The sequence below is a fragment of the Emydura macquarii genome, unplaced genomic scaffold (assembly GCF_026122565.2).
Source record: "Emydura macquarii macquarii isolate MOO-44397 ecotype Brisbane River unplaced genomic scaffold, CSIRO-AGI_Emac_v2 contig_462, whole genome shotgun sequence".
NCBI lineage: Eukaryota > Metazoa > Chordata > Testudines > Chelidae > Emydura > Emydura macquarii.
Genome location: NW_027130599.1, coordinates 3,916 through 145,780, shown reverse-complemented (window position 1 = coordinate 145,780; position 141,865 = coordinate 3,916). Strand labels below are relative to the sequence as shown.

General features: G+C 52.0%; 3 protein-coding genes across 3 annotated transcripts; 2 read left to right on the top strand and 1 right to left on the bottom strand.

Moving 5' to 3' along the window:
• Window positions 1-1,878: 1,878 nt before the first annotated feature.
• On the bottom strand, window positions 1,879-19,865 carry LOC137146687 (butyrophilin subfamily 1 member A1-like). Its single transcript, XM_067538177.1, has 8 exons — window positions 19,718-19,865; window positions 17,294-17,641; window positions 14,143-14,424; window positions 11,843-11,959; window positions 8,174-8,194; window positions 5,450-5,470; window positions 5,321-5,347; window positions 1,879-2,544 (listed from the first exon to the last, which is right to left on the bottom strand). The coding sequence occupies exons 1-8, from the start codon at window positions 19,821-19,823 to the stop codon at window positions 1,985-1,987; spliced, it is 1,482 nt and encodes a 493-aa protein (XP_067394278.1). The 5' UTR covers window positions 19,824-19,865; the 3' UTR covers window positions 1,879-1,984.
• Window positions 19,866-41,987: 22,122 nt separating this feature from the next.
• Window positions 41,988-111,902, top strand: LOC137146688 (butyrophilin subfamily 1 member A1-like). Its single transcript, XM_067538178.1, has 9 exons — window positions 41,988-42,101; window positions 44,485-44,832; window positions 46,519-46,800; window positions 48,721-48,837; window positions 50,541-50,579; window positions 52,772-52,792; window positions 55,517-55,537; window positions 55,639-55,665; window positions 111,343-111,902. The coding sequence occupies exons 1-9, from the start codon at window positions 41,996-41,998 to the stop codon at window positions 111,900-111,902; spliced, it is 1,521 nt and encodes a 506-aa protein (XP_067394279.1). The 5' UTR covers window positions 41,988-41,995.
• Window positions 111,903-125,661: 13,759 nt separating this feature from the next.
• LOC137146689 (E3 ubiquitin-protein ligase TRIM39-like) lies at window positions 125,662-138,860 on the top strand. Its single transcript, XM_067538179.1, is given in 7 exon segments — window positions 125,662-125,976; window positions 125,978-126,259; window positions 129,011-129,106; window positions 132,070-132,300; window positions 132,843-132,865; window positions 132,965-133,068; window positions 138,197-138,860. Coding segments are annotated over 7 exon segments (1,440 nt in total). The 5' UTR covers window positions 125,662-125,832; the 3' UTR covers window positions 138,757-138,860.
• Window positions 138,861-141,865: the final 3,005 nt, after the last annotated feature.

The window sequence follows — 141,865 nt, the reverse complement described above, 5'->3', positions numbered from 1 at the left end:
CCCTTTTCATGACACAGCCCTGCCATGATCTGTGCTGCCCACTGCCAGGAGCCATCTCTGAAATCCTTCTCCAGCCACTTCCCTCAGTGGCAACTGCAGTTTACTGTCTGGCTACTTCCCCAGTGGCAAGGGGCAGAAGGAGACCCAGGCCCACCTGCTCCCAGCCTAGGGACCCTATAGAAGGAAACTACTTGCTGCATCCCCTTCAACTTCTCAGCTCATTACCCTGGGATACTTCCCCACAGCCTCCTGCCCCCTTTGCACTATTCTTTCAGGGCCTCAGCCTGCAAATCCACACAGCCAGCCAGGAGTTGTCCTTTGCTGCTCCCCCTGCCTGCAGCACTGCTCTAGCCAAACCACTCACTAACTTCGCCCTGCAAGACAACTAGTTCTCCCACCTCAAGCTCCAGGGACAGACTAACCCTACTCTGTCCTGCAGCTCTTCTTATATGTGCCTGCTGGGCCCCGATTGGCTGCTCCTTTCAGCCCATCTCTAATTGGCTGCCTCCTGCACAGCCTTTCTACAGCTCTGTTAACCCCTTAGTGGCTAGTCTGGGGCAGATGCCCCATCACAGTAGGTAGAAGGATAAAAATGACATGAAATACTTCTAACAGCAGTTCAAGGAATAGTATTTTATAATCTTGTCTGAGTTCATTGAAATAATATTTTGCACACTTAGTTCTCTGCCATCATTTTTTCACCTTACTACTTTTCAATGGTGCAGTGTGAGTCCTGCCAGAAGGCAGGTATATGTGTCATGCCTTCCAGCAAGAACCAGTCAAGACAATAAGCAGAGAGAGAGAGAGAGCAGCTGCACAACACATACTTTTGTGATGTTTATAACACATGGTCATTATGATACACGTAGAACTGAACAACCCAGTCTGACAGTTCTATCATTGTTTTATTAGGAGAAATATTTTGCATTTCTTGAAATGACACCATTGAAATACCAATGTTGCTGTTTAGAGAAGTTAAATGTCAATGTACATGTGAGTGAAGACAAAATATAAATGTTAATTCCATTTCTATAAATCTGTTTAGAGGCATGTTGTTGAAATGTAAATTAACACATTGACACCTTGTTACAGGAAAGACACTTTCTACATTAGAACAATCTCTCTTTATTCCTCTCTGGATTTTACATTGAGATTTCACAGGGGTAGAAATTCGGACAGGAGTGACTGATCCCCGTCCGTCACCACCTGCTACCCCTGGGACACGGGACCAGAAAAGGGACGGGGCACAATGTGTGAAGGGGCGGCAGAAGACAGGAGCTGTCTGTCCGTATTTCCTACCAGTGTCACCCTGTGCCGGGAGCCGTTTATCGCACTGCAGCGGGGTGCTGCAAACACATGGGGAGGGGGAAAAGCTGCCTGGGCTTCTTCCCGTGAGCGGGTCCCATTCACCCATCCTGGCCCCTCGCTCACACATCTCTGGGGCTGGGCTCTCAACCCCCTTCCCCAGCCCAGCTACCGAATCCCCGCCCCCAGCTCTCCCCGCCCTCTCCCGCATGGCACTGGGACCAGCTCCCCTCACAGGCTGAGGCTGCAGCACAGAGCGGTCCGTACAGCAGGGCCCCAGTGCTCTCACCCCTGCCCCCAGGGCAGGAAATGCCGGGACCTTCCCCTCCATTCACTGGCCCTGTCACACTCAGGGGGCTCCCCCCCACCCCTCTCCCCCGCCATTTCTGCCAGGGGCTCTTCCTCCTCCCCCCTTGTTACATTACCCAGAGCTCTTCCCTTCCTGCTGCTGCAGTCCCCTCCCCTCCCCCTCAGCATCACCCCACCCAACGCACCCAGCAACTGGCTCCTCCTAACCCCCTTCTCTGCCCCTCTCCCCTCCCCCATCTGACAGGCCTGGTGCTGGGAACTGAGGGGCGGGTGGGGGGGGGCGGCTGATGCCCTTTAGCCCCTCCCCTGGGCACAGGCCTGGGGGCTGCTCAGTGCTGGGAGGGGACAGTCTCTGCCGCGGGTGTCGCTGTCAGGGACAGAGATTCCCTCCGGCCTGGGCTGGGACCGTGCAGATGATCAGGGGAGCCGCGTTTTTACCCCCAGCATTGACACCAGGACAGAAATAAGGGCGAAGCGTCCCGGAGAAGGTGTCAGTGAAAGTGAAGAGCTGGGACCTGTCAGTGACATTGTAAAATGAGACCTCGCCCGCCTCATAGTCCAGGAAAATCCCCACCCGGCTGGGCCTGATGCTCACGGGGAGGATGGTCGAGCAGGAGGTGAGGGCCTCATATTTCCCATCCCTCAGCCACACGGCCCAGTATCCATTCCCAGGTGAGTATGTGACCTTCCCCTTCCTGCTCACAGATTCCCTACAAACCCCCAGAGCCCAGCTAGTCTTCTCTCCCACCTCCACCTCCCAGTAACGCCTCCCACCCGGGAACCCCTCAGTGCCCAGCACACAGACACAACGATCAAATCTCTCAGGATTGTCGGGCAGATCCTGGCGTGTGTCTCCGAGTCTCACACGTTTCCGATCCTCAGACAGGACGAGGTAGGGATGAGCCGTGTCTGGATCCAGAGTCACGTCCACTGGGGAGAGAGTCACAGAGTCAGGGCCGGGCAGGGGCTGGTCACAGGGATCAAAGGGAAATTAACCTGCGTCCCCATTAATCGCTGGGGGGGGGGGGGTTGTTGCCTGTTAAGGGGAGTCAGGGCCCATCTGCCCCTGGGAGCGAACTTGAGGGGAAGCAGAGCAGGAGCGGGGGAGGGGAGGGGTGGGAAGGTGTCAGCGGGGGCAGGGCAGGGGAGGGCAGCCCAGGGATGGGGGAGGGGACAGGCTAATGCTGGGAGAGGCAGAGGAGGGGTAGAGGGGAGGGGTAGGCACAAGGGCGGGGGTGGGGAAGGGAAGGAGCAGACACCAGGAGGACAGAGGGGGTTGGAGGGAGGGGCAGGTCCCAGGGGCACAGGGAAGCAAGGGTAGGGGGGGCACCAGGGGGCACAGGGGTGAGGCAATGGGGAGGCTCCAAGGGGCAGAGGAATGAGTAGAGGGGGTCTCTAGGGAGCAGAGGGGAGTGAAGAGGGGCAGGTGCCAGGGGTGGGGGGAGGAGTGGGGCAGGTGCCAGGAGTTGGGGGGAGGAGTGGGGTAGGCACCAGGGGCACAGAGTGAGGCAGGAGCCAGGGGCAGTTGGGGTGTCTAGGGCAGGGGTGATCACCAGAGGGCAGAGCAAGGGCTGGGGCAGGTGCCAGGGGGCAGAGTGGGGTGATCGGAGGGGCAGGTGTCGGGGGGCTAAGGCAGAAGAGGAGCCCCAGGGAGGCAGAGGGGGAGTGAAAGGAGGGGCTGGCCCCAGAGGACTAGAGGGAGCGGTAGAAGGGGCAGACACAAGAGGCAGAAGGGGAGGGTGGTGGGCACCAGGGGGCAGAGAGTTGTGAGGGAATAGGGGGATCCAAGGGGCGCGTGAAGGAGGAGAGGGGTGGGCTCCAGAGGGCAGAGGGGCAGTAAAAGGTGGGGCTGGTTCCAGGACACTACAGGGGGTGAGGGAAGGGGCAGGCAGGTGGGGCAGAGGGATCTCAATGGGAACAGTGCACACCAGGTGGGCCAAGGATGGGGCAGGGGAATGCACAGGTGACAAGGTGACAAGGGGGGTGAGGTGAGGGGCAGGCACAAGGGGGCCAGAGGGGAGAGAGGGGAAAGGCAGACCCCAGGGGCACCACGGGAGCAAGTAAAGGGGAAGTCGTTAATGGGGAGAAAGTGAGGAGAGTAGGGGTGGGTGTCAAGGGTACAGGGGTGGGGCGAGTGGAGGGGCTGGCACCAGGAGGGCTGAGGGGGGTGAATGGTGGGGTGGCTGCAAGGAGGGCAGAGGGGGAGGGTCAGGTACTGGGGGTAGAATGGGGGGGATGATGGACAAGGGAGTACAAGGGGGCAGAGAGAGGGGGTGTGGCAAAGGGCAGCCTTATGGAGGCAGAGGGTAATGAGGGGGGGGCACCAGGGAGGAAGAGGGTGGATGAGGGGAGGGGTGGGACCCAGAGGGTAAAGGGGGTGAGGGGAGGCACGGACACCAGGGGGCCCAATGTGAGGCAAGAGAAGGGGCGTGCACCAGGGGGCAGATGGGGTGAGGGAAGAGAGGGGCCCCAGGGGCTCAGAGGAGTGAAGGGAGGGGCTGGCACCAGGGGACGGGTGGTGGGGAATGAAGGGTCAGGGGCTGGTGGGGTATGTGGAAGGTGGCGGGGGAGGGGTGCAAGGGAAGGGGCAGGCACCAGGGGGCGAGGGGAGGGTCTTGTGCCATTGGGTGATCGAGGGCTGTGGGACGTGGGAGCTGCGGGGTGGTGGTGCCGGCGCAGAGGGAGCCTGGGAGTGAGATGGGGAGCTCCGGGCTAGCAGGGCCCATTCACCACCGTGCAGGCACTGGCTGTGGGGGTCACTGCCGTAGGGGGGAGGGTAGATCTGGCGCCGTGTCCTGCTTGGCATGGTTGGTACCTGGGACAGGCCCAAGGCAGGAGCCTGTGGGGGCTGGGCGCTCTCCTGGGGTCGGCTGGGCAGACAGTGCCAGGGTGAGGGGTATGTGGAGCAGGCAGATGTCCTGGTTTTTTGGACCTCAGAGGTGGCGACCCTAACGGGCCCCCAGTGGTGTTTGTGTGACTCTCCTGCCCTCCCTCCCCCCAGCTCTGTGCGGTAAGATACCCCGGAGTGCAGGGAGCCCTGGGCCAGTGGTGCTGCAATGTGTGTGTATGGCCCCTGGGCTCTCTGACTCCTGCTGGAGCTGCCCCAGACTCTCCCAGCATGCACCAGTGCACACACAGCCAGGCAGCATGCTGGGAGCAAACACACACAGCTCAGCCACAGCTGTGAGGCAGAAAAGGTGCCGTGTGGGCACAATTTGCTGTAACTGGGTCTGGGGAGTGTCACTAGCTGGTTATAAAAACTCATCTGCTCTTGCAATGGGGACAGGGCCTTCATTGCCCCAAACCCATGAAGACACAGGACAGCTCCTGTCTGGGCATGTTATGATAGCAGCAAATTACTAAAGCCTGGTCTGAGCGTGCAAATCCTGGGAAGAGAGAGCTGGGCAGTTCAGTGCCAGTTACGGCCAGGTGAGAATGTCCGTCCTGCAGAACCCAGCCACCGCCCTGGACAGCTGACAGCAGGGTCAGGATTTCCTCACCAATCAGCCCTTTCCCACAGGGGGCGTGTCCCTGCCCTGCAATAAACCCGGGTGTCGTCTGCCCCTTTCCATCTGCCCCAGTGACATTGCTGCTTCTAGCCCATTGAATGTCATAGGAAAATGCTTTGTGCAGGGATGGGAGCAGAGAGCCCCCAGGGGGAGGAGGGGTCTTACCCTGGATAAAATATCAGCGGGATGTACAGTACCTGCATAGGGCGGGGTCATTCTCCACCCTGCAACCAAGCACAGACAGAGGGGTGAGAACGCCCTGAACACAGACAGGCTGAGCAGGAGACAATGTCAGACAAGGTGATACTGGGGGGAATGGAACTTACTGAGCTCAGCCTGGAGTTTCTCTAAAAAGAAAACAAAGAGAAACACGTCAATATCACATGATCTCACCAGGGGAAGCGAGTCAAAAAGGCCTTAAAGCAGGGAAGTTAAAATCCTTAGACTCAGACTGGAGGCTACGTTAGCAACCAGGGCCTGGCACCCCCTGGGCAACAAAGGCATCAAAAAGGGGAGAAATACAGTAACCCCATCCGGCCACCTGGCCAGGTGCAAGAGAGTGTTAGAGCCAAACAGGGATCCCTCAGCACATGGCAAATATTAACCCTGTGAGCCAGGAGAAAGGAGTGAACAGTGCAGCAGGTGACGTGTGTGATGGGAATTAGGAGGCTAGAATGGAATTAGCAGAGTGAACAGCCTGAGATATAATACAAATACCAGGGAATCATTTCAGTCCACCAGAACCAGGACCCCTGTGAGAGAATCGATGGGTGCCTGGATCAGCTGGGGATAAAGGGAGCAATTGGGGAGGATAAGGACAATGCTGAGAGATTGATTTCTTTGCATCAGTTTTTACCACAGAGGGTGCAGGGGAGAGACCTGCCCTCGAGTGGCTCTTTTCAGGAAATAAAGATCAGGGATTGAGATGTGACGAGGAGATATTGGAACAAACTGGTCAATGAAAGAGCCAGCAGCCACCAAGAGCAGAGGGGAACCCTGCCAGATTGCAAAGCCCAGGAGCTCTCAAATGACATCAGATCGATATGACTGAAGTGCCAACAATAATGTGCATCTCTCATTAAAATCAGCTGCTATTCTGGAGACTCGGAGGTTTGGGAATGTTGTAGCCAGCTTTAAAATTTGGTAGGAGTGATCCTGAGAATTACAGCCCAGTGAGCCTTACGTCAGTACGTGCTGAACTGGCTGAAACAACAACTACAATAGAAATCTAAAACAGCTCTATGACAATGACAGGATAAGGTCTGAGTAGCGGAGCTGGAAAGGAAACCTGTGCCCCCTAATTTATTAAATTGCTTTGAGTAGGTCAGTAAATAATGCACAAAGGAGAACCCAATGGCATAATTTACATGGACTTTCAAAAAGCCTTTAACAAAGTTTTTCACAAAAGGTTATTAAGGAAACTAAGTCATCATGGGGTGTAACTACTCAGGAAAAAGACCTCAGGGTTAGGATTAGGGTTGAGGATGAGGATCAGGGGTCCCTCATCCCACTCCAGCCATCCCCCAGGCAGGTTTCTCATCCCCAGTCCAGCCAGACCCCTCCCTCCCTGACCCCAGCCCCACTCAGAACCCGACTGATTTAGGTGAAAATCAGAAAATGGAAAAGCCGATTTTACTGGAAATAGATTTTCCAATTTTCACCCAAGTCGATATGGATCTGCCGAGAGTAGGGGTTGGGGTGGGGGTGGGACCTGGCCACAGGGGGGCTGAGGGCTTGTTCTGGGGGTGCAGCTCTGCCTACATGAGTAACAAAGTGGGTGCCCCTCCCTGTATTACAGCTGTGCCTAGAGGCCAGGCCAGGTCAGTGCTGGGCTCTGCACAGACGTGGGGCAGTCACCAGTCCCTGCCCCGAAGAGCTGCCAGTCTAACCAGACATGACAGGCCCAGGGCGGGGGAAAGGGCAGAACACACAAGCAGAGTGAACAGAGCAATGGTGCAAATGGCACGTCCCTGCCACCCTTTAACAATCACCCTGTGCTGGGCAGGGGGAGGGGACGAGCTACACAGAAAGGGAGGGGGAGGGGAGCAGGACAGGTGTGGGTGAGGTTGGGGTGACAGGATTGGGTTTGAGGGGGTCGGAGCCGGCAGCCAATCAGCACAGAGAGAAGATGGGCGAGTGACACTGTGACAAGCAGCGTGATGACATCATCAGCCACCACGTCCCTGCCACCTTCTGCCTGCCAGGGGCACCCCGGGGGTGTGAAGTGCTGCAGCAGCTCCCAGCATGGGCACGTCGCTGGGACACAGTCGCAGAGTGACCCCAAACCTGCTCCTTCCCCTGCTGTGTGGGAACAATAAATCCCCTGGGTTCAGTGCGTGGGGCTGGGCAGACCCGGCCATGGCGGGGGGCAAAGGGGCAATTGCCCAGGGGCCGGCAATTTAAAGGGCCGAGGCAGAGGGATCGATACCATGGGCGATGGGTGAAGCTTCCCCTTGGGGAGGCTAGCTCCCAGATCCGCCTCTTCTTCCCTGGGACCTGCCCCCAATTCCACCCCCCCCCCCAGCCCCAGCCCCCCTTGCCCCCCCTTGGCCTGCTCACACACATCCCTCCCTCCCCCCTCACCCACTCAGGGTGAGTCTCTACCCTGCTCACCATGTCCCTCCTCCCGCCCCCTCCCTCTCCTCCTTCTTCCACAGCCCCCCTTCCCCACTCAGCCTCCCCCTCGCCGGAAGGTCGGTCGCCTCGGAAGGTTAGGAGGGGATGTGCAAAAGGGGGAAGGAGGGATGTAGTGAGCATTGAGCAGTGGGGCTGAGCGGGAGGGGGGTGAGGGACATGGCGGTGAGCGGGCCAGCAGCTGTTCTGCCCTGTGGCCCAGAATTGCTGTTGTCCGGCCTGGGTTGGGTTTCTGTTCATTACGTCCCTAAGTGTGCGGGACAAGGGCAGAGCTTCCCCGCGCACAGCACAAACCAGACTGACTCTCAGTTTATTCATGAGAGCTCCCAATACCTGCCCGGGGTCTGTGCAACTTGTTGTATAGTTTGAGATTCCCCCTCCCCACCCATCCCACTGAACCAAGGGACCAACCGTACCTTTCTCTGCCAGATGCGCCGCTGCAAGTCAATGACAGGAGAGGGGTGTTACAAGGGAGAAGATTTAACTTCAATTAGTGCAAACTCACAGGAGTCATTTTTCTGCTGGTAGAAGCTAGAACACACACAGGGCTCTGCCCAGCTATTCCCGCTGCCAGCGTTATACTGGGGACACAGCGCCTAGTGCAGTTAAAACGCTGAGTAAATGGCCGTCTCCTGTCCCTATCGGCTGAGTGAAGGAAGGCCCCACACTGAACTTGATGGCGTTTCTGTCTGTCTGGAATGGGCATGTTCTAGGCATCAATAGGCAGAACCCTGGTGATTTTGGTGAAAACTGGAGAACTGTAAAAGCCTGATTGCCACTAAAATCATTGTTTGATCCCTCAGGATACAGGGGTGAGTCTGTGACCTCTGGGTTAAGGTTAGTGTTTAAGTTGAAGGTGACGTTACAGGCCCCTCTCCCCACTCCACTCAGCCCCCCAGCTGGATTTCTTGCCTCCTCTTCAGCCAGCCCCTGCCCGCTGGGCTCCTCACCCCCATATTCCAGCCAGGCCCCTCGCCGCCCCACTCTGGTCAGAGCCCCATTGATTTGGGTGAAAATCAGAAAAGCCTGATTTTAGAGGAAATGAGTTTTTTCCAGTTTTCTGCTCTTCACAAAAATCAGTAGGGTCATGACCAGAGTGTGTGTGGGGGCAGGGGCCCATTTGAAGGTGGGGGGAGGATTTGAGAAGCCCATGTGGATGTACCACTGGGCCTATGTAAGCAATGAAGTGAGCGACCCTCTAGTTAAAGAATTGCCACGTAATTGTGCTCTGGGATGTAGACTCTCAGGCTGAGATTCTGTGCTGGGAACACTCAGCCCAGGGGCACGTGAGGGCGAAGGCGACTTTAACCCACCTCCCCCTCCATCCTCCTGATCCTGGGTGCTCCAGGTGCGAAAGCAGCCCCCACTGTAACCCAGGACTTGTCTGCAGGGGAAGGTTACACCAGTGTAAGATAAGGTTGGAATTTAAACCGCTGGTCACACCGGTATAATGCCCCACGTCAGCGCTCGTATTCCCTAATAGGAGTGAGGTTTTCTGCCTTAGCTTCTGCCTTTAGTTACAGCATCTTTGGGTGCCTGTGGGCAGCAGCACGGCCCAGGATCTCGGCAGCTCTGTGCACTGTGGCTCCATCCCAACACATCCTTCTTGTTCCCAGTCCCATCTCCACACACCCCACAACAGGGCTTGTGAGTGGGTCCTCAGAGGCACCTGAAGCTGTTCTCTGCACTGCCTGCATTGGAGGAATCCTCGCCCTGCTGGATCCAAGCCCTTTGAAGCCCTTTTCGCTGCTCTGGTTCTTTTAACGAACACAGTGGGGGTGGGGTTGGGGAGAAAATCCCACCCTCCATTTATTAAAATGTGCCCAGCCCTTATGGGTGTGAAGGTGGCACTGAGCAAGTGACCTGGGTGTAACCAGTGCACCAGCCGCGTGAGATCTGCCTGAGTCTGCAGACAGCGCTGTTTGCTGCTCACAGACATCACAGTGGGGCTGGGATGCTGGCACTAAAGGCTGATCGATGGCAATTTAATTGTCACCATTTGCAATTATCTCACTGCTGAGCATTTTAGCGGAAACACCCAGCTCATGCGCTTCTCCTTCCCTGCTGGATGCAAGGGCAGGTACTGGGGAGAGGGCAGTGGAGCAATGGCAGACATTGGGCAGTGGGGCAACTACCTGTTTTCTAAAGTTGCTGGGGTGAGGAACAGTGAATTCAAGTCCCTCCCAGTCCGACCTTGATCCAAATATAGAGTAATCTCCGCTCATACTAAAACAGGGAAGGGAGAGAGGAGACACATTCCCCCTCCCCTCCCCTCTCCTCTCCCCAGTATCTAATGCCTGCTGGGTTCCAGAACAAATGCACCCGCACACATACAGCACATGGTCACTGAGGGGGAAATCCTGCCCCTTCTCTCTTTACATGGCCGTGGTAAGGCCAGGACACCAGGGGATCCCCTGTGAGGGATCCCAAAACTGGACAAGTCCCCAGAAATGACCCTGTCCCAGCTGGGCTAGGGTGACTCAGAGCCTGGGCTCAGGGTGCTGTTTCTGTAATCTCCATGAGGTTTCTTAGGACAATTGCGCGCCTCCCCTTCAGAGCCCGTCTGAGCCAGCGTGAGCAGCCCTGAGCTCACTGCTTGGGCTCTGGTGCGGATACGGAGACATTCCCCATCATCACCCATTCAAACACCAGCACGTTATTCTCAATTGTTCCAGCCCACGTGTGTTTTACACTTTCTCCAGCACACACATGTAGCCCCCTCCTGCTCCAGCAAAATCGTCTCTGTCCTAGCCAGACCGCACAGCCATGCAAACCCGGAGAGTGTGTGTTTTGTTACAGCACTCCTAGCCAGACTGCACAGCCGTGCAAATCCTGAGTGTGTGTGTTTTGTTACAGCACTCCTAGCCAGACCACACAGCCATGCAAATCCTCAGTATGTGTGTTTTGTTACAGCACTCCTAGCCAGACCGTACAGCCATGCAGCTGGGGCAGAGAATTCTCTACAAGGCCCGTGAAACAAGACAGTGACAGTTAATTGGTCTGATTTGTTAGTGTTTGAAAATGAGCCCAACATAGCTCTCTCTGGGCACATAAACAAAGTTTACATACAAGTCGAAATGAGATAATCCCTGTCACCTAAACATGGGCTCAATGCACATCCTGTATCCATTCAAACCACAAATTAACCAGTTCAAACCTATGTGGAGGTGATAGTTCTAAACATAAAAAATCCACTTCCAACTTTCACAAGTAAAAAGCACGGCTCCTTTCTGCTTCTTTGAATTACCTGCTTCCGTCCTGACTGGAAAATCATTCAACAGACATTTCCCCTTCCTACACTTGCAAATTTCTACCGAAAGTTCACAGCATTTCAGATGAGAAAACCCTCTGGGTGGGACTTGCAAAGGTGCCTTAAGGGTTTACACACTTGTTCTCATTAATTTAAACAAAACCTGAGTATTCAGACCCCTTAGGCAGCTTTGAAAACCCCAGCTCCCTATAAACACAGAGATCACTGAAAGCCAGTTTCTGCCCTTTTTGACAGGAGAAAAAACTCCAGCTGAGCACTTACACTGCAGTAGAGAGTTCATTGCCCTGTTCCTGTAGCAGGATCTCAAGCTGGGCAAATCATAGTGTAGATAAGGTAACTGTTGACCTTTCCATTTGCACAATTACTGCTTTGCCCATCCACAGCTCCTGCTTACCTAGATGGGGAAAAGAGGGGATCCATGCACAGACTGGGGGGCAGAACTGGGCCTTAAGAAGCCCCTTCTCTCCTCCTACTTTGTTTTCTTGTTTTCCTGCAAGCGGCCAAGTTACACGTGTTGTGTTTCAGCTGGAGCAGGGCTGACCCCACGGAATAGCTCAGAGTCACATTCCAGCGGGTGCCTTGGTGACAGCTGAAGGGGTGAAACCACTTGACGCTTCTCGGTTCAAATGTGAAGTCATAATTTATTCAGCTTCCCCTTTACCCTCAGCCCAGCTCCCACTGCCTGAAACTCCTCTGGACATTAAAAAAAAAAGCCCCTTAAGCTCTGTCTCTCTGCTTTTGGTTTTGTTTTTAAATCTCTGTCTGTCTGTCTGTCTCTCCCTCTCATCAAGTCCCCGTCCCCTGGTTACTTTACCTTTCGCTCTGTGTTGCCTCCAGATGTAGTAACTGGCCAGGGCAATGAGAACAGCCAGGAGAGCCAGGATCACCCCCAGAGCCACCATCCCGGGATTGACCCTCGGGAAAAACAGCTCTGCAAGAGAAAGTGTCATTGACTAGTTGGAAGCAAACACATGCAGAATGAAGGTAGGACAATCGACAATGGTGACCAGGACAGTTACAAGAATCTCACAGGGAAATACACAGTGAGATGTGGCTCCTTTGTGCTTTATTATTGAGCCAATGAAAGTCCAAGCTTTAGTCTTCTTACTGACTATGGTTAATTCATGGGAGGAAGCGTGATGGTGACAGGGAGGGGGCAGGGAGGAGCTCTGCTATGCTGCATCCATCTTCATCCTCCCCTGGCCTACATCCAAGCGAGCCGATGTTTCCTCACTTCCCTAGGCTGCTCTGACTGATCCCAAGGCTGCAGCCAGTGCAGACTGGCCCTCAGGATCAGAGCTGTGACCCACTTCCTGACACCCCGACTCCCTGAGCTCAGAGAGGCCCAGCTACATGAGAGAGTCTGACCCCAAATATGTGAATGAAGGATTTTAATAAAAACAAAACTTGAGCCTTGAAATTCAGAGTAAAAATTTCTCCAGATTCCTTTTCCCTTGGCCCTGAGCAATGGCTGACTAGAGATTTGATCAGTGTGGTGTATTGAAACTCTGTAAAAGTTACAAGCTGTCACTTTAAATCCTGAGGGGATTCCTGGTCCTGCTTGCAGGCTAAGGGGCTCTGTAGGGAGAGTGCTGCTGGGTCCTCTGCAGTCAGTCTGCAAAGAGCCAGCCTAGAGCAAGTTATGCTGAGTTCTGCTCCTCTGCCTTTGGGAGCAGCCTGCTTTGTCTCTCTCTGTACTTGGCTGTGGTGTGGTAGAGTTCTGGATTCTTAGAAGTAAAGCAGTGTTACATTGCAGCCTGCCAGGAAGAGTATTTATGTTTTGTTTTACACTCTCTGTGTGTATGCTGTGAACATAACAACCAAGCAATCCTGGGTATATCATAGACTAAACAGCAGTGCAGCACTTTGAAACCTCAGATGAATAGTGCTTATCAACTGCCACATTTTTATTATTATAGAGATGAAATATTCTGTGTTAACCAAGTTGTTTGGTAGATAATAATACCTAAAATCAAGACATTTCCCCCCTCCCTAAAAATGAAGATGCTTTTAGGTAAGATTCTATTTCTGCATATTTTGGGCCTGAACTTTTATTGCTGGTATTTTCAGCTGTAATCTAAGTAGCAGTGCTCAGATCATTTCCAGGGCTCTCTTCCGCTGTTTGGGAAAAATGACTTTTTTAGCCAGATTTTCATAAATACTCAGCACCCAGCAACTCTCACCAAGAACCAAGGAGAATTCCCTCCTTCACAGCACACACAGAGAAGTCAGACACAACCATAAATACTCTTGCTGGGAGGTGGCAGCACAAAACCGCTTGATTTCTTAGAATTCAGACCCTTTGCACACAAGAACCCCACAGCAGAGGGGAGGGCTGCTCCCTGAGGCAGCGGGCACAGCTCATCCCACCTTGCTTTACGCTGGCTCGTCTGGGCTGTAAATCTACCTTGCACTAGGCTGCTGCGCACTCATTGGCTGTGTGGACCCAGCTGCTGGGCACTGAAAGTTCCCTGGTGCACTTTGATCTGTTCCCCTTTCAAAGCTGAGTAGAGCAAAGCGCACCATGGAATTGTTAGTGCAGGTAGCCGGGTCCACACAGACAGATGGTGCCTGGCAGGCTAGTGCGAGGTAGATTTACACCCAGATGAGCCAACGTAAAGCAAGGTGGGGTGAGCTGTGCAGGCACAGCTGAGCTGAGGCAGATTTACCCCCAGCTTGCCGTGAACTAACTGTTCCTGTAGACAAACCCTGACTCTGCTCACACACTGCACAGCCCAGCTCTAGCCTGTGAACTGGACCTAGAAAACCCCAATCCCAACCCCCATTCCTAAACTGACAGTTTGCAAATCCAGCATAGTCCTCACTGCACTGCAGGGACAAAGGAGAATTCCCTCCCCCTCCCCCACAGAGAAGAGATGATCACTGGATACGGAGCTGCTCTGAGAATCTGGCCAATGGCAGCCCAGCCTGCAAAGTCCTAAACACCCTCAGCTCCTGCTGGAGTCACAGAGCATTGAGGCTGCTCAGGATTTACAAGAAGCGCTCGGCACCTTGAAGGTTCAGGCCAATAATGAGAAGATACAATTTTAAATACCCTCCACCAATGTCTGCACCATCTCGGTCTAGCCACGTGCGGCTTGGCCGGACACTGACCTGCTATGGAAATCTCTGACTGCCTCTCCTGGTTGAGTCGGGGGTTCCTGACACAGCAGGACACTTTCTGGTTGGACCCCTCTGTTAGAACAATGGCAGCCTCTGCTTGAAACAGGCCATTGGCCTCTTGGGATATGTTTTCAGAGGCTGATGGTAAGAGCTGCCCCTGGAGATCTCTCCACAGCACCTCGGGCTCTGGGAACCATCCAGATGATCGACACACAATCCGGATCCCTCCGTCCTGATGTCCCTCCACAGAGATGGCAGGAGCAGAGCCCAAACCTACAGAAGAAATGAATGAACTGTGGTCAGAGGGAACTTGATAATGGCATAGTGGTCAAGCTTGTTCCTCCGAGGAGCACTCTTCCTGGGTTATTTGGGCTGTCTCCATAATCATAAAGTTTTGGGCCTCCTGAAGGTGGGAGATGTCCTGATTTTTTTCTTCTTGTGACTGTGGACTCCTTTCAAGACTGCCTTTTTAGCCTTCAGAGCCTTGGATTTTGCCTCAGTCTTAGAAGGGACAGCCTTTCTTTGCTTTTGGCACCATTTTGGGGAGATAGATCGAAGGGAGGTATGTAAGCCTCAGAATGCTCAGGGCTCTGTTCCCTGCAGATCAGTTGAGAGTCGTTAGGGGGCAATTAGGAGCAGCTGAGGCCAATTAAGGACCAGCCAGGTGCTTCATAAAAACCCTCTGCCCCAAACAGACCAGGTGGGAGCTGTGAGCTGGGAGGAGTAGGAGTGGAGTATGCTGTGTTGTGTGGAGTATAGGAGTGTGTGTAAGAGTGCGCTGTGTTGTGTGGAGGAGCGACTGGAGTGCAGAGTTCTGTGGAGGAGCAAACAGGAGGAAGGTACCAGGCTCAAGAAGACAGAAGGACAGAAGGAGGGGGAAAATTAGCCCAGGGAAAGAGCTTGCAGTTGGGAACACGGTGCCAGCATGGTGCTTCCCATAGGGCCCCCGGGGCTGGGACCCAGAGGAGAGGGTGGGCCAGGGTCCCTACCCCCTCCTCAGGGAAGATGGGGTGACTGGAGACGCCCTGGCCCACTACGAGCAGCAAGAGTGTGAGACCCACTAGGGAGGAGCCGGTCATTTGCCACACCTTCCAGAGCGCAGAAGTTGGCAACAGAAAATTGGACTCCTCTGAGAGCCAGGAAACACACCCACCAAATGCAGACATTCGATGAGAAGGAAATGCAGGGTTAAGGTACGCCTCCCGCACCAGACCATGCTGTGCAGAGAAGGACTTTAGCTGTTTGGAAATTTCACACAGATGTTCCTCCACGGAGCGGTAGAGAAGGGACACGTGTCTGGAGCCTTCCCCGCTCAGGATTCTTTTTTTAAACTTTATTTGTACTGTTTTTATGTAAACACATAATGAACAAAACCTAGAGGTATAAATAATGCAAAAACATGCACTAGATGGAAGTAGCAGATAAATACAAAAACACAATATTCATTATTTGCAAAACCTGGTTCAATGCAGTCTGACCCAACTTCCACACACACACACACACACACACACACACAGCCTCATGTGAGCTGGGTTTGGGGGCAGGGGACTTGTCCCTCAGGATCTGAGCCCTTCTTCTTGCCCCCATGTGTGCCAGGATGTGGAGAAGCCCTGCCCTCTGCACATGCATCTGTACAATGGGGATAATGATGTAAAGTTGTCTGAGATCTACTGAAGGAAAAGCACTGTACAAAAGTTGGGTCTTTTGATTATTACCTAAGCACAGTCATGTAGCAATGGCAAACCAAGGTGAGAACTACAACTGCCTAAATGGCCACTAACTCCTACAACAAATGGTTCCCTTGCTGTTTTGAAAATTCACTGACAAAACCTTGGTTAGCGCAGAGTTCAGGCTGCCTAGTGATATTATCTCCTGCCCTTCCAGAGCGCTGAGATCAGCAAAACTCAGACCTCTGAAAATCAGGAAATCCATAGTGAAGGTAAACACCTCAACAACCTTAACTCTGCCCCCTAGGAGCTGGCAATAACCACTGGGAATTGGCTGCATGCACTAAAGCTGCATTCACGGGATTCAGTGTAGCTGTAATAACCAGTGGAGGGATTATTCAGAGCACACTGGCAGAGCTGTCCCTGTGACATGCGGAGACGTGCAGGTGTACTGGGAGGGATCAATCATGCCTCATTTCAGCGCTGAGTTGTGCAGGTTGTGTCAGTAGCAGGGCACAGACTTCTTGCCATGGGGATTGTCAGCAGCCTGGTGTCAGATATGGTTGGTGAGGGGCCAGTGAAAGCAACATCCCAGAAGGAATCCTCAGGGCGATGGGGTGGGAACATTTTACAAGCTGGGGGTGGTTTGGGTGGAGCAGGCTCAGTGTTTGAGTGTAGAGCAAGTGTTCACTGCACCTGCCCTGAACCTCATGGCACGGCTGGTTACAGAACTAGCTGCACCTCTGCCCCCTTTCTGCTCTCTCTGGCAGCACCTTCAGGGGTCAGGCCTCCTGCCTCTCCCCGTCCTGGGGATGGGGAATTCCTCAGTTTTCCCACACTTAGTCCAGGCTCTGGGCCACAGCACCTTGCACATCAACCACTGTTACCCTGTGGATGCCAGACAGGAGCCGAGATTAATCCCAGCTGGTGACATCAGTGTGGGGGGATCAGCCATTGTTCTGCCCCAGGTGTGCACAAAAACAGTTGTGATAAGCACATGTTAATGTCACCTGACTATTTAGGTTAAAAGTTTAGGTTAAAAGTTTAGTCACCCAGAAACACAGCACAAGTTGAAATACAGATACATCAAACATATCCATAACTTTCAATACAAATTTCAGGTTGTTAAACAGTAAACTAGAATCATGACACACACACATAAACAATATCATCATCTTAGCAAACTATAGCCTTTCTTATGGAACCTGACATGGCCTATCTCATGAATTATTGTAATGTTGAAATATTGCTGTTAAATAATATCATAAATTGTCCCCCTAGTTCAGTCAACGTCACAGCCTGGATTTCAGAGATCTTAGAAAACCTGGCTTTTAAACAGTGAACTAGAATCAACCGTACGCAGAGCAGAGCTAGTGTCCCACCATAATGAGAAAAATTGTGCATCTCGCCATGAACCCTCTGACTCCACTTATTACCCTGTTTAACACATTAAAACATCAGCAGAAGTTACTGACCTGCCACCTCCAGTTCCAATAAAGCTTTTTCATAAGAGACACTGGACTGAAAATAACACGTGTACTGCCCAGCGTCTGAGGGCCGGATATCGCGTATTCTCAGGGAAACACTCCCATTGGTGATGTCATCTTTCAAGAGCTCAGTTCTTCCTTGATATTCCGGCATCTGCTCTCCATACTGATCCTGCCCATCACGGTACAGGTGCACGACTGCAGAGAACTGGGATCGGAACCATCTCAGCTCCATGCTCTCAGCGCTCATCCTGGGGGAGAGGTGGCAGGGCAGGACGGCCTCCCCACCGACATAGGCGGTGATTGGATGGTCAGGTCCTGTCACTGTGAACTGTGCTGTGAAATGTGCAATGACAAATGGAAATTAAATCAGGCGAGGGGCTGGGGGTGGCATGAATTCAGCAGCAAGACTCACAGTAAGAGAGCGCCCTGCGTTAGAAGTGAGCACCACGTACCCATGCAGTGCCCCAGACATGTCTGTGAGTGCAGAGAGTCACAGGCTTGGGGTAACTGCACCTCTGAACCCTCCATGGTCTGCTCAAGGATTGTCCCCTCAGGCCTCCAGCCATCACCTCTCTCTGGGCAGGAACCCATATAGTCCTTCTCCCGCCACACTGGTTTAGGATTGCAGCCCCTGGAATGCATTCACTGTGGCTTTTCCCAGCAGGCCTGACCAAAGTCCAGCACCTGCGCTTTGCTTTCTCTCCCAGGGCTATGAACCAGTGTACCCTGCCAGCAGCTACCAGTAACCAAACGGCTCTTCCACAGCAGAGAACATTTAAGGACAAAAGCCTGACAGAGGAGACGTACCATAAACCAATCAAAGGGCTGAACGCATGTTACGTTTATACCAAAGGATTCTCATCAGGCCCATGGGACTCTCTGATACGTTCCAAAGTCTTTCAAACCTTTCTCTAAGGCAGTGGGCCACAAACGTTTGGGGTTGCACCCCCTCCCGCCCAGAACAGCTGCAAATGGGAGCCGGGGCTGGGAGTGGGGCCAAAGCCATGGACGAGGGCTGGGAACTGGGGCTGGGGTGGAGGCTGGAGGTGCAGCCACAGGCCCTGGGGCCAGAAATGAGGCTGCAGGGCCCAGGGCTATGACAAAGCCCAGGGACAGTAATGGGGCTGGGAGCTGGGGCTGGCCAGGAGAAGGGCCTTAGCGTGGCACATGGCCAAGACCAGGCACGTGGCGGCTCAGGTTGGGGCATGCAGCTGGGAGCTGAGGCTGAGGCCACAGCTTGGGCGGGGCTGGAGCACAAAGAGGAACAGAGCGGGGATGGGTGGCGCTTCCTCGCCACCCATGGGGGCTGGTCCATGACCTGCTACGCCTCCTCCCCTGAAGACTCCTCCATGCCTGCTTAGCGGGGCGCACCCCACAGTTTGGGGACCTCTGCTCCAAGGGTTTGTCCTCTTGGTTACCAGCTCATGTCACTTTGTAGCCCAAGATCTCAGGCCTCTGGTCAGTTCAAATCCAGCTTTTATACCAAAAATCTTTGTTCTCTTGTGATTCTGGGACTTGGTCAAACCCAGCTGATGCAATTCTCCCCAGGAGTGGCACTTCTCTGGAGCTGTTACCTGTCCCAGAAGTAATTCCACCCCATGGTTTGTAAATCCTGAAGGAGATTGGGTAACCCTCCCCCATGGCATCGATTACAATCCCAAACCCACAGAGCTACATATCACATGTACAGATACACTGAGAAAAGGGGACAAAAAATAAACAGAACATGCATGAAGTGAATTCGATAGTCTGCAAAATACCCCATGTGGCTGCAGAATCTGTCACCCAGAGCTCACAGGTGAATGTCAGACACTGTCCCTGTTATCTCTGAATAGGGCTTGAAACGTCTCACGGGCACCCTGGGGATAATGATACTGGGGGCCTGGTTCTCTGATACCCCAAGGCCTTTTTGTGCTGCTCCAGCACAGGGGCCTCCTCACCCCAGCAGGGATGGGGTAAAGATTTGCAAGGGGTAATGATATGAAAACAGATCATCATCATCACTGGGATTCAGGACTCGTTCGTGGCTGCAGAGTCTGATTTGGGACGTGCTGGTCTGGCAGTGCGGTGTGTGGGGAAATTGGGAAATGTCCTTTTAAATAGTTTGTGAGCCCTGCCGTGGCGCTCGCTGGGTTCTGTGTTTTAGAAGCTGCCAGGACCCAGCCAGAGCCGTAGGATGGTGTCGTGTCCAGGCCTGACAACGTTGTGTGTAGCTAGTAACCATGGTTCCTGGGGACCCAGCTGTGCCCTGTGGTGTCTCCATGTGGCCGGTTGCTGTGTAAAGAGCAAAGCCACAGCAGGCGGGTGGAGCAGAGGCGGGTTATCAGACCAGGCCGTGACGCGAGAGGGGACGGTGATGACCAGCAATAGCAACGGGCAGCAAACCCAGCGAGGGGCCGGAGCTCCTACCTGACGCCAGCCTGTGAGCCTGCAGAGCGAGGCAGAGAGCGAGGTAGCCGGGCAGAGCGGAGCTCACTGTGCAGCCGGGGGAGAACGAGGGAACCTTCCCCCTCATCGCAGCTTGGCCTGGGGAAGAGGAGAAATAACAAACCAGACGGCGAGTGAGTGTGACGCAGGGACAGGGACACGGGCAGTGGGGAGGAGGGAACAAGCCTCACTGCTGCCGAACACACACCGGCAGGGAAGGGATTTCCCCCATCGGCCTCGTCTGCCCTGGCTCGGAGCTGGTTCGATGTCGCTGTGGCTAAAACCCCAGAGCTGCCGGCAGCCGTTCCACACCACGCGCACACCACGGCTGGCACCTGTGGGGCTGTCAGCTCTGTTAGACTGTGATAATCTCTCCAGGGCAGGGATGGTCTCCCACTATTGGGGTATCCAGTGCCCAGCATGATGGAGCCCCCATCCATGTAGGCGCTACCGTAACACAAATGAATAAATAAATGAGAAAGGAATGTATTAAGGAAAACAAGCCCACGCAGGCAAGGCCCTTGAGTGTGGTAGGAATGGCCACTGATTGCTGTGGGGAAAGCAGCTCCATCTCCCAGCCACTCCTGTCCCAGGTGAGGGCTCTCTGGGGATCTCGCTATGAGCGGATCAGTCCCTGCCCCTGTGAGGTTGTATGATCGAACTACAACGATGTATAACATTGTTGCTACCACTGTTATACAATTAGAACAAAACATATACAAAGTATGTCATATAAGGTATCAATGGAAAAATGACAATCTATCCAATAGAATTATCCTGTTTGTATGCATGTGTCATGTTTGTATCTAAAGTTATGAATATTAACTGTAAACCTGTATTTCAAATGTGTTTGCTCCTGGGTAACACCCACAAGCTAGTTTGCATACAGTCCAACTAGCCCATTGGGAATGGACTATGCAAGTAATGGCCCATTAAAGGACATTAAATAGACCATAGAAGAAGCCTGTCCCCACCCAATGGGCCTTCCTGTGAGGTGTTATCCAGAATATGGACAATGGCTGCTCCCATGACTTAACAAGGCATGCAAGGTCATGTGACTTGCTCATGTGACCCTGGACTCCATCTTGTCTATAAAATTCCACAAGCTAAGGCTAAAAGCACCCACTCACATAGGAGAAGGTGTATACGGCAGCTTTACCATCTGCATTTGGTCTTCATTTCCTGCTTCATTTCTCTGGACCGGATTTTTAACAAAGAATCTCTGAACAAGGACTGGTGATGCCCAAACTGTTTGGGTAATTTCCGGAGACTTTGTAAATTAGCAGTTTATTCCTCCATTGCTACAAACGTGATCCATGAACTTGGCAATGATTGTATGTGATTCTTTGACCATTTTAACTCTCTTCTTTCTTTAGCCTATGACATACCTTTAGATATTGGCAGCAGTGTGATTATTGGGTAAGAGCTGAGTTATATCTGGGCCTGGCTGTGTGGCTGATCTCTTGGGATTGAAAGAACTCTTTGTTTGATGAAATTGGTTCTAAATAACCACTCATCATAAAGTCAAGGGCTGGGATATTAAGGAGACTGCTTTTCTGACTTCTTGTTAACCAGGGTAATCAGGCAGAGTTTATTTACTTTTATTGCTGTCTTAGTGTATTTTATGGAAGAATAACCCCCAGTCTGGGGAGAGGGGGCTGCCCCATTTCTCAGCAGTTTTCCCTGAATCTGGTATCCTCAGCTGTGACCCACTGAGGCACGGTGACAGACCCCAGATATTTTACATGTGACTGAGTGATCCTCCCTCATTGCCCCCAGCAGCGGTGCAGTGTTAGGGATGATTCTGATCAGAGTCACCACGTCTCTGTGCCCCCTGGGATCTGCAACATTTAAACCACTCTCAGAGACAAAGAACTTTAGACCTTATCTACATGGGCCGTTCATGCCACTAGGAACTGTGGTGCCCTTCCAGACAGTCCAGCAGCTCCTCTGGGAGGACCATTCTAGTGAATAACCTCACAGCTTAGCGTGCTGGGCTGCCCTTCGCCTTTCTGAACAAGCCCCTTCTCTGCTTCCAGGTCACATGCATCAACATAACAACATCAAAGTAAGGGCTACTTAACGAGGTGCAGATGTAATTACTGACCTGCCCCTGCAAAATCCCCTCCCCCCAGCCCTCACCCACACATCCCACTGCCCAAACTCCTGCCCACCAACTGCTCAGTGGAGACCAATGCAGCATGTAAAGCAAGAGCCCCACTGCCAGACCCTGCTGCCCACATCATCATGACAGCCACTCACTGCTCAGAGCACCCTAGGAATCAAACAGGGAACTTTGCAACAGGTTTCATAGGCACAGGGGAAGTAAGATGGAAAATGACCTACTATTGCTACGCGCTCCCAAGGTTCAGAAGGAACCCAGAGGATGACTTTTCAAAACAGTGGGGGAAGTATTTGGTCACTGCTGCCATGGAGACTAATTAAGACCAGCAACTACTTGTTAGTTTCCTCAGCTCCCCAGTTCCTGCATCTGAAGTGTGACAACCCTCAAGGATGGGCCCATGATGAGCTTCTTAATGCCTGGCTAATCTGAGAGGGCAGAACTGCAGGAGAAAGGAGGAAATGTTTGGAGACCCCTGACAGCCTCTCGGAAGAGATCCAAGACCAGAGAGGACTGGAAGGGTGCCCTGCTTGTGGAGAAAGAGACAGACAGACAGACAGACAGACAGCTGACCAGAGCCTGGCCATGATCCAGGAGAGCATTGCCCTGACTCATGACATGGCTGAAAAGAACAAGGACATGCAGAAGCAGCTCCTGCAGGCGCTGCACAGACAGAACGGTTCCCTGGAGAGGATGCTGCCGCAGTGTCCCAAACAGCACAGCAGCCTCCAGCAGTACCACATCCCAGTCACGTACTGCAGCCCCGGAGAACACTGCTTACCGGGACCAGACTCCTAACCAGCTTCCACCACACGCTGCTCTTCAGTTCCTTCCTGAATCTCATTGATGTTCATTTTACTAACGAGTCGTGTACATTTCTGATTGGTTGTCTGAGTCTCATAGCCCCGGTCTATGGTCAGTTATGTTGACATTAGCACCCTGCCCAATGTGCACAGACTAAGGTCAGAGGGGACCATTAGATCATCTAGTCTGATCTCTGACACAGGCCAAATACAGGCCATTTACCGCTGTGCTGAACCCAATCACTTGCGTTTGACTAAAGCATCTTCCAGAAAGTCTCCAAGTCTTTATCTGAAGACAGCAAGAGATGGACAATTCACCAGTGCCCTTGGTAGTTTGTTCCAGTCATTAATCGCCCTCCCCATTACAATTCTGTGCCTTATCTCTCACATGAATTTGTCCAGTTTTAACTTCCAGCCCTTGGTTCTTGTTATGCCTTTCTCTGCTCTATCAAAGAGACCGTTAGTACCGTGTATTTTCTCCATGAAGACATGACAAACGGGGAACTTTACTGAACTATTTTTATGAACTATCAGTAGGACTCTGTAACATTGCTACTGCTTTGGGGGAAAGAATTGCTCCTCTTGCTGGGCCGTGGCAGATCAGGCTGGGTGTCCGAGACGTAGAGCCACTAGGGCTCTCTGGGCTAGAATCAACACCTATCAGTGGGGGATCTTGAAAAGACAAGGGGAAGCCTCAATGACTGACCATCAACTCCTACAGCAATTTTCTTCCCCCTCCCCCCCTGCCCCCACACCCCCCGCTCTCTGCAGGGAAGAGGAGCAATAGCCTGGCACTAGAGAGCAAAGGGAGAAGGTGGCGGGTGTCTGTGTTAAAGAACTGGGCTCACAGGGACACGGGAACTCCCTTGGGACTGAGAGACAAAAAAGGGACACGGAGCGAGCGAGCCAAGCTGGACCCAGGTTCTGGCCAGGCTGAGCCCTCTCTTAACCTTTGCTTCTCTCTGCTGAGCTAAGGATTTTCAGATTCTCCAGGCCAGGTGACTAACACGTTGTTACTCTGTTTGGAAAAGGCTGCCTGGTGTCACTGCAGATACTCACTGAGAACACGGAGCCCTGAAGCGCTAGAACAAGTCTCCTGCAGGAGTCTGGCTTGGTTTCACTTGCTGCAGGGAGCCATGGAGGAAGACAAGGATCGCTGGTGCCCAGTTTCTGAGTCACTGAAGCCATGGACTTGCCTCTGTGGAATTGTGTGGGTCTCGGGGTCCAGCACAATAAACGGGTCACTCCCAAGGGACTGGCTGAAGGCCAGGGCACAGACCAGACCCATGTGAATCCATGGCAGAAAGTCACTTCTTGTTCTTCTTTTTGATAAACTGAACAGATTGATCTCCTTACGTCTCCTGCTGGAAGCCATTTGCTCCAGCCCTCAAATCATTTTTGTGACCCTTTTCTGCAGGGTCTGTGATAGTTTGGGTGCAATCCAGACCAGTAAGGGGCTGTGTCACTGCCTGCCCTGTAACCCTGGGTGCCTTTGTGCTGTGCAGCCCTGGTCCATAGCTCTGATCACAGCAGCCTGCCCCCAGCACCACAGCCTCATCTTGGCTTCCACCAGCCTTGGTTCTACCAGCAAAATGACCCCAACACTCGCCCAGTTCCAAGTTTTCCCCAGATCATCTACCTGATAGTGTGCAGCCCTCTGCTGGGACACTCAGAGGAGTTATTACATGTGCTGCTCCTTTAAAGAGACAGATGCCCAGCTTGTCACTGTAACTGACGTTAACAATCACTTCAGCTCAGTCCCAGCACTGGCCTGGTTTAGATTAAAAATAAAACAATGTAAGTAAAAAGAGAGAGGTTTTAAGTGACTTCAGGTACAAGGATGAAGGCAGAAAGGGTGGCAAACACAAGTAAAAATGTACTGTCAAGTGGCTAAGACTTAACAAAGTCTTGGTTCAAGGTAGTTTTCTTATTAATCTTCGTTCCAGCAATGGCTGACTAGTTCTTAGTCAGGACCCTTCTCAAAGTTCAAGGCACTTGGTTTTCCTTCTCTCCTCAGGTGAAGGATGCCAAAACCACTTTCTGTCTCTGCTGCTATCTCTCAAAGTTCATCGGCCCGGTTTCAAGAGGCAGGATGACCTCATGCTGTTCTTCCCTTCCTGTGGACGTCCCATCCCCTGCTGATTTGTATGTAAATGGGGTTCCATTGTTTTGACTCCACCATGCTTAATTTACATTGGAGACAGGTAGACAGCTGCCTTCCCTCCTGTCTGGGAGGGAACCTGTTTCTCTCCTTTTGTTTGGTCACAGACCTTAAAGCATTAATATTAGAGAGTATTCATAATTCAGCATACAGTGTTAATATCTACATTTCACAATGACATTAATCACCATTGTGTTACCAGTGTGCATATGAAATCTTACATGACGCATTTTAGATACAGATATGAAAACAGTGAGCTAAGTGAGCTGGCCAGGCCAGCTGAAATTCAGTGCTACTTACTTGGGTGCCTTCACGTTTGCATTGTCTCCTGGTTTTCATCATACTTGTTTAAATGTGGATGCCAGAACTGAACTCATTGAGTCCCTGGTAAAGATAAAAGGGGAAGAAAATAGGGGTGATGTTACCGTTGGGTCTACTAAAGACCACCAAATAAGGAAGAGGAGGTGGCTGAGGCAGTTCTAGAACAAATAACACAAACATCCAAAACACAAGTCCTGGTAAAAATGGAGGACTTTAACTACCCAGACATCTGTTGGCAAAGTTATATGGCAAAACACAAAATGTTCAATAAGTTCTTAGAACATATTGGGGACAAATTTTTGTTTCAGATAGTGGAGGAAGTAGCTGGGGAAACAGCCATTTTAGATGTGATTCTGACCAAGAGAGAGGAACTGATAATGAGTCTGAAAACTGAAGGTAATTTGGGTGAAAGTGATCATGACACAGTGAAATTAATAGGCAGTAAGAGGTTTAAAACAAACACAAGGAAGTATTTATTCACACAATGCACAGTCAACCAGTGGAACTCGTTGCCAGAGGATGTTGTGAAGACCAAAACTATAACAGGGTTCAAAAAAGAACTAGATAAGTTCATGGAGGATAGTTCCATCAATGTCTATTAGCCAGGATAGTCAGGGATGCAACCCCATGCTCCGGGTGTCCTTAACCTCTGCTTGCCAGAAGCTGGGAGTGGATGACAGGGGATGGATCACTTGATGATTGCCTGTTCTGTTCATTCCCTCTGAAGCACCTGGCATTGGTCACTGTCAGAAAACAGGATACTGGACTAGATGGACCATTGCTCTGACCCAGTATGGCCGTTCTTATGTTCTTATTTCACAATTCTAAGGAAAGGAAGGAATGAGAGGAGCAGAATAAAGACAATGGTTTTCAAAACCACAGACTTTTAACAAAATCAGAGAATGTGTCGGTAAGGTTCCGGAAGAAAATCTAATGAAGAGATTGCACAGTGACTTCAAGCGAAGAAATGAACAGGATGAGGTGAACAGTGGTGATGAGGGGGGAAGGATCCTGTTTACAGGTAAAGAACAAAGGACTGATCTAATATATCTGGGGGTGCAGAAAGATGCCCTGGTATCCTGCATCTGGAGGGACAAGCTGCCAGCAGGCGTGGTCTCAGGAAAGGAGGGGCTCAGCCATCCAGGTTGAAAAACACTGTGAGAAGGACTTTGGGGTGAGCAGCACCTTGTCAGACAAGAGGCCATCTCATTAGCTGGGGTTAGGCGCGATTATTTTATCTGTAACCATTTGGTTCCATTAACCCCACTTGCTTCTTCTTGAATCTCTGTTCTCTGTTAAATAAACATGTTCCTGTTTCCGTTACAAACACGGCTAAGTGCTGTGTGTTCACTGAGCTGTGCCCGAAGGGGAAAGTGGGAAGCCAGGGGCACTGTTCCTTTGGGAGCAGCGGATCTGTGAACGCTGCGAGTGTCCAGTGGAACAGGATGTTCACTCCCAGGGGACGCTCGGCAGAACTGGGGGTTGGCGCGTGCCCATCGCTAACCTGCAGGGGGTGGCGGAGCCTGTGTGGGTGGAGAGGAAAGTACGTGCGGTGCCTGTGGCTGGGGTTGTCAGGTATCGACGTGCCGCACAGCCCTGGGTACCCCCAGGAAGTGTCGCACTGGGGCATGGCCCTGACCCTGTGAATCCAGCCCAGCCAATGTGCTCCAGACACTGCAATAACCCGCGGAGCTGCAGCTCTGGCGGCTGCACTGGGGAACGTGAAGGGGGAAAGGCCAAGCTAGGCCAGGCCTCAGAGTGGGCTGGAAACGGCCCCTCCCCGTCCAGCCCTGTCACTAACAACTGCCAAGTGCTGGTGGGTCAGTGACCCATGGCCCAGCTGTGCTCATCCCAGGGGAGGGTTCTCCATGGCCTTCCCTCCACAACAGCTCAGCCCCAGCCTCTCCCCTGGACGCCCGTCCTGTGTCTGTGGCACCGGTGACCCCAGGTCCGTGCGCCGGCAGGGATGGATTCGGTCACAGGCGGCAATGGGTGAACGTCGCAGGCTCAGCACAGCAGCTCCCGCTGGACCAATGGAGACTCCTCCCCTGCCCTGCCCCCCACTGAGCCAACGGGAGCTGCTCCGAGCCCGGAAACCTGCCAAAACAGGTGCCGACGGGAGCAGTTCAGAGCTGAGCTCTTTGGGAAACGTGGCCCTCGGGCTCTGCGGCCGCTGGAGCCTGCAAGAGGCTGCGTTGCTGGGAAGGGCAGCGGGCTGCCGACAAGGGCTGACTTCACTCGGGTTCACACCACGTTACGCCGATGGAAATCTGGCTCGGTCCGGATTGTGACAGGGCAAAGTGTCTGTAACCTGCCTTAGGCCAGGACAGCTGCAGGGGCCGGCAGGGCCCAGAGAGCAGCCACACTGGGGAGGAAGAAGGTGAGAGCAGGGCGGGGGTGAGTCACTCCCTGAGCACCTGCATTCAGTGGCAGTCGCTGTTACAGTCCCAGTGAGAGGTAAAGCTGCCCCCTCCCTGCCAGAAACCCCCGAGGGCAGCACCAGCCTCCCCTGCCCTCTGTGGGGTGACCCCCCCTGGGATGCAAGGGGCCTCGTGGGCACCTGCAGGTGCAATTTACACTCAGAGGGGGAGATTTTCACAAACACATAAGGGAGTTAGGATCAATGCAGCTTGTGCTCCTAAATCCCTTAGGAGCTTTAGAAAATCTCCCCTCCCTGCATCAGTTACACCCAATCTGGCCCCAGGTGTTTCCCTTCGCATCTTTCACTCTGGAGCTTCACGATAGTGAGCTGATGATGAAAACACCCGCACACAATGGTGTACTGAGGAGAGGTGGGGGGGCCAGCATGGGGGAGGGGCACTAGCCGGGCCCTCGGAGGAGCAGCCAACCCCGTTGACATCCCCAGCGGCCGACCCAACCCCTCCGCCTCCCTCCATCACAGCCCCTCCGCCCCCGCGCTGGGTGCATGGAGGGAGCTGCAGGGATCCTGGATGCACAGGAGCCAGGCAGCCAAAGGCGGGGCTCCAGCGCAGAGCCCATCATGCTCCTCTCGCCGCCACAAGGCGGCTCCTTAATACCTACATTTATGCCTCTCCCCACCGGTTGGTGGCAGTGGCAGTGGTAGCAGCGCCCCGCGGGTGGGGAGGCCCATGGGCCCGTTTCCCGCTCTCCCCCACTCCTGCTCCCCGCCACACCTGCCACCCCCACAGCGGGAGGAGTGGGGGAAAGTGGGAAACAGGCCCACAGACACACACACACCCGCGGGGCGCTGCCGCTGCTGCCACCAATGCGGGAGGAGAGGGCTGCAAATGTAAGTATTGGCCCCCGGGCGCCGGAGCCCCACGGTGCGGCACTGCCCGCTCACAGCACAGGAACATGACAAATGGCGATCGGTGCCTGCGTCTGTCAGTGAATGAAGCAGGGCAGCAAACAAACGTGCCGCTGGCAGTGGAGAAGTGACGGGGCAGGTCTCTGAATCTGTGTGGGCATTTCTACCGCCACAGCTGAGTTCCCGTAGGAAAGTGACACTTTGTCCCCCAAGCCCCGGGCGTGAGGCCCGTAGATACCCGCAGCTCTTCTGACTAATCAGCGCCATAAGCCAGCAAATACCAAGGCAGCAAATCAGCTGGAGTTGCAGTGAGTGACCCCTACCTGCCGAACCCGGGGGAGTCGTTTCCGAGCAGCTCCGATCTCTCCAGGAGGCTCCCAGCTTCGCTAGCACCCGGAGCCATTGTCTCTAGGGAGAGCTCCTGCTCCCAGTGACGGCTTCCCTGTCCCAGGCGGTAACAGCCATTCTGCCGGTGGGGTCAGGTAGCCACAGGGTTTAACACCAGCCTGCTCCTAAGGTTTTCCTTCAGTTAATACATTTGATATGAAATGGCAGCGCCGGCCTCTCTCGGCACATCCCCCAGCTTCAAAAGTGAAAGAAGAACAGAACCTGGCAGGTTCCTGTAACTGGATCCTCCTCCCGGCGTGGTTACAGCACAAAGGTCAAATTCCTCTGCAAGAAACACACCTGGAGGGCTCGTGAGAGGGCAGCTTTGGTGCCAGCAGACTCAGTTCTCCAGTTCGCCTGGTGACAGCCAGTTCTGCAGGCTGCTTTTCCTGTGCTCCAGGAGTCACTGTAATTATCTCTGCCCTGTGCAAAGAATGGGACCAAATTCTGCTGCAGCAGCCCCAGACTCAGTGGCAATGTCAATTTATTCCACTTCCCTGATGTACAATGAAGCAGTGATTATCTGGTGAGAGGGTTTTTCACTATACTCTCCAAGTGCCCAGCTCCATTCCCTGGGCCTCCACTCCCGCAATGTTGTTCAGACAGTGGTTCAGAACCTCTCTCCTGGGCCCTACTGCTGTGCTGTTCTCCTGGCAGCAGGTCCCAGCGGGGCAGGGAGACAAAAAAAAACCAAGATGGTGCCTGGCTGCATGCAACAAACCTGCTGAATTCTCTGGGATCTTGGAGAAATGCAAAATCCCCTCAGCGTGGAACGTTGTGATACACCCGGGCTGCACAGTCACCCTAGTGCGAGCTCGGCTGGGAGAAGCGAGCAAACGTTAATAAAATATCACAATCACCGATAACAATAAACGGTGACAGGAAAAGCTGCAAACAGAGCCAGTGCGAGCCCACTGCATTATTTTCACAAATCGGGGCCCCCTGAACTGCTCAGGGCCGTAAGCAATTGCTTGATCTGCTTATGCGGAGCGCCGGCTCCGGTGGAAGACAGCCGGCCTGAATGAATCCAGACAAAAAGGCCTCCTGGACTCTGTTAAGATCATACCTGGTAAACATGAGAAGTGTGGGATGGGAAGTCAATGCACCATAGTAGGTGTGTCTGAAATTAGGCCTAGCTGGTGAAGTAAATAATGAAGGGACGAGCCATTCCACCCACCACTGCCTTTTGGGGTCCTCTAATTTTGGGGGGAAATTAGCAGACACTGGCTGAGTGGGAGACGGGTGGACCAGAAAGAGCAAACTTCTCCATCATGGCTGCCACCCCCAGAAAGCCTGGGGGGTGGATTGCCTTCCTGTGCAGCATGGGGCCTGGGTCACTTGTAGGTTTAAACTAGTGTAAATGGTGGCTTCTTTGTTACTGCATCTGAAGAAGAGAGCTAAGTCTCTCGAAAGCTTATGTCTTCAAATATTAAATTTGTTAGTCCTTAAAGTGCCACAGAACTCTCGTTGTCTTTGCTGTATACAGACTAACATGGCTACCCCTCTGGAACTGTTCTTTGTTACTGAAAGTCTTCAAAACATGACTTGAGGATTCAAGTAACTCACCCAGAGGTTTTGGGTCTATCACAGGAGTGGGAAGGTGAGGTTCTGTGGACTGCGATGTACAAGAGGTCAGACTAGATGATCACAGTGATCTCTTCTGGCCTCAAAATCGATGAGTCTATGAATTGGGTGCCCAATGCCCATTAATTTCACATGGGAACTGGGCATCTAAATCTTTTATATGGCATTGAAAATCCCACCTGTGATTTTTGAGGATGAAGATGGAGATTCTGGAGCACGGTTCTGCAGCAAGAGGTGAGTTCTGCAGCCTAAGAATTAAGGAATACAGGAGGCCTGACTATGAAAAGGGAAATAATGTTCATATAACACCCACCTGCCCGGGCTTCCCTCTGCATTAGAGAGAAACACCTCCAAGTTCTGGTTATAAGGAGGGTGATAAGGGCAGGCAGACAGCCAGGAGCTCAGCAGCAGCCCGAGATCTGCAGGGAAAACCCTGTCCACAGCGTCAGTTTCATTCATAGGTTTTCCGGCGCAAGCAAAATCAAACAAGGTAGCAGCTTCTGTGGCCATGTTCCCCACATGCAGCTATACAGGCTGAGACCCAGTGGGCAGGGCTCTGGCCCCCTCTAGGGATCTGAGTCAGTCACTCTGCATGTCCGGTGGATGTTTAACCCCTCTGCTGAGACTCCAAACAGCACCTGCGATGGTGCCGGTTGTGTGGGCGAATGAGGCGATGTGGGCTCCAGTTCCCTGTGAAATCAGCTAAGACCCAACAGCTAACGTCACACAGGTCACTACCATTGTCCATGTATCACTGGCACTGCGCTACGACTGACCGACTACCAGAGCCCTCGCGGTGACAGCCACGAACGTGTCAATGCCCAGCCACTTCTCTGTGAGAGAAACCTTCTGGAGCAGGATCACCGGATGCTGTTTGTCCTTCTAATAGTTTTGATTTCTGAGTCCGATACCTCGATATCTCTCTCCCCTGCATTTCCCTATAATCTTTTATATAAATTATTGCTGGGAACATTGGTCTTCTACTTTCCAGTCATGTTTGTTTGTTGTTCTTTAGTAAACTCCTCCAAAATTAATGAAAGAATAAATATATAAATAATAAGGGTCCAGAGACCTCGGTGATGGGTGCAGGGTAAGAGCCTGAATGGAGCACATGGGATCACCTCTGTTATACTAACACCGGCCAGAGAGGTTGTAGCTGGAGGAAGTCTCCAGGGGGATCCCCTAGGGGATCTCCCTTACATAGCTCTGTCAGTGGATGGGGGTTGTTCTCCCATAGACTGAGCTAGAGACTTGCCCCAAAACTGGCAGGTGACGGTGATCAGAGGAAGTCAGGACCATCTGTGTGGAGGCCCCAAGCCCTCGGCAGTCCCCATGGCCACTCCATGGAAACACAGCTCCAAGGGACCTGCACCTTCAGGGAGTCCCCTGTCATCACAGCTGCTCGGGGGAAGCCCCTGAAATGGGGGATCCCCACCATGAATGGGAGGGGGAGGAACATGGGAACTGGGAGACCCTGGTGCAGAGGTTTCCTGTGAGAGCAGATCTGGGAAGGGGGGACATGATTCACTCCCTCATTTGGTAACTTTTCTTCACACCAGTTTGTGCTGAAAGGATCCTTGTCGCTGAAGGCAGGAAGTGTTGTAACCTTCAGACTTTACAGCAATAAATTCTATGGGTAACACCATAAAACATTCCCTTATCAGGTCGATGGCTGCTTGATGGAAAGGGACACGTTAACTTTCTGGCTCTTGGGACGTTTTGTTCTTAACAAGAGAAGGAAGAAACGTTAGAAAACTTCATCTAAAACTGAACATCGTAATAAGAGTAAAGTCGCCTTCTTTGTTCTACTGCTTCTGTCTGGGGAATTCTCTGTCCACCTGCATTTCTGAAGGGCCTGTCACTGCGGGATCCAGCTACCGATGAAACCTGTCTCCTTAAAGGCCCTTCACATCGATCACTGAACATCAGCTTGCTCCTAAGCTGGCAGGAAGGAAACTCCCCCGAGCTGCGGCCTCGGCAACACCAGCAGATGCTGCTCAAATGCCCAGTGACACTTTGGGATGAGTGGCCGGATCCTGCACCCCTGAAATCGAAGGAAGCTTTGACTTTAACTCCAGTGGGTGCAGGACCTAGTCTTACTCCTGCAGACCTTGCACACTCAGAACATCCACCATGTTCTGTGGAAGTATAGACAGCACCAGGACTGCAGGATGGGACCCTTGAATACACTCAGCCTTTGATCCCAGAGCTTGTGTCCTCCCAGCCACCTTCATCCACCCCGGGGGGCCAGGCATCGCTCTGGTGTAACGTGAGAGTGGGTCTATCACTGCTCTCCCCAGTGCACACTGTGTGTTCAACACACTTCTCACTGGTGTAACAGGGCCATTGCACTGCACAGCTCTCCTCAGATTGCAGCCGCCCTGTCAATGCAGAGTTAATTCAGAACTCTCTTCGCACTGGGCTGCGTTGTTTGCAGGGCGCCATTTAGGCAGGGCAGGGTTTGGCATTTGCCCTATTTTGGTTTTGGTAACAACAGCTGGGAGCGACCCTGCTTGCTCGGCTCCTCTTCCCCCTCCCCTCACTGGCCTAGTCTGTGCTCAGCCAATAAGAACGCAGCACAGCGTGTGGCAGAGCCAATAGCAGGGCTGGGAGCCTCTGCAGCACTTTTCAAACTTGAACCAGGCTCAGCTGGGGAAGCTCTGGGCAGGTTCTGGGCTTAGTCTGAAGATGCTGCAGATTTCCCCAGGATCTGCCCCTCACCCTCACATGCCATTGCTGACCTGCTCAAAAGGCAGGAGCCAGCCCCTTGTGACACCAATAGACCCAGCGCTGCTCAGGCTGGGGAGGGGGCTGCTGCCCCAGGCACATTCAGGGGATCATTATCCGCACACACAGCCCCGCTGTGGAAGTTTCAGGCTGCAAGAGCAGCGCTGCAGAATGACCCCCTGGGATCTTTCCCTGCTGGGAAGAAATAAGCAAGTGCTGGCACAGCACAAATAGTGTTTAAATTACACTTGAAACTTTCCCCCAATGCTCTGTGTTTTTAGTGACTGGCAGTACCCCAGTGTGGCCATTATTCTGCCATCTAATCCCACTTGTGAGAATCTTTCCTTCCCCTACACTGGGCTCTGGCTGGGTCAGGTGACCAGGTAGGCCCACACAGGCTGTTACACACAAATGCTGTGAATGCCTCGATCTTACCAAACCTCCCCAGGGCTGCACTGTGCTAGGACCTTTTTCCCAGAAAACCTTCTGAGGAGTTGCTGGTCCTTTGTACCTGCAGATACAAGCAACTGCTGCCCTGAAGCAGCCATTTTGTACTGTGTGTCTGCTGTGCTGTCTGTCCTTCTCCTCCAACTGGTAAGTGATCTTAGCTCCTCTTGTACTTACCCTTTAATATTTCTGAGGGGGCCGAGTCTCATAAACTTGAGCACCTCAGTGAATTTCATTGTTGTTTGATGTTTACTCTCTCAAATCCTTACAGCTACAGACTAGAAACCTACACCAACTTAATCCTTTTTATTTATCGTAATTATTGAATAAAACCTTCAGTGCACATAAACCCAAACCAGTCTGAACAGTTTGCAAGATTTGGCTGCCAAAGTTTGTTCATTATAGATCCAGGCTGTTAACATCCATCATTTAATTATACACTAGACAGAGATTTTTTAAAGAGTTTTTTAAAAAGTTTTGTATCTCAGCTACTTTTGAGTCATCATTAATTTATTCTCCTCCGTCATTTGTTAATGCACATACTTTGTCTCTAAAGCTACTTTCTCCCTTGACAAACTTATAAATATGCATCTTAACCCTGTAGTTTAGCATCAGCTCATTTATGTTAGTGGTGAAAGATCAAATTACAACATGGGAAAAAGCTGTTGGGGTCAATAAAGCGGCGCCATTCAAGGCAACGTGGCCTAGTGGACAAGGTCAGCAAAGCGGCCCTCAAGCCGGGGAAGCGCAGCCTAGTGGCCCTTTGGGATAGTGGGGCATCGCCTAGTGGGTGCGGCACCCAGGGTTGCAGTAAGGGAACATTGCTAAGTCGACAGGCGATATGCAAGCTACACTACATAGGTTGTGTATCTCCCGTCGACGGCAGCCAGAAGTGTAGACCAGGCCTCAAGAAGCAGAAGTGGGACTGTTGTCAGAACACTCTCCCCTGCACAGAGCTGCAGTATGAAGACTGGGGTAACCCACACACCCTACACAGAGCTTATAATGATGAACAAGATGATGACGAGGATGCTGAAGAAAAATGTCACCAGCAGTATTACATTTTAGTGATACCTGTGCAAATTAATTACTAGATTTTGTTTCACCCTTTAGATTGTTGTTGTGGGGCTTTAAGATCACAAAAAATATCTAACTTTATGTCTTAAAACAGGGGTGGGGAACCTTTTTTCTGCCAAGGGCCTGCTGGTGGTACGCGGAAGACGGCTGAGTGTCCGCCGCCGAATTCCCCGCCACCGCCGTGAAACCGCGCCGCCGCCGAATTCCCCCCCACCGCCAAAAAGCGGCAAACGGCGGCAGGGTTTCGGCGGCGGGCACTGCCCCCCCCCACGGAACCCCGCCGCCGCCGTGAAACCGCGCCGCCACCGAATTCCCCTGCGCCGCCGAATTCCCGCTGAATTCCCCCCCGCCGCCAGGGCCAGACCAAATGATTTCGCGGGCCTTATACGGCCTGCAGGCCGGACGTTCCCCACCCCTGTCTTAAAAGAACACCAGGAGTCATTAAACTACCAAAAATAAACGCAAATATTTCCAAGTGGTCATTTTAACATATTGATGGTGTCGTTTCTATGGTAATGGCACTACTTGACAGCCCTGCATCATCACTCATCGGAATGTAGATGTACGTTTTCAAATGATGTATGACGTGTGTGTGTAGAGAGGGTACATTAACTCGGCCATGTCGGTCATGTCTGTCACTTGCCTGTATATTTCCAGTGAGGTTAATGGACTTTTTTGACTGCCTGGATCGCAGCATTAATGCCAGATTTAGAGATCAGAGCAGTGTGTGCTAGTGTTTTATAGATTATAATTCATGTTAATTTCTCTTTATTGCCAATTTAAACATAGGCTGTAATTAACACCTAGTGAACCTCAACATGAGCTCTGCCCTGCAGTAACATTCACGGTGCAGGGGGACAGGAGAAAAAATCTAACATGCCTTGAAAAGTCAGTTTAATGTACTTTAGGACCATCAACAGTAAAACACCGTAATCATAATCTGATGGTTATTACAGGTGTTACTAGAGGACTGAGCTAAGGTTGGTTAGTTGCCCTGACTGTACATTTCCATATCTGACCATCTTTGGATTTATTTTATGTGGAGCTTTAACTGTGCTGGTTGTGTGGTTAACTACTACAGTCCTGCAGTGCACTTTACCCAAAATTACTGATATGTCGTCTCACCTTTAACTCCACTTTAAGACAGTTTTTGTCAATAGGTAGATTAGATAATTTCCATGCTGCGAAGGGGGAGAGGAAAGAGCCATGCAGATGATTATTATTTGTACCTTCATTTCCTTCTTTTCTTAATAAAACTTCCCGAGAAAGAGAGAGTAAATGTAACCCTTGTGAACAAACAGCCTCTGAGCTGATAAGGGGAGTTTTCTTGTATTTTATTGCTGCCAAGTCTGAAGGTCAGAACAACTCCTGCTCCCAGAGACGGGAAGGACAAACACACCCAACATAAACCCTGGTTTTAGGGCTTGAAGAACAATAATTCACAGGGAATTTGAAGCTAACATTCATATTTAGGCACCTAAACAAGTGGTCTGGCTGTTGATGTTACTGTGCACTTACACCGAATATTTAAGTTCGCTGGATCAACAGTTGCTCAGTAGAACTCTGGAAATCAGAACATTTATTTGGGTAGCAATTCTCACATTTAGTCTAAAATATGCAACACCTGCCCTGCAGCCCTCAGGCTTGAAGCCTTGAAGAGGAGATTCTTTCAGGGAGCCTGGGTACAGACTGGGCTTTTTCCTGAACACAATCCAGGAGCTGGACAGGGAGCTCTGAAGATTTGGGCAGGCCATTACCGTCTCTGTGACTCAGTTTCCCCATATGAAATGTGGGGATTATAACGTTCATCCACCTGTGAAAGCACTGTAAGATTTGCAGCTGAGAAGCCTGTTTATAAGTGCAAGCTATTGCTATAGGCACAGCTGGTAGTGAAGCCTGCAGTTAAGGTTGCCTGGCAGATCCATTCTAAGACCCTGTTTTCAATTTCTGATAACTTTGAAAAACTTGCTGAAATTTTCCATGGCAGCTGCCTGCCTCTGGCTGAACATTGCTGAAAATTTTCAGAAAAATGGTTCAGCCATTTCTGAGAAGGAGAATAGAGAAAAATAATAAAAGATTTAGAAGACCTGACCTGTGAGAAAAGATTTAAAAAATTGACGTGTTTAGTCTTGAGAGAAGAAGACTGAGGTGGGACATAATAGTCTTCAAATTTGTTAAGGCTGATATAAAAAGGACTGTGCTTAATTGTTCTCTATGTGCACTCAAGGTAGGACATGAGATAATGGGCTTAATCTGCAGCAAAGGAGATTTAGGTTAGATATTAGGGGGAAAACTCTAACTCTTAAGGGTGTTAAACTCTGGAACTGGCTTCCAAGGGAAGTTGTGCAATCCCCATCATTGGAGGTTTTTAAGAAGAGGTTGGACAAACACCTGTCAGGGATGGTCTAGAGAGACAAGGTGGGTGAGGTAATATCTTCTACTGAACCAACTTCTTCCAGACTCTTACCCACCTTGTCTCTCTGATTATCCTGGGACCGACAGAGCTACAACCACACTGCATACAGGGACGGTCTAAGTTTACCTGGTCTTACCTCGGAGCAGAGGGCTGGACTGATGACTTCTTGAGGTCCCTTCCACCTCCACAATCTGTGATTCTGTGTCAACCTGCCCTTGTTTTTGTTTTTGTTTTTAAACCTCATGACTGTTTCTCTGAGAAGGTCTCCTGCCTCCATGCTTTGGAGCAGGGACTTAAAATTTGGCAGGGGCGTCCCCTTGGTGTCAGGGATGTGTCTTGTACCAGTCCAGTGAAAATCAGCCTGAATCTAGACAATTTATAAGCCTCTGAAAAATCATTGTTCATACATACAGCTACATTCTCTCTAGTGAACGTTCTCCAGCCTCTCAACGCCTACGTGTGACCGGACGGCAGGTGCACGTCCCACACAGAGCAACTGAGATGCTCCAGCCCAAGACTGAAGGTGCTGAGCAGGACGTGACCTAGCTGGATGTCACTTCCTGGCTGCCAGGGGCCCTGTGGTGCCAGGCACGTGACCTGAGAGAGGGAGACTCTCCATCCTGTGCTCTCAGTGCTCTGACTGCTGGTGCCATGATACAGTTTCGGTGGTGGGGGGGTGTCAGTTGATTGTTTTAAAAAACGTCGGCAATTGTATACAAAACAGCAATGTTAAAAGACTGTTCAGGTTGCAAAGTCAAGCACTCAGTCCTGTGCAACCTTCATTCAGCCCTCTTCTGCACATGTATCATGATACAGGCTTTAATGACCTGGCCACATGCTATTTTTACCACAGGGCCTAGGATTAAACCTCATTTGACCTGCTGTGACTCCAGCCTTCACTGAAGAGAGCTGTGGGACAGCTAAGCAGCCCCAGCTAACACAAAGCAGTCTTGAATACCTTGCTGGAGAGCTCCACAGGGTATTAGTGTCTTTGGGTGAGTGGGTGAGAGGAAAAGCAAGACTGACCGACAGACAGACAGACAGACACAGCCTGTCCAAGCAGCTGGCGGCAGCACCACCATGGAAAAAGCCTAGAGAGTTTTGGCTGCTGGCTGAAGAGTGGCTCAGATGCGATGAGGCAGGCTGCTGTCCCATAGTGTCGGTTCCTTCCACATTCAGGGAAACACAACTTTGTCCGTTCCTTGTAAATAAACAAGATGCACCAAAGCTCCCAGACTCCACCTTCAATTTCTCCTCCCAGCTGGAAAACCAACCCACAGGGCCCCACACTTTGAGCAGCTGTTTGGCCTACAAGGGATAACCCTGTTTTATTTTCCCTCAGGAGCAGAAAGCTGTGGCAGAAGGTGCCGTAGAAGCAGAACTGATGCTGTTACAGTGATCAGTGGAGGGCAGGAAAGGAGGTTTTAGAACTGACACACCCCAGGTTGGCACAAATGATCACTGAGACTGCTGGCACCAGACCTGCCATCCCGCTGCTCAATGCAGGTGCGTACCTGTTTCAGAGGACTTTGATCGCTGTGCCGCAATCAGCCTCTCCCAAGGAGTCTGTGGCTGTGACTCTCCAACCACTTTCTTACTTTCATTTTTACAGCAGGGGGAAGCAGCAGGAGGAAGGACTCTCAGTTCAACTAAAAATACATTAAATGGATCAATAAAGTATGAAGAGTCCAGTCTGCAGCCCCTGGGCTCCGGGACTCCCTGTACGGAATGGGGGAGACAACCTCAGCAAGGGAAACGGTCACTGACACAAACTGTCTCTGGAATGGCTGTGGACAGGAGTCCCCTGCAGAGACAGAAACAGCTGGGAAGCGTCTTTCCAAGGTTTAGCAGGTAGGGGAGTTCTGGGCTCTGATGGGTCGGTCTATTCCTTACTCACAGCACTTATCCTCTAGATCAGAGGCTCTCAACCTTTCCAGACGACTGTGCCCCTTTCAGGAGTCATTTGTCTTGCCTACCCCCAAGTTTCACCTCACTTAAAAACTACTTGCTTACAAAATCAGACACCATTACCGAAAAATTGCTTCCTTTCTCTTTTTTATCATATAATTATAAAATAAATCAATTGGAATATAAATACTGTACTTACATTTCCATGTATAGTCTATAGAGCAGTATAAACAAGTCATTGTCTGTATGAAATTATAGTGTGTACTGACTTCACTAGTGCTTCTTACGTAGCCTGTTGTAAAACTAGCAAATATCTCGTTGAGTTGCTGTACCCCCTGGAAGACCTCTGCATGCCCCTGGTTGAGAACCACGGCTCTAGATGAGCTGTTACTGCCAAAGGGCCTCATTCCTGGCGATCTCAGGAATAAACTGGCACCTCCTTCCCCTGAAATTACACATGGCTGTGGAAATGTCCATGCAAATTCAGAGATCTCTCTGCTCATTGGAACACAGACGGGGATGCCGACACAGGGCTTGTTCTCTCATCTGCTTTATTTAATAATATCAGATGTAATTGGCAAGCAATGTCCATTTGTAAATTTCCTTAGGTGATGTTATGCTGATGTGCCTTGTGCCTGCATGTGTGTTTCTTCCCCCCTCCCTTAGTGATAAAGGCCTGGCTGCACAAAAGGAGTTAAGTGCTTTAGCCTGGGGATTAATCACCTAAGTCCCAGTTTTAGGCTCCACTGAGATGCACAAAACTCCAGCTGAACCTGTAGGGGCCTGAACTCACTCAGCACCTAAGTTTTTGCAATAAAAGTTCCCTCAATGCCCATGTTTCTGCCTCTGGGAATGTGCACGGCTGCCTCCCTCTGAGCATCCACATGCCAGCCTATCTCCAACTGAGCCCAGAGCCTTCACAAACCAGGGGATGACAAAGACAGGCCTTCAGCCACCTGCTGGATTGGCACCTCAGAGAATTGTCCACAAAAAGCAGAGGCCTTTTCTCCTAACCTTTAGCCCAGTGGTTTGGGTCCTCACATGGCTAGTGGGAGAACCCCCTTCAAATTCCCCCTGTTCCTGAGGGGTAGAAGGGATTTGACCTGGGATCTAGCCCCTCTTAGGTAAGGCCCTTAACCACTGAGGTGTGGGATGTGCTGATGTGGGGCTTCCTCATTCTCTCCTGTTGCTCTGAGGATAAATAATTAGAGTTACTGGAGTCAGGGGAGTGGATCCTGGGTCTGTCACAGCCTGGGTAAGTGTGCAACGCGCCAGGCTATTGAGTTATTCTCGTGCGTGTGGGTGCTCGCTTTCTCTGGCCCAAATGAGAGAGAACACAAACTGGAGGATGATTGTGTGACCTAGTGGTCAAAGCCTCTCATCCAGGGTGGGGGAGACCCAGGATCCAGTCCCTGGCTCCAGGGATTCTCTCATTATTTATACACAGTGAAACGGCTTCAACAGGACAGACTGAGGGAGCCCTAAAGCAGATACCCCGTAGCCCAGTGGTTCAGGCACTCCAGTGCAAGATGGCAGATCCCTGTTCAGAGCCCTTCTCCCCCTTAGGCAGAGGGGGACTTGAACCAGGGGCCTGCCACACCGCAGGCGCGTGCGCTAACGACTGGGCCAAAAGGCTAGGAGGGAAGGGCACCTCCGCCTTTCCCCAGTGTCTTGCACACATGGTGTAAGTGCCCAGCTCCAAAGCCAGTTCCCAGCTGTGGGTCGCTACCAGAGCCGGGCACCTCCCTGCAGCCCAGACCGAGGTGCCTCTGTCTGAGAGAGGGGCGGGGCTTAGCACGCTCCCCTCTGGCTGGCACCTCCCCTGGGCCAGCTCAGGCACCAGCAGCTCCCCCCTTAGCCTGCTGGCTTTTGTGAATGGATGAATGGCAGCCTGAGGCACCTCCCCCGCCCTGTCCATTGTACAGGACCCTGGGCACCTACCTCAGGCTTTGTGACTCCCTGCGGTCTCTGAGGCACCTGGAAGTTGGCGCTGTGATGCTGGGCCCACAACGCTGAACCCGCGTCACTAAAGTGACGTTCCAGAGGGAGGGGGTGAAAAGTGAGAAGAGGAAAAACCTTGGTCCAGATTCAGTGAATCCCTCCCAGCCCCACCGGAGGCTGCAGGGCCATTGCCCGAGGGAGGGCAGGTGCCGTTACCACGGCCGCCCACCCTACGGGTTCTGCCAGGGCAGGAGGGGCTTTACCTCCCCCAGCTCCGTCAGTGGGAGTCACTTGGGAGAGGGGGGGGGGGAGTCTGTGCCCTGGAGCCCTGGTCAGGCTCCCTCTCTGGCCAATGCTGGCCACTCCAGGGCAACACTGGCCCTGGCTGCTGGCCCTGTCTAGGGGAAGTTACAGACTCAGTCTGGTTGTGGGAGGCTTTTACACCCCCACCCAGCCTGGCAGGGGTCGCACCCCTGGGTGCAGCGTGAGCCGAGTGACTCTGTCACTTTATCTGAAGCTCTGTGTCTGTCAGAGTGGTTTGGATGGTGCAGATCCCAGGAGTGCAGAATTCACCCCTGCCCTTGCACCAGTGCTGCAGACAATGAGGGTGAGTCATTGACCTGATCTGCTGGTAGGGAGATCCCCAGAGAGCCCTCACCTGGGACAGGTGTGAATGGCAAGTGGGGCCTCTTCACCCAAACAATACTTTTATATTTAATATTGAAAATGGCCCCTCCACTTCCAGCCCTGGCCCTGCACTCTCAGGCCTTGCTACACTGGCTTTGTCCCTTCCTGTGCCCGGCATTGCTGCCATTGATGCAAGGCCACAGATGGTCGCCATGGTGCAAGCACTTGTGTGGACAGGCTGCCACGGGCTGTGGCATTTTACCCACTGCACCATGGAACCCCAGCTCAGAGCTGGTGCAGACGAAGCCTGTTTGTCTGAATCTCCCCCCACAGCCTGTCCCACTCCCCACGCACAGCTTATCTCCTCCCCACTGCCCGTGTCCCTGTCCCTGCGTCACACTCACTCGCCGTCTGGTTTGTTATTTCTCCTCTTCCCCAGGCCAAGCTGCGATGAGGGGGAAGGTTCCCTCGTTCTCCCCCGGCTGCACAGTGAGCTCCGCTCTGCCCGGCTACCTCGCTCTCTGCCTCGCTCTGCAGGCTCACAGGCTGGCGTCAGGTAGGAGCTCCGGCCCTCGCTGGGTTTGCTGCCCGGTGCTATTGCTGGTCATCACCGTCCCCCTCGCGTCACGGCCTGGTCTGATAACCCGCCTCTGCTCCACCCGCCTGCTGTGGCTTTGCTCTTTACACAGCAACCGGCCACGTGGAGACACCACAGGGCACAGCTGGGTCCCCAGGAACCATGGTTACTAGCTACACACAACGTTGTCAGGTGTAGCTACACACACATGCCGCTGCTCTGAATGGTATGGCTTCTAAAACATGGAACATGGTGAGCACCACTACAGGGCTCACAAACCATTTAAAGGGCCACTATCCAATTCCTATACCCTGCACTGCTGGGCAGGCTAAGTCACAGATCAGACTCTTCAGCCACAAATAAGTCCTGAATCCCAGGCTCTGGTTATGAAGAACAACGCACCAGTCATTCACACTGCACTGGACACGTCTGAGTAGGGCTCAGAGCTAAACGTCATCTCACAATGAGGGTGTGAGGATATTTGCTGCTTCGTCATTCTGTGCCCTTGGTGAAGGCCTTAGAGTGACCCTCTCCACCCCCAGGGCTGACTTCACAGCTACTCTGGCTCTGTGATTCACTCCTTCTGTGGTTCCCATCCTGCCAATTTAACCAGCTCTCTCTGTGTCTCCTGGCTGAATCTCTGCCCTGTGATCAGAGTGCCACAATGGCCAGGCCCCCAGCCTATCATTATCCCCAGGGTGCCCGTGACGTTTCAAGCCCTATTCAGAGATAACAGGGACAGTGTCTGACATTCACCTGTGAGCTCTGGGTGACATGTCCTTAGTGTATCTGCAGCTTTCACCATGGGGCCCATGAGAAGTTTGCAGACAGATCTAGGACAGTGTGTAACATTCACATGAGCTCTGTGTTCTGTTATTTTGGGGACTACTGAATGAACGTTATCAGTGTGTCTTATAAATAGGATATGTGCTATGTGTGTCTTTGTGTGCTCAGGATTGTAATCGATGCCTCATGTCATGGGGTCTGATACCCAACCCCTTGTGGATTTACACAGCAACCATGGGGCAGATTTACAGCTGGGACAGGAACAGATTCCTAGACACACAGTTGTCAGGCCTGGGGAGAACCATCCTATCAGCTCTGGTTGGACCAGGTCCCAGAATCACAAGAGAACAAACTATTTTGGACATAAAACACACCGGATTTGAACTGACCAGAGCCTGAGAACTTGCAGCCACAAAATCTCTGAGTTACCAAGTGACAACCACAAGTCTGGCTAACCAAGAGAACTAACCCTCACGAGCAGAGGTGTGAAACATTTGGGGCTTCTTCATTCTGTGCCCTTGACTGAAGGCGTGGAGTGACCCTTCCACCCCCAGGCTGACTTCACAGCTACTCAGGCCTGGTCCCCCCTGCTGGGTTTCCAGCCTGCTAATTTAACCAGCTCTCTCTGTCTCTCTGAATGCTGTGTCTCTGCACCAAGACACGGTCCTGGCCCCATTACTGTCCCCAGGCTTTCTGTCACAGCCCTGGGCTCTCTCTCCATTATCTGACCTCTGATTTCCTATAAAGCCATCGCCCAGGGCTGATGATCTGCTGCACCTCCAGCCTCTAACACCATCCCTGCTGGGGTGAGTTGGGAGCCCCAAAAAGTTGGGGTATCCCAGGCCCCCATAACAGCAGAGGCTTTGTCCAGACAGTCACAACGGGGCATTATGGGATAGCCCCGGAGGCCATTCATGTTCCAGCTCTTGTGGAGGGACACAAATTCGACCCCAAATTCAATTACGCTCTACGACACTTGCGGAGGTGGTGGCCCACTGCCTTTAGAGAACTAACGGTTTGAAAGACTTTAGGAACGTATCAGAGAGTCCCATGTGCCAGATGAGAAATCCCTTTGGTATAAACGTAACATGCGTTCAGACCTTTGATTGGTTTATGGTACGTCTCCACTGTCAGGCTTTTGTCCTTAAATGTTCTCTGCTGTGGAAGAGCTGTTTGGTTACTGGTAACTGCTGGCACACAGTGTTCATAGCCCTGGGAGAGAATGCAAAGCGCAGGTGGTGGACTTTGGCTTGCTGGGAAAACCACAGTGAATTGCAGGGAGCTGCAATCCTAAACCCCTGTGTGGCGGAAGAAGGACGTGGGTCCCTGCCCAGAGACAGGTGATAACTAGAGGCCTGAGGGGACAATCCTTGAGCAGACCACAGAGGAGGTCAGAGGTGCAGTTACCCCAAGCCTGTGACTCTCTGCACTCACAGACATGTCTGGGGCACTGCATGGGTACGTGGTGCTCACTTCTAACGCAGGGCGCTCTCTTACTGTGAGTCTTGCTGCTGAATTCATGCCACCCCCAGCCCCTCGCCGATTTAATTTCCATTTATCACTGCACATTTCACAGCACAGTTCACAGTGACAGGACCTGACCATCCAATCACCGCCTCCCTAGGCGGGGAGGCCGTCCTGCCCTGCCACCTCTCCCCCAGGATGAGCGCTGAGAGCATGGAGCTGAGATGGTTCCGATCCCGGTTCTCTGCAGTCGTGCACCTGTACCGTGATGGGCAGGATCAGTATGGAGAGCAGATGCCGGAATATCGAGGAAGAACTGAGCTTTTGAAAGACGACATCACCAATGGGAGTGTTTCCTTGAGAATACACAATATCCGGCCCTCAGACGATGGGCAGTACAAGTGTTTTTTTCAGTCCAGTGTCTCTTATGAAGACACTTTATTGGAACTGCATGTTTCAGGTCAGTAACTTGTTCTGATGTTTTAATGTGTTACACAGGGTAATAAGTGCAGTCAGAGGGTTCATGGCGAGATACACAATTTTTTTTGTTATGATAGGTCGGTAACTCTACTCTGGATAAGGCTGATTCTAGTTTGTTGTTTAACAGTCAGTTTTTCTAAGGCTCTGAAATCCAGGCACATACTCCGATTGTCTTGAAAATTGCTGTGACCCATTGGAGTCTGGGGTAGGGTTAGTGGCCCAAATTTGAGGTGGTTAGAGCAAGGGGTTAATGAGATACACAAACACCCCTAGACAGTCCCGAGACATTAACATGTGCTTATCACAACAGTTTTTAAGCACACCTGGGGCAGAACAATGGCTGATCCCCCCACACTGATGTCACAGCTGGGATTGATCTCAGCTCAGGTCTGGCACCCACAGGGTAACAGTGGTTGATACACAAGGTGCTGTAGCCCAGAGCCTGGTCTCAGAGTGGGAAAACTGAGGAATTCCCCACCCCAGGGCAGGGAGAGGCAGGAGGCCTGACCCTGAAGGTGCTGCCAGAGAGAGCAGAAAGGGGGCAGAGGTGCAGCTAGTTCTGTAACCAGCTGTGCCATGAGGTTCAGGTCAGGTGCAGTGAACACTTGGACTACACTGAAACATTGAGCCTGCTCCACGCAAACCACCCCCAGCTTCTAAAATGTTCCCACCCCATCGCCCTTGCCCTGAGGATTCCTTCTGGGACGGTGCCTTCACTGACCCCTCACCAACCATCTCTGACACCAGGCTGCTGACAATCCCCATGGCAAGAAGTCTGTGCGCTGCTACTGACACAACCTGCACAACACAGAGCTGAAATGAGGCATGATTGATCCCTCCTGGTACACCTGCACATATCCGCATGTCACAGGGACAGCTCTGCCAGTGTGCTTCGAATAATCCCTCCACTGGCTATTACAGCTACACTGAATCCCATGAGAGTAGCCTTAGTGCATGCAGCCAATTCCCAGTGGTTACTGCCAGCTCCAAGGGGGCAGAGTTAAGGTTGTTGAGGTGTTTACCTTCACTATGGATTTCCTGCTTTTCAGGGGTCTGAGTTTTGCTGATCTCAGCACTCTGTAAGAGCAGGAGACAATATCACCTGGCAGCCTGAACTCTGTGTGAAATTTCCAAGCAGCTTCAGGTCTTCTCTGCACAGCAGCTGCAACCAAAATAACCGGATCAGTTTGAATTCACATCTTTGGTAAAGTGAAGCCTCTTCTTTCAGATTAAGATAATTTTATTTCAGTTTAGCTCATCAATAAAAGTGTGTTCTGGTGTGGGAGGCATTGCCTTCACCTTGCATTTCCTTCTTATCTAATGTCTGGATTTTATGGACATGGGGGTGTTTCCTGGCTCTCAGAGAAGTCAAATTTGCTGTTGCCAACTTCTGTGCTCTGGAAGGGAAGGAGGCACTGCCAAGGCAACCTGACCTCCCCAGTAACAAAGTGTTTTGCTAGTGAATTAATTTAAGGCTTGTCTACACACACACACACACTGGTTTAAATGAAGTAGTGCAAAGTATCAAATTGGAATCTGACCACAGCCAGGGGCTCACAGTCAGTTATTAGTTTAATAGGAAATGGCTTTTGATAATAGTGTAAAAACTTTTGTCTCATTACTGGGCACTGCAGGTTAATCACAAGTTCATTAATTTCTTTTGTAGGTTTGGGCTCTGCTCCTGCCATCTCTGTGGAGGGATATCAGGACGGAGGGATCTGGGTTGTGTGTCGATCGTCTGGATGGTTCCCAAAGCCCGAGGTGCTGTGGAGAGATCTCCAGGGGCAGCTCTTACCATCAGCCTCTGAAAACATATCCCAAGAGGCCAATGGCCTGTTTCAAACAGAGGCTACCATTGTTCTAACAGAGGAGCCCAACCAGAAAGTGTCCTGCTGTGTCAGAAATCCCCGACTCAACCAGGAGAGGCAGTCAGAGATTTCCATAGCAGGTCAGTGCCCGGCCAAGCCGCACGTGGCTAGACTGAGATGGTGCAGACAGTGGTGGAGGGTATTTAAAATTGTATCTTCTCATTATTGGCCTGAACCTTCAAGGTGCCGAGCGCTTCTTGTAAATCCTGAGCAGCCTCAATGCTCTGTGACTCCAGCAGGAGCTGAGGGTGTTTAGGACTTTGCAGGCTGGGACACCTTTGGCCAGATTCTCAGAGCAGCTCCGTATCCAGTGATCATCTCTTCTCTGGGGGGAGGGGGAGGGAATTCTCCTTTGTTCCTGCAGTGCAGTGAGGACTATGCTGGATTTGCAAGATGTCAGTTGAGGAATGGGGGTTGGGGTTGGGTTTTCTAGGTCCTGTTTGCAGGCTTGAGGAGGGCTCTGAACCGTGCCACAGAATGTTGCCAATATGGGGATTTTGTAGTTAGATCTGACTATTTTTTAAATGTACTAGCCACAAAATAACTGTCAAAGGGACCAGCGACAAATCTAGCTACTTTCAGAGCTGTTCACTCAGCCCACCTTGCTCTAGGCTGGCTCTTTGCAGACTGACTGCAGAGGACCCAGATACACGCTCCCTACAGAGCCCCTTCGCCTGCAAGCAAGAGCAGGAATCCCCGCTGGATTTGAGGTGTCAGCTTGTAATTTTTACACAGTTTCAATACACCACACTGATCACTTAACAAAGGACTCTCTAGTCAGCCATTGCTCTGGGACTCAAGAAACAAGAATCTGGAGGAATTTTTACTCTGAATTTCCAGGCCCAAGATTTTATTAAAATCCTTCATTCACATATTTGGGGACAGACTCTCTCATGTAGCTGAGCCTATCTGAGCTCAGGGGAGTCGGGGTGTCAGGAAGCTGGTCACAGCTCTGATCCTGAGGGCCAGTCTGCACCGGCTGCAGCCTTGGGGAAAGTCAGAGCAGTCTAGGGAAGTGAGGGAATGCTGGCTCGCTTGGACGTAGGCCGGGGCAGATGAAGAGAGATGCAGCATAGTTGAGCTCCACCCTCCCGCCTCACGCCCCCTCCCATGAATTAACCATAGTCAGTAAAAAGACTAAAGCTTGGACTTTCATTGGCTTAATATAATAAAGCACAAGGGAGTCACATCTCACTGTGTATTTCCCTATGAGATTCTTGTAACTGTCCTGGTCACCATTGTCGAGTGTCCTGCCTTTATCCTGCAAGTGTTTGCTTCCAACTAGTCAATGCGTTAACTCCCAGACTGGGATCTGCTATTCGTCTGCTCAGGAATTGACATGACTCTCGTTCGATAATGACAGAAAGGCTTTAATTCCTATACTTATAAACATATAAAATGAGCCCCCAAACCAACAGTCCAGGATATTTTAGCTGCAAAAGCCATTATCCTCACCAATGCAGGCAAGAGGCTGCGATGGTTTCTTAGCAGCTTCCCCCGAGAGCCTGGATCCGAGGTCTTGGAAGGCAGCTGGGCAAGATGGCAGGTCTTGTCAGTTTCTTGTCAAGAGTGATTCTTCTTCTGTCATGTAGCTGAGCTCAGGGAGTCGGGTTGTCAGGAAGCTGGTCACAGCTCTGATCCTGAGAGCCAGTCTGCACTGGCTGCAGCCTTGGGATCAGTCAGAGCAGCCTAGGGAAGTGAGGGAACACAGGCTCGCTTGGACATAGGCAGTTGGAGGATGAAGATGGATGCAGCATAGCAGAGCTCCACCCTGCCCCCTTCCTGTCCCCAACACACCTCCTCCCATGAGTTAACCATAGTCAGTAAGAAGACTAAAGCTTGGACTTTCATTGGCTTAATAATAAAACACAAAGGAGCCACATCTCACTGTGTATTTCCCTGTGAGATTCTTGTAACTGGCCGTGTCCCCATTGTCGAGTGTCCTGCCTTCATCCTGCACGTGTTTGCTTCCAACTAGTCAATGACACTTTCTCTTGCAGAGCTGTTTTTCCCGAGGGTCAGTCCCGGGATTGTGGCTCGGGGTGTGATCCTGGCTCTCCTGGCTGTTCCCATTGCCCTGGCCAGTTACTGCTTCTGGAGGCAACACAGAGCGAAAGGTAAAGTAACAAGGGAGAGGCTTGGTGAGAGAGAGACAGACAGACAGAGATTTAAAACCAAAACCAAAAGCAGAGAGATAGGGATTAAGGATTTTTTTTAATGTCCAGAGGAGTTTCAGGCAGTGGGAGCTGGGCTGAGGGTGAAGGGGGAGCTGAATAAATTATGACTTCACATTTGAACCGAGAAGCGTCAAGTGGTTTCACCCCTTCGGCTCTCACCAAGGCACCCGCTGGAATGTGACTCTGAGCTATTCCGTGGGGTCAGCCCTGCTCCAGCTGAAACACAAACGTGAGGCTCAGTGAGCTGGGCTTGGAGCTCCGACATGTGTAACTTGGCTGCTTGCAGGAAAACTAGAAAGCAAAGTAGGAGGAGAGAAGGGGCTTCTTAGGGCCCAGTTCTGCCCCCCAGTCTGTGCATGGATCCCCTCTTTTCCCCGTCTAAGTAAGTAAGAGCTGTGGGTGGGCAAAGTAGTGGCTCTGCAAACGGAAAGGTTAACAGTTACCTTATCTACACTAAGATTGGCTCAGCCTGAGATCCTGCTACAGGAACAGGGCTACTGCAGTGTAAGTGCTCAGCTGGAGTTTTTTCTCTGGTCTCAAAGGGCAGAAATTGGCCTTCAGTGATCTCTGTGTTTATAGGGAGCTGAATACTCATTTTTTGTTTAATGTAATCAGTACCAGCATGCAAACCCCCAAGTCACCTTTTAAAGTACTCCCCAGAGGACTTTTCTCCCTTGAAGTGCTGTGAACTTTATGTAGAAATTTGCAAGTATAGGAAGAAGTGGGAAGGGGAAATGTCTATTAAAATTATTTTTCAGTGAGGACGGAAGCAGGTAATTCAAAGAAGCAGAAAGGAGCCGTGCTTTTTACTTGTGAAAGTTGGAACTGGACGTTGTGTATTTAGAACTGTCACCTTCCCACACTGTCAGCACCAGGTTTGAACTGGTTAATTTGTGGTTTGAATAGATACAGGATGCGCATTGAGCCCATGTTTAGGTGACAGGGATTATCTCATTTCGAGCTGTATGTACAATGTGTCTATGTGACTACAGAAAGCTATGTTGGGCTCATTTCCAAACACTAACAAATCAGACCAATTAACTGTCACTGTCGTGTTTCACGGGCCTTGTAGGGAATTCTCTGCCCAGCTGCACGGCTGTGCGGTCTGGCTAGGAGTGCTGTAACAAAACACACACACTCAGGATTTGCACGGCTGCCCTGAGACGCTGCTCGCACTGGGGCACAGATGGTCTAGCTCAGGCTGTGCTCAGAAGTGACTGTCAGACATGACGCTACCTCCATTTCCTGCAGTGTTTGTATCCCAGGCTGACACACCCAGTGGACGAACTCCACGTGTGATGCCTTCAAGGTCCATCCACACCCCCCTCCCTGGCTGAGCACCCAGCTAAAGAAAGGCACCTCCACCATGTTCTTAGCTGGGCACCTCCTACTAACCTGGCCTTACAGGGATCTGTTCCCATGCCTCACTGGGACCAGGGGGTAGGTATCATCCCCATGATCAGGAGTTTGGCCTAGGATGGGAGTGCAGGGACCTTTGCAGGGACCCATCTGTGTCTCTCCATGTGTCCGTCTATTTGTTTCTCTATTTCATAACGACAGCCCAGCTGCACAAAACAATAATAGGAACTTCACCATAAACATGACAGAACGAAATCTCACCTCTCACCCTTTTCTCCCTCTAGAGACGCTGCGATCAGAACTGGCCAGTGAGAAAGTTCAGTGTCTGAGCTCCTTACATTAACTGACATTACAGTTATCCCCATAAATATGACAGGAGGGTATCTCACCTCTCACCCTTTTCTCCCTCTAGAGCCGTGGTTTTCAACCTGTGTGCCACAAATCCCTGGAGGGCCGCAGACTATGTCCACAAATGAAAAAAGGTTGAAAACCACTGCCCTAGAAACTGCAATCTGAACGGGAAGTGAAAAAAGTCAGTGTCTGAGCCACTGCTCCACTGCCCCTCTCCCCGGTAACTGCCCTTGCATCTAGCGGGGAAGGTGAAGCACACATGTGACCCATCCATGCCTATGGTAGCCACCTGAAAATGCCAAGGTCAGGGCAGGCTGCAAAAGGAGAGCAGATTCTCCCAGCACTGGTGGGTGACACTGAAGTCAGACTTTCCAACCAGCCACAAACAGTGCTTCTGATTCCCCACACTGGTTATCAAGAAGCTAAAACAAAATATACACACAGCCCCCTTCTGTGCATGTCAGTCTCTGGCTCCCAATCAGCCACGAGGTCCAGTAAAGAGACCAGTTATTTAAACTCTGTGCTCTTTACCAAAAAGGTTCTCCTGACCCCAAAGGGTCAGCCACATTACTAGATCAATATATGTTTGGCTCATACCCACAATACCACGCTGCCAGCCAATCCTTTAGTAACTAAAACTAAAGGTTTATTATAAAAGGAAAGAAACAAACTATAAGAGAAATGTTAAATGATTAAAGCAATCACATACATACAAATGATTGGAAAGTCCATTTATATAAGGTTTTCATTAGGATTGCGGAGTTTCCAGGCATGTAGAATCCCTCTGGTGTACGTCCAGTACCTGGATGGGCCTCAGTCCTTTGTTTCATAGCTTCAGTTAGATGAGTTGATCCAGAGGTATGTGAAGGCTGAAGACTAAAAGAGTGACTGAGAAGTGAAGACAAAATGAATGTGGTGCAGCTGCCTTCTGTGTCCCTTGGCCTTTCCCATGCTGCTTGTGGAAATTTACAGGAATAAGATGGAGTCCAGGGTCACATGAGTAACTCCTGGTGACTCATCAGGTGTATCCCTGGCTTCTCCCCTGGGCCCATTGTACCTGTGAGTTTTCTTAATGGGCCATTAAGCAGGCTAGTGCTGCAGCCATCCTATCTGGGGTGTCGCCCAGAAACACAGCACAAGTTGAAATACAGATATATCTTCCATATTCATAATTTTCAATACAAATATAACACATACACATAAACAATATCATCATACTTAGCAAACTATAACCTTTCTAACAGTACCTGACATGGCCTATTTCACATTAATTATTATAATTATGAAATATTGATGTTCAATAATATTATGTATGGTCCCCGTAATCCAAACAGCATCAAAACACCCTGAGAGTTTAGATCCAGAAGCACAGTTACGTGGCAATTCTGTAACTAGAGGGTCGCTCACTTCATTGCTTACATAGGCCCAGTGGTGCATCCACGTGGGCTCCTCAAACCCTCCCCCCACCTTCAAATGGGTCCCTCCCCCCCACACACACTGCAGCCATCACCCTACTGACTCTTGTGAAAAGCAGAAAACTGGAAAAAAACTAATTTCCACTAAAATCAGGCTTTTCTGGCTGGAATATGGGGGTGAGGAGCCCAGTTGACAGTAGCTGGCTGAAGAGGAGGTAAGAAATCCAGCGGGGGAGCTGATTGGAGTGGGGAAAAGGGCCTTCTGACACTAACTCTAACCTCACCCTCACCTTAAATACTAACCCTAACCTTGAGGTCACAGCCTCACCCCGTATCCTGAGAGATCAAACAATGATTTTAGTGGAAATCAGGGTTTTACAGTTCTCCAGTTTTCACCAAAATCAGGAGGGCTCTGCCCAGTGATGCCTAGAACATGCCCTGAAACACTGGAGTTGATGAGATGCAGTTTTCAGAAGTTATCCCATTCCAGACAGACAGACAGAAACACCATCGAGTTCAGTGTGGGGCCTCCCTTCACTCAGCCGATAGGGACAGGAGACGGCCATTTACTCAGCGTTTTAACTGCACTAGGCGCTGTGTCCCCAGGATAACGCTGGCAGCGGGAATAGCTGGGCAGAGCCCTGTGTGTGTTCTAGCCTCTACCAGGAGAAAAATGACTCTGTGAGTTTGCACTAATTGAAGTTAAATCTTCTCCCTTGTAACACCCCTCTCCTGTCATTGACTTGCAGCGGCGCATCTGGCAGAGAAAGGTACGGTCGGTCCCTTGGTTCACTGGGATGGGAGGGGAGGGGGAATCTCAAACTATACAACAAGTTGCATAGACCCCTGGGGCAGGTATTGGGAGCTCTCACAATAAACTGAGAGTCAGTTTGGTTTCTGCTCTGCACAGGGAAGCTCTGCCCCTTGTCCCGCACACTTAGGATGCGTAATGAACAGAACCTAACCCAGGCCAGAAAACATCAATTCTGGGCCCCAGGGCAGAAAAGCCACTGGCCCGCTCAGCACCACGTCCCTCCCCACTCCCGCTCAGCCACCGTCCTCTCTGTCACACCCCACTTTCCCCAAGGTGGCGAGTGATGGCTGGAGGGGCTGAGCGGGGAGGAGGGACGTGGCGGCAGGGAGGCCGAGTGGGAAAGGGGCGCTGGGGAAGCGAGGTGGGGGGCCAAGAGGGGAGGGGGTGGGAGGAGGGACGTGGCAAGAAGCTAGCGGCAGGGTGGAGGCTCGCTGAGTGGGTGTGGGGAGCAAGGGACGTGGGGGCGAGCAGGCCAAGGGGGTTGGGCCAAGAGAAGGGCCTGGAGCAAAGCAGGGGTGGAATTGGGGGCAGGGCCCAGGGCAGAAGATCTGGACCAGGGAACTAACCTCCCCAAAGGGAAACTTCACCATCGCCCATGGTATCGATCCCTCTGTCTCGGCCCTTTTAAATCGTCGGCCCCTGGGCAATTGTCCCTTTGCCCCCCGCCATGGCCGGGCCTGCCCAGCCCCATGCACTGAACCCAGGGGATTTATTGCTCCCACACAGCGGGGGAGGGAGCAGGTTTGGGGTCACTCTGTGACCGTGTCCCAGCGACGTGCCCATGCTGGGAGCTGCTGCAGCACTTCACACCCCGGGGTGCCCCTGGCAGGCAGAAGGTGGCAGGGACGCGGTGGCTGATGATGTCATCACGCTGCTTGTCACAGTGTCACTCGCCCATCTTCTCTCTGTGCTGATTGGCTGCCGGCTCCGACCCCCTCACACCCAGTCCTGTCACCCCAACCTCCCCCACCCCCGTCCTGCTCCCCTCCCCCTCCCTTTCCGTGTAGCTCGTCCCCTCCCCCTGCCCAGCGCAGTGTGATTGTTAAAGGGTGGCAGGGACGTGCCATTTGCACCATCGCTCTGCTCACTCTGCTTGTGTGTCCTGCCCCTTCCCCCGCCCTGGGCCTGTCGTGTCTGGTTAGACTGGCAGCTCTTCGGGGCAGGGACTGGCGACTGCTCCACGTCTGTGCAGAGCCCAGCACTGGCCTGGCCTGGCCTCTAGGCACAGCTGTAATGCAGGGCGGGGCACCCACTTTGTTACTCATGCAGGCAGAGCTGCACCCCCAGGACAAGCCCTCAGCCCCTCTGTGGCCAGGTCCCACCCCCACCCCACCCCCACTCTGGGCAGATCCATAGCGACTTGGGTGAAAATTGGAAAATCTATTTCCAGTAAAATCCGGCTTTTCCGTTTTCTGATTTTCACCTAAATCAGTCGGGTTCTGAGTGGGGCTGGGGTCAGGGAGGGGAGGGGTCTGGCTGGACTGGGGATGAGAAACCTGCCTGGGGGATGGCTGGAGTGGGATGAGGGACCCCTGGCCCCCATCCTCAACCCTAATCCTAACCCTGAGGTCTTTCCTGAGTAGTTACACCCCATGATGACTTAGTTTCCTTAATAACCTTTTGTGAAAAACTTTGTTAAAGGCTTTTTGAAAGTCCATGTAAATTATACCATTGGGTTCTCCTCTGTGCATTATTTACTGACCTACTCAGAGCAATTTAATAAATTAGGGGGACACAGGTTTCCTTTCCAGCTCGGCTACTCAGACCTTATCCTGTCATTGTCATAGAGCTGTTTTCGATTTCTATTTTAGTTATTGTTTCAGCCAGTTCAGCACGCACTGACATAAGGCTCACTGGGCTGTAATTCTCAGCATCACTTCTACCAAATTGTAAAGCTGGCTACAACATTCCCAAACCTCCAAGTCTCCAGAATAGCAGCTGATTTTAATGAGAGATGCACATTATTGTTGGCACTTCAGTCATGTCGATCTGACGTCATTTGAGAGCTCCTGGGCTTTGCAATCTGGCAGGGTTCCCCTCTTCTCTTGGTGGCTGCTGGCTCTTTCATTGACCAGTTTGTTCCAATATCTCCTCCTCACATCTCAACCCCTGATCTTTGTTTCCTGAAAAGAGCCACTCGAGGGCAGGTCTCTCCCCTGCACCCTCTGTGGTAAAAACTGATGCAAAGAAATCAGTTAATCTCTCAGCATTGTCCTTATCCTCCCCAATTGCTCCCTTTATCCCCTGCTGAACCAAGGACCCATCAATTCTCTCACAGGGGTCTTGGTTCTGGTGGACTGAAATGATTCCCTGGTATTTGGTTTATATCTCAGGCCGTTCACTCTGCTAATTCCATTCTACCTCCTAATTCCCATCACACACGTCACCTGCTGCACTGTATGTTCCTTTCTCCTGGCTCACAGGGTTAATATTTGCCATGTGCTGAGGGATCCCTGTTTGGCTCTAACACCCTCTTGCACCTGGCCAGGTGGCCGGACGGGGTTACTGTATTTCTCCCCTTTTTGGTGCCTTTGTTGCCCAGGGGGTGCCAGGCTCTGGTTGCTGATGTAGCCTCCAGGACAGTCTAAGGATTTTAACTTCCCTGCTTTAAGGTCTTTTTGACTCGCTTCCCCTGTGAGATCATGTGATATTGACGCGTTTCTCTTTGTTTTCTTTGTAGACAAACTCCAGGCTGAGATCAGTAAGTTCCATCCCCCCAGTATCACCTTGTCTGACATTGTCTCCTGCTCAGCCTGTCTGTGTTCAGGGCGTTCTCACCCCTCTGTCTGTGCTTGGTTGCAGGGTGGAGAATCGCCCAGCTCTACGCAGGTACTGTACATCCCGCTGATCTTTTATCCAGGGTGAGACCCCTCCTCCCCCTGGGGGCTCTCTGCTCCCATCCCTGCACAAAGCATTTTCCTATGACATTCAATGGGCTAGAAGCAGCAATGTCACTGGGGCAGATGGAAAGGGGCAGACGACACCCCGGGTTTATTGCAGGGCAGGGACACGCCCCCTTTGGGAAAGTGCTGATTGGTGAGGAAATCCTGACCCTGCTGTCAGCTGTCCAGGGCGGTAGCTGGGTCTGCAGGACGGACATTCTCACCTGTCCATAACTGGCACTGAACTGCCCAGCTCTCTCTTCCCAGGATTTGCACGCTCAGACTGGGCTTTAGTAATTCGTTGCTAACATAACATGCCCAGACAGGAGCTGTTCTGTGTCTTCATGGGTTTGGGGCAATGAAGGTCCTGTCCCCATTGCAAGAGCAGACGGGTTTTTATAACCAGCTTGTGACACTCCCCTGACCCAGTTACAGCAAATTGTGCCCACACAGCACCTTTTCTGCCTCACAGCTGTGGCTGAACTGTGTGTGTGTGTGTGTGTGTGTGTGTGTTTGCTCCCAGCATGCTGCCTGGCTGTGTGTGCACTGGTGCATGCTGGGAGAGTCTGGGGCAGCTCCAGGAGGAGTCAGAGAGCCCAGGGGCCATGCACACACATTGCAGCACCACTGGCCCAGGGCTCCCTGCACTCCGGGGTATCTTACCGCACAGAGCTGGGGGGAGGGAGGGCAGGAGAGTCACACAAACACCGCTGGGGGACCTGTTAAGGTCGCCACCTCTGAGGTCCAAAAAACCAGGACATCTGCCTGCTACACATACCCCGCCTTCCCCTCACCCCAGCACTGTCTGCCCAGCCCACCCCAGGGGAGCACCCAGCCCCCGCAGGCTCCTGCCCTGGGGCTGCCCCAGGTACCAAGCATGCCAAGCAGGACACGGCACCAGATCTACCCTCCCCGGCAGTGACCCCCACAGCCAGTGCCTGCACGGTGGTGAATGGGCCCTGCTAGCCCGGAGCTCCCCATCTCACTCCCAGGCTCCCTCTGCACCGGCACTGCCACCCCGCAGCTCCCATGTCCCACAGCCCTCGATCACCCAATGGCACTAGACCCTCCCCTCGCCCCCTGGTGCCTGCCCCTTCCCTGGCACCACCTCCCCCCCGCCACCTTCCACATCCCCCACCAGCCCCTGACCCTTCACTGCCCACCCCCCGTCCACTGCTGCCAGCCCCTCCCTTCACTCCTCTGAGCCCCTGGGGCCCCTCTCTTACCTCACCCCATCTGCCCCCTGGTGCCTGCCCCTTCTCTTGCTTCCCTGTGCCCCTTGGACCTGCCCCTCCCTCCACCCCCCTCTGTCCTCCTGGTGCCTGCTTCTTCCCTTCCCTCCCCCCGCCCTTGTGCCTGCCCTTCCCCTCTACCCCTCCTCTGCCTCTCCCAGCATCAGCCTGTCCCCTCCCCCATCCCTGGGATGCCCTCCCCTGCCCTGCCCCCGCTGACACCTTCCCACCCCTCCCCTCCCCCGCTCCTGCTCTCCTTCCCCTCAAGTTCGCTCCATGGGCAGAGGGGCCCTGACTCCCCTTAACGAGCAACAACCCCCCCCCCCAGCCATTAACGGGGATGCAGGTTAATTTTCCTTTGATCCCGTGACCAGCCCCTGCCCTGGCCCTGACTCTGTGACTCGGGTCTCCCCAGTGGACGTGACTCTGGATCCAGACACGGCAAATCCCTGGCTCGTCCTGTCTGAGGATTGGAAACGTGTGAGATGCGGAGACACACGCCAGGATCTGCCCGACAATCCTGAGAGATTTGATCGTTGTGTCTCTTTGCTGGGCGCTGAGGGGTTCCCGGGCGGGAGGAGTTACTGGGAGGTGGAGGTGGGAGACAAGACTGACTGGACTCTGGGGGTTTGTAGGGAATCTGTGAGCAGGAAGGGGACGGTCACACCCACACCTGGGAATGGATACTGGGCTGTGTGGCTGAGGGATGGGGAATACGAGGCCTGCACCTCCTCCCCAACCCCTCTCCCCGTGAGCGTCAGGCCCAGCCGGGTGGGGATTTTCCTGGACTATGAGGCAGGCGAGGTCTCATTTTACAATGTCACTGACAGGTCCCAGCTCTTCACTTTCACTGGCACCTTCTCCGGGACGCTTCGCCCTTATTTCAATCCTGGTCTCAATGAGGGGGTAAAAACGCAGCTCCCCTGATCATCTGCCCGGTCCCAGCCCAGGCCGGAGGGAATCTCTGTCCCTGACAGCGACACCCGCACAGAGACTGTCCCCTCCCAGCGCTGAGCAGCCCCCAGGCCTGTGCCCAGGGGAGGGGCTAAAGGCATCACCCGCCCCCCACCCGCCAACCGCCCCTCAGTTCGCAGCACCAGGTCTGTCAGATGGGGGAGGGGAGAGGGGCAGAGACGGGGGTTAGGAGGAGGCTGTTGTCGGGTGCGTTGGGTGGGGTGATGCTGAGGGGGAGGGGAGGGGACTGCAGCAGCAGGAAGGGAAGAGCTCTGGGTAATGTAACAAGTGGGGAAGAGGAAGAGCCCCTGGCAGAAATGGCGGCGGAGAGGGGTGGGTGGGGGAGCCCAGTGAGTGTGACAGGGCCAGTGAATGGAGGGGAAGGTCCTGGCATTTCCTGCCGTGGGGGCAGGGGTGGGAGCGCCAGGGCCCTGCGGTACGGGCCGCTCTGTGCTGCAGCCTCAGCCTGTGGGGGGAGCTGGTCCCAGTGCAATGGGGGGAGGGTGGGGAGTGGGGAGAGCTGGGGGAGTGGGGTGAGAGCCCAGCCCCAGAGATGTGTGAGCGAGGGGCCAGGCTGGGTGAATGGGAACCGCTCACGGGAAGAAGCCCAGGCAGCTTTTCCCCCTCCCCATGTGTTTGCAGCACCCCACTGCAGTGCGACAAACAGCTCCCAGCACAGGATGATACTGGTAGGAAATACGGACAGACAGTTCGTGTCTTCTGCCGCCCCTTCACACTTTGCTGCCCCGTCCGTTTTCTGGTCCCGTGTCCCAGGGGTAGCAGATGGTGACGGACGGGGATCAGTCACTCATGTCAGAATTTCTACCCCTGTGAAATCTCAATGTAAAATCCAGAGAGGAAAAAAGAGAGATTGTTCTAATGTAGAAAGTGTCTTTCCTGTAACAAGGTGTCAATATGTTAATTTACATTTCAACAACATGCTTCTAAACAGATTTGTAGAAATGGAATTAACATTTATTTTTTGTCTTCACTCACACGTACATTGACATTTAACTTCTCTAAACAGCGTCATTGGTATTTCAACAGTGTCATTTCAAGAAATGCAAAATATTTATCCTAAGCAAAAAAAAAAAAAAAATAGAGCTGTCAGACCAGGTTGTTCAATTTCACATGCATCATAATGACCACGTGTTATAAACACCCCGACTGGACGTGTTGTGCAGCTGCTCTCTCTCTCTCTGCTTATCGCCTTAACTGGTTCCCACAGGAAGACATGACACATACACCTGCCTTCTGCAGGACTCACACTGCACCACTGAAAAGTAATAAAGTGAAAAAATGATGGCAGAGAACTAACTGTGCAAAATATTATGTCAATGAACTCAGACAAGATTATAAAATACTGTTCCTTGAACTGCTGTTATAATTATTTCATGTCATTTTTATCCTTCTAGCTACTGTGATGGGGCATCTACCCCAGACTAGCCACTAAGGGGTTAACAGAGCTGTAGAAAGGCTGTGCAGGAGGCAGCCAATTAGAGATGGGCTGAAAGGAGCAGCCAATCGGGGCCCAGCAGGCACATATAAGAAGAGCTGCAGGGTAGAGTAGGGTTAGTCAGTCTATGGAGCTTGAGGTGGGAGAACTAGCTGTCTTGCAGGCTGAGGTTAGTGAGTGGTTTGGGCAGAGCAGTGCTGCAGGCAGGGGCTGGGGGAGCAGCTAAGGATAACTCCTGGCTGGCTGTGGGGATTTGCAAGCTGAGGCCCTGCAGGAATGGTTCAGAGGGGGAAGTGGCCCAGAGAAATGAGCTGAGAAGTTGAAGGGCATGCAGCAAGTAGCTGCCTTCTATAGGGTCCCTAGGCTGGGAGCTGGAGTAGTGGGTGGGCCTGGGTCTCCCCCTTTCCCACTTGGGAAGTAGCCAAACAGTAAACTGCACTTGCCACTGAGGGACGTAGCTGGAGAAGGATTTCAGAGATGTCTCCTGGCAGTGGGCAGCACAGATCACTGCAGTCCTGAGAGAGGTGTGGGTCCAGGAACCAACCAGAGGATGGGTGTTAGCTAGCAGACCTAGACCCTGGTGTGGTGGGGCATCTGCACTGCACTGGCCAGGAAGGGGTTAAGAGGGCCCTTGAAGAAGCAGCCAATGGGAAGGAGCTGTGGGATAGCCAATCAGGGTCCAGGAGTTCAATATTAAAAGGAGCTGCCAAGCAGAACAGGAGCAGTCAATCCCAGGAGCTCAGGGAGGGAAGGCTCAGGTTGGCTGACCTGCAGGTGGAAGGAGGTCAGCCCCAGGACACAGCAGGGGCTGACTGCTGGAGCTTAGCAGAGCAGATGCTGATACAAGGGTGGAGGAGGTGCTGGGGCTGCGGGGAAGTGGCCCAGGGAAGTCTGCTGAGTGGTGGTAGTGGTAGCAGCCACTGAAGTAAGTGGCAGAACCAGGGCTGCTGGAAACGTGGGGGGAAGGTATGGATTGTGACTTCGCTGGAGGGTTGGACCAGGAAGAGGGCGGTGGGTCCTGATAGTGGCGAGATGGGCTACGGGTGAGCCCGAGGACAGGTGACAGAGCACAGGCTGCTGATGTGGGCGTCTGCTTGAGCTGTTCCTCAGCTCACCAGAAGGAAGCACCAGTCCGGTGGTGAGAACTGCAAGTATGTCACTTGGAATAGCCAGCAGGAGGCGCCAGCATGGTGAGTTGACTCCGTTACAGCTACTATGATCAGTAATAAAGACACGATCCTCCCTTCTTTGTTCTCCTTCTTAACTTGATTAACAAAGCATTTGTGGTTGGGGACAGTGTCCTTTCCCTACATGTAGAAATCTCTGCTACCACATCCTTTTTTTTTTTTGTTTTGAAATATTGTCCACAGCCAAAGTACTGTCCATATCCCCTGTTAATTTCAAGGTACTACCGGGCTCTCGGTGTTCTCGGTTATCAGGACACAATAAATGTTGTTGTTTGGCAAATAAGTGGAGAAGGGGTTGTATTCCTTCACTGAATAATCACAGATTAACTTAATTGCATTAAAGCTGTGGTCCCTTCTCATGAAATTTTGTGAAACTTCACTGGGAAACCTTCCTTTTGGCCATACATCAGTCCAAAGAGTGATATTTTTGTTGTTGGGTGAGGTTTAGCGCACAGACTATAAAGCTGCTTCAAGAAATTCATCCCAATTTCTGAGTTTCATCCAGCGTCTTCTGGAATGCTTCTGTAAGAAACGACTGACTGGTCTCATTTCTTGAAATTAATGAGTGAATCTGTGAGCAAAGTCTGAGGGGAGACACATCACATGGCATGTTCGATGACATCAAATGTCATAAAAACAATGAAGACAATGTTCATTTGTAAATACCTGATGGTGAATGGGCTGCCCCTTCCACTCCTGGAACCTCTCTGGGAATTAAGCAGCGCACACAGTCTCTGAAGCTGCACAGCCCCCTGGCTTGTCTGAGCACCCTGGATTGGAGCCAGGGAACTGCCTGATGCTGGGACACAGCCACGTTCCTGGAGACATTGGCACTGGGCTGGACCCAGCCGCTCTGGGTGTCTCCTAAGCGTTGCCAACCGTCCATCAATGTACAGATGGTCAATAAAAAATGTACAATTTTAACTGTCCATAAACCTGTAAATAAATGAAACTGTCCATGAAAGTGGGTAGAAATATTGTTTTGACACTGATTGTTGTTGTTCAGAATAATTTCCTGTGTCATAAAACTACACTGACCCTGCCTCTATCAATGTCCTGTTTTCTAGTATTGCACACGCCCAATGAACCAATTGATCAACTAAGTGCAGCTAAAACAATTGTGTAATTCTGAATTCCTGGGTATAGAACACTGGGAATAGGGACACTTCTGTGCCATGATTGTGTTTGTGATATCTTTAGTGATGTCAGTATGACCATGTCAGTAAAACAAAAATCAACTTCAGATCTTCACCTCAGCAAAAACTACAATGCAAGGTTGGCCACCCCTCCCCCTAGAGCTGGGGTCACTTTTTCAGTGGTTGGAGAAGGGGGACGTGCTCCCCCAGCCTCACTCTGCTCAGTGTCGATATTATCACAGGGCACAAACCAAGGAACCCGAACCAGCCCCCAGAGCCCTTGTCTGTGTTTGCAGGAGCAAAGCCTGAGTCGCCTGCAGCGTCTGAGGGAGGAGAGAGAAGAGCTGCAGGGACTGAAATCTAAGGGGACAAGGAGAGTGGGAGGCTCCTGGTAGGTGCCCTGCCCTGCCCAGAGCAGACTGGGGAGCGGGCAGGCAGAGCTCTCACCGTGGCTGCGTCTGTTGGCTGGTGGTGACAGGTCTCTACAAGGCCGGGTGCCCTGAGCAGCAGCCTCTGGTGAGTCGCGCTGCAGAGGCCGGTGCAAAGGGCAAGAGTCTAAGGAGAGATTCTGGGGGAAGCAAGAGAAATTGTGGAGAGACCCTAAAGTGGCCGAGCTCAGGGTGTTCTGGCTGCTCGGCCTGTAGCTGGTTTCATGGGGGAGAGACCAGGTGCCACGGCTGTGCCAAACCCCCGGCTCCATCCCCAGGAGGAGCTCACCTGGCCAGGCTATTTACAGGATCTGTCACTATGAACTGTGGGTCTGCTGCTGGGTCTTGGTCACTCGCTGCTGGGAGGAGTTGGGGAGAGACTTGTCTTGTCGCTAGTGCAGGAAAAATCCTCTGGGGACAGGAACTTCCAGCCGGACAGACAGCAGGGGAACATGTAAAACTAAACAACTAAGATTAGGGTCAGCCAGGGCCCAGGAGGGGACAGCAGGTGTGAGAAACACCAGGCGAGTTTACAGTTCTTCTGTAGAGAGGTTCAAGCCCCATCTGTGTGGTCTGCAGGCAGTGGCAGGATCTCAGGCTCACACTGCAGTTCCCATCCAAGAGCCTGCCCGGAGGACAGGGTGGGAATCTCTAGTCTCTCAGTATTTATCCAGGATCATTGAATCCTGTGGGTCTCTTTTGCCTTCTTCTCCCTTATTTATTTGGTGGAGATGTTCTTGGGGTGAAATCCACATTGGGGATACATTGCTCACCCTTGTAAGTTGTAGGACACTTTGCTTATTTTTTTGCTGGCAGGTGAAACTCTGAGAAGTCCTGGAACTTCCCAAGCAGGATGTGACAGAGTCTGTGAAGATAAGTATGGTGAGAGGTCGACAATCCCAGGGTGGAAGGCAAGTGCCTGGCTTTTATCTGGAAAAATCAAGGATGAAGCCAGATTCCCTGCGTGCCTGACTTTGTCTGTCTCTCACTGCCACAACATCAAACTTCTCCATTAGTAATTTCACGTGCAGGATCTTGGGTAGAATGTTTCTGGAAAGTTTGTGGCAAATCAAACAAGAGACAATGGAGAAATAATGGGTCAGACATTGAGCAGGACAGCACTTCTGGGACACTTTCCTGTCATTATTTTTGGCTCATGTTGCCAAGCCTGAGTGTGCAACAGAAACACCAAAGGAATTTTAAAGGAGGTTTTAAAAAATGAACTGGGCCTTTTTGTTGTTTGGTGGTTGGGGGAGTGTTCTTTCTGCTGGTCTTATAATGTAGGAATGGCAGGTCACATCTTCACTGGCTTTGTTGGAGAACTCTTGGGAAGGCTCCAGGAAGTTTTACTTTGAGCTAAACTCCTTCATTAAAGGGCTGGAGATGGTGAATCTTTTACAGACGTTTTATTTACTCAAAATGTTCATTAGCTGTTGATGTTAAATAAGTGTTTGACAATTCTGACTCTAAACCCTTCTTCCTCTTTTCTGTCCAGTGTAATTCACCAGCTCTCTAGTCACTACACAGCCTTGTCCACACACACATTGTACTGCTTTAACTCTACTAGTGTAGTTACAACAGCACAACTGCTGCTGTGGGTGCAGTTATAACGGGGCTTGTCCAGGTGGGAAAGTTACACCAGCGTAATACTGAATAAAATGAATATTAAACCACTACATTTACAGTTATTGCACAGAGCGCGGATGATCTTATTAGAGTATTCTTCTATGACTGTATGCAGAACTGTATTCTGTGCAGAAGGAGTATTGATTTAACTCTTCCAGTAGAAAAATCACCCCCAAGAAATAGTTTGACACCAGTATAAAAACTTTGTACAGACAAGGCCTAACTAAAGTGAATTAGAGTTACACTTTAATGCTGACTGGTTTAGGACAGGTCCACACTCAGTAGAAAAATCACCCCCTTTCAGTGGCACAGCCTGCACAATGATGACTGGTTTAAGACAGGTCTATACTGCACAGCTGCACCACTGTAGCACTTCTGCTGAAGGCGCTGTAAGCCGATGGCAGAGCGCTGGCCCGTTGACTTAATAGCTACTGCCTCTTGCCGAGGTGGCGTTGTCAGTGGGAGAAGCTCTCTTGCAGCCATAGCACTGCCTACACCTGCACTTAGGTTGGTGTAACTATGTCACTCTGGGGTGTGTGTTTTATACTGAAGAAATTTTGCAGCACAGACCAGCGCTGAGTTAAACCCGTGCAAATCCCTGTGGCGATTCTCTGTTAAATTAGTTTGAGTGCCGTGTAGTGAGTTTAATTCAGTCCCACTATTTGATGGGAGAGGGGAGAACCCTGATTTGTTTGTGTTCTCAGCATCTCCTCTCTCTGCTCCCCACGTGGGCCTGCAAAGCCTCAGCCTGTCCCCTCCTCTGCTCACACCTGCATTGGCACTGGGGTGGCTCAGGGAGCAGCAGCAGCAGGAGGGGGAGCAGCACAGACCCCACCCCAGAGCCTGGCCAGCACAGAACAGCCCATCCCTTTGTCTGCCAGCAAAGGCCAGTGGCTGGTCAGGAATAACCCGAGATCCAAGTGCCTTTGAACACAGACGCCCTCCATGTCCTGGGGCCCAGAGATACTCTGCCTCTGTGACCCCCTCGCAGTCTCCAGGCCCAGGCCAGTCAGCAAAGGCCAATCTGCAGTGTCTGTGGGAGCTGCTGCTGGGCGGAGGAGCCGCATCTGCAGCCGGCTGCTGTCCCAGAGATTCAGGGCGAGAGATAAATAGCTCCACATCCCCCTCCCTGCTACATACAGCGATCAGTGCCAGAGACTTATCTGCCCTGCTGGGGCCCTGCTGGGAGTTCTGGGGCAGGGGAGTGAGAGCCCAGCCCCAGGGCTGTGTGAGCGATGGGCCAGGCTGGGTGAATGGGACCTGCTCACAGGAAGGAGCCCGGGAAGCTTTTTAACCCCTCTCCCCTCATGTTTGCTCCACCTCGGCCACATGGATCTCCTGCCACGCCCTTGTTGTCTGCCTGGAACCTGCTCCCATGGCCTCCCTCCTCCTTCCCGCCTCTCCTCAAAACCCTCTTCCCAGGGAGCCCTGAACCCTCCCTCTGTGCCAGGGAACATTTAAACAGGGGTCAGTGTCCCCCCACCCCCCGATCTGTGCAGAGTGTGAGCTCCCCGAGCAGGGCTGTGTCTGTGGGTGTGTCTGGGACGTGCCCGGTGCTGAGGGGCTGTAGGGGTATTAGTGAATATACACAATAATCCGACAGGCAGAGCACAGGGGTCTGCCTCGCCTGTGATTCCCAGAGAAGTGTCTGTGTCTCCTGTCGGGCTGTGCAGTGCTCAGCACATGGGGGGAGCCATGGAAATATTAGTGGCTAATGACCCCTAAGCAGAGCTAAGGGGGAATAAAAGGCAGGAAGAGCCAGAACCACACACAGGGAGAGCGAGAAGGGCCCCAGGCAGAGCAGAGAATGTGCAGGGACAATGGATGCTGGAAATTCAGCTCCTTTCCCTGCGTGTGACTTGCCCACAGACTCAGCGTGATTCTCTCGGCTTTGTCTGTTCAAAGTCATTTTGCAAGTAAAGTTTCAAACAATCCGAGCTGTGTGGGCAGGTTCTGACGGGTCCCACGGGGCCCATGGGAGTGTTTCTGTGCCGTGATTGGATGAGAGGATCTCCTAGAATGGGGAGTGGTGGGAAATACTTGCCATGAACAGTTTAAAGTGCGTTCCCATGAATATTTTCTGTCGCAGTCCCCCATTGGCATGAACATCGCGGGCAGCGAGCTCCCTCCGCTGGCCGTCCATGCGCTGAGCGTGCCAGGGCTGGGACGTGGCTGCCGCAGACATTTATTGTTACTGGCAGTGGTGCTGGCGGGAGTCGCTCTGGGTGTTTGCTCAGCGCTCGCTGAATGAGAGGAGGAGGCAGGGGCAGTGGGAGGGACTCAGGGACTCTGCTTGTCCGGCCACTCTCTGGGATTGTCCACAGTGCCTGGGCCAGTCAGCTGCCAGCTCCCAGGGAGAGTCGCTTGGAGCCCATCACCCCTCATGCCATTGAAGGTCACAGCTGCCAGGTTTGTAATTTCTGAAAGGCCTGAAACCTGCCTGCTCACACCAGGGGGGTTAATGTTTTACTGGTATTTCTACTCCTCCCCTGACCTCATTCCGCTGTTCCCCCTGTCAGGGGGCAGTGTGTGTCCGGGCTCCATTCCAATTAACGAATGGGCTGTTCCCCCTGTCACCGCTAGGGGCAGTGTGTGTCCGGGCTCCATTCCCACTGACAAATGGGCTGTTCCCCCTGTCACCGCTAGGGGCAGTGTGTGTCCGCGCTCCATTTACACTGACAGTTCAGGGAATGAGTTATTCCCATGAGCTGCATTTGCTCCAGGGGAGAAGGTGAGGTCTGAAAGCAGCTAAGTGTGATGCGGGGTATTTCTATGAGGGCTGAGCAGAGAGACAGATGGACATGGCACCATCCGCAACAGCATCAGGTAGTGGGAGATACAACATCACCTAGAGAGAGTAAGAGATGTGACCCCCGCGCCCCCCCCCCCCCCCCCAGCCTCCTGGAGTGGGGAGGGACCTGGCTCCTTATTTCTCAGGTCGTCTCTGTCTAATTAAGGCATCTCAATTTCCATCCCTTTTAAAAATATATATATGGTTTCCCATTCCTTGTTGTCTCATCCCTCTTTTCCGTCATTTCTCCTCCCATTTATACAAGGTTTATTTTCCCTTAACACTTATCCTTTTCTTTCCTGGTTTCTGTTTATTTTCTGCCACTGCTGAAGTTCTCCTTTATTCCGTCTTTTTAAAATCACTGCTTCTTTACAGAAAATAAAGCCCACTGGTCACCACGGGTAAACTCAGCACAACACACAGGTTCAGGTAATGCACATTCCCATGTTCAGTTAATACAAGTGCAGTTACAAGGTAACACTTTCAGACATGCTTAGGGCTGGATTTTTAACTGTATTTAGGCACTTAAAGATGCAGATAGGCACCTAGTGGGATTCTTAAAATCACCGAAGCCTCTAGGCTGAGATTCACAACAGTATTCAGGTCCCTAAATCTGGTCTTAGGTTCCTAAATCCCTGTTAGGCTCCACTGTGATTCATAACACTCCCGTGGAACCCGTTAGGTGCCTAAACTCATTTGGCACCTATGTTTTTGCAGTAAAAAACTCCCTGGGTGCCTGTGTTTCCACCTTTGGGCAGGTGCCCTGCTGCCTCTCTCTAAGCATCCGGACACTGATCTCCCAACTTAGCCCCGAGCGATTCACAGACCCTCAGGAGAAGAGACGTGTTCACCTGCCTAACTCACCTGCAGCTCCTGATCCTGTGGGTGGCCTCTGAGCTGACAGTAAATTGTTGGGGCAGGATCTCCTCATAACGTTTAGCCCATTGGTTAGAGTAGTCAGTCACCTGGAAACCCCATCAACTCCCCTCTCCAGCTGATGAGGCAAAGGGATTTGAACACACAGGGGTGTGCTCTAACCGCTGGGGCATAGGATATTCTAATGTGGGTCTTCCTCAGGCTCTGGTGGTGAAGCTGTTGCTTTCGGGATAAATAACTGAAGAGTCACTGGGCCGGAGGCAGAGAGGGCATACGCATGAGAGTAACTCTAGAGAGCGGGGTTAGGGCGCTCAGCCAGGATGTGGGAGATCGAGGGTCCAGCCCCCTGCTCCAGTGGCTCGTTAATTAGTTATCCAGAGTGCGACAGCTTCACCGGGAGAGACTCCCACAGCAGAATATCCTGTAGCCCATTGGAGAGAGACTCTGCTGAGAGGTAGCAAATCCCTGTGACAATCTTTTCTCCTCATCAGGCAGAGGGGAGCCCAAAATGGAGTCCAGGGTCCCATGAGCAAGTCACATGCCCTTGTGCACTTTGATGAGTCATAAGAGCAGCCATTGCCCGTATTCTGGCTAAAACGTCCACAGGAAGGATCAGCGGATGGGACAGGCTTCTTCTATGGCCTAGTGTGTGAGCTCAGTGTCCTTTATGGGCCATTAACTGGCATAGCCCAGTCCCAAGGGGCGGTCTGGCTTCAATGCAGATTTTACCTGGTGGGCCATACTCGGGAATGCAGCGTATATGCAGGGTGCCAATATACAGTCACTATCTGTAACTTCAGACACAGCATGATATACGCCTGTCAACAGGACAATCACACTCAGCAACTCACAGCTTTTCCATTGACATCTTACATGACACATAGCGTAAGTTTTATTGCAATCGTATAACAGTGGTAGCAACAATGTTATACACAGTTATGTCAATCATACAACATCCCAGGTGGGCAAGGAGTCCCATGTGCCTGTGCACAAGGGGGATCCTATGGAGGGCGGCTGGTCCAGTGTGTGGACTGGGCTGTGTTTAGAAGACCTGAGATCAATCCCAGGAGCTCCTTGTGCAGGGTGGGTGAGGTGCTTAGGCCTTGTCCATGTAGCTAGATGAGCAATGGCCCCTCCCGCCAAGCAGAGCTGCAGCTGGCATTGGCAGAGAATGCTTTCCCAGAATAGATGACACCAGTTCCCGGAAGTGAATAAATTGCACCCTCAAAAGGGCTGCAGGCCGGGTTTTGCTGGCACAGCTCTGTGGGCTGGGGTGGGAGTTTTTCACACTCCTAACCAACATAGTTATACCAACAGAACATTTAACTGTAAACCAAGCCACAGTCTCTCCATGGCCACAGACACTAGCACGTCCCTACCTCGCAGCGGTGTGTGAAAATAAAAACCCAGTGGTGCAGGACTCAGGCTGGCCGCGGGACCATTTCAGTACGAGAGAATGACCAGGCCAGCGCCCCACAGGCTGCTCCCCCCACACACACACAGGGCCCCGCATGGGCACCTACAGTTTTGGCCTCAACTTTTTTTTTTAACTGTATAAAATTCAGAAAATGGCTGTGGGATTTTGGAATGTTGTAGGGGAGGGGAGCTAGGTCCCCATTGTACTGCCTGCCCCACAGCCTCCCAGAGAACCCCGCTGGGGTCAGCTCCAGGCCAGGCTTGGGGGGATTCCCAGGTCCCCTCCAGGCCATTAACTGCATTATCTGACTCCCAAAGAAAAGCCGAGCCCAGTGAGTGCGACAGGCCAGTCAGCAGCAGGGAGCATCCTGGCATTTCCAGCCCTACGGACTCTTCACCAGTGGCAAGGAGTGAAACGGCCACAGGGGGCAGGGGGAGAGCACCAGGCCCTGCTGTACGGGCAGCTCTGCGCTGCAGACACAGCCTGTCAGGGGAGCTGGTCCCAGCACCATGGGGGGAGGGTGGGAGGTGGGGAGAGCTGGGGGAGGGGATTCAGTAGCTGGGCCAGGGGAAGGGCAGTGAGAGCCCAGCCCCAGGGCTGTGTGAGTGATGGGGCCAGGCTGGGTGAATGGGACCTGCCCAAGGAGCCCAGGAAGCTCTTCACCCCTTTTCCCATGTGTTAGCCCCAACCCAGCCTCTGGCCTAGCCCACCCCAGCCCCATGTCATTCGATCTTTGCACCTTCCTGCATGCCTGGGACACCCACCCTGACCTCCTGCCCCAGGCCTGCAGACTTCTCCTCCTAATGCCTCCACACACCCGTTAGTGAGCCCCTAACCCAGCCCCGCTGGGAGCTCCATGGCAGGGAACATACAACATGCCCGGGGCACTGACGGTGCTACAGAAATAACACGGAATAAGAGTAACACCAGTAACTCCTCAGGCAGAGCAAAGGCAAGAGAGCTAGAGCCGGGGGTGGGGGTGGAGGGGAGGACAGATGGGCTGGAAGCAGAGCTGGGGGAATAATGTGCAGCATTGATGTGTCCAGTGAGCTCCGCTTCTCTTCCTGTTCATCAGCTGCCCACAAACTGATCCTGATTTTCCCAGATTTATTTGTTGTTCAAAAATATTAGCTAGAGACGATTGTCAAATAAATTGATCTGTGTGCGATAGTTGTGATTGGACACAGAGGTCACATGGGATTGTTTCTGTTCCTTGATTGGATGAATTTAACTCATAGAAACAGGTGCAAACATTTGTAATTAAGACTTTGGTGGGAAGGCTTGCATGCTGCATGTTATCCACACGCTGAAGGACCTGGTTGGATCAGGGTTTAAATGTTCAGACATTGCGTCTCATGAATGTTTTACAACTTTCAGTAGAAATCCCTCGTTTGCAGGGACATTCCTGCCAGTGAGTGCCTGTGAGAGAATGTGCATGGGCTGAATGCAGAAGGGGCGGGAACACAGCAGAAGGGAATTCATGGCTGTCACGCACTAACTCATTCAGGCACTTTGGAAAGTTCCACTAGACCCTGTCTGCATCTTTGGGTGCCTAAATAGCTTTGCAAATCTGGCACCGAGGCTAAAGGACAGATTTTGGAAGGTCTGTAAACACCTAGAGATGCAGTTAGGCATCTAATGGAATTTTCAAAAGCACCGAGGTGCCTAACTCCCATTGGAAAGCAGGTGCCCATGCACCTTTGAAAATTCCACTAGAAGACTATCTGCATCTTTAGACATCATAATACCTTAGAAATTCTGGGCCTAAGTGACTTGACTAAGGGCATACAGGGAGTCTGTAGCAGAGAAGGGAATGATGCAGCCTGACTCTGGAACTCCCTTAACAGCCACAGAGGAAGCATCTCAGAGACCCTCAGCTCTATCAGCACAGGCAGCTGAGGGTTTAATTATCATTTCCTGTCAGTGTCTTTCTAGGCTGTCTTCAGCCAATATTTAATGATGCACCATAAAAAAGGAGACTCTGACCCCAGAGGATCCCATTGGACACCACTCCCCTCTGCAGCTCAATAAACGGCTGTTTATTGCTGTTACCCTTTGTACCGCACTCCCCAACTGCACCTTTCTGCTGCTATTAATGCAGGTCATCTTCTCAACTGGATCATAAATGATGGAGGAGGGATGATGGGGGAGGGGAGAATGCCATGGGGAATGCTGGGTAGATCTGAATGTTAACTAAGGTTTCTTGAGAACTTTTCCCCTTAATATTTAAATACTGTTTTTCTCTCTCTTCTCACCAGGCTGAGCCTTTTTTTCTTGGAAAATTATTATGTGGCCACAGAAAAGATCAGCCGATAAAATCCCACTGTTCATTTCTCTGTGCTCCTTTCTCTTCAATTACCTGGGGTTTGCCACAATCAAACTGGAACCTGCAGCCTGAGGCTGACCTGGCACCTGGTTCGGGCTGGGCTGGGACATCAGACTCAGGAGCAGTCGAACTCCCAGTGTCCCTGCAGCATCACTCGGGTCAGCCCAAGGCCTGTTGTTACTTTCGTACATTCCCATTTTCAGGGCCGGGATGGGGGAAACCCAGAGGAGATTTAGCAGAGGAGGCAGAACTGTGTGAGCTCAGCGCAGTGTCCAGCTGTAACAATAGCCCAGGGGTTGCTGGGATCCTAACAATGCACAGTGCATATACAGGGGATGAGATGTGCACCAGGGCCAGATCCAACGGCCAGTGGGACTCTGAGCATTGACTGCAGGGGGCACCGGGTCAGGCTCCAAGGCCCAGAGAGTCTCAGACAGGCGAGAACTAAAGGACAGAAACGTTGGGCTGGAAGGGCCCTTGAGAAGTCATCAAGTTCAGCCCACTGCGCTGAGCCAGGGCCTAGTACACCTGACTGTCAAGTCTTTGCTCTGGTTTTTCAGGGTGGGGATGGGCAACCTCAAACCATGCTTCATTGTGCTGCTAACACAAGGTGATCCTGGCCAAGTGGAGGGTAGCAGAGAACAGAGGGAGTGTCTAAACCAGCCAGGAGCGAGGGCTATCCAGCCGACATTTGAAAACCTCCAGTGAAGGAGCTTCCCAGAATAACCCTAGGCAGCCTGTGCCATTGTCCCACTGTTCTTGTGGTTAGGAAGTTTTTCCTTGGATTTAATCTAAATCTGCTGGGCTGTAGTTTGAAGCCGTTTTCTCTTGTCCTGCCGTCTGTCACATGAGAGAACAATTATTGTCCATCTTTTTTATGGCAGCCTTTCAAGCTTTTGAAGACCACTTTCATGTCCCCCTTTAATCTCCTCTTTTACAAAATGAACGTACTCCGTTCCTTCAGTCTTTGCTGACATGGCTTGCAGCATTCCAGCCCTTTGATGATCTTTGTCGCTCATCTCTGGATCCTTTCCAGTTTCTCTACAATCTTTCTATCCATTAGTGACCAAAACTGGACACTATACTGCAGGTGAGGCCTAACCAGCGCCGAGTAGAGTGGCACTGTCACCTCCCTGATATTCATGCCATGCCCCTGTTAATGCAACCTAGAATTGCATTAGCTTTTTTTGCAACAGCATCTTGTTGCTGACTCATGCTGGGGCTGGGATCCACCACAGCTCCCAGATCCTTCTCAGCTGTGATGCTGCCACGCTAGTTATCCCCGTTCTGTTTTTGTGCATTTGGGGTCAACCTTGCTAGAAGGAGTTCAGGCAGAGGAAGCTGGTCCAGTGGGCAGAGCAGGAGATCTCTGGCCCTATTTACAGCTGAGCTAATGGCTACCTACCCTGTCATGTTTCCCCTGATATGCTGGGATGGACGTGTCTGTCCCTAGGAGCTCAGTAATTCCCTCTAGTACCTTCCCTTACCTCAAACCAGCTCCCCTGTCCACGTGTGTGCATGAGGGGCCCCTCTCTGAGGTGTTACCAGATAACCTGTCACCTTGGAGTGCCCTCATTTATTAGGGGTACGTTCTGGGGTCTTTGTAATTTTATCAATTTACTGCTTGTGTCACTTGTGTTTCTCTATGGAGCTCTATTTCTCCCTCCTGCAAGTTCCTGCCTCCCAGTGGAGCTACTCTGCAGGGCTTAGTTCAACAGGGCTGGGTTCCCCCAGTCTCAGTCTAACTCACTCACTCTCTCTCTCTCACACACACACTCACCCGTCCCTCCCTCAGAGCACGTCTGAGCAGGCAGGTGAATTGGAACTTCCAAGCGGACATCCTCATAGGCCACACACTCAGCACAAGACTTAATTCAGCAGGGCAGCAATAAAATGCCGTCCGACACCAGCACACAGGTTAACAGAGCATCTGAGCAGGCAGAGTCAGTCAGCAGCTTCCAAGCTGACACCCTCATAGGCCCCAGACTCAGCACCCTTCCCCCAATCTTATGTCACACTGTCCTAGTAGTAACTCCTTTGATGAGTAAACCCCACAATATTTGCACATTACAGGGATCTTTGGCTTAGGTAAGAGGAGCCTTGCTGCAGAGCACATAGGGAAGTCGAGAACATGAAAGAGTGAACGAAGTTCAAAGTTGGGAGAGAGTTTGGCAACCAGCTTGACCATAAAAGTTATTTTATTGCCAGGAATATAAAACTCATGATACTAGTAGCAATAGCCATACAAGGAGAGACAAACAAACCAAACGGTTACAATATTACATGGTTTCAGTTGGGGTATTGGGGAAATCTAGCCCAAGTTTGAATACAAAAGTCAGGTTTAGAAAGTTATACCTGGAGTGAGAGGGAGAGAGATCAAATTAAGTCTGAGGGGAAAAAGTGGGCTTAACCAAAGAGTCAGAGAGAGAGAATTGGGGTCTCACCACTCAGCACAACTTGCACCGCTCAAAGGTTCCCAGGTAGACAGGCTGTGCTTGAGACAGGTAGAGTCCCGAACACGATCAGAGAAGGTATTTCAGTCAGAAAAAGGTGAAGTCCCAGTGGACCTGGTGCAGCGTTTGGATCCAAGCACTAGAACAGAAACTTGAACTTGCATAGGGGTTTTGTAGGGAAACAACAACGGTTGAAGGTTGAACAGTAGATTTGTTTATGGGTAAACAATGGCTCAAGGGAGTTCACCAGACTTGTTTTGTTTAGGCTGGACAATAGGACCTGATCGTTCCTTTCTGTGGGCGATGTTACTTCCAGGGAGCTCACAATACAATTAAGCAGATTCCATATTTTGCATACCAAATAAAGGATTCATTATTAGAATTGATCTGATAACTGCTGAGCGTGTGTGTTGGGCATGGGTTTATTAGCATCTGGAGCAGACGTTCTCCCATCCTGCCGTGATTTCCTGCTTCTCTGGTCCCAGAGTTCAGTGCGGTCCCTGCCTTGGAATCTCTGTTCTCTGCTCTGAATGCTAATGGAGGGGCCTCCCTGTCCCATCTTCGATGCAAATGAGGCTAGGGGAGTTACCTTAATCCTGTCACCCTTGTCTGGAGGGGTTTAGGTGTGTCTCCCACTGCATTGTCATTGCTTTTTGTAAGTCTTTAGCAATTTTGGTTCAAACAGAGGCGGGGGGAGGCTTGTCCTTCATGAGTCAGACAGGCTGGGTACTGTGCCCTGGTTCCCCAGCACAGAGCTGACAGGTAACAAGTCCTTGCGTTGAGTGAGTATCCCCATCATGTCCTTTCTCCGTGGTACCGGGTCTGATCTTCAATCCATTGTAGCCATCACATCAGTCGCTGGATCCAGCAAACCAACAGAACCAGACCAATTGCTAATATAATTTGGAAACCGATGAACACCACTGTGACCTATCCGTGCCTAGGGCAGCCGCCTGAAAATGTCAAGGTCAGGGCAGGCTGTAAAAGGAGAGCAGATTCTCCCAGTGCTGGTGTGTGACACTGAAGTCAGACTCCACAACCAGCCACACACTGTGCTTCTGATTCCCCACACTGGTTATCAAGAAGCCAAAATACAAATAAACACAGCCCCCTTTACTGCATTTCAGTCTCTAGCTCCCAAGCAGCCACTAGGTCCAGTAAAGAGATCAGTTATTTAAAACTCTACACTCTTTACCAAAAAGGTTTCTCCTGACCCCAAAGGGTCAGCCTCAGTACCAGATCAATAGAAGTTTAGATCTTACCCAAAATACCACGCTGCCAGCCAATCCTTCAGTAACTAAAACTAAAGGTTTATTATAAAAAGAAGGAAACAAACTGTAAGAGAAATGTTAAAGGATTAAAGCAATCAGACAAATACAAATGATTTGAAAGTCCATATATATCAGGTTTCTAATAAAATTGTGGAGTTTGCATGCTTGGATAGTCCCTCTGCTATACATCCAGTACCTGGATGGGTCTCAGTCCTTTGTTTCAGTTCAGCTTCAGTTCAGTTGTAGATGAGTTGATCCAGAGGTAGGCTGGAGACTGAAGACAAAATGGATGTGGTGCAGCTGCCTTTTATGTCCCTTGGCCTTTGCCATGCCGCTTGTGGAATTTTACAGGAATAAGATGGAGTCCAGAGTCACGTGAGTAAGTCCTGGTGACTCATCAGGTATATCTCTGGCTTCTCCCCCTGGGCCCATTGTACCTGTGAATTTCTTAATGGGCCATTAAGCAGGCTATTGCTGCAGCCATCCTGTCTGGGGTGTGACCCAGACACAGCACAATTTGAAATACAGATATAGCAACCATATCCATAACTTCCATTACACATATAACACATGAACACAAACATCATCATCTTACTTAGCACATTATAGCCTTTCTAACAGTACCTGACATGGCATATCTCATATGAATTATTATGATTTTGACATACCAATAGTAAACAATAGAATAAATGCCCCATCCTCCTCCCATCCAGCCAGTGTGACAACCACAATGGGGTGAAGCATGATATTAAAAAACCTGTTGCACTGGAGATCCATCCAAGCAAAGTCTCCCCCCAGGAGTGATGACCTGTGTTTAACTGTGGCACCGAGCCTAGAGATCTCCTGTTGTGGTGCTGGATCTCGACTTTGCCATTCTTTCCCGGAGTTCTGAGCCTTTGCAGCTCAGCGTGTAAAGCGGGATGAGTGAATCGTCTCTTAATGGCAGTGAGACCCATTCCCAGTGAGATGGGAAACCTCCTTGTAGAGGTCCGGGCAGGCATTCAAATGTTGTACGGTCCATATAGGCACGGTAACCTGAATATCACAACTAACAATGGTGGTCACATTACAGAAACAGCGTTTAATGTAAGGCACCATGGGTTGATTCCAATGTCCATTAATCAATACAATATCACATCTTGTTCTCACACACACACACATGCTTTACCATCATAGACAATAATCAATTCCCTCTCCTGGATAACATCGAAGGAACAGTGAGACTTATTCCCAGGTTGGGGGAAGAAGCATTCATCATGTTCCTCCCATGCCTGATTCTCACAGATGTAACCCAAACCTTCTTTTCTCCTACACCCTTTTACATTCACCGTGTTCCACACCTTCTCTTTCTGCCAGGCCCAAGTGTTATGGTCCCTGGAGTACATGACTGAGTGCTCATCAATCTGTAATCCCAGTGGGACCACTGGGTGGATTACTCTAATTTCCTTGCCTGCCACAGTTATCAGGAATAACTGCAAGTTCTGCTGGTGGTGATTGTACGAAGCATTTACTAATCTCCACCAGGGCTGGAGGGCTAATTCTTCCTCCGTTACATGGGGCCGAATCAAGTGGATTGCCTCCATGGGAATTTGTCCCGCTGTGGCCTGCCGAACATTCCCATAATTACGTTCTGGGTGAGAGCCGCTTGCTCACACGCTGAAGCCAATGAGACATTATTTTGGAGGGACTGTACCCCACACATCATTAACCCTTCATCTCTTTCCATGAGTCCTTCCCACCCAGGAAATATCCTTACTTATTAACTGCTGTTCCTCACTTAACTGCTTCAAAGATGCTGTTAATGGGGTTCCCATTTCCCCTATATTTTCAGTGGCATAGGATAGTTTATTAGCCAGAACTTCTATATTTGCAACATCAATTAAAGATACTCCTGCTCCCACAGATGCAATCCAAGCACTTCATTCTCTTTTTACTCTATTGATATGTTTGGCCCTTGCCACATTTTTACCCATTCACCCCCAACCTCTATGGCTAGTTCCAGTCAAGGGAGCACATGCAGGTGCAATGTGAAAGATATTCATGCCTTCTAAGTGGATTTGAACCTCCTTCAGAGAAGTCTGAGGTTGAAGAACCAATTCTTCTTGTTGATCCAATTTCAACACATGGGGTCCTGAAATTGGGGGAGATCTTAAACATTGAAGGGAAGCGAGACTTGTGATCAGGGGGTCAAAATTTTAAACTGTTTTTTGTTGTTGGCCCATTTCCACCCTGTACAAGCCAGGCTCCTGGAATTCCTCTGAAATGGCAATGTGCCCATAGAATTTAAACCATATTGTTGGCATGAGCTTGTCACAGTGTGTGTCCTTTAGTGGAACTACCCAGTCTCGGGAACCTTGATGGATCAGGTCGTGTCCAGCTAAAGTCCAATTCAGTGGTTCCCAGTTCATGAGGAACCATGTGATTTTTTGCCTGCTGGCGTGGGACAGCTGCAGTTCATCTCCTGGCAGCGGAGCTGTCTGGGTTCCAACAACGATGATGACACATGAGGGCACGGTCGCTTTCCAAACAGTGGAGGAAACCAGGGGTATCTTGCACCCTCCGCTGCTCCTGCCACCCAGGATGCTGTCATTGGTTGCTTTTGATGGTGTACGTCCCTCTTGAGTCCACATCGCTTTACAGAAGAATGGGATGGAGTCGGGTGTGGCCTTAATGTCATAACAGAGCTGGAGTGGCTCCATGCTGGCACTCTGTGTGCAATTGGCAACTCTGTGCCAGGGGCAGCCCGAGGAGTTGTCAGCAGTGTAGAACTGGTAGCGACGCTGCAGGGCCAGGGGGTTGCTCCCATTCCCATAGAGTCCATGCATGTGGCACAGCAATTTTACCTCCTGAGTTCCAGCTGGCAAACACCTCCAGAGGTGCAGAGGGATCGCCGGTTCAGCATAGAGCCTGGACAGCATCAGACCCCAGACAGCAAGGGTTCTGGTGCAGTGGTGGGATGTCATGGCTCATGTTTGGGAACTGTGAGGGGTGCAGAAGAGAAAAACAAACTCCCACACTCCCCCTGTATATATTGGGAGAATCTGGGACCAACAGTTCAGGGCAAAAGTGGAGCAGTGACCTACCAAAAGGTGGCCATAATAAGTCGAGGACTTTTCTGGCCTTTTTCTGCCTCAACATTGGGGTAGGCACTGATAAGCCTATCTGACATGTATTTTTCAATGGCACAAAGCCGTTCCTTCTTGCTAGTCAAGAAGGGTGGCTGGCAGGATGAAAAAGGCTGTCTATAACATTCCTTGAGAGTCAGGAGATTTACTCTTCCATTCTTTGAGCTGTGACACATGAAACCATTTCTGCCAAGATCTGGTTTTTCCATTCAGGATTTCAACCTGATAAACACTGGGACATGGTTCACAATAATGCAGGGGCCCTGCCAGATGTGTGCCAAAGAGTGCTCCTTCGCTGAAAAGTTCCTGTACATTATTGGTTGGCCTAATTGTGTATTTTCCCAGCCTAGTTTCTTGTCTGTGTTTTGGTGTACTATGCCTAGCTGTGCAGGTGTAGAGCAGCGATTGTCTCCACTAGGGTGTTACCAAATTTGCCCTTCACCTTGGGGTATGCTCATTTATTAGGGTTACCTTCCTGGAAGGGGTGTGTGATTCCAGGGGTGTGATGCTACTAATGTACTACTTGTGTTACTTGCGTGTTCATAGGGCTACATGCCCCCTCCCAATGGAGTTATCCTGCAGGACCTAAGGTTTTCAGGGCTGGGTTCCTCCAGCACCAAATTCAAATAAACCCCCCACAGATACACATACACATTTCAGATTAACTTAGCTGCTTGAGCAGGACCGGGGGTATCAGCACTGTCAGCTGACTCCCTTATGTGTCCCTCTCAGCAGGCTGGGTGACACCACACTTTCAGGGATTATGTGCCACTTTGCAATGCACCAGAATAGAGCAGGCTAGATCCAAACAGCACCTTTTTGGCTACTTCCCTTAATTGCCCCTTGGAATCAATCAGGCTGGGTCAAACAGCACCTTGAGCTGCACCTTTAGTTGCTCCTGGACCCCACAGGCTAGGCAGAGCAGCACTTCCTGACTGTCCCCTTTATATACCCCTTTACACCACAATTGTTCTAGCAGTAACCCCCTTGATGAGCAAACCCCATAGGATTTTTGGGCACTCCAGAGATCTTTGGCTTAGGTTAGAGAAGCGTTACTACAGAGCAAGATAGGGACCAGAACACAAAGGAGCACATGCAGTTGGGGGAGAGAGAGAGAAAGAAAGTGGCAAGCAGCTTGATTAGAACAGTTATTTTATTGCTAGGTATATAAAATTTATGATACTAATAGTAATACCATACAAGGAGAGAAAACAATCAAATGCTTACAGGCTACACAATTACAGTTGGGGTATTGGAGAAAGCTAGCCCAGGTTTGATTACAAAAGTAGAAAGTTATACCTGGACTAAAGGAGGGAGAGAGAGAGACCAGTTGTGTTGGGGGAGAAAGCAGGGTAGGGGGTTGATCTCACCACTCCATGCAGTTCAGAGGTTCCCAGGAACAGGTTTGTCATCTTAGGGTCTGGAGTGCTTTGAGTCTGGCAGAGCCCCCAACATGATCAGTCAGGAAGAGAAGACAGGTTCCAGTGGAACTGATGCAGAATTTTGGATCCAAGCATCAGAACAGAGGTTTGATTTTTGATAGGAGATTTGTAGATGCCAGGTTTGTTTATTGATAAACAATGTCTGGAGAAAAGGAGCTGATCATTCCTGGAAGGGCGTTTTCTTTGAGAGAGGGCCCAATGCAACCAGGTTTCAGTGTTTTTCAGTAACTAGAATGGTCATAACTGGCATTTACATCAAGAGCAGGGATTTCCAAACATGCAGGAGACCAATCCCAGAGTTCAGTTGTTCCATCTTTGATGTAGATGAGGCTTTGGTTCTCCATTCATGTGCTAACTGAGATGCTCATGAGGCATGCGGAGTTGTCTCATCCTTGATGGGAGGGTTTCAGTTGTGTCTCCTGCCTTTTCATATTGAGAATGTCTTTGGTTTCCGGTTCAAGCAGCCTTTGGTTTCTGGTTCAAGCATGGGTTGGTGGGGGGTAATTCAGGTGAGCCAGAGAAGAGTTGGGGTTTGCGCCCTGGTTCCCCAAGAACACAGAGCTGCTAGGTAACAATTGTTTGTACCCATTCATCTACCACCACCTGCCCTTCCCAGGCACCAGGCAGTTCCACTGCCAACCACCAACTCTCAGACATGCGCATTTGCCTTCCAGTCATAACTGTAAAGGTAGTGTACCCACGTATCTCCTTAGGGCCTCTTAGAGCCATTGAGATGATTGGTAGCTTTTCATCCCAATCCCTCCCTGAGCTTTTTACCTGGTTTCTCAAAGCTTCCTTTAGAGTGTGATTGGTTCGTTCAACTTGACCAGAGGACTCAGAGTGTCCAGCTGTGTGGAAATGTTGTTTAATGCCTAAAGGCTTGCATAGCTCTTGCATAATGTCTCCCACAAAGTGGGATCCCAAGTCTGAATCAATTACTCTGGAATTCCCATTCTCAAGAAAACTATGTTAAAGAGCTGCTTAGCTGTGAGAGAGGCAGTGTTGGTTTTAGTAGGGATGGCTTCCAGCCCGTTGGAGAAGGGATCTACTATTACAAGGCAGTATTTATTCCCTCTAGTGGGGGTGGGCAAAGGGCCTCTGTAATCTATCTGAATCTGGGATCATGGACACTCTATTCTTTGATGCCCCAATGCATTCTTTTGAGCCTGGAAATCAGCATTAACCATGGCGTACAGTAGGCAATTATCACACCATTGATCTATATCGGCTTTCATGCCTCGCCACCAGCCTGTATCTTTAACCCTGTTCAAAGTATCATTTTCCCTCTATGCCCTTGCTCATGCACAAACTGAATCAGGTCTCCCCATACCTGGCTGGGGACTATCCAGTGCCTTCGACCACCTGCATCCATTACCCACCAGACATCTCCAAACTGCTCAATCCTCTATTTGCCTGAGAGCTCTTTCCCTGCCTTGGCTAAGGACTAGATTTCTGTATTTCATCATGAAGGATACTTAAATCCAAGGTATCTATTCCTTTGCCTAAAGTTTTCCCCGGGTAGTCACTCTCTCTATTTGCTCTACCTGGTCGGTGTCTCCAGTGTGGTTATTAGCAGCAGCAGCTTTGGCTAAGGCATCAGCTCTATTGTTCCAGTGAGCTTCTTCTGAGTGATTTTTCTGATGCCCCTTTGTGAGAGTCATCCAAGTGTCTCCAGTTCTGTCCTTGACCAGATTAGCAATTTGTCTCTATTTGTCTGAATGAGACATGGACCTCCATTGGCGGCTACCATTTCTCTATCCAGCCAAAGGGGGAGCCACACCGTGATGGCTCTGGCTGTCCAATCAGAGTCAGTGTAAATAGCAACAGACGTGTCCCGAGATTCATAAGCTAGGATGGTTCTAACTGCCTCCACTTTGGCTGCTTGGGCAGAGTGGGGGTGAGCTGGTCCTTGCAGCATCTCTCCGTCATTGACGCGGATGCTCCATACCGTGTTCGGGGATGACCCATATGGTAGAAACATGATCCCTCTGTAAACCAAATTACAAACCCCTTCTGTTTCGCATCTGCAAGCCTCTCGCCTCCCTTGATTGGCCACTCAAGGTGCTTTACAAGGGGGAGGGGGCAAGTATGTTCCTCTCCTTCTATAATTAGCCCATACAGGGCTGGCGACATGGCTTGCTCTTTTTAAAACTTTACTCCCCGATATACCAGGTTGAGGGTCCACTGAACAATACAAGGGTTAGAGACCTGGCCATCTTGTAATTTCCCCAATATGATATACTTGAGGGGGAATGCACAGTCTGAACAATCACCTTTGACCCTCCAATAATAAATTCCCAATGTGTGAGGTTCCAGACCAAGGCAAGGCATTCCATTTCACAGGGGGAAAACCTTGCTCTGTGTGATCCAGGAGCCTGGAGGCATGGGCGATGACTCTGAGCTTTTCACATTGCCTTTGGCTTAGAGTGGCTCCAATGCTTGTCTTTGAGGAGGCCAATGGAATCACAAAGGGCAGGGCAGGGTCAGGATAAGCCAGGCAGGAGCACAAGCCAAATCTTGTTTCAAGGTGGCCAGGGCAGTCTGTTGGTCTGGTCCCCATTCCCAAATCCTGTTTTTCTTTAATAATTGGTACAGCGGCTTGGCCTTGTCAAAGAACATTTCAATGAACTCTCTGGAGAAATTAAAAGTTCCCAAGAGAGCTCATAAGGAGTGCATGATGGTGGGAGCAGGTAGCTTTCTATTGTTTCTACCCTTTTCTGATCAGAAGTCCAGCCATCTTCCCCAAGACACACCCCCAGGTATTGCACTTGTTGCTGTAGTAACTGAGCCTTTTCTCTATTTACCTTAAATCCTGTTTCCTGTACTATAGTTAGCACTTCCCTAGTGATTTCTCTGTTCATTTCCAGTGAGGGTGTGTATCAAAATGGCATCCACATATGAAATGATGTGTGAGTGGTGTTCAGGGTGCAAATGGTTCCACATTTTAGTGACATGGTCATGACAAATACTAGGGGAAGAAAGGAAGCCTCGGAGAGTTTTGGTGAAGGTGTATTGTTGTCCCATATAGGTAAAAGCAAACTTATACCAACAGGAGGGATGGAAGGGTATAGCCATGAAAGCATTAGCCAAATCAATCACAGAGAACCATTTTGAGCCAGCTGCTACCACCGCTACGATCTCATTGTATTTAGCTACTACAGGGGCAGCTGCAGGGTGGTCGCATTTAATGCACGGAAGTCTATTGTCATTCTGTAGGTGATCCTGTCCCCTTTAAGGACTGGCCATAGGGGTGAATTGCAAATACTTTGCATAGGCACGAAAAAAAACTTGTTCCAAGAGACAGTCTATAGTATTTTAATACCTTCCTCTGCTGCAGCTGGATATTTATATTATCTTGGGGATAGGGGGATCTTTTCCTTCAATCAAAACTTCAGCATTTATTTTTCCACACTCTGTCTTATTTTTAGTCCATGACTGGGAAATTCTTGTACCCAGGGATCACCAATGGAGGTTAGGGTGGCTGTGGTGCCTTTATAGCAGCACAACGATGCACAGCAGACCAGCCCCCTTCTAACTTCCATAACACCCAGTTAGCTAGATGCACAGCTGAGATCTCTGCAACCCCCTTCTAACTTCCATAACACCCCAGGTGGAAGATCCCTGCAGCTGAAATGCTCAGAATGGAAAGGAACTATAGTCAAGTCATTTCACTCAAAATCAGCATTACATCGTCCCTGTAGTCTGTCAATTTGCAAGGGCACATCCTGCCAAACTGGGGCTTCCTGGATTTCTCCCCCATACCTGCTGAGCTGAACCTGTTTAGTGGTGGGTCTCCCACCAGAGATCCACCAGGGACTGAGAATATTTACTGATGCCCTTGTGTCCACTAGCAATTAAGCTAACATCCCTGGGATCCCCATTGTAGCCCTCACATTGGGACTCCCTCATACGTCGCACTAAAGTCTTGCGATCAGCCGGGGAGGCCTGTGGGGAACCGGGCACCCGTAGTGATCGGCAGACTCTTTTAGGAGCTTCCACTCAGGAGCAGAGGCAGGGATCTGGCATTGACAGGGAGTGGGCATGGGGGACGCACTCTGTATTGGGGCAGTGGCCCAAGCGGGGGAGTCCCTGCATTAACTCAGTTCTTTGCATGACCTGAGACAAAGCAGTAATCAGGACACTAAGGGGCTGGTGCTCCTTCCAAATCCGTTCCTAAAGGACTCCTTGGGTTGGTGTTGCCCAGGATTGTGAGGAGTAAGGGGGTTAGAGTTGGGAGGGCGATTGGCAGAGTGAGGACCATTATTTGCAAATGTGATAGCCTGCATGGGCTGTGATGTAGTCTTTCTGCTTGCTTGTCTTTTTAAAACGCCAGTCTCTCACAGCAAATCTCCTGCCTGTTGATTTTTGCCACTAGTTCAGACCAGGTTATGTGTTCTAAATCCACTGCCCCCATGGTCATTTTTGTCTGAGAATTTAACCCTGCATAGGTGTTCTGTACCAATTCGGGTTCCTGATAATGGGAAGTGATAATCCCATTCTCTTCTGACTGGGGTAATGAATCAGAGAGAGCTGCCAGCATTTTTTTTCCGATTAGGTGAGCTTCTGGGGCATCTCCTGGTTTCTGCTGTACCATTATACACAGTTTTTTAAGGGAAGAAAGAGGCAGGAATATTTTAAGAGTACTTGTCATCCATTCCTGGGTTCCAGCAGCAGTCCGCTACCAAGAACTTATGCCTATATCCAGAGCATCTGCATCATAAGAAGAGGCGCATAACTGAGCCAACTGGGTTAAATCCATGCTGCCAGCAGAAGGATACATTTACCAAACGCGAGCCAGCCACACAATGGCGATGTCACAGTTCAGTGGCCCCAGTCTCTCAGCAGTAGCCTTGGCTTGACTCTGAGACCATCTCACCACGTCCGTGACCATCTCTGTTGTGGAGAGATCGGTTCCTGCAACTAGGCATTTAACCTCCCTTTGGAAACAGGGGAACATTATGCATGTGGGACCAATCGGGGTTGAATGGGCTTTTGGGGACAGCCTCAGAAGGTATTTCTATTTTCTCAGGATGCCCAAAGTCACAATCCTCTCTCAGCCTTTCAGCTGATCTCCCCCATGGAGTCTCCCCACCAGAGATCCATCTACGACCCCCTTATGAGAGCTAAGTTGGGCACACAATTTTCTAATTTCTGCCTCACACTCCTGATGGCCTGCTACTGCCTTGGCTGCCTTGTTCTCATCTGCCAGGAAGCAAGTTGCTGCTCTCACTTTTTCCAACAAAGTTTTTGTGTGTGTTAACTCCTTCCTGTACTGCTCTGCATTCCTGCTTGCCTTGTCTCTCTCCCCTCAAATATTTCTTAGTATAGTCACCATTTTAAGCTTTTCTGCTATAAATTCACACCCATCTGCCTCACACTTGTCCAAACCCTGTTGTAACTGCTTTTTCTCCAGCTCCAGTTCCTGCCTTCCCTTTACTATTTCAACCATGTCCAAACATACATAAAATAATGCCCATGCAGCAGCTACATCCTTTGTGCTACCACGTGGCTTAATGGTTGTGCAATATTGTTCAAAGCTTAGCCCCACCTCAGTCTGGTGATTCTCACCATTAAAGCACCCCCTTTCCCAGGGATATTTCCACTTCTTCTTTACCCACCTCTCCAACCTGCTGTTGTCTCCTGTCTCAAGCGAGCAGCCAAGGGGTTTTTTCCAGTCATCTCAACTACCCTTATTATATCAATGATTACTTTAAAAAACCTTTTCATGCAGTCACTTAAATCTCTAACATAGTATTGCTCTAAAATCTTATTTTTAAGGCATAACTCTTAGCTCTTTATGGCCCAGTCCTACAGTTATTCTAAGCACGATTCTTAATTTAAAAGTTATAGGAGGTTACCAAATATTCTATGACAGAGGGACCTTGCTAAAGGAGCTTGGTCTGATAGAAAAAGGAAGACAAAGCTTGTTCAGGTCTGTGCCTCAGTTTCCCCACTCTGGAGCAACTACTCAACAATTACCTTGTGATTAGAGTTATGTTCTTCCCAGATTCTCCACGAATTTTGTTACAAGATTTGCACGTCACCTTGGGGTGCACTCATTTATTCGGGTTACTTTTCGGGGTCTCCGTAATTTTATCAACGTGCTGCTTGTGTCACTGGTGTTTCTATATCGATCTCTGTTTCTCCCTTCTGCTGAGGGGTAGAAGTGGACTTAACCAAAGAGAGTGTGTGAGTGAGAGAGAGAGAGAGAGAGAGAGAGAGAGAGAGAGTGAGTTGGTGGTTCATCATTCAGTGAGAGAGAGAGAGAGAAAGGAGAGAATTTACCGGTCGAGGTTCCCAGGTAGACAGACTGTTCAGCTTAGGGTCCGAAGTGCTTGAGACAGGTAGAGTCCCCACACGATCAGTGAAGATATTTCAGTCAGAAAAAGGTGAAGTCCCAGTGGAACTGGTGCAGTGTTTGGATCCAAGCACTAGAAAATAATTTTGAACTTGGGTAGGGGTTTTTGTAGGGGAGAAACAATGGTTCAAGGGAGAACACTAGGTTTGTTTATGGCTAAACAATGACTCAAGGGAGTTCCCCAGACCTGTTTTCTTTTGGCTGGACAGTAGGAACTGACCATTCCTGCTCTGAGCAACGTTACTCCAAGGGAGGTCACAATGCAATCCGGCAGATTCAGTATTTTGGATGCCAAGAGAGAGTTCATTACTAGAACTGGTCTGATAACTGCTGAGCTGGGTGTGTGCTGGGGTGGGTTCATTAACATCTGGAGCAGAGATCCCCATCATGCAATGTTCCCTGCTTTCTGGTCCCAGAGGTAAGTGCGGTCCGTGCCTTGGCATCTCTCTTCTCTGCTCTGAATGCTAATGGAGGAGCCTCCCTATCCCATCTTTGATGCAAATGAGACTAAGGGAGTTGCCTTAATCCTGTCACCCTTGTCCGAAGAGGTTTAGGTGTGTCTCCCACTGCCTTTTCATTGCTTTTTGTAAGTCTTTCTTCTGATCAGTTCTGGTTCAGGCAGAGGTAGTGGAGGGAGTCCCTCATGAGTCAGATAGGCTGTGTACAGCGCCAGACTTCCTCAGGAATACAGAGCTGGCTAGTAACAGAGTCAGGCAACCTAACTCATGCAGGCACTTTTGAAAATCACACAAGGTTCCTCCTGTCTGCATCTTTAAGTGCCGAAATAGCTTTGCAAATCTGGCACAGAGACTAAGGGACAGATTTGGGGAGGTCTGTAGGCACTTAAAGATGCAGTTAGACGTCTAGGGAGATTTTCCAAGTGCCTAAGTGCTTAACTCCCATTGGAAGCCAGGTGCCCATGCACCTTTGAAAATCCCACTAGGCGCCCATCTGCATCTTCAGACATCAAAATACCTTTGCAACTCTGGGCCTAAGTGACTTGACTAAGGTCACACAGGGAGTCTGTAGCAGAGCAGGTTATGATGCAGCCTGAACCCTGAAACTCCCTTAACAGCCACAGTGGAAGCATCTCAAGGACCCTCAGCTCTGTCAGTGCAGGCAGCTGAGGGTTTAATTCTCGTTTCCTGTCAGTGTCTTTCTAGGACAGACAGGCTCAGCATTACCGTGACCTTGCCTAATGCCCTGTCTTCAGCCAATATTTCAATGATGCACCATAAAAAAGGAGACTCTGACCCGAGAGGATCCCATTGAACACCGCTCCCCTCTGCAGCTCAGTAAACAGCTGTTTATTGCTGTTACCCTTTGTACCGCACTCCCCAGCTGCGCCTTTCTGCTGCTATTAATGCAGGACATCATCTCAACTGGATCATAAGTGACGGGGGAGGAGAGAATGCCATGGGGAATGCTGGGTAGATCTGGACATTAACTAAGGTTTCTTGAGAACTTTTCCCCTTAATATTTAAATACTGTTTTTCTCTCTCATTCTCACCAGGCTGAGCTTATTTTCTAGGAAAAATATGTGGCCACAGAAAAGATCAGCCGATAAAATCCCACTGTTCGTTTCTCTGTGCTCCTTTCTCTTCACTTACCTGGGGTTTGCCTGAGGCTGACCTGGACCTGGTTCGGGCTGGGCTGTGATGTCAGACTCAGGAGCAGTCAAACTCCCAGTGTCCCTGCAGCATCACTCGGGTCAGCCCAAGGCCTGTTGTTACTTTCGTACATTCCCATTTTCAGGGCCGGGATGGGGGAAACCCAGAGGGGATTTAATGGAGGAGGCAGAACTGTGTGAGCTCAGCACAGTGTCCAGCTGTAACAATAGCCCAGGGGTTGCTGGGACCCTAACAATGCGCAGTGCCATATACAGGGGATGAGATGTGCACCAGGGCCAGATCCAACGGCCAATGGGACTCTGAGCATGGACTGCAGGGGGCACCGGGTCAGCTCCAAGGCCCAGAGAGTCTGAGACAGGCGAGAACTAACAGATAGAAACGTCAGGCTGGAGGGGCCTTTGAGAAATCACCAAGTCCAGCCCCCTGTGCTGAGCCAGGGCCCTGTAATCCTGACTGTCAGGGCTTTACTCTGGTCTCTGGGTGGGGGTTGGGCACCCTCAAACCATGCTTCATTGTGCTGCTAAAATGAGGTGATCCTGGCCAAGTGGAGGGTAGCAGAGAACAGAGGGAGTGTCTAAGCCAGCCAGCACAGAGGGTATCCAGCCTGCTCTTGAAAACCTCCAGTGAAGGAGCTTCCAGAACCACCCTAGGCAGCTTGTGCCATTGTCCCACTGTTCTTGTGGTTAGGAAGTTTTTCCTGGGATTTAATCTAAATCTGCTGTGCTGTAGTTTGAAGCCATCGTCTCTTGTCCTGCCGTCTGTCACGTGAGAGAACATCTATTGTCCATCCTTTTTATGGCAGCCTTTCAAGCATTTGGAGACCGCTCTCATGTCCCCTTAATCTTCTCTTTTACAAAATGAACATACTCGGTTCCTTCAGCCTTTGCTGACATGGCTTGCAGCATTCCAGCCCTTTGATCATCTTTGTTGCTCAAGTCTGGATCCTTTCCAGTTTCTCTACAGCCTTTCTATATGTTTTTATCCAAAACTGGCCACAGGACTCCAGCTGAGGCCTAACCAGCGCCGAGCAGAGCGGTACTGTCACCTCCTGTGACTGGCATGCCATGCCTCTGTTAATGCAACCTAAAATTACATTTGATTTTTTTGCAAGAGCCTCGCGTTGCTGACTCATGGTGAGGTTGGGATCCACCACAGCTCCCAGATCCTTCTCAGCCAGTGCTGCTACCTGCCAGTTATCCCCGTTCTGTATTTGTGCATTTGGGGTTCAACCTTGCTAGAAGTGTCAGGCAGAGGCAGCCGGTCCAGTGGGCAGAGCAGGAGATCTCTGGCCCTATTTAGAGCTGAGCTAATGGCTACCTGCCCTGTCATGTTCCCCCCGATATGCTGGGGTGGACGTGTCTGTCCCTGGGAGCTCAGTAATTCCCTCTAGTACCTTCCCTTCCCCCAGACCAGCTCCCCTGCCCATCTTTGTGCCTGGGCCGCCTGGGCCCCATCTCTGGGAAGTTCAGGAGGAGAAGTGGTGCTGTGTTACTCTGAGGTGGGGTTAGTGATGAAGGAGCCAGCCTGGGCCATAGAACTGTCACCACATTGGTTTATTCCCCCACTGGCTGTTACTGGTTATCAGTATCAGTGACTGGTACATAGCGCCCAGGAGCCCCCGTCACAGACGTGTAACAAAGAGACGTGCCCGGCCCAGAGAGCTACAATCTACACCATGGAGGGAACATGAGTGACGGGGACTCCCAGTGCAGCTGTGAGCAGGGAGGATGAGGAAACAATAAACCGAACTGGACGGTGCGTGCTGACCACACTGATTGTTCTGTCCTTCGGAGCAGAGAAAACCAGGCCCCAGCCCTAGACAATAACAGAATGTGCTTGTTGGTTCCAGTCACTGTGTAATGATCAAATGCAAACACAAAATGGAAAGTGAGTGTAAAGACAGGCCAGTGGGACATTCGTTGTTCCCTGGGACGCCCTGTGCTAGTCTCCGACCCTCAAACTCATGGATTTTCTTTCCTATCTTCCTCCTGCATTTTTAAGGCCCTGCAGGACAGCCCCTGCGGCTGGGTGCACTTTACTCACAGCCTGCTTAGTGTGGTATTATTCCTGATGTTTCTCCAGCAGTGAGACTTCAGATGATCCCAGCCCTGCCAGAATTAATAGAGTCAGAGATTTAAAATCTTGAAGGGATCCTTAGATTTAGTCTGACCCCCTTTGTAACACAGGCCAGTGAATTTCACCTAGTTCCTGAGCCCAATAACCTGTGTTTGACTAAAGCCTCCTTTCAGAGAGGCACCAGTCTGGACTGGAAGACATTTGAAGGGCGAGTGCTACATTGGAGCAGCTGCGCTGCTGTAACGCTTCCAGTGAAGACGCTCTAAGCCAACACGAGAACACTCTCCTGGCAGCAGAATTACTGCACCTCTGTGGGCACCGTTATGGACAGTGCTTTGGTTGCTGTAACTTGTGTTGCTGGAGTGTGTGTGTCTTTTTCACACCCCTGTGTGACGTAGGTTAGATCCACGTAAGGGGTTGTGTTAGACCTGCCCTGAGGGTTGGAGGATCTGCCTCCTGGGGAGTTTGTTAATCACCTGCTCTGTTTACAGTTGTGCCTTATTTCTAGTTTGAATGTGTCTGGCTTCAGCTTCCAGCCATTGGTTCTTGTTCTGCCTTTGTCCACTAGAGCCCAGAGCACTTTAGTGCCCGCGTTTTCTCCCCACCGAGGCCCATAAACACCAAGATCAAGTCACCCCTCCCCCTTCTTTTTGACAAACTAACCAGATTGAGCATTTCCGCCTGTCCCTGGAGGGAATTTCCTCCAGCCCTGCCATCAAATCTGTGCCTCTTTTCTGCACCCTCCCCTGGACGCAGTGTCCCAGTGTTTGTCTCAGCAGGGCCGAGCACAGAGATAAAATTCCCTCCCGGCTCCTGCTCCCTGGCGAGGGGGTGTCCGGCCAAGCCGCTTTCCCGCCCTTTCTGTCATTCCTTCTCTTCCCCCAGTCGGTTCTTCTGTTTTACCTTCTCCTCCAGGCCCCTCCCTTCTCTTCACCTCAGTCTGCCACCGAGGAGGGCAGAGCCCAGCAGTGGGCACCTCCCACCAGTGCCAGCAGAGCGCACCAGGCAGGGGAAGGAGACACAGAAGCACTGAGATCCCAGCAGCCATGGCAGCACCTGCTCCACGAAGGAGTGGGAAACGCGAGGCTGATGAGAGTCTGGAGCCACTGGCCTCAATCTCTTTAGCCAGGAGCGAGCTAGATGATGCCATTTGTACCATCTGTAAAGATTTTTTGACAGACCCGGTGACTATAGAGTGTGGACACAACTTCTGCCGAGCCTGCATCACCGAGCGCTGTAAGAAAGTGAAGACACCCTCCTGTCCCCTGTGTGGAAAACAGTTCCAGAAAAGAGACTTCACGTCTAACGAGCAGCTGGGCCGCTTAGTACAAACCATCAAACAACTGGGGTTAAAGCCAGGGAAGAGGAGAAGAGCAGAAGGGAATGTGTGTGCGGAGCACGGGAAGGAGCTCGCCTGGTTCTGTAAGAAGGATAATATAACTGTTTGTGTGGATTGCAAAGGCTCGCCGGCGCACCGCTCTCACACTGTGATCCCCATGGCAAAGGCTGCCCACCAGCCCCAGGTAGGGTATGAACGATGATGACACATTGTCCGCTCTGTCTGACTGCAGGGAACTGTAACTCTGGGGCCTGTTTTCAGGCTGCTCAGTGGCTACTGAGGGTCTCCAGCACGGGGCTGATGCTTGTATTTGTCACTCTCCCGCCTACCCCATTCTCGTAGCAACACTTGAGCGGCTGGGCAGCTTCCCGGGCCGGATCCGGAGAAGCTGAGTTCAGGGCAGGCAGCAGCTGGCTCGGAGCTTTTGCTTCCTCCGCTGCTGCTGCTGCCTCTTCCCAGCCTCTTCTCCTCGCGGCTCCCCCACCCCGACCTCCCGCTGCTGCTGCTTCGCTTTGCGCCAGGCTCCGGCAGCTCCTGGTCTTCTTCCTCTTCCCTCCTGGCTTTTTTCTTCCCTTCTCTTTCTTCACTTTTTTTTCTCCTTCCTTTTTTTCTCTTCTTTCCCTCTTTTCTCCCCGCCCTTTCCTTCTTTCCTCCCTTTCTTTTTTGTTCCTTCTTCCTCTTTTGTCCCTTCCCTTCCCGCCCCACCTGTCTCTCTCCCCCCCCCCCACTGATCTGTTCTGCCTTCAAGGGGGTTTCCCTGTCACCCCCCGCCCCCCAGTCAGTCAGTGCAGCCCAAGGAGCAGAGACACTTGGGAGCTGATTCTTGAGTTACTTTTGTTCTCCCCACTGCCCCATTAGGGAAAGTCCCCAGTCCTTCCCCCCACCATTTCTCCTTGCAGAAGACTAAGTGGGGGAGGGGTTAGTCCATGCCAGGCAAGCCCAGCCTGGCTAGTGCATGAACCCCAGAGCTGCCAGCGAACGCAGCATGCCAGGACGTCCCCATGTCTCAGGTAGCTGCCCCGGCTGCTGGCCGTAAGGATTTCACTTTGGCGGCCAGAGTCGGTCCATGGCGGGAGGATGCTGCCTTCTCCCCCACCCCCGTCAGTCTGCCACTGAGGCTGCTATTGCTTGAAGCCAAACACATTTGATAAATGAAGGAATCAGGAGTGGGGGTCCTAGGGCCCTGGGAGGGGAGCTGAAACTGCTCGCCCGTCGCACTCTGTGATTCCCCTGGCAAAGGTCGCCCACCAGTCCAAGGTAGGGGTATTTTTGTTCCAGGGCCCTGTGTTACACCCTCTCTGGGCAGACACCAGTCTGTTGTGACTGGACCGAACCACAGGATCCCCCGTGTTTCTACTCCAGCTCTGGGTCTCTCAGATGCACTCCCAGCTAGACCCCATGGCTGCCACCCTTCTGTGGGCTGTGATCCTCCCCAGCCCGGCTGTCTGGAACCCCAGACCCAGTGACTCAGCCCTCCCAAGATCCCAGCGGGTTACACCCATTCAGGCCGATTTCCAGCTCGCGGGGCACTCTGAGTTCTCGACTGACCCTTCACAGACAATGTGTCAGGTGAGCCCGGATCACGGGCTTAGCAAGGGGGTTTCTTAACCGCAGGCACTTGTGTTTTTAAGAAAGGGCTAGGGAGAGTCACAGAGCTTCACAAAATCACAAACAGTCCCTAGACAAACTGCCCATGATCCCCTATGTCTGGTCTCACCCCTTCTATCACTGTGTCTACACTACAGCCTACGTCGGTAAAACATATGCAGCTCGGGTGCGAATATTTCACCACCCTGAGTGACATAAGTTACACCAGCATAAGTGCCAGTGTGCACAGAGCAATGTGGGCAGGAGAGCTTCTCTTCTACACAGCTTCTGCCACTTGCAGGAGTGGGATTTTTATGCTGATGGGAGAGATCTCGCCCATTGGCACCGAGCGTCTTCACCACACACGCCGCAGGGGTGCAGCTCTATCAGTACAGATGCGCGGCTGCAGTGCTGCTGATGTAGACATGTGACTCTGAGATCTGGTCAGCATCTCAGCAAGGCAGAGACCTTCCTGCTTTCTCTCTCCAGCCTTGTCTTCTGGCACATGGTGGTCGATTTTGCTCTGAGAGCATCTCCCCTTCTGTGCCCCTTTTGCCATGTGGGATTGTTTGAGATCCATGGACCTCCCTTATTTGTCATTTAAATACTTCACTAAGCTACGTCCCTATGTCAACAGCAGTCAGAACTACTTGTTTTAGTTACTTAAATATTATTTTTCTGCCTTTTAATCCTATTAGCCCTGCAGAGGGAAGGGAAGTCTGGGAAAGGACTCTCATTCAGCAGTCAAAGGAGGAGTGAGATCTAACGGTTGGAAGTTAAAGCCAGACAGAGTTAGGCTATGTAACCCTTCTGCCAGATAGAGTCGGCAGCAGCATGGGCCGGATTCAATGTCCAGCAGTTCCTGTCAATGATGCAACATCAAATCGGCTTGAGCCCCCACCCAGTCACCTGGGAAATCCCACACTATCCCCGAGGTGCCCCCGAAAGGCAATACTTCCCCTCTCACCAGCACAGAGTCTGAGTGTAGGGAGTAAACCTTTTAATAAGAGGAAGGAAGTAACACAGCAGTAGTTTGGGAAAACAGTGCAAAGAGAATTCATAAACACAAAAAAACCCATGAGCAGAATCCCCATGTGGGGCGTGTCCTTAGTCACTCCTGTCTCACTTTCCCCTGCCCTACCACAATCCTAGTTGCACTTTCATCTCTCTGCTGGCTCCGCTGCCTGCCAGTTGTGGTGCTCGACCAGCCCCTCTGCTGGCTGTCAGGCTCTGGAGGTTTCCCAGTTCCTTTAGTGAGTGCAGCTTTCCGTGATTTCAGCTCAGTTCATGGGAAAACCCTCTGCCCACACAGGAGCAACGTCCCTGATTTTAACAAAACAAGAGACTCCAAGAGGAATCATTAATTCTACCCGTTAGCAGTGGGAGGCGATAGTCAATCCCTGCCTGAGGGTAGCCCTTGGTCAGCGCTGGTGCAGCCTCAACAGGAAAACCCCATCCCCTCCCTGCTGCTCTCACAGGCCTCTGGCATCTGAACGCTTCCTTTGTTGAGTTCTCTTCAGATGAGAGTGAATCTTTCATCAGCACAGGCTAAGCACCGTTCTGCTGCCATTTGTTCATACGACAGGGGGGCAACATCTCATCACCCCTGCAGTTAACACTAACGTGATTTGTAACCAGTACCAGGCAGACTGGCCATTTCCCATCATGCTGAGCAACACGGTGTGCTTACGCAGATGCAGTGCTCTAGCAAATAGAGTGCCCCCCTTCAGCTGGCTGAGCAGGGAAGGGCCACTCAGACCTTGCTTACAGCTAGAAATAAGGTGCACATATGTTACCAGGAGGGGGATTTACCATTGGAACAACTCATCAAGCCTTGTGGTGGGTTCCCATCACTTGGAGTCTTTAAATCATCGCTGGGCGTCTCTCAGAGATCTGCTCTAGCGCAGACACATGTTGACGATGCAGGAATCACTGGGTGAGGGTCTTTGACCTGTGCTCAAAACAGGAGGTCAGAGGAGATGATCAGAATGGTCCCTTCCGGCCTTATCAGCTGTGAATCTGTGACTTATTCTGGCTGATGCTGGTCCATATAGAAGCATCACCTTCTGTGGTTGATAAAGGTGCGTGGCAGCGTGTTTAGGAAACTGTAGCCACAGAGGAGATGATAAGTGAGCTACCTTATTTGCTCAAATGAATGGCATTCATAAACACATCGGGAAGTAGCGATGGCTGGAAATTTGCCATTCTGAAATGGGATTGCCCTGATGGGAAAAGGGGTTTGTGTCTGTAAGTTTGGCACACACATAGGGAATGGTCACTCGATGGTTTTTCACATGGTTTTATTAAATTATAGAATATTATTGATAGTTTCCCATTTCTTCTTTCAGGAGGAGGCAAGCACATCAAGCAGGTACTGTGCATGCATTTGCCTTTTTCATTTCCCCTCACACCCCTGTTAGATGCACTGCAGAATTACTGCACTGAACAGCTGAGCTGAAAGATAATGGAGAATGTCTTCTCTGTAGGAGTGAAGATGGGAATGCTCAGGATCAGGAAGACATTTCTACTCAACAGCAGGAGTTTGGAGGTAATGACGCTGATCTCACGTTCAGCAGTGCCTACCCAAGTGCTCAGAACTCATGAGTCAGCTCCAAACACATGACAAGCCTGGCTTGCAAACATCACACGATTTTGAACACAAACAATTGTGCCACCTCATTTTTGAACAATTAAGGAAATTCCAGCCACCCCATTCCCCACTCCTGCGTCCACAATGTGTGTGTGGTCCTTCAGGACACACATACCAATGTGAACATCTCCTGGAGTTGGGGCGTTAGCTCAAATGGTGGAGGTGTTGGCAGCTCTCCAGGTTTGTGTTCAGATTGCACAGGTGGGGGTTGTTCACAGACCTTCATGTGCAAATGCTTAGGCTGAGATCATGAGATTAGAGAGGCAGGATGGTCCAGTGGTTAGAGCAGTAGCCTGCTGTGCACAGATGTCCTGTGGGATGTTGGGTGAATCACTTAGGGACAGATTATTAAAGGTGTGCAAGTGCCTAACGATGCAGATTAGCGCCTAGTGGGATTTTCAGACATGCCCACATGCCATTGATTTCAATAGGAGTTGGGCACCTAGTTGCTTTTGAAAATCCTACTGGGCACCTATCTGAATCTTTGGGTGCCTCAGTCCCTGTAGAAAACCTGTCCTCTGTGACTCCAGTCCTTGTCTGTGCAATGGGGATAATAGTAGGACTCTACCTCACAGAGGGGTTGTGAGTGTAAATAGACAAAAGACTGTGAGGTTGGGAGGAGCCCAGACACTATGATAATGAGGCCATATAGGTACCTAAAACAAAGCATGGCACCAGCAGAGTTCAGTCTCCAGTCAAAGCATTCTGCTTAACACCAGAGATGTGTGTGTAATGCTCAAGAGATGTGGGCAACGTTTTCCACACTGCTGTGATGGAGTTACATCTGTTTGGGTGACCCTGAGTGTGGTTTGCAAGAGTGGTTTGGAAAAGTTTAACTTGTGGGTGGTTTTAGTTAAAGCTGAATCTTGACTTGGAATTTCCATGGTTTTAAAATTTGATTTCTTAAAATGTAAACTTGATTTTAATGCTCTTTTGAAAAATGTGTCTGGCATGTCTGCTCAACGTTCCCTGACACTGAGCGAAACGGTCTGTGTGTGATAATAATTAGCTACGCTGTTTTTAGGGCTGGTTCTAAACAGGGAGCTAGATAACTGACAGGCAGATTTCCACATTTTCTGTGATGAACTAGATAAACCCCGACTGGACTGAAGTAGCTCCGGGTGAAATGTTCATCCATTTGGAAGGCAGTATGAGACCTAGACCCTGCTGAAATCCTGCTTACATCCCATTTTGAGACTCTAAATGGGACGTAAGTGCCTAGGCCTTGCGCTGGTCCCCTGTGAAGAGAAGTCCATCCTTTCTGAATGATTCTGCAGTGAAAGAGAGCTCTAGATACCGTGGGGCACTCAGAAAGTTGTTCTTTTTCCGATGACTAAACTTTTGTGTCCTGCTCTAAACATCAAAGGGTGCTCACCAGCCGCAAATGTCACAAGTAAGGATACGATTCTGTCACGTAGGGCAGGGAGTAACGGCAGCCAGTCCTTGGGACTGCTGGAGCAGCAGCCCCCACCAGTGGTCAGCCCCCGGCAGCGCTCCCGGGGTTAGTCCCCCCTTCCTTCAGGGTATTTTCAGTAAAACTCAGGGACAAGCCGTGGGATTCCCTGAATTTTTGTTTATTGCCCATGACCAGTCCCTGACTTTTACTAAAAACAGCCCTGACAGTCGTCGTCCCGGCTCAGTCTATTCCCTGTAATTCCACTTGTGCTCACCAGCTGACAGCACTTTGTGACTGATGTTCACCAAATTGTGCGTACACCACAGATTCCCTTGTCTTGGGCATTCAGCTAGTCCCTTAAATCAGTGTTTCTCAACATTTCAAGTAGCAAGAACCCCCTAACTTCCGAAAATGTTAATAAGTACCCAACACTCAGTTTTCCACTCTGAGAAATACAATCTTTTCCCCCTTTACCATTGGACGACTGTATTTCTCGTAAAGCAGCAGAGTTCTGAGTTCTGCCGTGCTGTGTGGCTGTGGCAGATCACAAAACCCCCTGCTGTTTCTCCCTTCCTTCCTCCTCCTCTGCCTCCATATAGGAGCAAAGGTCAGCGCCAGCCAATCACTATGGCCTGATGGCAGGGTCATGTAGTGTTCTCCTCACATACCTGGGAACTTGTGAGGGATGAGCAGGCAGTAGCAGCCCACCAGAATGGATAGCAGCGTTCCCCATGGCCATCCCTAGAGGGGTGCGGGTCTGGGGCAAATCACAGTGTGTGGGCCCCTTAACACTTTTATACTGATAAAATCCAGGGCTGTCATAGATGTGAAGTTCACTGCTCAGCTAGCGCAGTGAAATTGACAAGTTACCTGTGGGTAGAGCCCGGCTCCAGGACTGGGCAAGCCGCTGGGCTCTCCACCTGGTTTTCTGGGCACTGGGCTTTGAGCTGGGGAGGGGAGCTGCCACCTGGAAAGTTGCAGTCGACTGCTAGCCCGGCTGCCAGCCCGGGAGGTGGGTGACTGCCACCTGCTCCGAGCTGGGGCACAGGAGGTTTCCACGCAGGCTGGGACCCGGGGATGTGGGCAGGCGGCAGGCAGCTGCTGCCCGTCTTCAAACTGGGCCACGGGAGGCTGTCTCTCAGCTCAGCTAGGGCACGGGTGGCAGCCACCCACCTGCAAGCCCCGCTCAGAAAGCTCAGGAGGCTGCCACTGGGCTCCCACCTGGGAGCTGAGACCAGGCAGGACAGGCAGGCTGCCATCTGGCTTCCCAAAAGCCAGCGGCTGCCGCTCAGCTTCCCAGGACTCCGTCAGCTGCCCTCTACCTCCCAGCTGGAACTGGGCGGGAAGCAGGCGGCTGCAACCTGACTTCCCCAAAAGTAGGTGGCTGCAACTCACCTCCCTTCACTGGATTTTTCGCCGCGTATCCCCTGCCTGTGTCTCGCGTACCCCCAGGGGTACGCATACTACAGGTTGAGAAACTATGCCTTAAATGAATTGCTCTGTCACACTCCTGAGTGGGTCCCTCTCACACCCTCCTGTCCAAGCTGTTCAAGGTGGTATAAATAATTAAATAGTCCTAGACACAGAGACTGGGGCCCAGGTGCTCACCCCTCCCTCCCCAGTGACCGTCATAATCCCTGGCCTACAGAGCGAGTCACACTTGCTTTCTGGACCAACAAGTATGACGGTAGATCAGTATTTTATCAGTATTGTCTAAGGTATATTAAGTACTTCAGTATATAAAGGTGACAGCCCTGCTATAGTTCAGTTTTAGATCAAGATTCTCTTTAAAGCTGGTCTTTCCTAAGTGCTGTAAAATCTGCACAGTTACTTGCATTGCCCTGAAATCAGGTGTGGCTCATGGGGGCATAGATTTCTATTTCTGGTCCAAATTTGGGGCTATTTGACCAAGGGGTTGCTGAGATACAGCCCTCCCCCAAAAATCCAGCTGTTCTTAAAGTTGACAGATTTTGGCAACCAAGTTTTGCTCACAGCTAGGGATCAAACTAGGGCTCAGTTGATCGCACCAGGGTCTCCAACGCTCAGGGACTGAACAGGGCGTGTGGGCATCCACCAGTCCTGTGGTGAAAATCTAATTACTTTTTTGTAAAAAAGGTTTTGCTCTCCTAGTTTAGCTCCTCAATAGTCTCCTGTGCTAATGACGAGCTAAAGGGGTTACACCGAAGATGTGCAGACAGAGGGGCTAACTCCCTGGACAAATAGCTCTTCTGTTACAGCACTGGGGTGGCTCTGAGGGAAAGTCTCACTCATTGAATAGGAGCCCTGACCTAGGCAGTGTGGGTTTAAATCCAACCGAGGGACAGGTCTATTGCTCCAATCTGCCCCTTCAAAGGGGGTCTGGTGTTTGGGAAATGTAATCTGAGCACAGCAAAATAATGCAAAGGCATTTACACTGTTTTTGAGCAGAAAATAAATGACACAAGCAAATGGGCACTAGGAAGGGAGGGTGTTTGGTGTGGAGGAGTAGGTGGGACTGTAGGGAGAGGGGTTAGGGGCTCCGGTGATGGGGCGGGGAAATGGGACACAGTGAAGGGAAAGATGGGGATCAGTGACTGGTGGGCTGAAGAAGAACAGGGGCAGGGGCACCTGTCACTCCCCATTCCCCTCCTCTGTGTGTGATGATCTAGGTGCTCCCAGCGCAGCTACAGGGGTCTGACCTACTCTTCTTGTTCTCTCCTGCGAGCCAGCTCCTGGAGGGGTCCTTGCTTCTCTGGGGAATCTGAACACCCTTTCTAGCCCCCTGCATAGGCAGGGATGTGGGTGACCTTCCCTACCCCCCCCCCGGTGATTCCTGAGCCCATCTTCCTTACTTTGTGGATGCCGGCATGTAGGACCCTTGCATATTTATGCGTGTCTGACTCCCCCATATCCCCTCATGTGAGCCAGCTTCCAGGGGAACTTGCATTTCTGGGGGTGTCTGAGCCCTCCTCCCTCACTCTCCCTTGTCTGTGTGCAGGATCTGGTGAAGCTCTGCCCCTCTGGGTGGGGAGCTGAGAAATTCTCTGCTCAGAGCATGACCCAAGCACAATTGCTGAGAGTGGGGTGAGGAGCTGAGAATGGGCAGGCTTGGCCGGTATCAGAAACTCTCCCGCACTGGGGAGGGGATGGGAACAGCCACTGAGGTGAACTGAGCAGTCCTCATGTCCCAGAGCTATTGTGTCAGGCTGTGTTTGTTCACCTGCGTGGGGAGAACAGAACATCTCACTGGGCCTCTGGACATTTCTGGGAGCCTGGAACTTTGAAACCTGCCTTGGGCAGAACTCTGAGAAGGAAAAGTGAACATCTGTTCTGGGGAACATCTGCCTCTGCCGAGGTGTTTGGTGACGATGATGATTGTGGATCAATGTCACCTGTGCACAGCAGAATATTCAGAAGGTGCTGAAATTATTTTTGAAAAGAAAATTAATGGCAGATGTGAAGGCTCCTGGGAGGGGAGGTGCTCTGGGTGCAAGAGGAGTGGGAATAGTGGAGGAGGGCTTGGGTCTGCAGCGAGGGATGGGGGTATTCTGGGGAGAGAGATAAATGGGAACGGATGGTAAGGTAGGGAAAAGGGGCTGGGGGCTCAGGTAAGAGGGAGGGGTCGGGATTACAGGGAGCGGGAGGGGAGAAGACATAAAGGGTTGCAGAATGTGAGAGGTTGCAGAGGATGTCGGAGGTTATGGGGTGAGGGCACCTGTCAGCCATGAATTCTCTCCCTGTGTGTGCACTGAGATGTGTGAGACCCTGCTCCTCTCGGGGTGTCTGAGCCCCTTTCCCTGCCCCTCGTGCGCTGGGATCAGGGGGAGGATGAAACTGGCACAAACTGAAACATCTGAAATCCAGAAAATGCAGAGTTAAGCTACACGTCACCCCTGTGTGCGGCACAGGAGCCTGGTTCGGAGGGGGGTGCACTGGGTGGGCCTGGGGCATGGCTAGGGAAGCCTGGCTGAAGCTGGAGCAGGAGGCCCAGGTAGGGGTGGGTAATGGGAGTGAGGGGCCCAGCTCACTGCTCAGCTCTGGCTACATGAGCAATGTTGCATACAGCCCCCCTGTAAGCTGCTGGCTGTGATATGTGTGGGCAGCAGCACAGGGCAAGAGAGAGCCAGGAACAACTTCTTACTTGTTAATGACTTCTGCAGGGCCAACATCTGGCATGATAGGATGGGAAGGGGAGGGGAGCTAGCAATGTCAGTGTGTGTGTGTGGGGGGGGGGCATAGACACATTCAAGCTCATGTTACATGGCCTCATGGTCTCCTTATTGGAGGGTTCACACAAGCAGGCAGAGCCCCCAGAATGATGGCCCAGCCCCACACTCAGTAAGCAGAGCATGTATTTTATTACTGGAAGAGGGTTGAGCCTCCAGCTGCTGCTACCAAAGAGTTTTGCTTTTCCTCCCAGGCAGCAAACGCACCCACACCCTGAACTCAGCCTTACTTCCTGAGCCAGTTACTTCCCCATGCCTGGGAAGAGCCAGACCCTGTAGGGGCTGTCTGTGGATGCACCACTCGTACAGACCCAGACAGCACAGGAATTTGCTCACTCTAGAAGTAAGATGCAAATATTGAACTGTGATATGAGTATAGTTAGCTCTTGCAACAACTGGCCAATCTCTAACTTACTGGATCCTGAGCAAAAAATAAAGAAAAACCAAGGAAAGGAGAAAGGCAGAGCAAACCAACACAATAAAAATGAAAACAAAGAGTCCACATGAGGTGCAGTTTTTTAACAGTGTGGATAATTAACCATTGGAACAACTGGCCCAGAGACATGGTGGACTCTCTGTCCCGTGGAGTCTTTAAATCAAGATGGGTTGTCGCTTTCTGAAAGATCTGCTGTACCTACCACAGATTGTGGGCTAGATGCAGGAATTACTGAGTAAAATTCTCTGGCCTGTGTTATGCAGGAGTTCAGACTAGATGATCAGAATCTTCCCTCCTGCCCTTCACATCTGTCTGTGTACAGCACATCTTTTAGAAAGGCAGCCAAGGACAATCTAAAGACACTAAGTGATGACAAATGCTGCCATTTCCCTTGGGAAGCTGCTCCAATGGTTTGTTCCCCTCACTGTTCAAATGTCATCTGATTTCCAGTTAGAGAATAATTCGTTAAGTGAAACTGGTCACTGCAACTCTTACATTCCCGCAGCCTTGACCTCTGCCCAACCTCTGAGAAAGCTACTGGAAGAAGCGGTTTGTCCCATCTGTAAGAATTATTTCAACGATCCAGTGAGCACAGACTGTGGACACAACTTCTGCCGAGTCTGTATCACTGAGCACTATGAAAAATGGGAAATGGAACCAGAGGGAGTTTGCTGTCCACAATGCAGGAAAAAAATGAAGAAAGAGAAATTCCAGACCAACAGGAAGCTTGCCAGCATGGTGGAAAATATCCAGCAACTAGGAATAAAACCTGAAAACCTAAAAGAGCAGCTAGTCTGCAGGGAGCACGAGGACAAAGTCAAGCTGTTCTGTGAAGATGATGGTGAGGTGATCTGTCTGATTTGTGGTAAAACCCAGGAGCACAGATCTCATGTTTTGGTGTCCATTGAGGAGGCAGCTGAGGAATACAAGGTAGGAAACATGATTTATTTCTAAATATTCAGTAGAAATTAAATCACTGCAGGAGAAGTTTAATTTTAAAATGACATGGAGTTTAGCCATGATGTGTAGGAGTCTTCTAAATCTATGGGGTGAAATCCTGGCCCCATTGAAGTCAGTGGAAAACTCCCAGGCCTGGAGCCAAAACAGTGCATAGGAACCTAAGTCCCAGTTTGAGGTGCCCCTACAATCCACAGCCCCTTTCATCATCCAAAAGGACCAGCTTTACCAGGAGAAACTGAGGGAGCCCCACATAGCCCGGTGGTTAGATCCTCTCCTGAGAGGTAGGATTGGAACACGGATCTCCTTTCCCAGCATCAGGCAGAGGTGGGGGATTGAACCTGGCTCTCCCACCTCCCAGGGGAGAGCTCTGACTGCTGGGCTAAAAGTTAGAAAGGGTGTGGCTCCGCCTCCTCCTCCTCCAGCGGTTTTGTGTGCAGTGAGGCAGGTTCAGAGCTCATAGCTCGAGTGTCCGACCACCTGACTCCAGGAGCTGGGTTCCCGGCTGGGGTCGCTGGCAGAGCCAGGTGCCTCCCTGCAGCCTGGAGTGAGGTGCCCACCTCCCTGAGGGGGCGGGGTTGGGACACCTCTCCTCAGCATCTCCCATTGGCTGGCTTAGGCAGCTCCCAGCCCTGCCTGCCGGTGTTTGTGGGTCACAGTCTAAGGTGTCTGTCTCTCCCATGCTTTGTACAGGAGCCTGGCCCCTAACTCAGGTTTTGTGGGTCTCAGGGCTGTTCCAGAGGTAATTTAGGTGCTAAAAAGTCAGTTACTGCAGTGCTGAGTGTGACATGTCTAAGTGCCTCGTGGATCCAGCCCCAGCGGCATCAATGGGACCAGGATTTCACCTGCCCAGCTTATCAATATGTCTCTGACTTGAAACTCTGCACGGCAGCCCCCAGCCCCTGCAGACATCTACAAACACTGACTGTTGTTTTCACTCCCTCATGGTCACTTGCTGTTACAAGAACTGAAAGCAGTGATCATGCTTTGTACTCGCACCCAGCGCTGCTTCCCATCCCGGACTGTCGGAGCCCCACACAGACACCAGTGGGTCTAGCCATAGAGCCCTGCCCTCTTCGCCCTGTTTGCACAGGGGGAGCTGAGCACAGAGGATGACGGGCCTAGTTCTGCCCTCACTGAGGTCAGTGGGAGTTTATCCACCAGGCCGAAGGGGGCAGGCCCTGTGTGAGTTGCCCAAGATCCACACGAGGTGTTTGTTTGTCCACGGTTGGTTCAGACAGAGCTGCCGAACCAGCAGAGCCAGGCTGAAAGCCAGTATGATGCTGACGCTCTAGTGCCATGTGCTGGAACAAAATGTGTGTCAAGTGGGGGTTCCCAACGCTGGGGAAGGGGTCCCAGGTCCCATCCACACACCTTGGCACAAACACGATCCTTGCCTTCTAGGGGGGTCGGAGTTAGCCCCGGAACAAGTACCACATGTATCAATAGCACAACACCTTTCTGTAACCCAGACAGAGCCTGGCTGTTTGGGGAGCCGATACGACCGCTCTGCAGAGAGCCCCGGGGTCACTCAAATCAGCTCTGTCCATGGCAAGGCTGGGCACAGAACCCTGGTCCCCTCACAGCCGGCCTGGGCTTGGCCACAAAACCCTCCTGCCACCCATGGGTGAGGAATCCCCAGAGCTCTGACTCACTGCAGCAGAATTCACCCGGCATCGTTATCCCCACAGGTGAAACTCCAGAAAGACATTGAGCGTCTGAAGAAAGCGATGGAGAAGATTTCAAAGCTGGAATCCAAGGAGCGGAATAAACCGAATGACTGGAAAGTAAGTGTCTGCAGTTTGGGTTAATCTCTCATTTTATTTAAATATTTTTAAAAATGTACAAGAAAATCATGATAAAAATAGACAACAGCAGCATAGCGTTAAAACAAACAAACAAATAAACCCTGTTTCTGATTATAATCAGACTTTATTTCCAGAAAATGTTCAGCTTGAGGAATATGGAGGGGAACAGAAGGGTAAAAATGAACAAATCTACATGACACTTAACAGCAATGGGCTGAATTACACTGAATCAAAATGCAAATGAGGCCCAGATAAATACGTATTTTATTTATCTGCATTTCTAGTGCAGAAGCCCCTTGTGAATCAAGCCCAATAGTTCTAGCAACACATAGGACGATACAGACCCAGACTTTTTGCTGTCTCACACTTTGTGTCAGCATTCGCATCAGGGCAAAACCTGTGTAAATGTTGCCATTCTGATTTGGTCGATTTGACATGGACTGTGCTCACTGGGACAGCCCTGCTCTCACTCACACCAGTCCTACACTGCTACAGCCCCATTAGCACTGATAGGGTTACTCCTGATTTACACTGGGTCAATGAGAGGGGAACAGGCTCCAGAGAGTCTAACGGAGTTCCACACATTTCAGGGACAGCCTTTCTGCACTCTGCTTAAGGCTGAAACCCCATTTCAGTGTAAAGCTGACATCCAAAGTGCTCTAAAATCCACAGCTATACTCAGCTTGGCTTGACAATCGCTGTGTTTGTTGATGGGCCTGTGCAGAATATGTGGGGCAAATGTAGGGGCATTTGGTGAAGGGGTTCTAGAGTCTCCATTCCCCACCCATATGATGATGTGTTTTTAGTTGCTAATTCTGTCCCACCATTCATTTTATGGACGTTTTGCATTTCCTGACGAATATCTAGTGTAAGGAAAGAACAGGGGGTGGGGGGGGTGGGGCTGTTTTTCCCCAAACATGAGTTTTGGGTTTATTGTCTCACATGGGGGCAGAGTGAAGGATGCAATTGCTACTTGAAGGGGACTCGGGCCCAGATCCACAAAGGGACTTAAGTGTTACAACACCAAAGCTGTAGGCACCTTGAAAATCGCTGGCTTAGGGGCCTCAGCTCCCTATACAATGACTGGGGGCAGGATGGTGCCTCTCTTACAGCTTTTAGCCCAGTGGTTAGAGCATTCACTTGGCAGGAGGGAGAGCCAGGGTAATTCTCCCCTAGGCCTGAGGGGCAGGAAGGATTTGAACAGGGAAATCTCATGCCCAGTCTCAGGACAGTATCTGAGAGGGAGGGGGAAGCTCAGTCTGTCCTGTTGAAAACGTTCCAGGAGACAGCAAGCGAGGATGGCTCTATCGTCCTGCGGGTCAGGGACACATCTAGGAAGTGGGAGACCCAGAATCCAGCCCCTGCTTCACAGACTAATTAATTCTTTATCCAGAAATTATGGACTTGATGCAGGAACCCCTTGGTGTAATTTTCTGGCCTGTGCCATGCAGGGGGTCAGGTTAGATGATCACAATGGTCCCTTCTGGCCTTAAAATATGAATCTGCAAACATTTGTTCAGATCTCATGTACTTCATCGAAAATGGCCTGATACACTTGATAGTTCTGCTGATATTTATGGGTTTTTTTTGTTACTAACTAAAGGAAAGAGTAAAGCGTCACAGACAGCAAATCTTGTCGGAATTTGAGAAACTAGAACTGCTTCTGCGTGAGGAAAAGAAACTCTTTCTCCAGAGACTGGGGGAGGAGGAGAGGGAGACTTTGAAGAAACTAAGTGAAAATGTTACCAAACTCTCCCAGCAAAGCTCCTTGCTGCAACAGCTGATCACAGAGATGGAGGAGAAGTGTCAGCAACCGGCCGCTGAGCTGCTGAAGGTGAGTTACACAAAGTTCCCCTTTTGTCTGGATTTTCCACAGCCATGGACACAAACACAGAGTGTCTCCTGCTCCCCCAGAACGATTGTTGTTATTTACTGATTTATTATTGATGTATGTTGCACCACAGCTTTACAGAGTATTTCACAGTATTATGAGTAATATTTAGGCCCAATTGGCTCTCTAAACTTAGGGACCTAAGGGTAGAATGATGAAAGGCACCTAAGTGACTTAGGAACCTTCATCCCATTTTCAAGAATTATTTAGGGCCAGATACTCAGAGGTATTTAGGTGCCTAGGGATGCAGATCAGCACCTACTGGGGTTTTCAAAAGCATCAAACAGGTTAGGCACCTAACTCCCATTGACTGGTTTTAAGGTTTCTCTCAGGGTAGCACCCGCCATGTGCTGGACGCTTTCCAGTATGTAGAAGAACACAACCCTGCCCCTACAAGATTTGCCAGTCAACCTTCCTAGGCTCTTACTTGGTGCCCATCACCGTGGTGTCAGAGCGCCTCCCAACGTTATCAAGGGCAGGCATCAGATAAAGATGTTTCTGCCCACAGTCAGCAGTTAGAAAACACATTTTCACAGTAAGGTCAGCACATTTTATCCAGTATTTGAGGCCTCTTAAGACCAGTTTTACCGTCACTTTTTCCAGTACAGTTGCTGTTTAACACCTGTGTAAGCACCATTAGACAGTGGCTTTTTCTAATCTTGTGATTTATTTTGGCAGCTCAGCTGACAGTGTCTGGAAAATCTGCACAAGATTTCTGTCAAAATAAAATTTCTCTTACTTTTGTTTTCAAATAGTTAATGCACCATTTTGTAACTCAGTGTGCCCCGCGGTACCATTAGTGACTGCTGAGTTGTACCTATGTCTGCATTTCTCTGGGGCTGGAGTTGTGCCCCAGCGCCACTGTATTCATACGCCAATTCAGTTATTATCACCTAATTATAAGAAGTCCTCATGTAAGTCAGATCTGCAGATGTTTTTCATTCTGTAAAGCCTCAGGAAAAAAGGAAAATTAACCAGATGTTCTGTGAAAACAGAACAGATAAACTGTTCAACAGTAACACTTTCTTATCTACTTTCTCTCCTGTTAGGATATAAAGGGCACACTGGCCAGGTAAGATCCTATGTTCAGTTTATCATCAATGTATATCAAGCCCATTGCAATAGTACCAGTGCTGAGCATCTGAGGGATAAGGGGATTTTATTCTCTTTAGGAGTGAGCAGGTGAGGCTGCAGGAACCAGAGCTCATTGCTGCTGAACTGAAGGGTGTGTACAGAGTCCCTGGCCTGATGGAAATGCTGAGACAATTCACAGGTAAGTTAACGCTAAGGCAGCAGGGGATCTCTAGCTTTTCCTATCTGCAGCCTCCAAATCACCCATGTTTTTCCCATTCCTAAATCCATGTGCCAGATTCCTCTGGACTCCTCCAGCCAAAGATACTAAAAGTGCTATAATACCTAGAGACCAATAGATTAATACTGGGCCCCCTAAGGAAAAAGGAGCAGTTACAGTCAGAGATGCTGCCTTTGATTATTTAACATTGGAAAAGCCTCTGAAGTAAACGTACCCGCTCCTGGCGAGTATCCCATCACTGCTCTGTCCCCCAGGGCTGGGAACTGTTAGCATTACACTTGGCTCTTATATGGAGTTATTCAGCCAGAGCTTGCAAATGCTTACAAAGGAGGAAGTTGCCATTGTCCCAAAGTTACAGAAGGGGAACTGAGGCACAGAGACACGGCCAAAGTCAGACCAGAGCCAGGAAGAGCACCAAGGTCTCTGGTCTGTTCAGTAAGAGGACCAGAGCAGCGTAAAAAGGCTCCAAAAGGCCTGGATCCAGCCGGGTGAGGATTCCTCCAGTGCAGCAGTGCAGAGAACAGCTGCAGATGCCCTCTGAGGACCCACTCACAAGCCCTGTTGAGGTGTGTGTGGAGATGGGACTGGGAACAAGATGGTTGTGTTGGAGCCACAGTGCACAGTGCTGCAGAGATCCTGGGCCTCACTGCTGCCCATAGGACCCAGGGAAAGGCTGCTGTAACTAAAGGCATCAGCAATACCAGAACAATTCACTCGTACTATGAAATAAGAGCTCTGAGGTGGGACGTTACACCGGTATAACATGGGCGGTTTAAATTCCTACCTTATCTTGTGCTGGTGTAACCTTCCCCTGCAGACAAGCCCTGAGTTAAACAGGGGGCGAATTTGGCATCCAGAACAGGCAGGATCAGGAGGATGCAGGAGGCGCCTTAAAGCCACCTTCACCCGCACGTGCCCCTGGGCTGCAGGCTCCGAGCACAGAATCTCACCCAGAGAGTTTGTCATGTCTACACTAGCACGTGTGTCAGCAAAATTTTTATCGCTCAGGGGTGTGAGACAAACACATCCTTGAGTGATGTAAATTTTGCCGATGATCTTACAGCTTTATCTGTCCAGCTGTGCCACGGTCAGCTTGCTAGTGTAGATGTGGCCTAAATCATGGAGCACAATTACATGACAAGTCTTTAACTAGAGGGTCCCACACTTCATTGCTTACATAGGTCCAGTGGGACATCCAGCTGGGCTCCTCCAACGCACCCCCTATCTTCAGACGGGCACCCTCCCCCCAGCTCTGGTCATAACCCTACTGATTTTCGTGAAAAGCAGAAAACTGGAAAAACTGATTTCCACAAAAATCAGGCTTTTCTAATTTTCACCCAAAGCAGGAGAGCTATGATCAAAGTGGGGAGGCGAGCGGCCTGGCTGGAACAGGGGGGTGAGGAGCCCAGTTGGCAGGGGCTGGCTGAAGAGGAGACAAGAAATGCAACCGGCTGGGCTGAGTGGAGTGGGGAGAGCGGTCTGAAGTGAAAATCAAGAGCTTGATGTTGGGAAAAGTCTCATGTTATAAACACAAAGGGTTTGTTTACAGGCCCCAGGCAGCGAATCTTAGAGCCTGGTGACAGATGTGAGGTTTGCTCCATGTCATTTTAATTAGCTGTGTAGATGTGTTTGGGGATGGACCTTGGGCTCTGGGGTGTCTGACGTTGGGTCCCTCGATCTCTCCTGCTGCAGACGCCCTTTGGTGTCTAAATACTGACACAGGACCTGGGCCAGAGCATGAGAGTGAGAATGACTCTGCAGCCCAGTGGGTTGGGCCCCACCCGGGAGCCCCAGAGCCCAGCCCCCCTGCTCCAGTGACCCTGTAATTATTGATCCGTAACCACAGTGACGGGTGGGGTGACAGCCCCTGGCACAGCCGTGTCTCAGCCGTGTCGGTGCCCAGTGCAAACACCCAGTGTTGACGCTGCGTGGGTGTGAGCTGGGACTGGCACCTGGTGCAGCTTCTCCCAGATGGAGAGGGCAGTAAGTGAGGGACAGCCCTGGCCTCATCAGACCTCCCAGCACCAGTTACACTCCACACTGCCCAGACATCCTGCCAGTGTCCCAGGGGAGAGGCCGACTGTGGGGTTTGCCTGGCTGGAAGGTGGGGCCCATGGGGCCGGCTGGAATGGAGAGTCCCAGCTGCACCCCCTGGGCAGGGCTGCCCGGCCAGTGTGTGTGGGGACGGCACCGACCTGCTCTTAGCAACAAACCAGCCACATACTCCCCCAAAGCAACAGAGATTCCCTGGGGCCTGCCCCTCCCTCACCCCTCTCTGCCCCCTGGTGCCCACCCATCTCCTGCTCCCTCTCGGCCCCTTGGCTCCTGTCCCCCCTAACCCATCCCTCACCCCTGGGCCCACCTGTCCTCTGCCTCGATCCTCCCCCTTGCTCCACTCCACATCCCCTTTCTGCTTCCCTAGGCCCTGCTCCTCTCCCCCCTTTGCTTTCCTGACATGTGCCCTTCCCCTCCATCCACCTCTTCCCTCTGGAACCCAGCCTCCCTTCGCCCCCTGCCCTCCTGGCACCGGCCCCTCTCCCACTTCCTCCTCTGCATCCTGGTCCCCATCCCCTGGCATCCATCTCTCCTTCCTTCTCTGCTCCCATGTCTCCAACCCCTCCCCTTGCTCCCCATTGCCCCCAGCTGTCACCCCTCCCATCACCCCTTCTATCCCCCTGGCACCCACCTTTTTCCTTGCCCTCCCACCCAGTGATGACCCCCCTCGATCACCCCATGGCACAGGCCCCTCCCCTCGCACCCCTCCCACCTGCCACCTTCCCCTTCCTTATCCCCAACCAGGCCCCTGCTCCTCCACTCCCCTTCCCCCAGTCCTCTGGTGCCAGCCCCTTCATTCACTCCTCTGACCCCCTGGGGTCCCTCTGTACCCTAACCCCATCTGCCCCCTGGTGCCCACACCTTCCCTTGCCCCCCATTTGTCCCCCTACTGTCCATGTCTCCCCTCACCCCCTTTACCCTCTGGGTCCCACCCCTCCCCTCATCCACCCTCTTCCCCCCCCCGGTGCCCACCCCTCCTTCATTACCCTCTGCCCCCATAAGGCTGCCCTTTGCTACACCTCTCTCTGCCCCCCTGTGCTCCCCTGCGCATCATCCCCCCCATTCTACCCCCAGTACCCGACCCTCCCCCTCTGCCCTCCTTGCAGCCACCCCAACATTCACCCCCTCAGCCCTCCTGGTGCCAGCCCCTCCACTCGCTCCCCCCCATGCCCCTGGCACCCACCCCTGCTATCCTCACCTTCTCCCCAATAACAACTGCCCCTTTACTTGCTCCCCTGGTGCCCTCTGGGATCTGCCTTTCCCTTCTCTCCCCTCTGCCCTGCCTGCCTGACCCTTCCCTCGACCCCCTCTAGTGTCCTGGAGCCAGCCCCACCTTTCACTGCCCCCTGCCTCTCTGTGGCTCACCCCCCTCCTCCTTCCCCATGCCCCTTGGAGCCTCCTATTCCCTCACAACTCTCTGCCCCTTGGGGCTCATCCCCTCCTTTACCCCCTCTGCCTCCCTAGCAACCACCCCCCCATCACCCCACTCTGCCTCCCTGGCACACTCTGTTCCCCAGCCCCCCCCCCCCCCTTGCCCCACTTTGGCCCCTGGTGCCCACCCCTCTCCTCACCCACTTCTACCCTCTGGGTCTTGCCCCTCCCCTGACCCTTCTTCTGCCCCCCAGTGCCCACACCTCCCTTAGCTCCCCTCTGCCACCCTGGCATCCATTCTCCACACCCCTCTCTCTGCCCCCCTCATGCTTGCCTGCTCCATCACCCGCCCAACACCCCCTGGTGCCAGCCCCTCTGCCCTCCCTGCATCCATCCCTCTACTCACCTCCCCCTCAACCCTCCTGGTGTCTGGCTGTTCCGTCCCTCCCCCCCCCCATGCTTCTCTGGTGCCTGCCCCACCCCTCACCCCCTTTGTCCCCTTCTCATCTGCCCCTTCCCCCACCTGCCCTTTGCCCACCTGGTGCCTGCCCCTCCCCTATTGCCCCTCCTCTGCCTCTCCCAGCATCAGCCTGTCCCCTCCCTGTCCCTGGGCTGCCCTCCCCTGCCCTGCCCCCGCTGACACCTTCCCACCCCACCCCTCCCCCACTCCTGCTCTCCTTCCCCTCAAGTTCGCTCCCATGGGCAGAGGGGCCCTGACTCCCCTTAACAGGCAACAACCCCCCCCAGCCATTAACGGGGACGCAGGTTAATTTCCCTTTGATCCCCGTGACCAGCCCCTGCCCCGGCCCTGACTCTGTGACTCTCTCCCCAGTGGACGTGACTCTGGATCCAGACACGGCAAATCCCTGGCTCGTCCTGTCTGAGGATCGGAAAAGTGTGAGACGTGGAGACACACGCCAGGATCTGCCCGACAATCCTGAGAGATTTGATTATTGTGGCTTTGTCCTGGGTGCTGAGGGGTTCCCGGGCGGGAGGCGTTACTGGGAGGTGGAGGTGGGAGACAAGACTAGCTGGGAATTGGGGGTTTGTAGGGAATCTGTGAGCAGGAAGGGGCAGATCACACTCTCACCTGAGGATGGCTACTGGGCTGTGCTGCTGAGGGATGGGGAATACAAGGCCTGCACCTCCTCCTGGACCATCCTCCCCATGAGCGTCAGGCCCAGGCGGGTGGGGATTTTCCTGGACTATGAGGCGGGCAAGGTCTCATTTTACAATGTCACTGACAGGTCCCAGCTCTTCACTTTCACCGACACCTTCTCTGGGACGCTTCGCCCTTTTTTCTATCCTGGTCTCAGAGCTGGGGGTGAAAACGCAGCTCCCCTGATCATCTGCCCGGTCCCAGCCCAGGCCGGAGGGAATCTCTGTCCCTGACAGCGACACCCGCGGCAGAGACTGTCCCCTCCCAGCGCTGAGCAGCCCCAGGCCTGTGCCCAGGGGAGGGTCTAAAGGGCATCACCTGCTTGCCCCCTGCCAACCCCTCAGTTCCCAGCTCCAGGCCTGTCAGATGGGGGAGGGGAGAGGGGCAGAGAAGGGGGTGAGGGGAATTGGATGCTGGGCTGCAGGGCAGTGTAGGGAGTGTGTGGGTTGGGTGGAGGCAGCATCAGAGGTGGATGCTGAAGGTGGGGGTGAGGATGGAGCTGCAGTGGCAGGAAGGGAAGAGCCCAGCTGACATGAAGAAGACTCTGGGGGGGATGTAAGCAGGGGGGAGGGGAGACGCCCAAGGAGGAAAAGCCCCTGGCAGAAATGATGGGGAGGGGAGCCAAGTGAGTGCAACGGGGCCAGTGAGCGAGGGGAAGGTCCCGGCATTTCCTGTCCTGAGGGAGTCTCTGCCCATGGCAGGGGGTGAAACAGCCACAGGGGGCCGCGCGGGGGCAGGGGTGGGAGCGCTGGGGCCCTGCTGTACGGGCTGCTCTGCGCTGCAGCCTCAGCCTGTGGGGGGAGCTGGTCCCAGCGTCAAGGGGGGAGAGGGGGGAGAGAGCTGGGGGCGGGGATTCGGTAGCTGGGCCAGTGGAAAGGCGGTGAGAGCCCAGCTCCAGGGCTGTGTGAGCGAGGGGCCAGGCTGGGTGAGGTGGGACTTAATCATGGGAAGGAGCCCAGGCAGCTTTTCCTGTCTCCCTATGTGTTTGCCCCACCGCGGTGCAGTGCGACAAAGAGCTCCCGGCACATGGTGATCCCACTAGGAAATACGAACAGACAGCTCGTGTCTTCTGCTGCCCCATCACATGTTGCTGCCCCTGTCACCTTTCTCCATCCCCTGGCCCAGGGGTAGCAGATGGTGACGGATGGGGATCAGTCACTCCTGTCAGAATATACTACCCCTGTGAAATCTCAATGTAAAATTTGGAGAGGAAAAAGAGAGATTGTTCTAATTTAGAAAATGTTATTACTGTAACAATGTGTCAATATGTTAATTTACATTTCAACAACATGCCTCTAAGCAGATTTTTGGAAATGGAATTAAAATTTATTTTTTGTCTTCACTCACATGTACATTGAAATTTAACTTCTCTAAATGGCGTCATTGGTATTTAACAGTGTCATTTCAAGAAATGCAAAATATTTATCCTAACAAAATAATCAAAGAACTGTCAGAGAGGGTTGTTCAATTTCATGTGCATCATAATGACCATGTGTTATAAACATCCCAGATGGACGTGTTGTGCAGCTGCTCTCTCTCGCTCTACTTATTGTCTTCACTGGTTCGTCTTCGAGTGCTCACTCATGTCCATTCCACTATAGGTGTGTGCACGCCTCCGTGCACGGTTACCCGGAACATTTTTTCCCCTTTGCAGATCCCGTAGGGCCGGCTCTGGCGCCCCCTAAAGCCCCGTGCACATGCCGCGGTATATGAGGCGCTGCCAGCCCTACGCCCCTTCTTTCCGCCTGTGACGGTTGCTGGAACTAGCCTTGCTCACAGCAAGTACTATTCCCCTTCTTTGGACTTGTTCCTTCTCTGAGTTTAGTTTTAGTTAGTTAAGTGGTGTTAAGTGTAGTTAGAGATAAGGCAGTCCCTGCTGGGACGTCACACAGTGGGGCCGTGCCCCAGTTGCCAGGATTCAAGTCATGTGCCTCCTGCGGGAAGGCTTTCCTGCTCAGTGACCCCCACAACTGCTGCCTTAAGTGCCTGGGGAAGCCCACAGAAAGGACAAGTGCAAAATCTGCAAGGCTTTCAAACCGAGGACTCAAAAGGACCGAGAAATCCAGTTGAAAGCCGTGCTGATGGAGGCAGTGCTCCGCCCGGTGTCCAAGCCAACCCGCTCCGCCTTGGTACCGAGTGCATTATTGGTACAGAGTGCACCATCAGCACCACCCGCAACTTGGCACCATGCAACTTCACCGGTACCGAAGAAGATGAGGAAGCAGCGCACGGAGCACAGACACTCCCCTGCACCGTCAGTACGGGCAGGTCGAGTGTGGAGATGCACCGACATCGGCTCATCAAGACTCTTTCTCCGGTGCCTGCATCTCCTGTTAGGGGGCTTTCCCTGACTCCTGGGAGTGGGAGAGTGCCCCTGCCGACACCGTCGACACTGGAGGCTTTTCAGGTGGCAAGAGCCGTGTTGGCCTTGCCTATGTGGCCTCCGCCCCGCCCTCCGCCGAGGGAGAAGGGGCCAGTGTCACAGGGGAAACCCGCGTTGGGTCCCCCTGAAAGGTGGAGGAGATCCCCGGTACAGGGAGGAAGATCTCCCACCAGACAGTCACCTAGGGCAGAGCAGAGCCGCTCCCCTAGTAGTCGCTCCAGGTCAGTGTCGTTGAGCCAACCTGCACCGACACTTGACGTGGAGTCTCCCTCTCGGCACCGATGTTGATCCCCGGCACCGGAGGCAGCGCAAGCCAAGAGGTGGCACCGGTTAAGGTCTGCCAGGCGGTGCTCGGACAGCTCCCGTTCCCGCTCTCCGGCACCGAGGAGTTCACCCGCACCAAGACAGCGCAGAACCCAGTCACCGGAGTCTGGCTCGGTACTAAGGAGTTTGGGATGGTGCCGACCTCAGTCACTGAAGGCTTCTACAGAGCCGCAAGGCAAGCAGCGTCAAAAATCGTCAGTATCGAGACGATGCTCCAGTACCACCAACTCTTCGGAGCGCAACCCCACTCATTGGCACCGGTTGCAGTGATGGAGGCAGTCCTCATCGTCCTCCAGGTCAGAGGCGTTGAGGGGGCAGTCCCCGGCACAGAAGGGTGCCTGTGACTGGGGACAGACACGGTACCGCAGGTCTAGGGCCTCTGACTCCGATGATGCCTCAGGGTCTCTCAGGGGGGACACTCGGGTGAGTCAATGCCCCCACCCTGGTCCCAGGGACAATGGCCACAAGAATGGCCTTTAGGGCCCCCATGGATTCTCCAGGTGGGACATGGGCCCCAATCCATTAAATCGTCAGGGGTGCAGTCCGTGACTCCTGTACAGGAGAAGGCCCATCGGCATCACTCCTTGGATGAGGAGTCGGACCCCCAGGAGGGAACTGCAGCAGGTACAACCTTTTTCCAGGAGGGGGCACACCCCAGGCTGCACCACTATAATCCTCTTCCTCCTCACCTGACGAGGCAGTCTACCCAGGACCACTCTGCACCACTGAATGATTTCAGGGCACACCAGGAGCTGCTCAAGCGGGTTGCCTCCAACTTGGGGCTGGAGGTGGAGGACCTAAAAGAGGCCACAGATAGCCTCTTTAATGTGCTGGCGGCAGCTGCCCCAGCTCAAGTGGCCCACCCTGTCCACGAAGGGGTCCTTAAGATTGTGCAGGCCCTGTGGCAAACCCTTCCTCGGTTGCCCCAACGTCAAAGGCAGCTGAGAAGAAATATTACGTCTGGCCAAGGGGTTTGAGTATTTGTTCACCATCCCGCCCCGGGTACCCTGATAGTAAACGCTGCGAACCAGTGGGATAGGCAGGGTCAGCCAGGGTTGACTTCCAAGAATAAGGACAACAAGAAGCTGGACTTGTTTGGGAGAAAGATTTATTCAACGGCAAGCCTTCAGTTTCGGATTGCCAACCAGCAGGCTCTCCTGGGCAGGTATAATTTCAACCTGTGGGACTCTGACGATTCGCTGAGGCCCTGCCCCAGGACCAGGCCGCAGACTTTAACACTATCGTGGAGGAGGTAACCGCGATAGCTAGAGCAGCGCTCCAGTGGCATGGGATGCTGCTGACTCGGCAGGCAGGGCTATAGCCTCCGCCATTTGTATGCGAAGGTGCTCGTGGCTGCAATCCTCGGGCCTGTTCCAGGAGGTGCAACAGTCTATCCAGGACCTCCCCTTTGATGGGTCGGCCTTATTCTCGGACCAGACTGATGAGAAGTTGCATGGTCCGAAGGACTCCAGGGCCACGCTTCGCTCCCTGGGCCTTTACATGCCCCAGTTTTCTAGGCGTCAGTCATGCCCCCAGGCACAGCAGCAGCCAAGGTCTCAGCCCAGGCCTCTCCAAACCTATAGACAATGGGATAGAAATAGGGTGTTTAGACGAACGAATCAGCCCCCTAGCTCATCCTCAGCTCTCCAGCAAGGGCCCCCCAGGAGGTCGGTCAACCAGAGGAGGTAGTTTTGACGGTGCGCCCGAGGGTGGTGCCCCAACTGCTTTCCTGGATCCATCCCAGCCCTTCCTGAACAGGCTAAGACCTTCTACCCAGAATGGGCCAAAATCACTTCGGACTGTTGGGTCCTTGGGGGGGCTATGCCCTGCATTTTACGTCTACCCCCCCCCCAACAACCCTCCCCCTCCATCCCTCTTCAGGGACCCCTCTCACGAGCAACTCCTCTCACAGGAGGTGGACACCCTCCTCAACCTGGGAGCAGTGGAAATGGTCCCTCAAGGCAGAAGGGGGAAGGGGTTCTATTCGAGGTACTTCCTCATCCCCAAGGCGAAGCGGGGTCTGAGACCCATATTAGACCTGTGTCATCTAAACAAATATGTCAAAAGACTCAAATTTCACATGATCTCCCTAGCTTCCATAATCCCTTCCCTGGATCCAGGAGACTGGTATGCCGCCCTCGACCTCAAGGACGCATACTTTCATGTGTCTATCCTCCCCAGCCACAGGCAATTTCTCCACTTCATGGTGGCTGGCTCCCACTACCAGTTTACAGCCCTGCCCTTTGGCCTATCTTCGGCTCCTAGGGTATTCACCAAGTGCATGGCAGTAGTGGCTGCCCTCCTAAGATGAAAAGGTGTGCAAATTTTTCCTTACCTGCATGATTGGTTGATCAGGGGCAGGTCCAGGTCCTAAGTGCAGGACAGCATGACCCTCACTTGCTCCATGTGAGGCAGGCTGGGACTGCCCTCACTTGCTCCATGTGCAACGCAGGCTGGGACTTCTGCTCTTCCTGCCTCAGCCATACTTTGAGGCAGAAGTCCCGTTGCTCGGCCACGGCTTGACATTAGGGCAGCCAGCCAACCCATACAGTGCAAACCTGATACCTGAATAGAAACCTTACCTGCTTCTCGATCAGCACTTGCCTCACACACCTTATGAGTCACTGCCTCCCACTGCGGGACTTTCCCACCTATCAGATAACAGTGCAGCCCTAGCACTGCCCTATGCGGCACAGGACTACCCTATGCGCTTTTGCTCCACCTGAATCGTAACCTATAAAGAAACCTGCACTGGGACCGGCATGCTGAGAGCCTCATCGATATCAACCAGCCTGATCAACTGGTCCGACTCTCCCGCTCCCGTATCCCCCCCTCCGAGCGCGAATCGATTGCTGGCTGAATCCGCATCTGCTGCTTCCTCCTTGCCCGGGTGAAGTAAGTAGCAACGAAATGAACTTGTTGGAACCTCACACACCTTATGAATCCTTCTGTGCTTCCTCCTTGCCCGGGTGAAGTAAACTTGTTGGAACCTCAGTGCAGCTAGCCTGTTTGTTCCCCTGTTTCCCTCCCCCACTCGTTTGTCCCTTTCCCTCGTGTCTAGTAAATAAACTTGTGTTGTACCCTACCTTGTCAAGTCTGCTTATGAAGTGCAGGACAGCATGACCCTCACTTGCTCCATGTGCCGCAGGCTGGGACTGCTCATAAATGAACAGAAGTCCACATTAACCCCAGTGCAACAAATAGAGTTAATTGGGGCTACCCTGGACACTTCCCAGGCCATACTTCGAGGTGATGGTCTCTATCATCTCCCAGCTGCACCATGCCCCACGACAACAGCCAGGCACTGCCTACAGCTGTTAGGCCACATGGCGCCTGCACGTATGTAGTGAGACTCGCTCGCCTGAGACTCAGACCACTTCAGGCTTGGTTAGCCTCGGTATATGTTCTGAGCAGACACCCACTGGACCGGGTGGTCAGTTCCCCCACCAATCCTAGCCTCCCTAGACTGGTGGCGGACTTCCCGGGCAGTGCTGAAGGGCGTTCCATTCGAGGAACTAGTCCCGTCAGTCACCCTAATTTCTGACGCTTCGGATGTAGGTTGGGGGGCCCACATCAGCGCCAACCTAGGCACTCAGGGGGTCTGGTCAAGGGAGGAGAGGCACCTGCACATCAGTGTGAAGGAGCTGAGGGCCATCCGCCTAGCGTGCAAGGTGTTCCTCCAATTCCTGACAGGCAGGGTGGTGCAGGTGCTGACGGACAGCACTCAACCAGGGCTCAAGCCTCGTCTACAGCCTTCCTGGAGAGAGTGCCCTGCAGGACATCTGCAAAGCTGCCACCTGGTCATGGGTGCACACCTTCACGTCCCACTAGCCATCGTCCAGTAGGTGAGAGAGGATGTGGGATTTGGCAGAGCTGTGCTGAGGGCAGCTCACCGGTAACTCCGACCCACCTCCAAAGGCATTGCTTGTTAGTCACCTGTATTGGAATGGAGATGAGCAAGCACTCAAAGACAAAAACAAGGTTGCTTACCAGTAACTGCTGTTCTTCGAGATGTGTTGCTCATGTCCATTCCACACCCACCCCCCGTCCCCGCTGCCGGAGTTGGCAGAAAGAAGGGACTGAGGGGGCGTAAGGCCTGCAGAGCCTCATATACTGCAGCATGTGCACGGGGCTCCAGGGGGTGCCGGAGCCGGCCCTACACGATCTCCTAAGGGGAAAAAAGTTCCGGGTCACTGTGCACAGAGGCATGCACACACCTATAGTGAATGGACATGAACACACATCTCGAAGAACAGCAGTTACTGGTAAGTAACCTTGTTTTTCATGTGCCCAAAATCAGTGGTTCACCATATGCAGATGCTCTGTGAACGCAAACAATAATCCGGCATTGTTTGTTTGCATGGCACATAGCATGTCAGGCTCCTGGCGTTCCAGTTCCCATTGGGCGGTCATGATATACTGCGCGACCAGCCGCGCTGTGTTCAGAACATTGACAGCAACAGTGGAGAGCAGTGCAGGATCCATCCTTTTAGCTAGAGATGGCGGGCGCTCAGGAAACGGGGGCCGTTGAAAAATGCCGCGAAACGCAGTCAGAAACCCACAGAACGACGGGATGGAAATCACTGCGTCATGGGACGTTTAGCCTGTACCCGTGATGCACTGTGGCCCAAACATCTTCCCACAACTGCTAGCGGCACAAAGTGTCGAGTTGCAGAGTGGGATAGATTCCCACAGCGCACTGCTCTCACTGTCGATGCTAGCGCTCTGGGTGTGGATGCATTTCGGCGACACAGTGAGTGCAGTGCTGTGTGTTCGGGTGCGAGCACTGTAATGACAGTGCATTTTGATCACCGCTGTAACTTGCATCCACAAAATTTTCTAGTGTAGATAGGGCCAAAGTATTCGAGGATGTATTTCATCAGGCCCTGCAGACTTGAAGACATCTAACTTGTTGAAGTAATTATTAACTTGTTCTTTTCCAGTTTTAGAATCACATCCTACCCCTTTTACACTGATGTTCACTAAGGCCTTGTCTACACTAGCACCCATGCCAGCAAAACTTTTGTCGCCCAGGCTGTGAAAAAAACACCCCAGGCGACGTAAGTCCCGCCGGCATAAGCGCCTGTGTGGACAGCGCTATGTCAGTGGGAGATGCTCTGCTGCCGACATAGTTACCACTGCTCATTCAGGTGGTTTTATTTGGCGGTGGCTCTGCAGATCTGAGCTGCCACAGGCAGCGAGGACCCTGGACCTCCAAGCCACCAGCCCCAGAGGTTTCAGCTGCCATGAGCGATGAGGGCCCCAAAGCTCTGAGCTGCCATCCCCAGAGCCATGAGCTGTTGTGGGTGGCAGGGGCCCCAGAACTGTCAGCTGCTGCTGCTGTGGTGGCTGCTGGAGTTCCTTCCTCCCACTTCTTCCCCAGGGATCAAGCTTCAGTCATCCCCCATCATCCTCCTCCCAATATTTTTAGTAAAAGTCACAGACAGGTCACGGGCTGCCGTGAATTCTTGTTTACTGCCCACAACCGGTGCGTGACTTTCACTAAAATTAACCATGACAAAAATCTTCACCTTAGTCATAATGGACAAGAAACTCACCATGAGTTCCCAGCGTGTTGCTGTGGCAAAAAGGGCTAAGGTGGTCCTTGGATGTATAAAGAGGGGAGCTGGAGGGGGAGCAGGGAGGTTATTTGACTTCTGTATCCGGCATTGGAAAGACCAACATTACAGTGTCGAGTACAGTGCTTGTGTCCACAGTTTAAAAGGGATGCTGAAAAATTGGAGAAGGTGCAGAAAAGAACCACAAAAATGATTCAAGGTCTGGAGAAAATGCCTTACAGTGAGAGACATAAAGAGCTCAATCTGTTTAGCTTAGCAAAAAGAAAATCAAGTGGAGGAGAAAACACCGGGTCACAGCTGGCTCTTTAATCTAGCACAGAAAGATACGATGCGAACCAGTGGCTGGAAGCCAAAGCGAGACAAATTCCTATTAGAAATAAAGCCCCCGTTTTTAACAATGAGGTCGATTAACCAAGGCAAGTGGTGGATTCTCCATCCCCTGATGTCTTTGCATCCAAAGTGGATGCTTTTCTGAAATATGCTTTAGTCATACACGCAAGTGACTGTGCTCAATACCAGAGTAACTGGGTGACATTCTCTGGCCTGTGTTACACAGGGGATCAGACTAGATTATCTAAATCTGGCCTTTAAATCTATGAATCTATAAATAAGAGGTGTCCTATAACTTGGTACTACCCAGCTTTTAATGCTTTGCATTGGGGGATATGACACTCACCCAACTTTAATCTTTTTATAACAAATATTTGTCTATGAAATTGCAATTGAGTAGCAGCTTTGCTATATTTAAGGTTGAGACTTGCTTACTGTTGGGACAGACAACGTTTTGGAGTGCAATAAAATCCACATTTTACTCCGATTGTCTTGAAAACTGCTTAGCCTCTTCGGAACCTGGGATAGGGATAAAGATCCAAATTTGGGGTCATTTGAGCAAGGGACTGCTGACGTGGAATGTACCAGAACTCTTCGTTTCCTGGTGGTCAGAGTTTCAATGCAGTGAACTCAGAATTCTGGAAGGGCACAAGGCACGAGTGGGAAACATGAACTCATGTTAATGATGTTTTGGAGCATGTCACTGTTGGACTTATCGAGGTTACAGAGAATCCCTGGGGGCTGAGCTAAGCACTAGGGGACAAGTTCTGAGCTATTTGCACTTCTCAATTCTGGGGAAAGTGTTGACATGTGTTGAGTAAGAGCCCTGCCCTGATAAGAACGATTCTGTGGAAAGAGTTATTTTCAAAGAATCTGTGGTTCACACGCAGGTCAACCCAGATCTGAGATAAAATACAACATGAAATTTTTGTTCTGAAATGTGGAAATTTGGCCAACCCCAGATCCAGAAGTAAAGGTATTGAAAGGTGAAGTAACACAGCACTGTGTCCAGTGTACTCCTGTGGGCTCCGATATCTTTTCTCCAGGTAAAAGAGGGGAAGCAGATGAGAAAGCAAAAGCCAAGTATTGTTTATTATTAAAGGGAAGAGACCCCTTGGGAAGAGGCCCAAGGGGTCTCTAGTTAGTATCAAAATCCATCCACCATTTCTCCCTGTGCTGAGAAGTCCACATGCCGGATGCACTCTCTGGTCCATCTCCACCCTGGTCTCATGTTTCACTAAGGCCTGGTCTACACATGGGTTCACCCCAGTTCAGACATCCATGGCCTGTGACTGGTGTAGCTTCATTGGTTCAGATCCCCAAGGGCAGGCAGGCAAAGCTGGTTTCAAGCAGGGTGAATCTCCAGCCACGCACATGGCACCACTCCTGGCCGGCACCAGGGATTCGTGCACTGGCAGCTGCTTCAATTACTGGCCCTGATGGCTGAATCCCCAGGGAAGACACTGCCAAGGCTACCAGCACAGCCAGAGACTCAGCTATACCTCAGCCCATCCCCAGGGCACTGGCAGCTTTCATTTCCTCTCAGTAATTCCTGGGTCCCTTGATTTAGTTGGTTGGGCACTTCAGAAGGCCCCAGATTGGCCCTTTCACGGTGATGTTGTCGATGACTCAGTGCCTGAGGATTTGTCAGGGAATCTGCACTTTGAGTTCACCTCACTAACCCCCAAAGATGTAACGAGCCCCTGACCAGCTCTGCCTGTAAATGCGCAGCGGGTCACACGAGACATTGACCTGCTCGAACCCTGTCCCTGGACGTGGGATTTTAGAACTAGCTTCACCATCATCCTCCACCTCCTGTTTGTGTTTGGTCACTTTCCTTGTCATTGACTGTGTGAGCCATGTGCCCGGGGGACCGGTGCCCATCTGGGCTGGGGAAGAGCGTGTCACCTGGCAGCAGGAAGCAGGTAGCCTGGAGGGTCCTGCACTTAGGACGGAAGAATCCCATGCACGGCTACAGACTGGGGACCAACGGGCTAGGCAGCAGTTCTGCAGAAAAGGACCTGGGGGTTACAATGGACAAGAAAGTGGATACGAGTCAACAGTGTGCCCTTACTGCCAAGAAGGCTAATGCCATATTGGGCTGCATTAGTAGGAGCATTGCCAGCAGATCGAGGGAAGTGATTGTTCCCCTCTATTCGGCATTGGTGAGGCCACATTTGGAGTACTGTGTCCAGTTTTGGGTCCCCCACTACAGAAAGGATGTGGACAAATTGGAAAGTGTCCAGCAGAGGGCAACAAAAATGATTTGGGGGCTGGAGCACAAGACTTATGAGGAGCGGTTGAGGGAACTGGGCTTGTTTAGTCTGCAAAAGAGAAGAATGAGGGGTGATTTGATAGCGGCCTTTAACTACCTGAAAGGGGGTTCCAGGGAGGATGGGGCTAGGCTGTTTTCGGTGGTGGCAGATGACAGAAGTAGGAGGAACGGTCTCAAGTTGCAGTTGGGGAGGTCTAAGTTGGACATTAGGAAAAAGTTTTTTACTGGGTTAGGAGGGTGGAATGAAGCACTGGAAGACAAGGTTGGTCCTGCTTTGAGCAGGGGGTTGGACTAGATGGGTTGGGTTACCTAGGGAGGTGGTGGAATCTCCATCTTTAGAGGTTTTTAAGCTGAGGCTTGACACAGCCCTGGCTGGGATGATATAGCTGAGGTTAGTCCTGCTTTGAGCAGGGGGTTGGACTAGATGACCTCCTGAGGTCCCTTCCAACTCTAATATTCTATGATTCTATGTCAGGTTCTCAGCAGAATTGTGGAGTTTGCAGGCTTGTACAGTCCTTCTGGTGCACATCCAGTACCTGGATGGGTCTCAGTTCTTTGTTTCAGAGCTTCAGTTTTGGAAGAGTTGATCCAGAGGTAGGAAGGAAGCAGGAATTAAGACAATATGGAGATGGTGCAGTTACCTTTTATGTCCCTTTGCCATGTGGCTTGTCCCAAACACAGCCACAAAACACATCACACATGACATGGAAAAGCCTCAAAGTCAGAGTCCCCTGTCCGCAGGGTTATTATTATTCTTGCAAGTCCTGGTGACTCATAATGTGTAGCCCTGGCTCCTCTCCCTGGGCTCATTGTAAAGTGATAGCCCTCAGTGAGTCATCTGTGCTGACCCTAATCCGCACGGGGGGGGGAGGGGGGGGGGCAGGAGGGAGGGGTGTAGCCCAGTAGCACAGCACAGGTTGACATACAGATATACCATACCGATTAATAACTTACCATACCAAGACAATACATACACATAGACAATATTTATCTCATATTTAGCAAATGATGACCTTTCCAATGGTACCTGACATGGCATATCAGCTATGCATCATTGCGATTTTGCAATATTGATATCAATAATATTATAAATGGTCACCCCTAATCCAGACAGCGCCACGCCCCCCTCTGCAAACTTCCCTTTTCTTGTATCCAGTGGAATGTCTTAGCCCTACCATCCACATGCAAATTCACTAGTCTATGTTGTACAACTTAGCCACCTTTGAAGTCCGAACACGGACATCCCCTGTCAGATAAGATAGCAAGTGTCTGTACGTGATCCTAGACTTCCTGGCACCAGAAGACCCACCAGGACAGGCTAGCACCAGGAAACCCCCATTGTGTGTTACAATTACCTTGCATGAGGTAGTTAACCTGTTAAGAAACTCCACTCTACGATCTATATGTAAATGAATCTAAAACAAACCCATATAAGTCCTTTGTATCTGATAGCAAGGCAAAGTTCCAGAGATCAGCACAGGGGCGTGATGGGCTTCCCTATGGCCATAGCTCTCTGTGTGTCTGTCAGAATAAAGCTCTACTCGATCTAACCCTAAAAGTGAAGCTGCGTGATCTTTCTTCCACGACACCCCGTTGCCAACTCTGCCCGCATGTCTACTCAAGTGACACCATCACAGGTCCTAACCACATCAGCCACACCATCAGGAGCTCGTTCACCTGCACATCGACTAATGTGATATACGCCATCACGTGCCAGCAATGCCCCTCTGCCATGTACACTGGCCAGACCAGACTGTCACTACGAATAAATGACACAAATCACACATCAGGAATGGTAACACAAAAACCAGTCACACATCAGGAATGGCAACTCCAAGAATAAACATTCACACCTGGACATCAAAACCTCACACATCAGGAATGGTAACAATCAAAAACCAGTAGGAGAGCACTTCAGTCTCCCTGGACACTCAGTAACAGACTTGAAATTTGCCAAACTTCAATAAAAAAAAACTTCAAAAACAAACCCCAGCACCAAACTGCAGAGCTGGAACTCATACGCAAACTTGACACTATCTGACTAGGCTATGCTGCGCTACCCCGACCCAGCTGAACTGTTTTCATTTCTCTAAATATTACCCAGATTGCCAAGACCTATGGCAACACTTGGCCAGCAAATCTGAATTAAACACAGATTCCTTAGAGAAGAAATGGGAGGAGGAACTAGGCCAATGATTCTCTGCTATCCAATGGAAACAAATTTTAGCCAGTGCTCTGAACTGCTCCTTGGATCTCTGTTTAAGATTAATCCAGCAAAAATCCTACGGAGAATGCATGGGACCCCTCAACAACTGCTCAAAACTGATGGTGCTAAATCAGACAAATGTCAGGGCTGCGACTGAGCAGGTGCTAACTTAACTCATAGACTCTGGGCCTGGTCCTACACCCGCAGAACTGAACTGCAGAGTTAATTTTTTCCCTATCAAATAAAATTGTGTAATAAGACACACAGATAATTAAAAACCTAATGGATGTTAATTGGAAGCTGAATAAACCTGAAACACTTTAGTTATGCAAAGAACTAATAATTGTTAAAAGACAAGTACTACAAAAGGAAATCCAGAAAGTGACCAAGCTTGGCGACCATGGAAAGAATTGAAAACCATACCAAAAGTACCAGAGAAAAATTCTCAGAGCTATGGGATGTTTTCCTGGCAGTATCTCAATGATCCTATTTAATATATGCAGGCCCCCTTGCCTCCCCCTGCTCTACACCCACTTCCTTCCTGCCCCGTCTCTATCCCCTTCCTCTGAACTTTCCCTCTATTTGTTACTTTAATTTAATTTTCTTTAACTAGTTTTATTTTTGGAGGCAAATTTTTTTTTCTAAATTACGTAATACAAATAATTGATTTACATTTTACCCATCATGTTATAGATATCTTTCAAATGTATCTGAGGTTACCTAGCAAATGGCTCATACATTGTGAGCAGTTAATGTGTTATGAGAAGTTTAGGTGCCATTGGTTATGTCTGTTTGTTCTGTGTGTGTTTGTAGCTATTTAAAAATGTCATAAAAACATAACATGACAAACCAAAGCCAGACCCAACAACTGCCCTGGCCCTGGCTCTGTCTGCCCTGCCCCGGGGCTGTGACACTGGCGGTGACTCGCTGCAGCTCAGCCCGGCCCGCTGGGAACAGCAGGAAGGGAAACGCCCCAGCCAGCGCCAGCCAAACCGGCTTCTCTGAGCTCAGGGAAGGGAAAGTGAAACTAACCCGCAGCGGCTGTTCCCGGCCGGGCGGAGGAGCCATGGCTGCTGCCGGGGAGCTGGCCGGGAGCTTCCAGGACGAAGTGACTTGCTCCGTCTGCCTGGAGTATTTCACAGAGCCGGTGACTATCGAGTGTGGGCACAACTTCTGCCGAGCCTGCATCACCCAGCACTGTGAGCAATGGGAAGAGGGCCAGACCTGAGCTGTCCCGTCCCCAATGCAGAGCCCAATTCCAGACAGGGGAGTTCAGACCCAACACGCAGCTGAACAACATAGTGCAAATGATCAAACAACTGAGGATAAAACCAGGAAAAGAGCAAAGGGAGGATCTGTGTGAGAGACACGAGGAGCGCCTCAAACTCTTCTGTGAGGAAGACGGAGAAGCCATTTGCTGGGTGTGTGAGAAATCCCGGGCTCACAAGACTCACACTGTGGTTCCCATTGAGGAGGCTGCCCAGGATTACAAGGTAGGAAATTGACCTTGCTGAATTAAACCCTTTTAGGACACCAGGTTTATCTCCTATTAATACAAGGAGAAAGTTTCAAACATGGCTGCCTAAAGTTAGGCACCGACATGACAGGGGCTTGGCTTTCAGAGGGGATGAGCACTGAGGGTTGGGGGTAATGGGAAAAGATCCAAACTTTTTTTGCTCCAACACTGCAAGTTCCAAAGCCTCACAGAGAGAACAGGGCTGACGGCTCCTTGTGCACCAAGACAGTCTGGGCCCGGACACATCCCTGCACCCAGTGCACAGAGCCCACAGCTGGCACCTGCGTCCTGCTCTTCCTTCTCTCTCCCTATCCTGCTCTTCTCTTTCAGCTCCTCCAGTCCAGCAGCTCTACTCCACCAATATTAACTCCTGTATCCGCTCTGCCAGATCAAATTAGTAGGATGTGGGGTGGCCTTACAGCTTAGGTACACCATGTATTACACACTCGGTATTGTGATTGTTTGCTAAAGTTCACCCTGCTATTACCCACCATGTATAGATTGGTGCTAGGATTGTCTGACAAAGCTAGAGCCAGCTGTGTTCTAACACGCTTGGGTGTTGGCAGCATGGATGGGACAACCGGGTTCGGGAACCACATTAAAGAACCGTGTTAGTGCTCCCATCCCCTGTCTAGGGCTATGTCTGCACTAGAGAGTAGGAGGCTGCTGAGGTTCCCTGCCCTCACCCCAGGAGAGAGGGGAGGACATGGCTGACATTAGGCCCCTACCCAGGGTTGTAGAAGGAAGGAAGGGAAATGACCTGATTTCCCTCCCCACAGGGACCAGACTCACTGACAATCTCAGCTTGGCCTGAACTGTCCCAAACTTTCTGCTCCAAGCCCTTTGTCCACTGAGGGTCTTCTCTGCCCCAAGAACGCCAAGGCTATGTCTACACGACAGGCAGGGTAGAAAGAGCTGATTAGTGTCCAGCTGATCATGGGCAGCAGGCTGGGCCAGCCCCACAGTTCATCTGTTGCTCAAGGATGGGGAGGGTGTAGCCTGATTTTATGGTTAGCTAATTTATTGAACAGGGTAATAGGTTTGACCCATTAATCTGATTAAAGGATTAGAGGTTCATATCCTTAATCAGGCTTCAGATGAGTTTTATAAGGATCCCCATGCAGACAGAGGAAAAATTCCAGCTCAGATTTACCCAATATTTGTATAATTTTATAAATTTATTAAGTTAAGATAAAATAATAAACAAATGACTGATATAGCTGGCCCAAATGAAATGAATAATCAAATGGATAATGTTCTAATACAATCTTAAATTTAACAGACTGTATTTGATATATATATCTATGGGTAGCTTTAAACTCCAGTATACTCTGCCCCCTTCCTGGACTTGGCTTGAAAGAGCTGTCTCCTTGTCTCAAGTTGGAGTTGCAGCAGGAATAAGCACTGCTTCAAAGCTAAGAGCTATAAGCTAAGACTAACATTACAACATGACAACTTTAAGCAGTTCTGACTTCTGTGCCATATAAAATAAAAGAATGAATCTTACCACTGGGATAAAACTTCAAGCAGGGGTAACTGACAGTCGACTGCCTCGATGAGCTGGGTTCTTTCTTTCTTATCCCCCAGAGATATGGGTCCTCCTTCCAGGCCCACACTTGGCCTTTCCACCTCCAAACTTTTGGGGTACACATATTTTATTGGCTGCTAGGTTCATACGTATTATTGACGTATCCACATCCTTTTCCAGGTGGTCTTTTATTTCACCTTTGTTATTTTTGGCTCTTTGTGGGTTCTGTGGTAGACTTGTAAAGTTTATTGGGGCTTAAGCTATGACATCCCCTTCCCCTCTTTAATGTCTCTTGACTCCATCTAGGGCTAAAGGTTCTGACCATATATGTCTTATCCTGTCATACATTAACCCCTTATCTAAGCCAAAGATTGAATTTATATATGCTCATGGTAGCTGACATCCAGGATGTAGCCTGGAAGGCACTTTGCATTACAGCAGGGCTGAATAAAATATATAAGGCCCTGCCCCTGAGGCTGTCAGAGCTGTATTATTTAATCACACAATCATATCAAAATATATATGAAAAATATCTCTAATAATAATAATGCAAGCAAGCAGGCTACTTCTATAGACTACAAAGGAGAGAAGCTAATCAGCGAGGATGCCAACAGCTAATCATCCGGGTGGGTGCTGAGCACCCACTATATTTTTGTGTGGGTGCCTCAGCCCCTCAGCACCCCAGAGCTGGCACCTGCTGACAGGGCAGGAGCACGTTGCTGTGCCGGGTGAAGGAATCACGCGCTGTCAAAGGCAAAGCGCGCCCTGGTTATGTGGCTGCCTGAGGGAGGCCACATGGGAGCCTGGACAGAGAGATGAGCCCCAGTGTGGATCTTGTTCCCTGCCTGGCCTGGGGTTCAGGGAGCGATGAACTTTGCCAGGCTCCTCACTCTCACCGGCAGGAGGGACCGTTCGGAACCTTCCCAGCTATTTCCCCTCCGGCCTGTGCTCAGTGTGTGAAACTTCAGCTAAACTAAACACAGGTTTTGAGAAGTGCTGAGTGTCTGCACAAAGCAGAGCGTCCCCGCTCTGAGCCTGGCATCTCTGCTTCCAAGATGCCTGAGGGGCCGGCAGAGCCGAGTCTGCTGCCTGCTTCCAGGGTATTTTACTGCTGGTGTATGAAACACCAACGTGTACAGTCCTCTGCACCCGTCGGACAGGCAGATTAATGGCTGTTTCTCACACACGCTGCCCCTGCAGGTGAAACTCCAGGGAGCCCTGGGCCCTCTGAGGAAGGAGCTGGAGCAGGCCCTGGCGCTGACGTCTAAAGAGGAGAAGAAAACCACAGAGTGGCAGGTGTGTGTCTGGGTTTATCCTTCCCTGAGCCCTTCCCCTGCAGCACTTCCAGGGATGAAGGGGCTGTAAAGCTGCAGGTCAAGGTTATGAACCTGCTCTGGTTGTTTGCTCCATAACACAGGCTTGGTGCCGGCAGGATCAGGCCGTGTCTCTGGTGGGGATCTCAGCGCAGCAGCTCCTGTAGGTGGAGGAGGAGGGGGCAGTTCCTGGCCCGTGTGCGGTGGTGCAGACTCACCCCTGGGCTCTCTGATGGGGCAAATTCTCAATAGTGGGTTCAGTGTTTTCACTGTTACACGGGTCCTGTTTCCCTCCTGCGGGTGGGGATGGGGTGCAGGGTGCTGCAGTCATCGGGATTCAGCGGCCTCCATAAAATAGCTCCACAGCTTCCCTGCAGCCTGGAGGAAACAGGGGTTGTTCCTTCTCCCTCTCCCGCCCCACAGTCCCTGCAACGCACCTGCCCAGTGCCTGGGCCAGACTCTAGCGCTGGGCGGAGGATTTGTCTCCATGGCTGAGGTACAAAATCCCTCCGTGGCTGGGCTGGGGCCTGCTGGCTGCTGAGCAGTTCTGAACGTTGAACCCAATTGTGGGTGCTGAGCTCTGTGGAAAATCTGCCCCAGGGTGCGTCTGCCCTGCACCAGCAGTCAGCTGGGGCCAACCACACCAGTCATTACTCGGGGTTCTGGGTGGGCTTGTACAGCCTGTGCTGCCGCGCCTCCACTGCTACCAATACCCCAGCGAGCTAGATCAGAGCTAGCCGGGGTGTGTCTACACGTGCTGCCGTCACACACAGCTCCCATTGCAGTGTGGACACACCATGAGTGAGCAGAGCCAGGGGCAGGTCAGTGTAAATCCAGGTGACACTTGGCCACTTCTCGGCCTCTGCTGCCATCATGTGGCCGCCTCGTCCCAGTCACCTGCTGCTGTTCCTGTGACTTTACTGTTGTCTGTAGCCAGGTGATGCCCCCGTGAAGCAGATGTTAGTTACACAATGTCTGTCCCGGGTCACCTGCCTTTCACAGTGAAATCCCGGCAGAGAGCCTGGGGTGTGCGAGGAAGACGCCAGCAGCAGGGAGGAGAGGAGAAGGAAGCGTCTCACTAGGCAGATAACAGTGGCTATTTACCAGACCAGAGCGCTCAGAGCTGGGTGCTCTGGGTTCTGCATCTGAAGCCGCATTTAGAGACCCGTGGAAGGGGCTGGTTTCCAGGAGCTCCCACTGCCCGCACCTGAAGCTCTTGGTGCTCAGCTCCACAGACAATAGGGATTTAGGTGCCTAACAGTTAACACCCAGCTCTGAAAGTGTTGGACAATGTGCACAGCGGGCACCATGGAAACTGGGCACCTTGGGACAGCCGCTGGTGTCGTTCTGAAACCACCGATTACTGCCCCGTGAGCGCGAGTTACGTCCTGCATCCCCAGAGGTCAGGGCCCAGTGATGAGTGTCGCTCAGCGCTGAGTAACTGCAGCCCCAGCCACTGTCAGACGAGGCCCAGCAGGGGCGGCCAGTCACTCACTCGAGGGGTCGTGCTGGGCCTGAGCCAGGTGGGGAATGTCCCATGGGTGGGAGCAGGGCCCGGGAGCTGACGGCCCCCGTGAAGGATGCACCGTGTGTGTGTGTGACGGGGGAGATGTGAGAAGATATGATAACGCTGCCCCACTCCAATTAGCTGTAACCCCACAGCTCCTGGGGGCAGGAGGGGAAGGAGGCTGCAGGCCCACGGTCCTTGGCAGGGTCCAGGCCACATTCACAAAGCCTCACGGCAGCTGACACCAGGGGATTGTCAGGGCTGAGCCCGAGGTGTCTGAGTGTCCCGAGGCTGCAGCATTCCCAGGGCTGGGGTGGGGGTGGACTGGGGATGGGTCGGTGCCAAACCCCACTGGCAGGGGTGCTGGAGGCTGCTCAGGGGCTGGGGTTAGCCGGGGCGGAGGCAGAAGTTACAGCGCTGACACAGCTGCCTCTCGCTGGACAGATGGACGGGTTAGAGCCCTGCCCAGCGAAGGGGAGGCAGGTCAGCACAGGGCAGAGGCTGGGGTGGGGGTAGAGCTGGGGCTCATGTACGGGGGTTACAGGGAGGAGGGCTCTGGGGGCAGCGGGACATGGCATCAGGAGGCTGATAAAGCCCCTGGCCACATCGGCATCTCAGGGAGAGTAAGAAGGACCTTCCCCAACTTCGCTGACACCTGGGTCACACGGAGGAGGGGCAGGCTCACCCCAGGGCCACCCAGCATCTCTGTGCTGAGCTGCTGGGGGGCTAGTGAGGCCAGTGCAGAGCAGCCAGCCCCTCCCCCAGCCGGGATCAGCCCTGGCTCCACATCGTTACTGCTGGTCCTGTCAGAGGGCAGGTGGGGACACAGCTGGCATCAGCCACCCGCCGCTCTGTGCGCCACGCTGGGTCCCTACACGCTGCGATCCCAGGGTCACTGGGCACATGGGCACGGGGCGCTCAGCCAGCCTGGGGCAGGCCACAGCCAGCTCTGACAGTCCCCTGGGTGCCCAACACCCACAAGAGCCCCGGGATGGCACCAAAGGGCTGTTAGCACCGGCCCTCGGTCCTGGGCATTGCAGCCCTGGGAGCAGATTGTCCCAGAACGAGCATCACCCACATCCCACTGGGACGGCTCCACTTGGTGTCTGAATGCCCGGAACTGGGAACCCAAATCCCCTCCCCCCCCAACGCCCTGTGCAGCGCCCTGTAAACCTCCACTGTTCCCTTGATTTTTCCCCACTCCCCTGTATCCATCCAGGCCACCGACCATAGCATACTGCAGCTTTACACACACCCCAGACATCCCCACTTTGGGACTGGCCGTATTAACTCTGAACTCAAACAAACCTTTATGATACGTTTTCCAGAGAAGTAAATATCCTGACAAACCTGACACTGATTTAATATCCCTGCTCCATGGACAGAGCCCAGTCTGTGACTTAACATCTGGCTCACGTTTTCTCTGTTTGTTTCTCCAGACGAAAGTAAAGAATAAGAGAGAGACGATTGCAGGTGAATTTAACAAACTGCACACATTGCTGAGAGAGGAGGAGCAGCTGCTTCTGCAGCGACTGGAGGAGGAGGAGAGGAAGACTCTGCAGAGACTACAGGAAAATGTAACCAAACTGTCCCGGCAAAGCTCCTCTCTGCAGCAGCTGATCACAGAGATAGAGGAGAAGTGTCGGCAAACGGCTGCTGAGCTGCTGAAGGTGAGACACAGACGGCAGCAAAATTTTTCATCCCTCCAGAATTAAAAGCTCAGATCCATGGGGCTTGATTCCAGAACTGAAGAGTAAACGTGTTCTGTGGTTTTATGGACACATAGAACATCCAGTTAAAAGCTCCATCAGTTCAAAACCAGTGCAGTGCGTGGGAGAGAGGAATTCTGATCGTGGAGATCCAGTGAGGCCGGTGGTGATTAAATGGTTGATACAAAAATGATAATGGGCTAAACCCATCCCTGCTCTGCCTCCAGAGCATTGGGCCCAACAAGGTTTATAAACACAGATTGCGAGATGTGTGATGATGGGATCGGGCCCCACAGGGGAGAATGTTTGTGGCTAAATTACTGTCTCGCCTGCATACAATGAAACCTGCTCATGCAAAATGACCTGTGAGCTTTTACCACAGACCAGTGAAAACCAGAAGGGTGGGTCTGTTTTCTAGATGAAAGGTTGATGCGCAGAGTGAAAATTCACTGTTTTCTGCACGTGGTTTTAATTCACAACATTGATTCTCTTTCTCCTTCCAGGATGTGAAAAGCACATTGACCAGGTATGTTTCCGATGTTCATTGCGCTTCTGTTATTGGGAGCAGCTCTGCAGTGATGTGTGTCCAGAGCAGCTGAGTGATGATGGGACGTTTTCTTCATAGGAGTCAAAGTATGAAACTCCAGGAACCAGAAGCCATTTCTACTGAGCTGAAGAACATGTATAAAATTTCTCTTGACATGAAGGAAACGCTGGAGAGATTTTGGGGTGAGTGGAAACTACTGAGCCAGTCAGCTGTGCTGTGCCTGGGGATCTGGACACAGCCTGGCACCCATGACACGCACGGACCCAGCGGACAGGCTGGGAGCTGTGATAGCTGGAGGCTGAGGCACTGAGGGCTGGGGAGTTTCCCGGCTATTTGACCCACCTGATTGTCGCTCTGACATTCTGACCCAGGGGTGTCACCGAGCCAGGTGCTGTCAGGCCTGGACTGGGCCGTTGTGCTGGGTGCTGCACAGGCTGGTAACGGAGGATGTGTCTCTGCATCTCCCCTGGGACATGGGGGGCTGCGTCGTGTGGCCACTGCTCAGCATTGCCACAGCCCCGTTAGCCAAGGCTGGCCGAGCTGGCTGAGCCGGGGGAGGGGCCAGCCTGGCTGCTGTGACCTGACATGGGCCGTGTTTTACTGGAGAACAAACTGCCTCACACGGACCCTTCGTCTGCTCCGAGTGCAGCCCGGTGCGAGCTTGGGTCCATGGGGGCACGTGACTCCTGCCTTTGGGGAGGCTGGGCGGGGGGGCACCGGTGCTTGGACCGTGGCCCCATCCCCTGCTATGCCCCCTCCCTGAGACCCCAGCCATGCTCCACTCCTGCTCTGCTCCAGGGCCCACTCCTGCTCGGTCTCCTCCCCCAGGAAGCACAAGTGGTAGGTGGGGGCTTGTGCCTGGTCTTTGCTGGGGGCTGGTGCTGAGGGGCCCCAGGTAGAGACACAAACCGGGGACGCTCCAGACACTTGCCTTCCCGCTGTCCCAGCAGAGCCCCTGTGCTCAGCCCCTCTGGCACCATTTACAAGCCCTGCTGCGCCCCCAGCTCTGTCCTGCTGCAGCTGCCCGGGGAGCGGCTGCGCCCTGCGCCAGGGTCCCTCAGAGCACCGGGGCCACCAGGCGGGGAGCGGGCACTTCCCTGATCCCTGAGCCCACCTGGGCCTGTCTGGCTGGGTCGGGCAGAGGGTTTTCTAGAGACCCGGCTCGCTCCATGCTGGGCCCTGGGTCACCCCCAGTTCAGCATCCAGTCAGCAGGGGGCTCCGTACCCCCAGGTGCAGGGCAGGGGCAGCCTGAGGTCGGTGGGGGGGGCAGGTTCAGGGGGAGCCGGGGGCTGTGGGGCAGCGGGAGCAGGCAGGGAGCTGGGACGGGGGGCTGGGACGGGAGCTGGGCAGGAGGCACAAACACCCTGTGCTCAGCGCTCACTCCAGGCTCTCACTCTGGCACCGGCTCCGCTGGGGTCAGACACCGCAGTGAGGGGCCCACACAGCCAGACTGGAGAGAGCCAGGCTCTGTCCGTGGGGGGAGGGGCAGCAGCTCTGTTACATGGGTGCTAGTTTTGCAGAATTGCCATGGGGAGGCGCCCTGGGGCACCCCCTCAGATGTCTCAGGCTGGCCTGCAAGCTCCCTGCCTCAGTTTCCCCTCTTCAGCACTCCTGAAATTACTTGACACAGACCAAAACATCTGAGACAAAAGTCCCCTGCTGGGGTTTACTTGGTCTCTGCCCCTGGAACCCACCCCTCCCTTTGCCCCCTGCCATCCTGGCACCTGCCCCTCCCCCCAACCACCCTCTGCACCCTGGAGCTCCCATCACTTCACCCCACACACCCTGTCAGCCACTTCTGCCCTTTTCTCCCTCAGCTCCTACGTCTCCCATCCCTCCCCTCACCCCATCTGTGCCTCCCCTGATCTCCTCTTCCACCCTTGGGTGCACCCTGTCTCTCGACTCCCCCCGGCCTCTGCCACTCTCCTCACCCCTCTCTGCTCCCTGGTGCCCACCCCTTCCCTCTGCCTCCCTAGTGCCAGCCCCCTCCTTGTGTCTGCCCCTCCGTTCAACCACCTCAATCCCCCTTGCCCCTGCCCTTTCCCTTACCTCCCCCTACTCTTCAGATGCCTGCCCCTTTCCTTCCCACTGAGACATTGGCCAGGTACGATCTCGATTGTTGAACAGCTTCGTGCCCTCAGTTCTCCAGTCTGGAGTGCCTTTTACACTGCTTCACTGTGAGAACAGCCACTCCTGGGCATTCACACACAGTCTCTAGCATGTCACTTCCTCCCAGCTACACAGGAAGAGTGCTATAGCCAGCCACTGCTGAGTTATGCTGCAGGAGACACCAGCAACCTCCCCATCCCAAACTGTCCACCCAGAAATGTGTGTCTGGTTGCCCAGCGCTCCACTGGCCAACGCAAGCTGATAGAAAGTCTGTCATTTCATTAATAGAAAACGCTATGCAAAAGCCCTGTTATCTCAAGTGAAGGGTCCCAAACACGTCAGCCAAACACACTGGTTTAGATGAAACAAGGTTATTAACAACAGAAAGAAGAAATGTAAGTGGTTACAAGTGATGAGGCATAAAAGTCAGAACTGGTCACAAAGGAAATAAAAAATAAAACACAAATTAACATTGAACTTCTCAGACTAAAAGAATTGAAAGCAAAAGAGTCTCTCACCCCAGGCTTCTGCAGCTCACTGGCTGGACGCCCCCAGCCGGGACCTCTCCCCAGGGCAGGGTTGTTTCAGGTGTGTCTGTTGCCGGGAGTAGAAAGGAAGGGAGGAGAGGGGAGGGGAGGCATTTGTGGGGTTAGTTTCTATTCTAGTTTCCTTTACTTTTCTCGCCTCTTTGAGAAATATTTGCAGCTGGGTTAAGCAGGGCTGTGGGACGGGGACCCCAGCTGTGTCTGTGCCAATATGTCAATTTCCTGCTCGTCCCCTTCTGCCTGCCGAAGAACGGCTGCTCCCCAGGTGCTCATGGTGTGATTACGCTGACACCTGGCTGAGGCCTTCGTTTGCCTGTTTCTGAGGCACTGGCTGTGCCGGCTTCTCTGAACTGAGTGATGCCGTTCAGGAGAATTTACAACTTTACATGTCACGTTACCGCACGGATTGTGCCAGGAGACCCACTTGGTATGAAACGTGTCATCGTCTTGTGAAAGGGTGAACATGAGAGAAAAGACAGTCACACCTTCACTGCCCTGCCCCCGGCACCCACCCCTCCCCTCACCCCTTCCTTCTCGGTGCCCCTCTCCCCTCCCCCTCCGCCCCCCATCATGCATGACTTCCCCACCCCTCTTTTCTCATCCCTCTCTGCATCTGGCGCCCACCCTCCCCTCTGCCCTTTCCTCCTTTTACCTGCCCCTTCCTTTCCCCCCTTCTGCCCCCCAACAGATGTCCACCCACCCGGCACCAACCCCTTCTCTTGCTCCCTTCCGCCCTCTGATGTCTGCTCCTCCTCCTGCCCCTTTGCTGCCTGCCCATCTGCTCCCCCCACCCCACGGCGGTTGCAGGCCCCTTCCCTTGCCCCCTCTGCCTCCAGCTGTCACCCCTCCCCTCTCCCCTGTCTATCCCCTTGGCACCCACCTCTTCCCTTGCCCTTCCACCCACTGATGACCCCCGTTGATAACCCCATGGCACAAGCCCCTCCCCTTGCCCCCTGTGCCTGCCCCTCCCTCGCACCCCTCCCCCCTGCCGCCTTCCCCTTCCTTATCCCCCACCAGTGCCTGCCCCTTCACCCCCCACCCACCGTCCCCTGGTGCCCACCCCTTCCCTTGCCCCCCATTACTCCCTGCTGTCTGTGCCTCCCCTCACCCCCTTTACCTTCAGGGTCCCACCCCTCCCATCATCCACCCTCTTCCCCCCTGGTGCCCACCCCCCCTCGCTATCCTCTGCCCCCATAAGGCCACCTTCTGCCACACTCCTCTCTGCCCCACTTGTGATCCCCTGCTCCATCATCCCCCCCATTCTACCCCCAGTACCAGACCCTCCCCCCTCTGCCCTCCTGGTGCCAGCCCCTCCACTCGCCCACCCCACCATATCCCTGGTACCCATCCCTACTATCCTCACCTTCTCCCCATTAACAACGGCCCCTTTCCTTGCTCCCCTGGTGCCCCCTGGGGTCTGCCTTTCCCCTCTCTCCCCTCTGCCCCCCCAGCGTCTGCCCCTCCCCTCACCCCCCTTGTCACATTGTCACCTGTGCATTCCCACACACCCTCTTTGCACACCTGGTGTGCGCCGCTCCATTGAGATCCCTTTGCCTCCCCTGCCTGCCCCTTCCCTCACCCCCTCTAGTGTCCTGGAGCCAGCCCCACCTTTCACTGCCCCTCTGCCCCCTACAGCCCACCCCTCTCCTCCTTCCCCATGCCCTTGGAGCCCCCTATTCCCTCACAACTATCTGCCCCTTGGTGCCCACCACCCTTCACCTCTCCCTCTTGATGTCTGCCCCTTCTCTTGCTCCCCTGGTGTCCCCTGGGGTCTGCCCCTCCCCTCCCCATCTCCCTTTTAGTGCCCACCCCACCCCTCACCCCCTTTGTCCCCTTGTCACCTGGTCCTTCCCCCACCCCATCCGTGGCCCACCTGGTGCCCCCCACTCTCCTGGTAACCCTTTTGCCACTGGGGGCTGCCCCTTCCCTGCACGCCCTAGTCCTCTGGGGCCAGCCCCCCTTTCACTCCCCCTCTGCCTCCCTGGGGCTCCTCTTCCCCCTAGCCACCCCGACACCCGCCCCTCCCATCACCCCACTCTGCCCCCTGGCACCTGCCCCAGCCCTCGCTCTGCCCTCTGGTGATCACCCCTGCCGCCTCTGGCTCGTGACTCACTCTGTGCCCCTAGTGCCTGCCCCACTCCTCCCCCCACACCTGGCACCTGACCCTCCTCTTCACACCCTTATGCCCCCTAGAGCCCCCTTCTCATCATTCCCCTGCCCCTTGGAGCCCTGCCAATGCCTCACCCCCCTCTGCTCCCTGGTGCCCCCCTTCCCTTGCTTCCCTGTGCCCCTGGGACCTGCCCCTCCCTTCACCCCCTCTGTCCTCCTGCTGCCTGCTCCTTCCCTTCCCCACACTGCCCTTGTGCCTGCCTCTCCCCCTCTACCCCTCTTCATCCTCTCCCAGCATCAGCCTGTCCCCTCCCCCGTCCCTGGGCTGCCCTCCCCTGCCCTGCCCCCGCTGACACCTTCCCACCCCACCCCTCCCCCTCTCCTGCTCTCCTGCCCCTCAAGTTCGCTCCCAGGGGCAGAGGGGCCCTGACTCCCCTTAACAGGCAACAACCCTCCCCCCAGCAATTAACGGGGATGCAGGTTAATTTCCCTTTGATCCCCTGAGCAGCCCCTGCCCTGGCCCTGACTCTGTGACTCTCTCCCCAGTGGACGTGACTCTGGATCCAGACACGGCAAATCCCTGGCTCGTCCTGTCTGAGGATCGGAAACGTGTGAGACGCGGAGACACACGCCAGGATCTGCCCAACAACCCTGAGAGATTTGATTATTGTGGCTTTGTGCTGGGCGCTGAGGGGTTCCTGGGCGGGAGGCGTTACTGGGAGGTGGAGGTGGGAGACAAGACTAGCTGGGACCTGGGGGTTTGTAGGGAATCTGTGAGCAGGAAGGGGCCGGTCACACTCACACCTAGGAATGGATACTGGGCCGTGTGGCTGAGGGATGGGGAATACACGGCCCTTACCTCTTCCATGACCCCCCTCCCCGTGAGCGTCAGGCCCAGCCGGGTGGGGATTTTCCTGGACTATGAGGCGGGCGAGGTCTCATTTTACAATGTCACTGACAGGTCCCAGCTCTTCACTTTCACCGACACCTTCTCCGGGACGCTTCGCCCTTATTTCTATCCTGGTTACAGTGATGGGGGTAAAAACGCGGCTGCCCTGATCATCTGCCCGGTCCCAGCCCAGGCCGGAGGGAATCTCTGTCCCTGACAGCAACACCCGCGGCAGAGACTGTCCCCTCCCAGCGCTGAGCAGCCCCCAGGCCTGTGCCCAGGGGAGGGGCTAAAGGGCATCAGCAGAGAAGGGGGTGGAGGGAGCCGGCTGCTGGGCTGTGGGGCTGGGGGTGTGTGGGTTGGGTGGATGCAGTGTCTGGGGTGGAGGCTGAGGGTGGAGGTGGGGAGTGGGCTGCAGCAGCAGGAAGGGAAGAGCCCAGCTGACATGAGGAAGACTCTGGGGGGATGTAATGAGTGGGGAGGGAAGAGCCCCTGGCAGAAATGACCGGGGGGGGGGGGGGGAAGGAGCCCAGTGAGTGCGACGGGGCCAGTGAGTGAGGGGAAGGTCCCGGCATTTCCTGCCCCGGGGGAGTCTGTGCCCATGGCGGGGGTGAAATGGCCACAGGGAGCAGCGCGGGGGCAGGGGTGAGAGCGCCGGGGCCCTGCTGTACGGGCCACTCTGCGCTGCAGCTTCAGCCTGTGTGGGGAGCTGGTCCCAGCACGATGGGGGGAGGGTGGGCAGTGGGGAGAGCTGGGGGAGGGGATTCGGTAGCTGGGCCAGGGGAAGGGGGTGAGAGCCTAGCCCCAGGGCTGTGAGCTAGGAGCCCAGGCTGGGCGAATAGGATCCGTTCACAGGAAAGAGCCAGGCAGCTTTTCCCCCTGCTGCCCATGTGTTTGCCCCACCCCGGTGCAGTGCGACAAAGAGCTCCCGGCACAGGATGATACTGGTAGGAAATATGGACAGGCAGCTCATGTCTTCTGCTGCCCCATCACACGTTGCTGCCCCTGTCACCTTTCCCCATCCCTTGGCCCAGGTGTAGCAGATGGTGATGGACGGGGATCAGTCACTCCTGTCAGAATTTCTACCCTGTGAAATCTCAATGTAAAATCCAGAGAGGAATAAAGAGAGATTGTTCTAATTTAGAAAGTGTCTTTCCTGTAACAATGTGTCATTATGTTAATTTACATTTCAACAACATGCCTCTAAACAGATTTGTAGAAATGGAATTAACATTTATTTTTTTGTCTTCACTCACATGTACATTGACATTTAACTTCTCTAAACAGCGTCATTGGTATTTCAAGGGTGTCATTTCAAGAAATGCAAAATATTTATCCTAATAAAACAATGATAGAGCTGTCAGACCAGGTTGTTCAGTTCCACGTGCATCATAATGACCATGTGTTATAAACATCCCAAAAGTACATGTTGTGCAGCTGCTCGCTCTCTCTTTACTTATTGTCTTCACTTGTTCCTGCTGGAAGGCTTGACACATACACCTGCCTTCTGCAGGACTCACACTGCACCACTGAAAAGTAATAAAGTGAAAAGATGCCAGAGAACTAGCTGTGCAAAATATTATTTCAATGAACTCAGAGAAGATTATAAAATACTATTCCTTGAACTGCTGTTATAATTATTTCATGTCATTTTTATCCTTCTAGCTACTGTGATGGGGCATCTGCCCCAGACTAGCCACTAAGGGGTTACAGAGCTCTAGAAAGGCTGTGCAGGAGGCAGCCAATTAGAGATGGGTTGAAAGGAGCAGCCAATCGGGGCCCAGCAGGCACATATAAGAAGAGCTGCAGGGGAGAGTAGGGTTAGTCTGTCCCTGGAGCTTGAGGTGGGAGAGCTGGTTGTCTTGCAGGGTGAGGTTAGTGAGTGGTTTGGGCAGGGCAGTGCTGCAGGCAGGGGCTGGGGGAGCAGCTAAGGACATCTCCTGGCTGGCTGTGGGGATTTGCAGGCTGAGGCCATGCAGGAATGGTGCAAAGGGGGTTCAAGGCTGTGGGGAAGTGGCCCAGGGTAATGAGCTGAGAAGTTGAAGGGCATGCAGCAAGTAGCTGCCTTCTATAGGGTCCCTAGGCTGGGAGCTGGAGTAGTGGGTGGGCCTGGGTCTCCCCCTTTGCCACTGGGGAAGTAGCCAGACAGTAAACTGCACCTGCCACTGAGGGAAGTAGCTGGAGAAGGATTTCAGAGATGTCTCCTGGCAGTGGGCAGCACAGATCACTGCAGTCCTGAGAGAGGTGTGGGTCCAGAAACCAACCAGAGGATGGGTGTTAGCTAGCAGACCTAGACCCTGGTGTGGTGGGGCATCTGCCCTGCACTGGCCAGGAAGGGGTTAAGAGGGCCCTTGAAGAAGCAGCCAATGGGAAGGAGCTGTGGGATAGCCAATCAGGGTCCAGGAGTTCAATATTAAAGGGAGCTGCCAAGCAGAACAGGAGCAGTCAATCCCAGGAGTTCCTGGAGGGAAGGCTCAGGCTGGCTGCCCTGCAGGTGGAAGGAGGTCAGCCCCAGGACAGAGCAGGGGCTGACTGCTGGAGCTCAGCAGAGCAGGTACCATGATACAAGGGTGGAGGAGGTGCTGGGGCTGTGGGGAAGTGGCCCAGGGAAGTCTGTTGAGTGGTGGTAGGTGGTAGCAGCCACTGGAGTAAGTGGCGGAACCAGGGCTGCTGGAAATGCAGGGGGGGGGGAGCATGGATTGTGACTTTGCTGGAGGGCTGGGCCAGGAAGAGGGCGGTAGGTCCTGATGGTGGCGAGATGGGCTACGGGTGAGCCTGAGGAAGGGTGACAGAGCACAGGCTGCGGATGTGGGCATCTGCTTGAGCCATTCCTCAGCTCACCAGAAGGAAGCACCAGTCCGGTGGTGAGGGCTGCAAGTATGTCACACCCAGAATAGCCAGCAGGAGGCGCCAGCGGGGTGAGTTGACTCTGTTACAGCTACTATGATCAGCAATAAAGACATGATCGTCCCTTCTTTGTTCTCCTTCTTAACTTGATTAACAAGACACGGTTGCCCACCACAAATGCTATTTCCCTACATATAGAAATCTCTGCTACCACATCCTTTTTTTGTATGTTTTTGTTTTGAAATATTGTCCACAGCCAATGTACTGTCTATATCCCCTGTTGATTTCCAGGTACTACCGGGCTCTTGGTGTTCTTGGTTATCAGGGCACAACAAATGTTGTTGTTTGGCAAACAAGTGGAGCAGGGGTTGTATTCCTTCACTGAATAATCACAGATTAACTTAATTGCATTAAAGCTGTAGGCACTTCTCATAAAATTTTGTGAAACTTCACTGGGAAACCTTCCGTCTTGGCCATAC

What these genes read in the sequence shown, in the direction of transcription:
- LOC137146687 (XM_067538177.1), bottom strand. Translation starts at nt 19,823, where the DNA reads ATGAGGGGGAAGGTTCCCTCGTTCTCCCCCGGCTGCACAGTGAGCTCC. An exon ending in GTCAGAGATTTCCATAGCAG is followed by an intron (nt 11,960 to 14,142) that starts GTCAGTGTCCGG and finishes TTTCTCTTGCAG; the next exon opens with AGCTGTTTTTCCCGAGGGTC. An exon ending in GGCGCATCTGGCAGAGAAAG is followed by an intron (nt 5,471 to 8,173) that starts GTACGGTTGGTC and finishes TTTTCTTTTTAG; the next exon opens with AGAAACTCCAGGCTGAGCTC.
- LOC137146688 (XM_067538178.1), top strand. Translation starts at nt 41,996, where the DNA reads ATGAGGGGGAAGGTTCCCTCGTTCTCCCCCGGCTGCACAGTGAGCTCC. An exon ending in ATTGGAACTGCATGTTTCAG is followed by an intron (nt 44,833 to 46,518) that starts GTCAGTAACTTG and finishes TTTCTTTTGTAG; the next exon opens with GTTTGGGCTCTGCTCCTGCC. An exon ending in GGCGCATCTGGCAGAGAAAG is followed by an intron (nt 52,793 to 55,516) that starts GTACGGTCGGTC and finishes TTTTCTTTGTAG; the next exon opens with ACAAACTCCAGGCTGAGATC.